General features: G+C 34.3%; 9 protein-coding genes, 3 long non-coding RNA genes and 1 pseudogene across 25 annotated transcripts; 7 read left to right on the top strand and 6 right to left on the bottom strand.

The window, feature by feature from the left end:
- The first annotated feature begins 6,251 nt into the window (after nt 1-6,251).
- On the top strand, nt 6,252-7,621 carry LOC146900711 (defensin-like protein 1). Its single transcript, XM_085732719.1, has 2 exons — nt 6,252-6,407; nt 6,802-7,621. The coding sequence occupies exons 1-2, from the start codon at nt 6,344-6,346 to the stop codon at nt 6,981-6,983; spliced, it is 246 nt and encodes an 81-aa protein (XP_085588845.1). The 5' UTR covers nt 6,252-6,343; the 3' UTR covers nt 6,984-7,621.
- A 2,438-nt stretch (nt 7,622-10,059) lies between these two features.
- LOC146900710 (zinc finger (Ran-binding) family protein) lies at nt 10,060-13,514 on the top strand. Of its 2 annotated transcripts, none has more exons than XM_085732600.1 (7): nt 10,060-10,325; nt 11,803-12,203; nt 12,306-12,333; nt 12,519-12,592; nt 12,720-12,880; nt 13,034-13,114; nt 13,268-13,514. In XM_085732600.1, the coding sequence occupies exons 1-7, from the start codon at nt 10,160-10,162 to the stop codon at nt 13,314-13,316; spliced, it is 960 nt and encodes a 319-aa protein (XP_085588726.1). In that variant the 5' UTR covers nt 10,060-10,159; the 3' UTR covers nt 13,317-13,514. The 2 variants fall into 2 exon arrangements, with proteins under 2 accessions (XP_085588726.1, XP_085588725.1); XM_085732599.1 differs by having other exon boundaries at nt 12,306-12,360.
- Nucleotides 13,515-13,778: 264 nt separating this feature from the next.
- LOC146900709 (uncharacterized) lies at nt 13,779-14,778 on the bottom strand. Its single transcript, XM_085732601.1, has one exon. The coding sequence runs from the start codon at nt 14,725-14,727 to the stop codon at nt 14,176-14,178; it is 552 nt and encodes a 183-aa protein (XP_085588727.1). The 5' UTR covers nt 14,728-14,778; the 3' UTR covers nt 13,779-14,175.
- A 1,230-nt stretch (nt 14,779-16,008) lies between these two features.
- On the bottom strand, nt 16,009-17,759 carry LOC146900708 (uncharacterized). Its single transcript, XM_085734265.1, has 3 exons — nt 17,561-17,759; nt 16,894-17,327; nt 16,009-16,708 (listed from the first exon to the last, which is right to left on the bottom strand). Exons 1-3 carry the CDS (start codon nt 17,649-17,651, stop codon nt 16,202-16,204), a joined length of 1,032 nt encoding a protein of 343 aa, XP_085590391.1. The 5' UTR covers nt 17,652-17,759; the 3' UTR covers nt 16,009-16,201.
- Nucleotides 17,760-24,842: 7,083 nt separating this feature from the next.
- Nucleotides 24,843-27,159, bottom strand: LOC146900707 (uncharacterized). Its single transcript, XR_015022514.1, has 2 exons — nt 26,667-27,159; nt 24,843-25,251 (listed from the first exon to the last, which is right to left on the bottom strand). It is a non-coding gene; the product is annotated as an uncharacterized LOC146900707 (long non-coding RNA).
- Nucleotides 27,160-29,682: 2,523 nt separating this feature from the next.
- On the bottom strand, nt 29,683-31,132 carry LOC146900706 (gibberellin-regulated protein 11-like). The gene is made up of 3 exons (XM_085735092.1): nt 30,845-31,132; nt 30,251-30,294; nt 29,683-30,148 (listed from the first exon to the last, which is right to left on the bottom strand). Exons 1-3 carry the CDS (start codon nt 30,923-30,925, stop codon nt 29,962-29,964), a joined length of 312 nt encoding a protein of 103 aa, XP_085591218.1. The 5' UTR covers nt 30,926-31,132; the 3' UTR covers nt 29,683-29,961.
- Nucleotides 31,133-35,242: 4,110 nt separating this feature from the next.
- Nucleotides 35,243-37,381, bottom strand: LOC146900705 (uncharacterized). The gene is made up of 2 exons (XR_015022546.1): nt 37,060-37,381; nt 35,243-35,470 (listed from the first exon to the last, which is right to left on the bottom strand). It is a non-coding gene; the product is annotated as an uncharacterized LOC146900705 (long non-coding RNA).
- A 22,895-nt stretch (nt 37,382-60,276) lies between these two features.
- LOC146900704 (naringenin,2-oxoglutarate 3-dioxygenase-like) lies at nt 60,277-63,274 on the top strand. Its single transcript, XM_085731774.1, has 3 exons — nt 60,277-60,782; nt 61,564-61,992; nt 62,834-63,274. Exons 1-3 carry the CDS (start codon nt 60,420-60,422, stop codon nt 63,134-63,136), a joined length of 1,095 nt encoding a protein of 364 aa, XP_085587900.1. The 5' UTR covers nt 60,277-60,419; the 3' UTR covers nt 63,137-63,274.
- An 18,581-nt stretch (nt 63,275-81,855) lies between these two features.
- Nucleotides 81,856-88,559, top strand: LOC146900702 (naringenin,2-oxoglutarate 3-dioxygenase-like). Its single transcript, XM_085731773.1, has 4 exons — nt 81,856-82,227; nt 86,274-86,337; nt 86,986-87,414; nt 88,085-88,559. The coding sequence occupies exons 1-4, from the start codon at nt 81,929-81,931 to the stop codon at nt 88,388-88,390; spliced, it is 1,098 nt and encodes a 365-aa protein (XP_085587899.1). The 5' UTR covers nt 81,856-81,928; the 3' UTR covers nt 88,391-88,559.
- LOC146900703 (uncharacterized) lies at nt 82,572-85,895 on the top strand. 3 transcript variants are annotated; one of them, XR_015023122.1, is made up of 5 exons: nt 82,572-82,916; nt 83,069-83,157; nt 83,673-83,849; nt 84,937-85,079; nt 85,157-85,895. It is a non-coding gene; the product is annotated as an uncharacterized LOC146900703 (long non-coding RNA). The 3 variants fall into 3 exon arrangements; XR_015023121.1 differs by lacking the exon at nt 83,673-83,849 and having other exon boundaries at nt 82,573-82,916; XR_015023120.1 differs by lacking the exons at nt 82,572-82,916; nt 83,069-83,157; nt 83,673-83,849 and having other exon boundaries at nt 83,859-85,079.
- Nucleotides 88,560-91,283: 2,724 nt separating the features above from the next.
- Nucleotides 91,284-98,025, top strand: LOC146900701 (endonuclease/exonuclease/phosphatase family protein). 7 transcript variants are annotated; one of them, XR_015021058.1, is made up of 11 exons: nt 91,284-91,556; nt 92,164-92,385; nt 92,607-92,692; nt 93,200-93,315; nt 93,405-93,485; nt 93,815-94,015; nt 94,358-94,518; nt 94,605-95,287; nt 96,262-96,385; nt 96,537-96,748; nt 97,232-98,025. XR_015021058.1 is itself a non-coding variant. In XM_085731342.1 (9 exons), exons 1-9 carry the CDS (start codon nt 91,337-91,339, stop codon nt 97,301-97,303), a joined length of 1,842 nt encoding a protein of 613 aa, XP_085587468.1. In that variant the 5' UTR covers nt 91,284-91,336; the 3' UTR covers nt 97,304-98,025. The 7 variants fall into 7 exon arrangements, 3 of the variants coding, with proteins under 3 accessions (XP_085587468.1, XP_085587469.1, XP_085587467.1); XR_015021059.1 differs by lacking the exon at nt 96,262-96,385; XR_015021057.1 differs by having other exon boundaries at nt 96,262-96,748.
- A 1,981-nt stretch (nt 98,026-100,006) lies between these two features.
- On the bottom strand, nt 100,007-105,998 carry LOC146900700 (mediator of RNA polymerase II transcription subunit 4 pseudogene; annotated as a pseudogene). 4 transcript variants are annotated; one of them, XR_015021054.1, is made up of 4 exons: nt 105,831-105,998; nt 103,985-104,030; nt 101,388-102,749; nt 100,007-100,433 (listed from the first exon to the last, which is right to left on the bottom strand). The product of XR_015021054.1 is annotated as a mediator of RNA polymerase II transcription subunit 4 pseudogene, transcript variant X2 (transcript). The 4 variants fall into 4 exon arrangements; XR_015021056.1 differs by having other exon boundaries at nt 100,007-100,420; XR_015021053.1 differs by lacking the exon at nt 103,985-104,030.
- Nucleotides 105,999-109,318: 3,320 nt separating this feature from the next.
- On the top strand, nt 109,319-110,046 carry LOC146900699 (chaperone protein dnaJ 11, chloroplastic-like). Its single transcript, XM_085733211.1, has one exon. The coding sequence runs from the start codon at nt 109,435-109,437 to the stop codon at nt 109,843-109,845; it is 411 nt and encodes a 136-aa protein (XP_085589337.1). The 5' UTR covers nt 109,319-109,434; the 3' UTR covers nt 109,846-110,046.
- The last annotated feature ends 15,802 nt before the right edge of the window (nt 110,047-125,848 follow it).

Here is a 125,848-nt window from a genome sequence, read left to right as displayed (position 1 = left end):
TATGTGAACGAAGCTAAGATTTTTCTTGACAAGGAATATATGTGAGTAATGCTAAGGTTTAGTGATTTTATTTTTGAGTTTGTCAATAAAATATTACATGTAAAAGCAATTTGTTCGATAAAATTTAAGCACCACTCTCCAACTGTTGAAGATAACTAACATCTTATGCTCACATTACGTAAAAATAAAATATGTTACATTAGTTTGTCAATAAAATATGCTCACTAAAGACGGCTTGTTGTCATGTCTCAAGTTGTTTTGTCATTGGATACTCTTATTCAGAACTTCATATTGTTTGATTCTTCTTTTTTTAACCGAATACAAACTAATCCGTATCGGTTAAAATAGCCATTTACCTTTGCAAATTACCGATACATACCGAAATTATAAAATAACAAATGGTCTCTCTATCATGCACGTTGATCTCATATTAATGTTAGCTCTTTTTGGACTGATTTTGCCTATGCAATTTAGGCATCCTCGGAAATAAGTTTGTCCACAATGGCAATTGTGCAACACTTGACAAATTAGTCCCTAAGATATCTGAAGTACATAAATAAATTAGTTTTTGCCTATGGTGTGGAGTGTGCATTTGGGTTACGTCTTCAGTTCATGTATTATATCAAATATAGTTCTCAACTAGTTTTCTTTTAATTTGGACCACCTAAAGTTTGGGTTCAACTTGGACCAGTAGAATGGGAGCCATAGATTTATTGTAAAAGCAATCCAACAATTTAGATTAAGAGGTGGAAACCTGTGCAGCCAGTGTAGCCGGTGTATTGTTTTTGCATGGTTACATGTACTTTGATGTAGTGAATTATTTTTGTCCCATTGTTTTTTTTTTTGTCAAAATGTTTGGTTTGTTTGAAAAAAATCCAGGGTCAGTATGGTCTGCAGAATTTGAGATAAATACACACCTTTTAAAAAATTCATCGTTTTACAAGTAAAAAACTAAAAACAAAATTTGTAGATTTATTTTATTTTATTCTTTTTTTATTAGTTTTTTTTAAGGATAGTTATTAAATTATGGGTTAATTAAGTAAATGGTCCCTATAAATATTCAGAATTTTGTTTTTAATCCCTACAAAATAAAATCGCACTTTTTAGTCCCTATAAAATTTTCCATCAGCATTTTTAGTCCCTATAAAATTTTTCTATCAGCATTTTAGTCCCTGTCAAAAATTTCCATCAACACTTTTGGTCCCTAAAATGCTTAAGGAAAATGTCACAGGGACTAAAAATTGTGATTTTATTTTGTAGGGACTAAAAACAAAACTGTGAATATTTATAGGGACTAAAAACTTAATAAAAAAATGTTGATGGAAATAAAAAGTGTTCTTGCCCTTTCCAATTTCATCAAACACTTCTCTTTTTCTTGTTCTTCACTCTCTCGTATGCTTAGTCTTCATACGAGAGAGTGTTTGATGAGGGCAAGAACACAGATGTGATGATATTGCAAAATTATTTCTCTTAAAATGCAAAATCTCAACATATATTATATTAGTTCTACATTATCAGGAAAAAATTGAAGGTTCGTTAGGTTAAACAATATTAAAATATTAATTGGAAGACAACAACCACTTTAACAACCACTTTATTCAACCTTCTGTTAATACTTCATTATGGGAAATAATTCGTGTTTTTTTTAGACTTAAATTATATGGAGAATAAAGTTTTGCTACTATGCTTTGAACTACCAGTTTGTAAGATATCATTTAACCGGATCCAAACCTACAGCAGGAGGTCATTTCACTGGTCCAAGTTGGACCCAAACTATGACTGGTCCAAACTAAAGAGACCCCTTAACTATAAAATAAAGAGACTATTTTGAGTGACATTTAAAATTTTAAAATATGATTTTGTCGATTTGCAACAAATAATGGACTATCTTACCTATTCACTCCTTGTTTTTGTGTGTGGCATGCATGGTATACATTCACTCAATTAGAGATCTAGAATTGCTTTTTATGATAGCAAGAAAATAGTTTATAACTTTTATAAATAAAAAAAGGGAAATGTTAACATAAAAATGTAGAAATTGTGTGCCGAAAATTTTACCAATTATTTATTAAAAAGTTTAAATAAAAATCAAGGAATATTTACTATTTGTGAAAATCTTAACATGTTTTTAAGGGCACATATTAGCATGCCCCTTAAAAAAATACTTGCGAAAATACTAAATTTTAAGGAGTTTAATTTTAGCGTTGTTGGGAAATAGTGTCGGAGATTGTTGGTGGACCAGGGATCGTTGTGGTTTAAAGTTATGGTAGCAAAATATGGTGTTGAGGGTGGTCAGGTTAGAAGAGGGGGGGATATTGTCGTTTGTGTGGTGGAAAGATATTTATGACATTTTTGAGGGGGTGGGAGGTGATGGTTTTGATTGGTTTTCAGAGGGTGTGGAGTGAATAGTTGGTAATGGCAAGGGTACATCTTTTTGGAGCGATCCTTGGTTAGAGGGTTTAAGTTTGCGGTCGAGATTTAGGCATTTGTTTGAGTTATGTGTTGATTATACTGTTTAGGTAGCCGGTATGATGTGGTTAGGTTGGGGGGTCGATGGGCAAGAGTGAAGATGGAGAAGGAGAAGGAGATTGTTTGCTTGGGAGGAAGTTCAATTGAGGGAGTGAAGTTTATTATTGGATAACATTTCTTTTAGGAAAATGTAAGTGACAAATGAATTTGGAAGCTAGATCCCATTGATGGTTTTCTGTCAAAGGGGTCTATAATATTCTCATCATTTCGATCATCGTGCTACCAACGTGCACTCATACATTATTTGGAATAAATTAGTACCTCTTAAAGTTTCTCTTTTTGTTTGGAAACTTATTAACAACAGGATACCAACAAAAGATAATCTGCTTCATCGAGGAGTGGTTCCAACGGGTTCTATGTTATGTTCGGGAGGTTGTGGCCAATAGGAAACAACCAAACATATTTTCTTGGAGTGTGAATTTTACGACAATCTTTGGCATCTATTTCTTCGTTGGCTGGGGATCTACACTGCTCAACCTGGTGACATTGGTTCTCACACGCTTCAGTTTGGTGGCTCACCTATCTTCAGGAAGGAAATTCGTGGTTGTTTTCAGTCGAACTAGTTTGGCTGATTTGAAAAGAGTGAAATGCAAGAATTCGTAACAATCAACATTTTTCTCTAAAACAATTGTTCAAGCGTGTCAAGATTTATTCTCGGTGGTGGCTCAAGGCTCACAAAGCAACTCAATTCGTTGATTTTCATTCGTGGTGGATAAATCCATCTCTATGTATAGGTTTCAACACTACGTAATGGTTATTGCCTTTTTTTTTTTTTGGAACCCTGCTACATTGTATTTGCTCTTTTTCTTTTGACGCACATCTTGTGCTTGAAAGGATTATTTTTATCTAAGTTCCTTTTGGCCTCTTGAAAGACATCCATATTTTGTAATTTTAATAATAATTTTATTTTTAGATATTCTAATTTCAATAAATGAATTATTAATATTTTATTTTTGAAATCTAATATCAAATATATTTTTTATTTTTTTCTTCAAAAAATTTTATTTTTAATTTTTATTTATATCAATATTTTATTATATTTTAATTTTTTTATGTTTTAAAGAGATAAACTAGTAATTTACTTTCTTACCTTATCATGTTGGTTTCTAACCTAACTTGTATTCATTATAAGAAGTTTTAGTAGAGAGACAATATATAATAAGTTTTAGAATTATCATATCATATTCTAATGTCTGATTAAACACTAAATTGAGATGCGATAAGACACAAGTATCATATCTTATCTCTTATCATTGACACCAAACGAATCCTAAATGCTTGATTTTGTCGACCATTCTAACTATGTTAATTTCTTGTTGACGAAAAACGTCCTACATTTCAACATTGACCAAACAACAATCAACTAAATACAAAAACGATTCTCCTTTTGATCGCATTTTTAAGAACCAAACCAACGATTTAAAAAGTATGGTCCAAAGAGAGTTTGACTTTATATGACATCTAAATTACCATGTAAAGTCTCACATTTGAACTAAAACTCATGTTATTTGAGGAAATTTGACCATTTTTTGAAATTATATATATCATGATAAGATAATATGTAATATTTTTTTAGGTGATGTAATATTCTTATATCCTTCAAACAAATTGTAATATTTTAATAGTATGCTAGCGTTGAGACGGGCAATCCGTGTTCGTCTGTCCCGTCTTCTTATTGCACTAATGCGTATAAATTATGAACAATAGTTTTTTTTAATTGTGATTAAAATTATTTTGATTTTGATTAAAATTATAGGAATAGATAATAGATATTTTACGCTTTCATATTGCAACAAACAATACTTATCTTTTTCAATGATACCAACAATATAACAAATTTAATATCTTTCAAAAAATATAACAAATATAATGTACATTCTTATTTTTTTGAATGACACAAACAAAATAACATTCTTATATTCAAATTTGTTTAAGGGCATAGTTGAAAATAGAAAAAGTTATCCCCAAACATCTATTTTCTTTATAGTATAGATTTCTTTATATATAATGTAGATGATATCAATTGCAATTTTTAATTTCTTAATTAACCTATGTGTCAAAATTTTAAATGAAATATAACACACGACAAGTGGGTGATATGTATATTAAACAAGATATTTTATATTAAAATTAAAATATGTAATCATTCAATATGTACTTCTTTTTGTGATAAAAGTGGTTGATCCATATTGGTCAATAAAGAGGTAGTTTAGACATCACAAGAGCATGATTGTTCAGCGTACTCACTATTGATGTAAATAGGGTTAATTATGTTTCTAGTCCCTATAAAATAGCGACCTTGTAAGTTTAGTCCTTACTTAATTTTAATAGCATTTTTAGTCCCTATAAAAAAAAATTTACTTATAATTTTAGTCCCTGCTAAAACAAAGTTTGATTAATTATCCTTAAACTCTTAAATTTTTGAACGATTTTTTTGAGACAAGATTAGAACACTATGAAAGGTTCGTTTACTAAAATTTAGAATTTTTCAGACATGAAATGAATTAAATATGAATTTTTTAAAACGACAAAAGTTAAAGATAAAAAGTAATAAAATCTGGATGTAGAAATCAAATTTTGCGATAATTTTTTGCGGAGGAACTTTTAGTAATGTTCTAAACATGTCTGCAAAAAATTGTTCAAAAATTTAAGAGTTTAAGCATAAATTAAACAAATTTGAATTGAGTAGGGACTAATACTCAGGGCAAAAAAACAAAATTAGGGACTAAAAATGCTATTAAAATAAAGTAAGGACTAAACTTACAAGGTCGCTATTTTATAGGGACTAGAAACATAATTAACCTATGTAAAATATCACATTAATGAATAATATGTAAGTACATATAATAGTATTCTTTGAACTTTGGTGTATGTTTTAATTATGGTGAACCTCGAAATTCACACTTTATTCGATAAAATTTATACAGTACAATCGACAATAAGACATGTACTGATACATTTGATCTTTAAATTAATAGCTAAATGATTTTTTTTTAAAAAACTATTTTCTATTGTTTCAGAATTATAATAAATGACATTATTTACCAAAGTCCAAAAGTGTCACTGAAATTTAATTTAATTTTTATTGAATTTTTATTACTCATAAAAATAAATGTTGAATATTTTTTATGATAAAATATAAAAAAAAAATTGTAATGCTTATAAACAATGAAATGATGTGTTTTTTTTTTTATAGAAAAATGATGTTTTTCTTTCTTTCTTGTGAAACGATCTTTTTAAAAATTACAAAAGTCGACAAATAATTCTTTGATTCATACAATTAATCATTAATGTATTTGTTTAGGAAGTACATGTATCAAAGCTCTTTCATTTGTGTGAAAATGTTAAATAGTGCCCTAAGACATTTGTTAAAGAAACAAGTTTAGAAATTTTATCTTCACAAGTGATCATTTAGGGCACATGTTAAGGAACAAATTCGGAAAATTTATCTTGAAAAGTGTTGTATTCAACTTAAGTCAATTTTTTGAAAATTAAAAAAAAATGAAGAAAAAAATTTAAAATTTATTATTTTTAATGCAAAATTTCCATTTTATGTTTTCTCAAGGCACTTAGAAACTTCTTAAATAATATTTTTTTTAAACAATCTAAAATATTATATGCAGTACACGTAAAATATTCATTCATTGACAAATGACAACAGAGCATTTATTATAAAACAGAAAAGAACCTTTATTATCCCCCCAAAAAATTAACTTCCTTACCCTATTTAAGACAAACTAGCTTCATTTGCATTTCACTTTCAACAAATTCCAACTAGTTATCTTTTATTCTTTGAAGCTAAGTCTCCTCCTATATGGCTCGTCCAATCCCTTCAAATCGCACCATATATCTCTTCCTTCTTGTTCTGGTGGCCACCGGTGGGTGTTTCTTGATGCTTAATTAATAATACCATCGTTATTTTGTTCTCAATTAACTAGTTTTATTTTATCAATCTCAATTACTAGTTAGCTGCTACTATAAGGCACTTTTGCTTTAGCGAATGTAGCCCTATTTTATGTTAGTTCTCATTTGTTTACCGTCATATATCTATACTTTGATTGCAGATGAAATGAATTGAGTTTGTTTCTAGGAAAAAACACTTCATTACTACATATCATAATAATAATAGTAATAATAATAATAAATGTTATATGGTTGTGTTTAATATTTGTTTATTTTATACATAGTGTAATTTGCTTTCCACTTATTTTTATTTTTCTAATTTTTTTAAATTTTACTTGTGTTGCTAATTTTGTGATATGAATTGTACAGAGATGGGGTCAATTATGGTTGCAGAGGCAAGGACTTGTGAGTCTCAAAGTCACAGTTTCAGAGGACTATGTTTAAGTGATCAGAATTGTGCTACTGTGTGCTTAACAGAGGGTTTCACAGGAGGAGATTGTCGCGGCTTCCGTCAAAGATGCTTTTGCTCTAAACCTTGTTTAAAAGTTTGAGAATATCCCATGAGAGTTCAGTTCATGGTTCCATCACCTTTTGTAATTGTTTTTAGAGAAATGATATTTTGACAACCACTTTTTGACAACTTTTGTACAACTTTCTCTCTCATACTCACATGATGTTGTTATCCTCTCTCTTCCTTTTTCTCTCTCCATTGTTTTTGACCAATAAAAAGTGAAAAAAACAAGGTTGTCAACAAAGTTGTCATCAAATGGATGTCAAAATATCATTTCTCTTGTTTTTAATTTGCCAATAGGAAATTGCTGCCTATCCCGAGAAGTATTGTCCCGACAATTTTCACGAAAGAATTTGCTCTGTATTTTCCTTAAAGCATGACCCACCACCTCCTTGATTCGTGGCTAGGTAGAGTTTTGATTGGACTGGAGCTTTTCGCTTTCTATTCGGGACAATATTTGTCTGGAAAAATAGCATTGCTCTTTATTACATATGCCATTTTTATTAAAATGTAAGCAAAATAGGTGCAAAAAGTCAAATGATTTTGGCTAAATTTCAAACCAAATACATTGGACTTTGTACATCACTTTCCCTTATTATTTTTTTGGCTAAAGTGCAACTTTGGCCCCCTATCTTTCAAAAAGTTGCGATTTTGGCCCCTTAAGTTTGAAAACTACAATTTTGGTCTCCTATGTTTTAGCCCCTTTGCATATTTGGTCATTTTTTTCAATTTTGACCAGTCAACGCCCATGTGGCATGCCACATGGGTAATTATTAAATTAAAAATAAATAAAAAATCATTTTTTAATTAAATAAATGAAAAATATAAATAAAATCATTTAAAAAAAATCAGGAAAATTAAAAAATTAATACAAAAATTCTGAAAATATTAAAAAATCTGGAAAAATGAAAAATTAATAAAAATGAAAAAAATTGAAAAAATACGGGAAAAATTTAAAAATTCTGGAAAAATTAATAAAATGAAAAATTCTAAAAAAAATAAAAAAGATTAAAAAATTCTGAAAAATTAAAATTTCAAAATTTTCTGAAAAAAATTAAAATTCTGGAAAAATGAAATTTTCGAAATTTTAATTAAAATTCTGGAAAAATTCTAATTAAAATTTTAATGAAAAAATAAAAATTCTAGAAAATATTTAAAAAAAATTCGAAATTTTCAGTAGTATTTTTCGAAATTTCGAAATTTTCATTAGTATATATGTCGACCTTAGGTTTTTTCAGTGTATAAATACACAAAAATTCCCGGTTTATAAATACACAAAAGTTCCCGGAAAAAATACTAATGAAAATTTCGAAATTTCGAAAAATAAACAAAAAACCTAAGCTCGGTTTATAAATACACATATTTTTTCCCTTATTCTCGGTTTATAAATACACAAAAATACACTAAAAAGTTTTTGGAAATAAATACACAAAAAACCTAAGCTCGGTTTATAAATACACATATTTTTTCCCTTATTCTCGGTTTATAAATACACAAAAATACACTGAAATTTTTTTGGAAATAAATACACTGAAAAAACCTAAGCTCGGTTTATAATTACACATGATCAATCTTTTTAATTTTTTCGAAAATTTTGAAATTTTTTAATATTTTTTTATTAATTTTTCATTTTTCCAGAATTTTTTAATCTTTTTTATTTTTTTCAGAATTTTTCATTTTATTAGATTATTTTATTTTTTAATCATTTTTTATTTTTATTAATTTTTCGAGAATTTTTAAAATTTTTCCGTATTTTTTCAGATTTTTTTTATTTTTCTAGAATTTTTAAATTTTTTCCGTATTTTTTCATTTTTATTAATTTTCAATTTTCCCGAATTTTTTATATTTTTTTCAATTTTTTTATTAATTTTTCATTTTTCCAGAATTTTTTAATATTTTCAGAATTTTTTTCAATTTTTTTATTAATTTTTCTATTTTCCTGATTTTTTAAATGTTTTTAATTAGATTTTTCATTTATTTAATTAAAAAATAATTTTTTATTTATTTTTAATTTAATAATTACCCACGTGGCATGCCACATGGGCGTTGACCAGTCAAAATTGAGAAAAAGGACCAAATATGCAAAGGGGCTAAAACATAGGGGACCAAAATTGTAGTTTTCAAATTTAAGGGGTCAAAATCGCAACTTTTTGAAAGATAGGGGGCCAAAGTTGCACTTTAGCCTATTTTTTTTTCTCTTTGAGCGAACTAGTATATATCTTTCCATCGCATAATTGAACTGAATTAAAGAATATAATATGTGTTTTAAATTTATATTATACTAAATGAATGACATTAAGCTAACAACAAGTAGTTAATGATATTAAGTTATTGTAACAAATTATTCACAAGATGAATATAACGAACATAATTGAAAATATGTAATTATTACTACATCCGTCCATAAATATATGATATTTTGGCTAAATCATGAAATTATAAAAGTTGATAGTCAAATTAAATTTGTTTGTATTACTACTATATTTACAATTTTATATAATTAATATATGTTTTTAAAATAATTTTATTTTTGTCAAATAATCTAGTGTATGTGGTTCACACATTTTAAATGCGGATTGAACCCCGCATTGTCTTGTAGATGCCAACTGAATCGTGCTTACATTACAATAAAGAAATAATTAATGCAGGTAGAAATAAAAATGATATATCCCCATGAGAAATGATCTTTCTACACCATTACAATAAAAAATGATCTTAATTGGGAAATTGCATAATATATGCAAGAGGTCGGGGTTATAACCACGTACACCATATTTATTCACTTTAAAGAAGTGAATTTCTTTGCTAAAATAAAAAATTGATCAAGTAGCGTAATGACTAGTGCCCACACATTTTAATTGTGGAGAAATGATGTGTCCGGAATTCAAACTTCAATCTTCACATATAATATGCAATATCCTATCAACTGAGGAGATATAAAAAAAGTAAATCTCTAACTAACAGACCACTTGTCAAAAGAAAATTAGGAAAAAAAAAGTGATCTTTGTAAAAAAAAAAAAAAAAACTTATGAAAAAAGAGACATTGGGTTAGTATATTTTTCATTTTTTCATTCTCATATAAACAAATAAATTCACAATTTTGATTTCTTTACTTTGTTCCAAAACCAAAATCCTTTTTCCTCTGGTTATTATTTCGTTCCCAGAAGAATAAGAAAGACACTGAAATTAAGAAGAAGAAGAAGAAGAAGAAGAAGAATGGGGGAAGGAAGAGAAGGTGATTGGGAGTGCAGTGGTTGCAACAACAGAAACTACGCTTTCAGATCATTCTGCAATCGATGCAAACAACCACGTCTTCTCGTTGATACCAAAACCCCTGCTGATTCCAAATGGCTTCCTCGTATCGGTGATTGGATCTGCACCGGTTAGTTACTTTCTCAACCCCCTCTTCTCTCCTTTTTCGTGGGTATCTCATTTGTATATTGAAATGTTTATTTTTCTTGTTTATTGATATGTTTTTTGAATTGGGTGGTTTTGTTTTTCTTACTTTTATTTATTTCTTGGAGATTTTATTGAGGGGGTGAGAAAAGAAATTTTTGTATGTTTTTATTATTAAGTGTTAAATTGGTATAAGTGAGTGAGTGGAAAATGTGTGAATGAAGTGGAATAAGTTGCATGTTTCCAAATCGCCTAGTGTAGTAATGTAGTTATTTTGATTAAGCGCTTATCGTATAAGTGCTTATGTATAATATAGTTTGTAACAAAAGATCAAATGAAGGGAAATAGCTTTCATATAAACTACATTGTTTGAATTTACTTATTTGAGATTATCTACTAGCATAAGCACTTGTGAGACTGTTTGAGAGAAATTGTGAAAATAGATTAGGCCCGTTTGGATTGATGTATTTTTGAGCTTATGAAAAATAGTTTATGCAAATAGGTAAGCTTTTATGCTAATTCATAAGTTCGCACTGACGAAAATTGTATCTTCATAAGTTGTTTTTTGATAAACTACCTTGACAAGCTTATGAATAATACATAAAAGCTTATTTATTTGCATAAACTGTTTTGCTTTTTGCATATGCTCAAAAATAAGTCAATCCAAACGGGTCCTATGACATGCTGAATGACTGTTTCAGCTTATTTTCATAAGTTCTTCAAGATAGATTATGAATTTATTTTTATAGCTTATTCAAAAAACAATTTAACAATATTTTATCTTTTGTTATAGAAATAGCTTATACATAGTGCTTATCAAGATAAGCGTTTATGCTATAAGTTGCAAATTAAGTTGTTTATCCAAACAGAGCAAGTCATCATGGAGAGCTTATAGAAATAAGTGGAAAAAAAATTATGGACCTGTTATGAATGGTATTTATAAGGTCCTCCCATACAGTCTCACAAGTGTTTATATGTCAGTAGGTAAGTTCAAAAAAGTCAATCCAAACAGACTCGTAGTAGTGTCTAGCTTGCTTATAAGACAACCACATCTTCAAATGATACATGTGGTTTAGGGTACTTTTGAACAACTTGGTGAAAAATTGTTTGTTGTAATTTCACAAATGTCCCAACTTTATGTATTTTGTTTAAAAGTTAAAAGCTGTATTACTCTCAAGGAAAGAGGTATGCCACCACACATTTGAGCGCTATTTATGTCATACCTGTATAGGTTTTCCTTCCCACTTGTTAGTGATAAAATGATGCTCAAGTTTAACTTGGCATGTGATCATTTCGCTTATGATCTTCTTTTTAAAATTGAAATGAAGAACTTGGTATCAACTAGGTTGAGATGTTTTGTGCTTTTTGTATGTGTATTTGGTGTGCGTGCGACGTGTTGGTGTGGGTTCCTTTCCTTCTGTGGCTGCTTTGTGGGGATGTGTTTGTATGCAATGGATCAATAGGTTGCACTAACAACAATTATGCATCAAGAGAGAAATGCAAGAAGTGCGGACAACCAAAGGAGGTAGCGGCCATGCCAGCAATTGCAATGACAGGAGCATCTTTCCCTGCTTATCCACATTATTTTTCCAGGGTTCCGGGAGGACCAGAGCAAAGGATGAATATTGGATTGATTGGAAACGGTGGGCCACCGCAGTCGCTGAATTTGAATTATAACTGGCCTGTTACTGGAGCACAAAAGTTTGGTGTCCAGCCAGTTTCCCTATGGCCACCAGGTGTAAGTTATAGTTCTGGACATCCCTATGAAAATTCCTCTAGTCAGAACTCATCTACTCCGAATGGGTGGCGCAATGGGGACTGGGTCTGTAACTGCGGCTTCCACAATTACTCCTCACGCGCACAAGTATGATCTTGAACTTTATATCTAAATATCTAAATGATGTTGAACTACACAACTAATGAAGTATTCATTATTTTTCTGATTCAATGTTGAAATAATTTGCAGTGTAAAAAATGCAATGCTTCTCCACCAGGTATTGCTTCCTTCCTTGGTGTAGACTGTAAGTGCAAGTTGCATTAGTTAGTTGTATCTAGTTCACATCTCTCAGAGTATTCTCTCTTATGGTTTATGTTGAGCTCTTCAATATTTTTCATTTTTCATTTTTTGGTAGCAATTGTTGTTAAACTTCATGTTGTTTCCACTTTTTTTGGTGTAAAGCACTTGGCACAAAACGGTTAGCTTCTGAAGAATTGGGTTATGACTGGGATAACAAGAGATTGAACGTAGGACCTGTAAGGATTTTGTTTCTTTTGTTACTTTCTGATTCACTGACCACTGTTGTGGTTTTACATGCTCTCTTTTTTTAATAATATATTCTCCTTCTACAGTCTTACATACGATCACTTTCTTCGTTTACAGACGAATGATCTGCAGCAAGCAGTAGGGACCAGTGCAGAACCAAGACCTGCACTCTTTCCTGCTTATACCAGCATTAACTCTAGTTCAGCACCAAGTTTGCCAATGCCCCCACTCTTTCCAATTCCAACTCAAGTTTCTTCTACTGCACTCCTTGGAAAAGGGTAATTAATTCTTCTCCACCAAACTCCACGCGCGCGCGCACATACACAGAGAGATTTATTATCCTGTAATTTTTCATCTTATAGGTCTTCAATGATGGTATTATACTTTCATAGGCTCACAATTTAAATACTTTTATCTATTTGACTTATTAGAGCTAAGCAATGGCGAAGTGGTGATTGGATGTGCACAAATTGCAACAATCATAATTATGCGTCCAGACTAGAGTGCAACAGGTGATTCTCTCTTTCATGTAGTCTATTTAGTTCGAGGTGCAAAATTGAATGCCCTCCAATTGAAGGCAATATCATGCTAGTCATTATGAATCTATCAAGTATGTTGGCATCTGCCATCACGCTATTGAATAATCAATGTTTTCTCATTCGCAGGTGTAAAACGCTTAGAGTGGCACCCATGCAACCCGTCAATGTTGTGTAATGTTGAATTCATTGGTTGTATTTTTGTTGCTTGCCCTAGTTTTGATGAGTTTTGTTTTGAATTTATAGCATGTACTTTGCCAGCAAAATGTTGATATTCATGACAGGCTCATTGTATTCACATAAGACATAAATGACAGTGTATCTTTCAGTTTCCGAAAGCTGCATGCTTATTATAAATACTCTGCAATTTAGATGATTTTGGGAAGTCGTGACTATTTTGTTCATATAGTTAGCTCTTGTGTCCATCTTTCTCAAATTTCAGTTGTATTGTTACAACCTTTTGGTTCATTGGTATATTGATCACTCTTCACTTGATGCGTCTCAGGGTTTAATGTGTTTCAATGACAATTGTCATCAACTGTAAACTGAATGTGTTACCATAAAATTCGCAAGACTAATCCAATTCCTTGTTATATGCAACCATATCCACATCGTTGTGCTTTGGAAGTCTTCTCAATGGTTTTGCAACTACAATTGCAATTTAAGAACATGTAACTAATAACATTGTTTTTATTTTGACAGAATGTAACTACTAATATCATCTTTACCAGGAGACTTAGCTAGAATTTTTGTATTTTATCGACGCATCAAATCAAAAACAAAAGTGCTTGTATCCTTAAATAAAAAGAAGAAAAATAAAGGGCTATCATTGAAACCCTCATTTAACCAAAATGATTGGTTTTTTGTGCTCCTAAATAGTTATAGTGTTGTACATTCAAATTACACCCAATCTTCTTTGTATGCATTATGATAAAAGACAGACCAAATTCTGAAGCTTAACAACATGATTCAGGAGAACCTGTGCTCAGAAGCTAAATTTAATCAATGGTTTCATAAAATTCCTTCAAAACTTAAGATCAGGAAGATCCCTTCAGTACATCCTCAGGGGACAGTAGAGGTTGATCCAACTGATAAATATTAAGCGCAGGACCCACAAACCTAAACGCTATCCATAGCCCAATCATTATAAAGATTGAAGCATATGCAAATTTGTTAAGCCAAAAGAGAGCACCTTTCTCTCCTACATAAAGCTCAAGTGCCTTCTCAGTGAAACTCATGTCCTCCCATTTCTTAGGAGCAGCCTTTGCCTTGGGTTGCTGTATGCTATTTGTGAGAGTTCCATTCTCTCTCTGTTTTCTGGCTTGTCTTTTCGATCTTCGCCGCAGCCTTAGTTCAACCGGTTCAGCTGGTGTTGGAGTTGGTGATTGAACTGAATCTTTTTCATCGTCGTTCGCGTTTGTGTTGGTGCTACTGCTGCTGCTGCAGGTGATGGAGTGGAAAGTGAGGGAAGTGGTAGGTTGAAATGAGAGAAATTGGTTGTGTCTGGTTGATGGTAGTGAACTTGAACGTCTAGTTAGAATAATATTGATGAGGGAAGGTGAGTTTGAAGAGAGGGAGGTGGTTCCCATCTCTATTCTTCGTAGAATGAATATGGCTAAGGAATGAAGATAACATGTTGTGTGGTTATGTTTTTCTCATCCCTTTTAATATCATTATCCTATCAGGAAGCCAAACAATAGAGGACATTTTAGAACAGGATGCAGTAAATGCAAAGTCTTCTAAAAGTTACTTTCTGCACCCCATATTCATTACTGAGCCCTTTCTTTTGAAATGGATTTTAAGATTTTCATTTTTGTAAAAGTAATTTTTTTTATTACTTTCCACAATATCCTTTAAAGAGTACACACCTTTTTTATAGGGTAATAGTTATTTTGATACTAATGTGTAATGAGTAGCCACAATAGTTCCTAAATATATCAAAATTTCAAAATAGTTTATGATTGTCAACTTCATTAGTCAAAATAGTCCCCCGCGTTGAAATGTTATGTTAATATTGTCATATCAGTCCTAAATATACTTACTTTCTATCATATCAATCCCTATAGGTACTTACGTATTATCATATCAATTCAATACATTCAGGGACTATTATAGCTACTCGTTACAAATTCAAGGACCTATTACAAATTCTGAGCTATAACTTTCAGAATTCTAAATTTTGTTTTTCCTGCATGCTCCTTAATATTTTAATTAAATCAACAATTGTATTTTTATTTGGAAAACAATTACATAATTTTTTTTGGCTTAATTACAATGTTTATCTCCCTATTTTATAACTCATGAAACTTGTCCCCTTATTGTACATTGTTTGCCAAAGAAGTTTCAAAGTTTAGAACTAGAACAATGGCTATAGCCAAGAACATGCATGATGACAATGTTTCTCCTAGTCACTGTTTCATTATAGTAGTTTTTCTCCTTCTCTAGATCACATAAACCAACATCTGCATGATGCTTTGGCATGTGAAAATACAGCAAATTATCCTTGTAATTCAAAGATTTTGGCAGCTATATTACATGTGCATTAAAATGGATGAATCTGATAAGTGGCAGCTATGGTCACAAGTTTCATTTTAGAAGACTTGGATAAAATATTACTTTCTTTTTTGTTTTTTTTTTTTTACTGTAAAGATTATATTACTTGAGAATAACTTATAATGATTAATCTATATACCATGTCATAAAGTACCTTTTGGCATTGAAACATTTACCCAATCTACTTTAGAAATTTGAAAATGGAGGAACATGACTCTGATGAGTGGCAACAATAGCCAAAAGTTGCATTTTAGAAATTGCACAGTTACCAATCTACCTTATGATTATGCCATTATTTAGAATTGCTATCATAGATATAATCATAAACTTGCTGGTAATGAACCAAGAATCTTGTCAATTAAGCAATAATGAAAGAAACAATATCATTGGAGCATTCAACGACATGTTATGGTCCTAGCACTAGCTCCATTCAGGTAAAAAGAAACAAAAGCCAAAAAGTGGTGTCAAAAGAGAGACAACCAACAAAACTAAGCAAAAACAAACACTAAATCACAGATCAGATTTTTCTTCCTCCTCAGAAAAACGAATATGCTTTCCTTTTGGAGTTGGCAACCCCTTCAAATGCAAAATCTCAGAGTTAGAATCAGCAGATTCTTCAACAACCTCTTCCACAATCTCATCTTCATCACTATCATACAAAAATCTTGTATGTTTCCCAGCAAACTTTGGAACCATATTTCCTTCATTCACACCTATGTTGCTCAAACCCTCACACAGTTCATCAAGTAGCAACCCTCCATCAGCATACTCTTCTTCTTCTTCTTCAACACCCTCATAGTAATCATCCTCCTCATCTTCTTCTACCTCAGCTATTTCCTCATCATCTTCATCATCATCATGTGTGCTTGCATTGACTTGAATTGACCAAATTGAATCACCATCATCTTCTGTGGACCCCATCTTAGAGTCTTCTGTAACCTCAGATTTGTCAGAGAAATCTAACAGCAGTGGACTTAGCACATTCTTTTCAGATTCAACATTCTCTTGAATCAGCACCTGACAGCAAAAATCAAATCAAACTACTATTTGACAATACTAATTAATTAAAAAAAACATTCATTTTCTTGAAAAATATAGACTAAATATATTTGTAATCTATATAACATAGATAAAAAATTTGTTGTGACTAGAAATATATGTAACACATAAAATACAATGGTTTTAAGAAGACTGTGACAAACCTGAGGAATGAGTTGTTCTTGAACAACAGAAGAAGGTGAAAACTCAGTGAAACCAGTGGCAATGTTGTGAACGTTGGGGATTTGAGGGGTGTTTGCAGGAGTTGGGGCAAGAAGTTGCATTGGAGAGTTAACAAATTGAAGAAAAGGACGAACATCCATTGTCAGTTTAGAAATCTCAGCTTCTTCTTCAACCTTCTGCAAAAGGGTCTTCACTTGACCCCTCAACAAAGCTTCACCAGAACCAGGAGTCTTCTTCACCCGGCTTCCCCTTTGCTTTGCAATACTCGACAGAGGTGTTTCGATCTCGCCATTCGCAAGGCCAACGATGGGAGAATCATTGGATATGTCGATCAGTGCACACCGATCCTGTTGTTGTGCTTGCCCCTTTCTTTGTCTTGATTTTGAAGCATTCTTTTCCGAATCTTCGATCTTCCCTGAATCAAGAAAATCATGAGAAAAAAATGATCAAAACCCATGAAAAAAAATGATCAAAACCAATTTCCAAAATCAAATCTTTGATAAAGAAAAATCATCATACTAGAGAATGATCGAAACCCATTTTCCTAAATCGAATTTTTATAAAGAAAAATCATTCAAAAATCGAATTTTTAGTAAGAAATCAAAACCTATTTTCTAAAATCGATTTTTTTTGGAAAGAATTACTCACTTGAAGATGGGATGTTGTTGACGTTGGAAGCAGTCAAGGTGGTTGTTTGTGATCTTGTGACTCTTCTTGCGGTGGATGAAGGAGTCTCCATTGTTGAAAGTGATTGAAAGCGATGTGATATTGCAGAGAGAGAGAGAGAGAGAGAGAGAGAGATTTAAGCGCAAGATTGTTTGATTGTAAAGAAGATAAAAGAAGATGTGTGATTAGGCAAACGGCGGGGGTTATTTATAAAGGAAGATAGGTAGATAGTATCAAAATATGACCGTTAGAAGACCTAAAACAATATACAATGAACTAGCCGTTAGGTTACAGTTTTTGAATTATGGGCCCATAATCTAGATTGGGTTTTTAAAGAGTGTTACTTTTCCCACCCTATGGCCTTCTCGCGCGCCCTGCAAAAATTCCAAAAATAGTCCTGGTCCGGATTATGTTTTCCGGACCATATTGTTAGTGTTTCCGGATTATAAAATCCGAATAAAGACGGTATGAATATTTTGTGTCTTTCTTTGATGTCAAGGGTCTCTGTTGACCGTTATATGAACCCCACACAAGCTGAAATGCTATTGCAGGGTTCATAGGAACGGTCAACAATGACCATGACACCACAAACACTCCTACAAAACTTAAAAAATTTGAAGAGAATGGCAGAAAAGAGGTGAAGAGAGTTCCGGAAATTATAATCCGAACAAAGACGAAATGAATATTTTGTGTCTTTCTTTGATGTCAAGGGTCTCTGTTGACCGTTATATGAACCCCACACAAGCTGAAATGCTATTGCAGGGTTCATAGGAACGGTCAACAATGACCATGACTCCACAAACACTCCTACAAAACTTAAAAAATTTGAAGAGAATGGCAGAAAAGAGGTGAAGAGAGTTCCGGAAATTATAATCCGAACAAAGACGAAATGAATATTTTGTGTCTTTCTTTGATGTCAAGGGTCTCTGTTGACCGTTATATGAACCCCACACAAGCTGAAATGCTATTGCAGGGTTCATAGGAACGGTCAACAATGACCATGACACCACTGACACTCCTACAATACTTCAAAAAATTGAAGAAAATGGAAGGAAAGAGGTGAAGTGAAGAATGAATGTATTTGTTGAAGATGGAAACCTATTTATAGCCTTAAACAAGTCCTAGGTCATTAATACAGTCAATGAAAACGTGTTAGTAGTTGTAACCGTCCAACCACTAATTGATGTCACTCTTTCAAAAGAAGCCAAGCAATTTTTCAAAAGAAGCCAATGTTGAAGCATTCCGGATTATACATTCCGGAATGTCCTTAGCCCTACAAAGAAGTGCAAACGTTCCCCTCGTTCACCATAAGAGCACCATAATCGCACTAATCCAGAAAATATATTCCGGAATTCAAAGGTGCATTCCGGATTGTATATTCCGGAACGCCTCAGTGCCATGGCCGGTGGTCTGCACCACACGCATTTGTCGGTGGTCAGGTCAAAAAAACGTGTTTTACCACGTTTTTTGACTTCATTAATGGTTTCCCAACCATTTTTCACCCACCCTCCCTATAAATACCCTTCCAAACCCCACCATTTCTCACACCATCCCTCTCCTCCTCTTCTTCCTTCTACAACCATGGTTTTCCATCGTTGGCCTTTCATAGATAAGGGCCTCGTTGAAAACTTTCAGGGTTTGTGATAAAGGCAACCTTCCAAGAATTGTTATTTTTCCTCCAAACTCACGAAATTGCTTTGATAATTTGAACTTTAAAATTCTTGTGATTCAAAATGCAATAAAACAGAATGAAAAATGGATATTTGGGTTAAAATAGGTAAATGGCAGAATTTTGACCCAAACAGATTTTGTGGATAAAATGGAGAAATGGAATGAAAAGAAAGGGACGCCACACTTTCTAATCCAAGAAAGTGATAAGTCTATGGGATTGAGGATCACCACAAGAAAGGATTCTTGATATGATCAAAATTGGTCCAATCCAGAACCAAAGAGCAATTGCTCAAAAACACACAGTGTAGTTTTTCACTCAAAATAGTCCTATTTTATTCATAATTTTCGTGTCCTATATATAGGTAGGAGGGACACTTGCTGAATTACAAAGGAAAAGGCAAATAACTCTTAAAATTCCTTCAGCCAAATTAATCTATCATTATTTCCTATGGCTGAAGTAAATTAACATGAATATAAGAAATGGTTACAAGACAAATCAATAAATGAGGGTGGCTGCTCTTGATGTTCATGATTATGGACGTGATTTTGATGATGATGGTGGTTTCATATGCTGAAATGAAATGCCTTCATTGTCTCATTGAAGTCTTGTCTCTTTCTTTTTCAATTCTGCCTTCTTTCCTCCATCAGATTAAATGCTCTTAATGCTTTGTTTTTCTTTTGTCTTCAGCACTCCTTTGCACAAAATAAACACACAAAACACTCCATTTAAAGCTTTGGAAGCTTTAAAATGGATTAAACACACAAAATAACCATACTTAGTGTTTTTGGGCCAATTTTTATTCATTTTTTTCATGTATTTTTTTTATATGTTTCCTTCCACATGCTTAATGAGCTCTTGATCTCATCATTCTTCCCCTCTTTAAGAGGATTTGACCTCAAATCCAGACCTGCATAAAATTGAAGTGAGCTATGTAGAAACTTTTCTCCTTGTGATTTTGGGACATAATCATTTTTCCAAAGAACATGACTGTTTTCTATTTGTTGAGAAAAAACTTCTTCATTTGCTTGGTTTCCTTCATGAGTTAAAGAAGAAAGGTTAGGAGATTGCAAAATATTAGAAGAATCCCAACATTTAACTACACATACCAACTTTGATGAGGGTACTAGTGTAATAGTAGGCCAAAACTTCCTAACATTTTCCTCTTCATTTACCTTCTCACTCACCTTTTTCTCTTCTTTTTCCTTCTTGAAGTCTTTCTCATGACTTTCTTTTACAATGAGATCCTCTATTTTTTCAACATCTCTTTCACGCTTTTTATAATCATTTTGAATTTGAAGGAGCTCTTCCTCAAATGTTTTAAAAATAGCAGCAATCCCTCTCTCAATCCTTAGAGCGCTTTCTTCTTTTCTCACTCTTCTTTTCAAGATTTGATCATGACCGACCTTATCATGTGCAATAATGATTTGACAATTTTTAAATGAAAATGTGTATGTGTTGGTGTGTTGGTCATGCTTCGCTCGACGTTGTTGCTGCCATGGAAGCCCAAGTAACAAATCTCTTGTTTTGGAAGGCACCACGTCACATAGTACCTCATCTTCATATTCTCCAATTTTGAATGACAATCTCACTTGTTTGGTCACCAAAACATCAGCCATGTCTTTAAATTCTGGATCCTCAAGACTATAAAGAATATATGGATCTGGATGCTCAAGAATCGGAAGTCTCCATTTCTCCACCATTGATGTGCTTGCCATATTGGTCCAATATTTTCTATCAATGAACAACTCACATACTTTATCATTCACAAGACATCTTGTAAAGAAAATATTCATTTGTTTGGCTTCCATGAAGGACCACTAAGAAAATAAAATGTTGAAACTTTTGATTTTTTTCTTCTTACTTTTCTTTTCAAAATGCTACATTTTTTTTTCCACACTTTTTTTTTGATGATTTTTTTTTTCAAACAAAATAAGAACAAAGAGGATACAATGAAAGAAAGAAAAATGATAAATAACACCTGATTTGAACCTGAGCTCTGATACCAAATGATAAAGGCAACCTTCCAAGAATTGTTATTTTTCCTCCAAACTCACGAAATTGCTTTGATAATTTGAACTTTAAAATTCTTGTGATTCAAAATGCAATAAAACAGAATGAAAAATGGATATTTGGGTTAAAATAGGTAAATGGCAGAATTTTGACCCAAACAGATTTTGTGGATAAAATGGAGAAATGGAATGAAAAGAAAGGGACGCCACACTTTCTAATCCAAGAAAGTGATAAGTCTATGGGATTGAGGATCACCACAAGAAAGGATTCTTGATATGATCAAAATTGGTCCAATCCAGAACCAAAGAGCAATTGCTCAAAAACACACAGTGTAGTTTTTCACTCAAAATAGTCCTATTTTATTCATAATTTTCGTGTCCTATATATAGGTAGGAGGGACACTTGCTGAATTACAAAGGAAAAGGCAAATAACTCTTAAAATTCCTTCAGCCAAATTAATCTATCATTATTTCCTATGGCTGAAGTAAATTAACATGAATATAAGAAATGGTTACAAGACAAATCAATAAATGAGGGTGGCTGCTCTTGATGTTCATGATTATGGACGTGATTTTGATGATGATGGTGGTTTCATATGCTGAAATGAAATGCCTTCATTGTCTCATTGAAGTCTTGTCTCTTTCTTTTTCAATTCTGCCTTCTTTCCTCCATCAGATTAAATGCTCTTAATGCTTTGTTTTTCTTTTGTCTTCAGCACTCCTTTGCACGAAATAAACACACAAAACACTCCATTTAAAGCTTTGGAAGCTTTAAAATGGATTAAACACACAAAATAACCATACTTAGTGTTTTTGGGCCAATTTTTATTCATTTTTTTCATGTATTTTTTTATATGTTTCCTTCCACATGCTTAATGAGCTCTTGATCTCATCAGTTTGTATGAACGGTCAATGAGGATGGAACCGCGCTGCAACGAAGGGCGGTTCATCTGAGGGTCATGTGGGTCAGTGTGGTTATTAGCTTCGCCTGTCGGGGCGTAAGTCTGAGCACCCCCACCTCCCTCAGGGGCATTGGTTTCTTCTTCCCGTCCTCCTCTTCCCCCCTCCTCCGTTTTTCCTCCAATAGCCAAGCTACTGCTATGTCCTATCCCATAACAGTGGTTAGGCTCTTAGGAGATTAGAATTAGGCTCTTAGGAGATTAGAAATAGATTTAGGATGTTATGTAATAAGCTTAAAAAGCTTGAAAATTATTGTAATGTATTGTTCATATATTAATAAAATGAGTTGTTTTTTATGTTTGTGTCTTTTTATTTATGTTTTTTATTTTATTCGCATTTTATTTTACTAATTGTAGAGCTTAAAATTGCAAAAGTTATGCTAAAATACATATCCGGATTTTATAATCCGGAGACATCTGAAAATTACTAACAATACATTCCGGATTACGAAATCCGGACTAGGGGTAAAATTGGAAAAAAAATAGGGCGCGCGAGGAAAGCCATAGGGTGGAAAAAGTAATACTCGTTTTTAAATGACTAAACAGTACATTGGAAATGGACTTCGTTGGCCCAAAAAAAACTAGCTTATTTCTTAATTAATTAATAGTATATGGATAGATTGCTAAAAAAAAAAAAAGAGTATATGGATAGACGGTAATTAACATCACTGGTTGAACCAATCTTGGCTAGTAAATAGGTGCATTGGTTATCCTCTCTTAAAGTATAAATCAGTTGAACATTTTCGTCCGACTTCAATAAATCTTGAATGGTGAAAATCTCAGCCGCATAAAAACGTCAAGGGTTGACAAAGGCTGAAATTAAGGTTGAGAGCTAATTTAGAATCAGAACAACACACCACCTCAGGGATGTTCAAATTCCTAGCAAGTTGCAATCCTCAAAGAACAATGACAATTAAAGTATGAATCAATTGAACATTCCAGTCCAACTTCAACAAATCTTGAATGGTAAGAATCTCAGTGGCATAACAATGCCAAGGGTTGACAAAGTTGCAACTTCAAAATCAGAACAACACACCACCTCAGGGATGTTCAAATTCCTAGCAAGTTGCAATCCTCGAAGAACAATGACAATTTATGCATTAGTATTGCTAGAGTTGGTGCAGCAGCCATTGAAACCCATGATCCAAGAGTCGTTTTCGTTCCTTAAGACACCACCAAATCCAGCTCTACCAAAATCCACCAAGAAGCTCCCATCAACATTTAGCACTGCACAATCCAAAGAGGAATGGTGCCACATTACATGCAGCTCAACAAAAATTTCAATAGTAACAACTAAAAAACGAATCACTTAAATCTCTCGCAAACCTTTTACTAAAAGGTTTGCGAGATTTCTAATCTCATCATTTACGGTAAAAGGCTGCAAATGTTCTTTGCCAACACACCAAGTTTGATTTTCTAGTCTGACCCTGATTCTTTTTTAATATTTGATAAAATTGAAAAACAAATATAAGGAAAAATTAATTGAGAGTAGTTAATATTTGAGACAACATCCTCTCTGAAAAATATTTTTTAACTTAGAAATTTAAATAAAAGTTTGTCTTTTTTTTTTTTACAGGAAAAACAATATTTTAAATATGCCAATAGACAACATGAACGGGTTAATCCTAAAAAATCCAATGACGAATGTTGTTAATTCTAAAAAAACCTATGACGAATAATAGGTCATATTTTAGCCTTGAAATTTTAAAGTACGGTGGATATATTTACATCATAATTAAATCAATATAATTTATTCAAATTAAGCCGATAGAAGTTGGTATAGTCAGTAAAGAGTTGATTCATACTTTATTTATGTAGCTATAAAATTGGACACTTCAAACATGAAGACGTATCCATATCATATATGCATCCATATCGAATATTGATACTCCATATATACTAGCTAGCATATGTGTTGCAAGAAGAATCATAATTATTACTTTTTATTTTTTTTCTATCGAAGGGTAATTTTTTTTACAAGATACTTCATAGATGCGTATCTTAGAAAAGATGGACGAAAAAAAATAAGACAATGTTGTGAGAATTTAGTAAAGATGTATACGATTCAATTTAATTTGTGAATTAGTAGAATTGTCTCTCGATGAGCCGTATTTAAATGTTTTTATACACTACAAGAAATGTTGCATTTTGCCAGGGGCAGAAGCCTTGGCAAAATGCAGAAAGCCTTGGCAAATGGACGTTTGCCAGGAGTTTTGCCAGGAGCAGAATACCCAGCAAATCTGCTCATCGCAAATGACCCTGCCAGGGCTTTAGCTCCTGGCAAATGCGCTCCTGGCACAGGCCCTGGCTCAACCCCTGGCAAACTGTGTCTGCATGATTGCAGGCTTTACTGACGTATTCTGGTCAATGCAGGCTTTTGCAGATGATCACATCAGTCATTTTCAAACCATGCCAGGGAAATTACCAGGGGTTGCCAGGGGTTAACCCCTGGCAAAATGTGTACGATTTTTTTTAAAAAAAACTTTTTTTTAAATGTTTAAAAAATCAAAATATTAAAATTTAATAATTAAAATAATTTTAAAATTAACTTGAACAAATTATACAAATTAACTTCAACAAAACAAAAACACAAACCTAAATACATATTACAAAATTACAAGATATAAATAATAGTATAACATCATTCATTTATGAATAAAATAAATTATGGATAACGGAGACATCAAACATATTCAATTTTTTTTATATATGATTGCAACAACACAAATGTATGGGGACTATAGAACTCCATTGGTAAATAACAAAGTTGATTTATTAATTGAAATAGCTACAGAAAAAGGGAGAAAATATTAACTCAAAATCATTGCCTTTGGATGTGTACCAAATCAAGTGCTTCAACTCTTGAGTATTAGATGTCTGTATCAGTCCAATTGCATACGAAAACTCTTCGAATCCTCATAACTGTGGTGCATCAGTGGTGCATAACTGTGTTGCGATGTGTTCTATGCAGGAAGATGGTATAACATATGTTTAGGAAGATCCACATCAATTAAGATCATGTAGCGTATCCTCCTGTGCCAACAAAACCAAATTTGAATGAAATTCAGGTACACATAGATAAATGACATGAAAAAATATCTAACTTAAGGTTTAGTTCAAGTTTAACACAGGAAATTCAGGTACACATAGATAAATGACATGAAACAATGCAAAATTACACAAGTTCAGTGATTCATGAGCATCAAAATACAAGATAAGACACAAGACATTCACAAAAATTCAGTTTTGTACATAGCAGTGCATTATTTAGAAGTTAGCACAATCTGATATAATCTCAGATCCTATCTCTGCAATATTGAAACGTGCCTACCATGTTACATCATTATGAAACCTATAAGTTTATTATAAAGAATTTGGAGCCCTATGTTGCAAAGACTTGTGTGCTTAAGGTTTTGATGAAGATGATTAAGTGAAAGTATAATGTAAGCGAACCAACCTCAAACTCAAAATTCAGTGACTGATTGAATAATAACATAGTTAGGCCAAAAGCTAAAATTACCACATTTGATGGATTAGAAATATAGTTAGGCCGAAAAAGGATTAGGTGTGGGAGCCTGAAAGTCAACCTCAGTAGGTAAGGAATGAATAACATGTACCAATCTCTCTTCCTTCCTTATATTGCAAATCACACATCCAACTTTCATTACAACAATATTGTTGAATGGTTATTGCATACCCTCAAAGAGGTACATTACAAACAAGTTACAACACTGTTCTTTACTGAAAAACATAATCTAACCAAACATAATCTAACTGAAAAACATTATGCCACTGGATATGAAAGCACACTTCTATCAGAATGGCAACAGAGTAAATCTGTTTTGCTGTTATGGATCCAAACCCTCAATGACAACATTTACTAATTACCTTGCTCTGTATAATCTAAGATTTATATATTTGGTTTACATATGAATCCTCCTCATCAAAGGATGGATTCTCTTTTCTTGTAATTCAAACGACGATAAGTCGTACACAACTTAACAAAGACACGAAAACTAGAACAAAGTACAAGAATCAATACATCAGATATTGAATTCTTCATATTACTTTGAATCCACATCACTTTAAATGTGATTTTACTAATACGATTAGTCACCATTACTAATTTCCAACAAGTTATCCCAACAAAAGCATCAATTCAAGGATTAAAGTTCAATCCACATCAAAGTCTACAAGTTATCAAATTCCAAAGAAAATTGTTTATGTCTAAGTTACTCTAAATTATGATTTTCAATGATACAATAGTACCAAACAAAACCCAAACAACAACCAATTCTAATATATCCCCTTGGGCCTTATTAGGAAGCTTAAAAATCATCATTTTAACAAAAATAACATGTTCAATTAGTGTATCTAAGCAAAAATCCGAAAATAAATATAAAACTTCTAAAATATAGTGTAGAGAAGAGAAAGAAGAGAGAACTCACCAAGATGAAGAATAGAAAGGGATGAAAAGGCCGCAAATGATTTTTCCGACGCGGTGGCAGTGATCTCCGGCACGGTGGTTGCGGGTGAAAGTTCTCCGATCATGAAATAAACCAAGGGGTTTTGTTGCTAACATCATGAGGAAGAAGATGGTGGGTTTGGTTTCTCAAAAAGAGGATCATAGTGACTAGAAATTAAGAGAGAAGGTGATGATTGGGGTTTTTCAAATCTAACTAATCGATAAAATAAATGGGTAGTTTTTGAAGAGGGGGAGGAGAGGGTTTCAATGGTGGCTGTGGTGTGGTGGAAGGAGGTATGATGGTGAAGTTGTGGTGGCTGAAAGAATTGGGAAGTGTGGTTCAAGCAAAAAGAAGAAGAAGAAGTCGCAAGCCACCAGCAGCAGTGATAAGAGTATAAGGAAAGAGTATTTTTGACAACAAGGGTAATAATAATAATAATAAACAAGGGCAACCCCATGTTTTTTTCACTGCAACGCCTGCATTTTCCTGTTCCCTCTTTGAATTTGATTTTGGGCCTTAAAATTTGCCAGGGGTTATTGAAATTTGTGAGGGGCTTACCCCTGGTTCACGAAAAAGGTGGTCCCGTATTTTGCTATGACATTTTGCCAGGGGCGTCCCTGGCATTGCTCCTGGCAAATTTGTCAAGAGTTCTTGCTCCTGGCATTGTTCCCTGGCAATATGCAACATTTCTTGTAGTGATAGACAAAAGTTTTGAGTTCCTTTAGTGATGATTATGTTGATGTCATGATAAAGGAATGAAAGTAGAATATGACTTATGTGAGAACTGTATATTTTCGGTTTTGATCACAAATATTATTTTTTGTAAAGTATGAGCTTTATAATTAAATATTAACGAATAGTAATCAATACACAATTCTTTATTCTTTTAAGTATTTTACATGCATTTAAATTTTATTATAAAAAATTATTTCGTATCCTAAATTTTTAAAATCTCACACATTGGCTTCATAACAACTCTGTCTTCCTTAAAAAAAAAAAAAAAAAACTATGTGGCTATGGGGCACTCACTCACTACATGCACAATATAATAAATTGGTACGCACACTTTTGACTAAAGAAAATTAAGTAAATTGGTGCGATGATTAGCTTGGGCCATCCGCATCACTCGGCCACCAGTTTCTCTCAACGGTTGTTTTATCCATCGCTGACGTTCATGGTGGTGTTAGTTTGCTGTGTTTTTGTGGTGGTTTGTGATGGTTTTCAGTGGGGTTTATGGTAGTGGTGCTGCTAGTTTTTTGTGGTGGTTCTCGGCATAGTTCATGGTGGTTCGTGGTGGGTTCCAATTCTATCATGAACCATTGTTGTTACTGCCATTAAAAACGTTAGCCATCAATTGGGAAATATTGCAAGGGGAGGTTAATTCATACAACCTTGACTAATTTTTATTTTATTTTTATGTGGCGGTGAGCTTTGTTTGTGGTGATGATGATGTTGAGGAGCTCGTAGGTTGTTTTTTTGGTTGTGTTTGTTTGTGGTGTTTTGTGGTGGTTTCTATGGTGGTGCTGATGTTGGGTCTTTTGTGGTGGTGCTCGTGGTGGTTTTTGGTGGTGATGCTCGTGGTGGCTGGTGCTGGTTTTTGGTGAGGATTAATGGTGGTTTTTGTGGTGGTTAATGGTAGTTTTGGTGGTGGTGGTGGTGCTTGTGGTGGTTATGCTTTTGTGAGTTTTCTTCTATGAGTTTGTTGATGATGGGGTTTTCAAATACATGGATGTTAGACGGCGTGGCTTGTTTAAGGTGTGGTTACATGGGTTTTTGGTAGGTTTATTGGTTAGTTTGGAGAGGTTTTTCTACGGTTTGGCACAAGATTTGTTTATGCTATTGCACAGACGTTTAGAATTTGGTTTTTGGAGATGACTTCTTGGTTTGGTGTTTAGTTTTTATTGGTATCGAGGGCCCCTCGGTGGAGGGTGTTTTTGGTTTGTTTGTAGAAGTTTGTATTTGATACATGGGGGTTTGTTTGGGTGTTCCGCATATATACGGCACACTTTTCCTTTGTGTGTTGCTTTTTAAGTTTCCTAGCCTAGCATTCCTTGTGCTTGCTAGGATTCTTTGTGTTTTAAATAAATTTCATTTTAACTTAAAAAAAAGTAAAAGATATGATAGTAATAATATTATGTTCTCACAAAAAAGTGTTGATCATGTTAAGTACAGCTAAGATTATCATTATTTTCTTTTTGTAGAGTAGATTAATGATTAAACTCACATCTTATAAACGGGGAGAAGTGAGAAATTTGACATCTAAATATCATTGTTCATGAACTTATCAAACACATTATCACTATTATTATCATAAAATCGGCCACCAAAGTGCAAAGATTCTCAACGGAGACATATGTTAATACAAAGTTTATTTATTTTACATCTACCTGCATGTTTCTAGTCTAACATGCGACATTAGTCAATACTCCATATAGATGGTCCAACAGTTTTTATTTTATTTTATGAAACCAAAAATCTTAATATTTTGTTTGGGGTGTGGAAGAAACGCTCCACCAATTGTTATGTTCTATCTATATATCGTCGTTAATTTTTGTCTTGATTGACAGTTATGAATGTTATGTTGTTGGTCAATCTGAATAAATATCGTTCAGACGTGTGATTTAAAGAGTCAAAATTGACAGCAAAAAATTTAGGAGCTTTTGAGAAATGAGGGGAATGAGACATTTTGCCCAGCATGATTCCCACTTCATCCCAACCCCTGATTTCTTTTTCGTGTATGTCTAATCCCTTTTTTGACAAAACCTAAAAAGAAAGTTGGATATTAGTTAATTTTGTCTATAACCAATGTTGGAGAATTAGATTTATTTATTTTTTGATGGCACCGTAGAATGAGTAGGATAGTTTCGGTGAATATAACTAAGTTGTTAGAAAAATTACATTATATATACATGAGCTGGGTTCAAACTTATACACCCATTTGTTTTAACCATTAAACAATTTGATAAAAAAAAATTCAACGATAAAATCAGATTATATATTTATTAATTCGACTGTAAAATACGGAAATTTATTGAAATATATTAATAATCGGGCCAAGTACATCAATTTTGAAAAATCATTAATAGAATAATTCATTTTTTTTGTTGCACAAAAACATTACAAAAAACTTATGGTACGTATATTTATATGTTTGTATATAAATATTTCATAACAATAAGACCCACATAAATTTTGACCATTAGTAGTAGTAAAAGTATTAAAAAGAAATTACTAAAGAAAGTGTTTGTATCACTTCTATTCTCTCCATATACTTAAATCAAGGACACTTTCGAATTTGATTGCGGGTGGTGAGTTTAGCATAACATTCACATGAATCAAAGTTTCCAGCAGTGCCAGGAGGGACACACTTGCACACAGCACAACAACTACCACAAGCTCTCTTACACAGATTTGGCCTTGATGATAATAGACACCTTCCCTTACAAGCATCCCCACAATCTATACATTGTACACCATAACAAACGTTCTTAAATAATTAGACCCATTAAATCAACTAGCTATTTTTGGTCAGACAATATAAGTTTGAAAATTAATATTACTATATAGTTTGAGGAAGAGGGGATGGCGATGTAGCTCCAAAGTTGCTCATCTGTTAGTTAAAAACAGTACATGTGGATTAGGTAAATGGTTAACGTGTGGATACAATTTGGAAAACAATGATATAGGAGTACATAATTATACATAATTATCCCATTAACTAATCTTTTAATTAGATTGAACAGATTAACTGCTACATTATGTGTCTCATTTTATATATGCATTTTTCTTACAACAATGATTATGTGTATCGATTTTTAGTTTGTACTTATGTTATAAATAAACGAAATGACAATAGTTATCGGAAACTCACACACATAACTACTTAAATCGATGAGTTGGAGTTCAAACTATATGTAAATACATCTACTTTTTTTTTTCTTTTTAAGTAGTCTAATGATTAAAAATTCAACTTTAAGATGAATACATGAGATATCCGGAATAAAAATAAGAACAATATTAGTAAAAGTAATAATAAATGTTGTATCATTATAGAATGATGACAAATAAATAAGAATAATTTGAGACAAATATGATAAAGGAACACATGATATAATAAGAAAGAGGAAGTATATAGGTGAAAGAAGACAAGTATGCCTTACAAGTTGGTGTGCTTCAACCATATGAAAAAGAACAAGTGAGAGGAGAAGTGATGAAACAATGAAGTTTCTAGAGAATGCCATAGTGTGTGGAGGATTCAAGTACACTATATGATATGAAGTGAGATGACAAAGAAGCTTATAAGTATTTATAGAAAGAGTAAGTGAAATGTGTTCATGAATGATTAGATTGTATAAAATAAAATTATACACAATGAATTGGATGCCAAACAATGAGAGTACAGCGAAGGTGCTTGCTTTTGACAGGCTAATCCAGCACAGAAAGATGAACCCCACAAAACGCGGTGCTACTACAATATTGTACAAAAGATAACTAAATTACTCTTATTTTAATTTTTGATATACTTAATTATAATGTACCCAAATACATTAGTTATATTTATCCAAATGTTTATAACAGTGCATTGGTTAAGATTTTACTTTACTTTGCCTTTTTTTTTTTTTTTTGGTGATGCTTTTACTTTGCTTTAAGTAGAGCTTGTGTTTGATATTTGGCTTTTTTTTTTTTTTTTTTACCATTTCATTGCGCAAAAACAAGAGCCAGAAGGCCAAAAGTACTCTGCCATAAACACCATGGTGTAGGGCATCTCGACTTGCGCTCGTGCTTCGTAGACCTGTGGAACGTAGCTTCAGATAGATTTTCGAACGGAAATGCTACTTCTAGCGACAAACCCTAACACGAAATTATCACCACGCCTTATCCTTGTAATTGTAGCACTTCACTTCCTTTTATCCAACCGTCCATGATTTGCAAAGGGTAAAATCCAGTGGTAGGAATCAATTCGCGAGGCATTCGTGAGTTTATGTTCGCTTGAAATAGCATTACTGTTTTTCGAAATAGTGCCATCATGGTAACTGCTCTTCCACAAACCTAAAATTACATTAATATTTTCAATGACAGTTAACTATCATGGTAATTAAGGGGCATAGTGGTATCACCATATTTGAGTGGTCGTAGTGCCATATTGATATTTTACATAAATTAAAGTTAAATGGTGGTAACACCATAGTTGAGTGGTCTCCGCACCATAATAGAGTGGTAACAATGTCATATTAAAGTGGTTTCAGTATTAAAGAGTGGTTTTAGTACCATATTTGAGGGTGTAAATCTCAAACGGATTTCTACAGTGCAGTAGTTAACCACACAATTGTAGTTGCGCTTGTTTTATCTTGGAGGCGGCGTGGTTGATAGTCTGCCTTGCACAACTTTGAGCAGTGCCACGAAACGTCTTAAAGAGAGCGACCTGATCGAGACTCGACCTAGTAACAACTTCAGTAAATATTCTTTTACAAAAAGGAATTTGGAAATTCAAATACAACAGTTTAGAAATACAAAAACAACAGAAGATTTCACCATGATCAACTTTTTGAAGTTCGTTGAAAAATATACCTTTACACTGAAATGACTTGTTCAAACCCACAAGAACAACAACATGTCCAACAACATGACAGATACTGGACATCTTAAAATTGTTGGAACATTTCTTCAACACTTTAATTTGTTGTTGCTTCTGTCGAACACTTGAAATTATTTATGCAAAAAATCAAACTTGAACACAAAAAACAATTTGGTTAGATAAACGATTTTGGCTGAGTCGAAGACTAAGTCGCTCTCTTTTAAAACGTTCCGCGGCTCTGCCTTAATAGTGCAACAGTTCTTTCTTGCTTCGTCGTATCCATCATAAAACAGTCCTCCCAAACTTGAGTATGAATACTCTCTACACAAAGAAAATTCACCAAACCAACACTCTCAATCCTACAAATATTGCTCGAAATACTAAGTGAATAAGGGAAGCACTTCATAACAAACCACATAAGTTTCCAAGGTTTTTGTTAAAAGTTGATTAAAATAATGCTTTTCATACTCAGTGATTTTATGGGGCACCATTTATACTTCAACGGTTTAAACTGTGTTGATGTTTGATGTTGGTGATTTATACTATTAACTGTTTTCGAAACTCACCCCTTCGATGTCTGTGTAATGATTTCTTGCCCCTGCATTTGCAAAATCATAGTAAGTGCATGTTGATGAGTCTTAAAGTTCAAGTTTGAGAGAAACCTCTCTCTTATAGTGATACTTGGGGATGGTTATAGAGTCATGTTTTTAGTAATCTTGTTTTAGTTATAATGTCTAAAATGTATTTTTGAAGGAAAAATGGTTTTTCAATTTTATAGTTTTCACAACGAATAAATTTAGCGATATTAAATTGTGATGTGTAAGTGTAAATGTGGTACCTTAAACCCATTTTTCCAATGATTATATTAATTATTTTAAAATTTACTATTATTTTCCTCTCCACTGAAAAAAAAACCTCAAAGGATTTTTGGAAATGTAAATCAAATTTAAGTATTCATCTTTTAGGGTCTACTAGGGTCACATTAAACATTGAATGAACAAGGATGAATACGTGCCGCATGACCCCACCATGAAAATAAAGGCATAGTACTAATGACAAAATAATTTTGAACTGGTTTAATGCATGTTTGGTATCACAATTGATTTAATGCATGTTTGGTATCGCGGTAGATGTGTCACATTGTGATTCTAACAAATATATCTCATATCAAATATACAATAATTTTCTTTCTAGATTAATTAGTGATAAAAATGTGACGAAAATAATACACTTATTAGTGTTACTCACAATTAGAATTTTTTATTTATGATAAAGATAATTATATTTTAGACGCATAATACACCTATGTGAATATCTCTTCCATTTGAGATATGAACTATTTTTTTAGAAAAACAAACTTATAACATTTCATTAATCAAGGAGTGTTCAATACACTCTGGAATCTTATACAAAATCTAAAAACTAGTTGACGATGAGATCACTTTAGCTAACTTACGAACAACCTCATTTGCTTGTCTATGCACAAACTCAACACTCAAATTTTTATAAAATTACCTAAAGGGAATTTTTATAATTTTGTATAATGCTTCCAAATATATATGAACCTTATAGTTTGCCGCATTGTGAGATTTTGGACCTTTCAAATGATCCAACCTTTTAGTATCATAATTAGAATTTTAGTTGTGATAGAACTACAAACAGCATAACTTTGTTGTGATAGAACATAAACAGCACAATCTTTTCTTCAAGGCCTCTAAAAAAACAAAAACAAAAATAAAAAAAATACTTTTTGTGGGGACAAACACAACAAATGAACTGTACTAAATTGCTTTGGTAGCTATTATAAATTTGAGTCATGCTAACTAATAATGCTTCGGGAATACTCCCTCCGTTTCAAAATGAGAGTCGTTTTAGGTGTTTACACACATATTAAGAAATGCAATGATTAAGAGAAAGAGAATTGTTATTTTACCAAATTATCCTTATTAACTATTGATTAGTTTTAAAAGTAATACTTTGGAAGTAGTGTGCATAGTATTAATTGGAGGGTACAATTGAAAAGAAAAAGTTATTATTGCATTGGAAACTGAAAGCGACACTCATTTTGAAACAATTTTTTTTGGCTAAAGCGACACTCATTTTAAAACGGAGGGAGTACTGGTTAAGAAAACCAAAGTAGAAAATTTTACATTAAAAAGAGTATCTTTACACTTTTAGAGGTTTGACTATACAAATTTCAATTTTTTTTTTGGGAAATGTTAACTTGTGCCCTTAAGACACAAGTTTAAAAGCCAAATGTAGAAACTTATTTTTGAAGATTGTGCATTCAATGTCTTGGAAAGTTAAAAACTTATTTTTTTCAATACAACACACATGTTTTAATTCTTATTTGGCTAAAGTGCACTTTTCCCCCTCTATCTTTCAAAAAGTTGCGATTTTGGCCCCCTAACTTTGAAAACTACAATTTTGGTCCCCTAACTTTGAAAACTAATGAGAAGACGACACGTGTCCAAAAAAAGATAAGGGGGTTAAAAGATAAGGGGCCATAATCGCAACATTTTGAAAAGATAAGGGGTCAAAAGACATATTTCCCTTATGTTAGGGGGTTAAAAGAGCATATTTCCCTAAACATGGGGGGCCAAAATTGTAGTTTTCATACTTAGGGGGCCAAAATCGCAACCTTTTGAAGTTAAGGGGGGAAAAGTGCGCTTTAGCCTTCTTATTTTAGATCCTTAACTTGTGCCCTTAAGGCACAAGTTAACATGACCCCTTTTTTTTTTTTTTACTATAGTAGTCTCCTTAACTAGTGTTCTAGAGACACTAATGTAAACATTTTCCTATAAATTTATAATATATCCTGACTAGTCTTGCCCGCGCAGCTAACATCATGTCACTTTTATTAGGATCACTAGACCATCGACCCGTGCTGACGCACGGGTCATACCAATAGTAATAATTGACTGAAATAAAAAATTAATATAAAAGTGCAATGACATAGTTCATTTTATAATGAAACATCTACTCTGCGAATATAACATAATATTGAAATAGCATGAGTCGTTTACAATTGTGAGTCGTTAAGTAGATGTCACCCGTGCTGCCGCATGGGTCATATACAGTGTAAAAGTAGTAGACAAAAGCAAGATTATATCGTACAATCCCAATTTAATATTCACAGAAATATCTCTTTGGCAACTCAAGGCCTATCTTGATTCTTGACCTGTTCTGCCTCCACTGGAATAACAGATACCTAACATAAACACAAAGTTGATCAGATCATGTAAATCATACACTTACTTAACAAAATATTAACAAAAATAAGTCAAAGAAAGTTAATGTATTCGCTTCAAAATGTGTACCAAATACATCAACTTTTATTACTCAGAGAGATGTCCAGATACATCAAATATTATAAGATATATATCAACGCTTGCCGAGTAAACTCTTGAAATGCATGCACAGAACAAACATAAGCCTTATAATCTTATAAGATATATTCTAGTGTTTTTAAATCACTGTTGGTTATTTCTGTCCATACTAACACAACTTGCGGGCTGTTACACATTTTTTTCATGCAATCCTGCAATTAAAAAAACCATACATATTATAAGAAATACTCTAAATTAAGCATAAGGTGTCTAAAGAATAGATCAAAAGAGCACAACCACAAATAGCTTTCTAAACAGAAATTCTTAGTTCTCAGACAAATTGCAATGCTATAATCACCAATGTTCTTCAAAAAAAAATCTAGCAGTAGAATAGAAAGAAAACTCATACATGCTTTGAGATCATAAGTCCCAACCATGCAGCTAGATTTGAAGTCAAATAAACTATAAAATGAATAACAGCAAATAAATACTTTAAGAATATGAATGCTTTGAAAACAAAATAAGAAAGAAATAATGTTTGGACTGTTATCAAAAGTGTGCGAAGGATGCCATGAATAAAATTCAAATAAGAAAGCCAACAATATGTACTAATGAGCTATCAAAGGTACTATTTGGTGCATAAGGATGTAAAATCCAACCAAGTTTAAAGTATACATAATCCATGCTACATGTCATTAATGGAATTAAAGCAGTACACCAAATGATTTAAGGCTTTACTTAGTATCACATTTTTTTGTGATCTATGTTAAGATTATTGATACCATGAAAAATAACGGCACTAATAATATATACGAACCAACAGTAGTAAAAGGTACAAATTCAACTTACTGTAAAGCGAGAAAAGCTACAAATTCAACTTACGGTAAAGTGGGAGTTCTCAATTGAGAGAACAATTTAAAAATGAATGACTTAACAAATGAGTTCAACTTACAAATTCAATGTAGCTAGGGACTTTCATTAGGCACAATTTTGTATTATAAACCTAAAGGACTAACATAATGAACCATTTAAACAAATGAATCACTTAACATATAACACCAAGCTATACATTCAAGGTTCATACATAGTCCTAGTTTGCATAATTAGAAGATATTTGCCAAAAAATAGAAAGTATCCATGAATTTGATAGAGCAAACGATTCTAATTTTGTTAGATTTCTTTACAACTTCCAAAGGATTTCCACACAAAAAAAAAAAGAAGCAAAAGTTGCACTTCTTCTATGTTTTTGTTGTTGTTTCCTTTACAATAGTTCAAATTCCTAAATGGCAAAAGTCTTAATAGCATTGAACTTGATTGAATCAAAATTAGAAAACCAAAAAAAATAACAGAAAATTAAATATCATTTTTGCAATACCATAATACTACTCTATTGATTAGTAACTAATTGAATACAAATTTAGGTAAAAAAAGTGTTTTATTGTTTCTATTAAGAGATTGCCGAAAAAATTACCGTGTCGGTGGTGATATCAAAGAGACTGGATCTACGGCAACGGCGATTGAGATTACTTCGGCGGAGAAAGTACTTCTGAGCATGACTTGCAACATGTGTAGACGCTCTTGTTTTCACATAGACTTGGAATTGGAATTGCAAATTACTGGATCTACGGCGACGGCGATTGAGATTACTTCGGCGGAGAAAGTACTTCTGAGCATGACTTGCAACATGCGTAGGCGTTCTTGTTTTCACATAGACTTGGAATTGGAATTGCAAATTAACTCAACGGTGGGTTCTGAAACAACATTCTTATCAAAGCATCTGACTTAATTCCTTGTTAACCTGTTTTCATATTCAAAATAATACAGTTTTAGTATCAATTTGTTTATGTTAACATATATAAATAAATATGTCAAATGGCAGGTTGATGGAATATGCATCTTAAAAGAACAAACCTATAATCAATATTCCTTTCAAACTGTAATGGAGTATACATTTAGCTTTAGCTTAAAATGAGCGTTGAATAAGACAAAGACAATGGCTAATGCATAATCAAGTATATAAGAGTTTTTCGATTTTTTCTTCTTAAAAGAAAGTATAAGAGATTTTGTACAAATGCAAATGCAAGACTCATCATAACATAGTTCATCAAGCAATATATTTAAATATCATGGTGAATTAGCTATGTATGTTGAGATAGTGCATCTCCCTCATAAAAGGCCACCAAAGTTAAAACACACAAACTCACAAAATTAAAATCATACATACATATTAGCATAACTAAGAAGATAAAAAAAATAACACAACTATTTCAAATTCATCAATAAGCAGAAGTTTTTTGTTTATGAGAAACCATACCCAAATGATTCAAACCATGATTAATGAATAGCTGCAATCACGAGGAATAAATCTCCATGAACTATAGACAACACTAAAGAATCCATACCAGATTGCAGCAAAAAAATCAACCACTTTCGTTTGCTTTCTCATCTCAATCGAACAGTCACAATGACATTCACAAAGAGGGAGCCACCGTATTATCTTCCTCTAAACCAGCGATCTAATAAAAGGCCACCAAAGTTAAAACACACAAACTCACAAAATTAAAATCATACATACATATTAGCATAACTAAAAAGATAAACAAAAAAAACAACACAACTATATCAAATTCATCAATAAGCATGGAGATTTTTTTTTAGATAAACCATACCTAAATGATTCAACCATGATTAATGAATAGCTGCAATCATGAGGAATAAATCTCCATGAACGATAGACAACACTAAAGAATCCATACCAGATTGCAGCAAAAAACAGAACAATTGGCTTCTATATTTTTTTACTTTCCCATAAAACCATTAAGAAAACACTATCCAATTTAATTAATCATCAGCATTTGGTTAATAGCAAAAAGGAAATTTCTATAGGATGAATGAAAAACTGACATTAATTATTAAAAAGGGTAAAAAGAGATACCTGGAGATAATTGATCAAAGAGATGCACCGGATAACAGAATTTGCACAACAAAATTACTTCCAAGGAACTTATGCATGTAGGTTAAGTGCCACCTTAAGGTTATGATTATTCCCTTCGTACATTCCTGAGGCTCTGTTATATTTCTTTGTTTCCTTTACGATATTTCAAATTCCTAAATTGCAAATTCACAAAAAAACACAGGATAGGGGGCACACAAAAAAAGCTCTAAAAAACTCAGCACCAAACATATTTTGGTTTTGAATCTTCATGATAGACATTGCCTGCTACAGATGAGAGATTCAACTTATAAAGAAAAGCTTGCATACATACATATGCTTTCACACAAATTTGCAATCGCTACAAAACCAACATGAACCTATCAAATAAAGAGTCAAAAATCAATTAAAGTTTAGAAGAAATGAAATTTAGGAATTTTTTAGAAGGCAGATCACAACAAAAAAATAACATAATAAGTGGATTCCGTTTCACATTAATATTAAAAGTATAACAAAACACGACCAAAGCTGATAAAAGTGATATATCTTGATTCTAACACAGCCTTCAAATGCACTTACTTCCACATAACACACAGAGTAATTTCCATAATCATACAAACAACTCAAATGTACCAGCACAAAAAACTTAACATAAATGTAAATTTTAGTTGCTGAAAGAAAAGAAGACATATCTTTTGATCTTCCTCATTTAGAAGTTCACTGATCATAGGATGACTCAAAAACCACAAACAATAGCAAAGATAAAGCACAACAAATTTTTTTTTTAACTATTACACTAACAAAACATACATGATAAATTCAATTCAAAGAGAAAAGGTGAAATTGAATTGAATTCAATTTTAGCCATTACACAAAAAAAAACTTACAAAATTGAAGCTATTTGCAGAAAACAACAAAATCGAATTGGGGAAACCCCAATATGAAAGGAAGCATATCAAAATCTGTTAATATGGACTTTGCAAAATCCCTTTTGATAAGATATAGAACAAAACCGAAGAGAGGGAGAGAGAGATAGAGAGAGCATACCAACATAGAAGACGTTGTTGATAACTCTACCAGTGAGAGAAATTACAAAACAGGAACAGGAAGAATTGAAAACGATGAACGGAATCGAGATCAAAGAGTCACTATTTTTTCAACTTAAAAGCCTTCTATGTTTTCTCTTCTGCCACACGAACCACCCTCTATCTTACGATAACTGTTTCTCTGTAAGGACACGCCGTCGTCACCGTAAAAACTCGCCGTCAACCGTCGTGCAAACGCAGAAAACATACGAAGACCATCCCATCAGTAGCTTGTCATCGTCGCCGTTCGTGGTCACCGACGATGAAGATTTAGATTGTAATGAAGGAGGAGAGAAGAGAAGGCCAGAGTTAGTGATGGTGGTGATACGGCTGCGGCGGAGATGAAATGGAGGGTTAGGTCAGAGTGATTGTTTTCAAGGAAGAGAAACAGGCTTGTTGAGCGTGCATATTAAGTGGCCGATTTGTTTTGGAATTAAGATTTAGGTTAGGGTAAAACAGGGATTTTAGTCATTAGGGTTTAGGAAAAATTAGGGCTTCAAAATTGGCATGGGGTAACTTTTATATATAGAATAATGAAACTCTCGCCCTATCTATACTATAGATTCAATAAAAAAAATAAAAAAAGCGCATTCTTTAAAGCCAAAATGCATTTTTCTTGATATCTAACACAATCAATGAGAGGATCCTTGAAAAAAATATTAAAGTATACTATTTTGTATTTTCGAAACTCGAAGTTTCATTGTTTGTGTTTGTCTACCTTAGTCGTGAATTTACAAAATCACCGTAAATACAAGTTGATAAGTTAAGGTTCAAGTTTGGAAAAAGTCCTGCTCTGATAGGGATACTTGAGGATGAGTTATAGTCATATTTTGAGTAATATCTTATTTTAGTTATGACGTTTAAGATGTATTTTTTAAGGAAAAAAGGTTTTCCTATTTTATAGTTTTAATTTGTCAACGAATAAATTTGTGATATGTAAGTGTAATTGTGGTACCTTAAACCCATTTTGTTAATGATTATATTAATTATTTTAAAATTTATTATTTTCCTCTCTGTTATAAAAAATAAGCAAAAATTGTTAACAAAAGTTAATGTATTTATTTCAAAATTTGTATCAAATACATCAACTTATGTTGACCAATTTTTTCTTATATTTTAGGATAGAGAAAGTACCATTTTTTTATAAATTTATTATAATAAAGATAAGGGTAGTGTTAACTTGTGCCCTTAGGGCACATCTTAAGAAATATTTCTTTAAATTTTGTGCGTTCATTAAAACATTAAAGATTAAATTTAATCCACGCATTCCAATACATCATTTCTAAATTTGGCTTCCAAACTTGTGCCTTAAGGGCACAAGTTAACATTTCCCTAAAGATAATTATATGATACATTGGCGGTTGCCGGCCTAGGTTTCGTCGGTGGCAACCGCGCCGGAGCTTATCTCCGGAAGAGAGACACACTGGGGGGGATTGGGGTCCAGCCTGGGAGGCAGAAAATGGGGGGGGGGGGGAGGGGGGATAGGGGAGATTGGTCTGTAGTTAGTTCAAGGAAGAGGAAAGCGAGGCAACCGGAGGATCGACGACGGGACAAGTCATGGGTTTCAGAGCGGCATGGAGGTTCGGCACAGGACTACAGGCATGATTGGCGATCACAGCTGGATGAGGATAGGGTTTTGCGGCGGTTTCCAAGGAAGTGGGAAGAAAAGCGGTTTAGGGTTTTCAATCATGGAGCGAATGGCAACTATGGTACTGTTTCGAAGAACACTGCTAGCTTTGAAGAAGTGGAACGATTCAATGGTGGTAAGGTCACATTTTATATTACCAATTTTCCTGATTCGTTGCCATTGTTTTGTTTACGTCAATATGTTGAGGTCTGTGGAATACTGTCTAATGTGTATATTGCAAGGCAACTTAATTCACGTGGTCAGGCATATGGTTTTGTAAGATTCTTGAATGTGAAGAACATAGTTAAATTGGAACAAGCTTTGAATAATGTGTGGATTGGTGAACTTAGGGGGTGGGCACGCGAAGCACGCTTTGATAGGTTTGCAAAACATGATTCCAAGACTAAGGTTTCTCTCACTGGTGGAAGGAGTGATCGGAGGGAAGAAGTGGTGAGACCGGTGGTGATTACACACCGGGAGGGTGTTAAAAATGTGCGGGTTGCTAAGGTGTCGGAGGAGGAGCGGGTGCAGGAGGAAAAAAATATAGATAAAATTGAAGTTTTGAAGGGGACGGTGGATGGAGTTATTGAGAAGAAAAAAATTAAGTTGAAAAATAATGTTAATGCTGAGGGAGTGGTGGGAAAGGTAAAGGATGTGAGTGTTGGAAAGGGTACGGTGGTAGTGGTCGGGAAGGCGAGGAACGAGGTAAAGGAGGGTAAAAAGGTGTGGCAACCGTTCATTGATGTGGAGAAACCAGTCGCACAGATAGATGGTGCTGTATCTGAAGGTGTACTCTTGTATAACTCAAAGCCGGAGGATCGTTTGTGGGCTACGAGTGGTATAGTTGCGAAGGTTATTTCGGGAGATTCTTCATTGGCCATTCAGCAAAGGGTGGATGACGCGGGGTTTACTTCAGTTGAGGTTACACCGATGGGAAGTGATAGAGTTTTCCTTCATTGTAACGACGGTACAGACATTTGGAACCTGTTTAATGAAGCTCTCGAGTTCTTTGACATGCTGTTCACAGACATTCATAGATGGATATCAGAGGATGAACAATACGAACGCGGTGCGTGGATTCAAGTTTATGGCACTCCTGCACACGCATGGCATGAAGATTTTTTCAAAATTTGCGTGTCAGGGTGTGGTAGATACATTCATTTTGATGTTTGCACAATGGATCGGGCGAAGTTAGATTATGCTCGGATTCTTGTTTCTACTCGATCTTTGGAAGTTGTTAATTCGTCTGCTGCAATTTTAATTGATGGTCGTAAACATTTGGTTAAATTGGTGGAAGAGTGGGGGTGCAACTTAGGAGAAGATGCGTTTTTGACGGAGGAAGAAACTGAGTCTAAAGCGGACGTATTGTCACAGAAAAATGACGATTATGGCTTGGAGGGAGTTCAAGGGGATGTAGATATGTTGGTTGATGATCTTAATAAGGCCTGGAAAAATTCAAACGTACAGCAGAAAGGAACTAATGCAGCTGAAGCACATATTTCTTCTCCTATTGTTAACGTGGAGGATCTTTTGTCTCAATCAATTCCTGTCAATGTTACTTATAAGCGGCCCACACAGAAGGTTAATAAGGTGAATGAGCTTGATTTATTTGATGTACAGAAAGGTGAACCGCAAGGAACTAATGCAGCCGAAGCACATAATTATTCTCTTATTGTTAACGTGGAGGATTTTTTGTCTATATCAATTCCTGTCAAAGTTACTAATAAGCGGCCCACACAGAAGGTTAATAAGGTGAATGAGCTTGATTTATTTAATGTACAGAAAGGTGAACCATCAGTGAAGGCAAAGTATTCTAAGTCTGGGGCTTTTTCTAAGAAACACAAATAGAAGTCAACGGTAGCTATCAAGCCATCGGTCGCTTTTATTAAAAGAATTGCAAGATTACCGGCGAAGGATAGAAGAGAGATTTTAAAGGTGCTTAAGAAGAAGGAAGGCAAGAGACGCATCTTATCCAAGGATTTTAAGGTGACAGCTAATAATGTATCTAACTCTTGAAATTTATCTAATTCTTCGGTGAATAAGGATTGGGAGAATTGGGTGATTCTTCATGGCAAGAGAGAGGTGGTGACGGAGGATGTTAGGGAGATAGGTAAAACTTTGGGAGTTAATTATAAAGGGGATAAAAATAATAGCTTTAATTTGTTGTCAAAGGAGGGGAGAAGAGAGTGGAGGGCGGAGAGAGGGAGTTCGTTGGTGGGGGTGAGATGGCGCCTGGTGAGGATGTTGGCAAGGGGCAGTAGGTGTAGGTCATGTGGGAGTTGGTTGGGGAGGAATGTGGTGAACATGAAGGTGGTTACTTATAATATTAGGGGGCTTGGAGGTTTTGAGAAAAAGCGGAGGTGCGCAGGTTAGTACAAGAGAAGCTTCCTTTGGTTTTATGTTTACAAGAAACAAAATTGAGTCGGTTGAAGATTTTTTAATTAGGTCTTTATGGGGGTGTGATGACCATGGTTATTCATATCAAGCGTCAAGTGGTGCTTCTGGTGGTTTAATAACAATTTGGAATGCTTCAGTAGTGGAGGTTCAGTGCACTATGAGTTTCAGACATGCTTTGGTTATTAAAGGGAAGGTGAAGCTGACGGGTCACGAATTTATTATTGCTAATATTTATGCACCTTGTGAGACGGTGGCTAAACAGGAACTATGGATGCGTCTGTCTACTTTTATTTTAAATAACGGTGATGATAATGTCTGTATTTGTGGTGACTTTAATTCTATTCGTTCAGAGGAAGAGAGAAGAGGCAGAAATGTAGTTTTCAGGCAGGTAGTGTAACGCCCTTCTTTTAATTTAATTTAATTATTTTAATTAGTTTTAGAATATATTTATATGATTGGTATGATTTACATGATTTATGTGATATTTTGTTATGTTATATGTTGGTATTTACTAGCATAATATAATTGTTATTTGGTGTAGAAATATATTTGTTATTTGTTATAGATATATTTGTTATTTGGTGCAGAAATATATTTGTTAATTGTTATAGATATATATTTGTTATTTGGTGTATTATTATATATTTAGTAGAGAAATATTATTTATTAGAATATGAGGATTATTAGTGTGAGTGGATTTGGGGGTTAGAATAGAAAGAAGAGTAAGTTGTTGGGCCTAAATAGATTTGGGAAGAATATTTTAGTATTATAAAAAGAGAAGCTTAGGTTAGAAAGAGTTTACCCTAAAACCGCTTTTTTGGAAAAGAGGAGAACAAGAAAGAAGAGAAGAGAAGAGAAAAGTCAAGAGAAGAGGATAATACCTTAGGAAAGAAGAACGCTGCTGCTGATTCAGGAATTAATCTAAGGTGAGGGTGAGACTATCTTGCATTAATATTAAGTTGTTAAATCATTAGATTGCATCTAACAAGTTGGGGAAAGTTTGTGAGAATTTGAGAATTAGGGTTTTGAGAGAGATTTGATGATTAAATGATGAAAACTTGTTGAATTGATGTAGAAATTGTATACAGTCCTTAGATAACCCATATGATGATTATTGGATGTAGTTTTGAGGTTAGAACCATGGAATTGGATGAGATGTTGGTGAGTTTAAGAATTAGGGTTTAATAATTGTAATAGGTTGTTAATAGATTTGAGAACCCTTTGAATTTGCATACAGTAAGTTGATGAATAATTAGTGTTCTAATGATAGGGTAATCATAGGGTAATGATTAGGGTCAAGTTTGGAGAGTATTGGATCGAATACGAAGTGGAAAAGATTTCCCCAAAGCGAAATCGCAGCTGAACTGCGATTTTGCTGTCAATGTGCAAAACGCGATTTTATTCTCTCAGTTTGACAAGTTTAAGTTCCGAACTGGGTTTAGGTGTAAACACGAAAGTTGTAGGTATGGATGTTAGCTTTCTAATGCCGTTGGTCTCACGTCAATAGGATTTATAGAACTTGAGTTATGGTCAAATTACTGCATGTAGGTCACAATGAATTTTTATGGACTTTCAGCATAACTTTTCCGAATTTAAAATAAAAACTGGTACTGATCGGTACAGAATTGGTCTTAGGCGTAAACATGAAAGTTTTAGATAATTTTGTTAGCTTTCCAGTTGCTTTGGTTTGACGTGAAAATGATGTTTGGTCTTTGAGTTATGATGAAAATACTACAGGGAGGTCTTAGCGAAATTGTACGGTGACAGCCTTCTCTGTTTCATGTTTTTACGTTTTGTTCATATGTTTCTGTTTTGAATTGATCTTTGTTGTAAACATGAAAGTTGTTGATATTTGTGATATCTTTCCAATAACTTTGGTTTGACATGAAAATATGTTGTGGATAATTTATTATGTTTTTACAAAGATACATAGTGAATTATTGTTGATGTTTAAATACGATGTTATATGAAGTTGTTTATGATTGATGAATATGATGTTTTAAGATGTTGTTTATTATCATTTGATATTGTTATATTATGATATGACATGAATTATTTATGTGATCCATATGTTGTCAAGATGTTAAGATGTTAAGACGTTAAGATGATAAGAGTTGTTAAGTCGTCAAGTCGTTATGAAGTCATCAAGTTATTAAGATGTTATGTTGTCAAGATATCAAGATGTTAGGATGTCATAGATGTTCATGAAGTTGTCTAAGTTGTAGGAAGTTGAGTCCATTGCATACTCATATACGTTGGTTGGGGGCTTGATGCTCTGGAATGCTTAGTCATTCACACGATTGGTTGGGAGCTTGATGCTCTGAAGAGCCTAATTACGCTCATATAAGTTGGTTGGGAGCTTGATGCTCTGAAGAGCCTATTTACGCTCATATAAGTTGGTTGGGAGCTTGATGACCTGTATTGGTACCAAATGCATTTGCATATCAAGAAGTTTTAAGATGATTTAAGATGTGAAGTTGTCGAGTTGTCAAGTTGTCAAGATGCTAAGATGATTTGAGATGTTAAGAGTTACATAGTCGAGTTGAGTCGCATTGTCGAGTTAAGTGAGGTTTGATTATGAAGTTTGATTGTGATTTGATGATTATGATTTAATGATGATGTTTGTTTATGAAGTTGATTATGAACTTGATTATGAAGTTGTTTTCGATAAATGCTATGTTTTGATAATGATACTTATGTGAATTATATGATGATGCTTACGATTATATTTGGTGTTAGATATTGATGCTTATGATCATGATTTAAGATAAGATGTTTTATGAATAATAATTGAGATTACTTGATGAAGTATATGACTAATGTAGGAAGGATAATGACACTAATTAAGGAGGTTTAAGTTATTAGATATGATTAATGAATTATAAGATGTTTAAGTTGTTGAATGTACTTTATATGATTTATATGCTTAATATTATTGTTTGAGAAATATCACCCCTCTGCTTGGAAATGTTGCTCTTCGTATGGGTAACTTGCAGGTAACCAGGATTAGTTGCGGTCGTGAGTGGACTCCTCACAAGTGTGTCTTAGGTGCTCTGATACGTAACGGGATGGGATTATGTCTTCTATTTCTATTCCTTACGTATTACTTATGGATTTTTATGAATAAATGTTGAACAAGACTTATGAGATTTTTATGTTGAGGCCTGCATGCCAAAGATTATTTTTATTGTTGAACTAATCTCCGCTGCGAAGTTTTGAATTACTTATGTTAAATGATTTTGAAGAATAAATTGTTATTTATTCAGTTTATGAATTTTTAAGAAGTGTAGCATTCCGTTTAAAGTTGAAAAACTCTGATTTATTTATGAAATTTTTACGTTGGGAAAACGGGGTGTTACAGGTAGATACAGACAACTTTAATAAATTTATTGATGGCTGTTTCCTGGTTGATTTACCGTTATGTGGTCGTTTATTTACTTGGTATCGAGGTGATGGCATTGCAATGAGTAGGTTGGACAGATTTTTATTGTCTGCAAAATGGTGTGAGACTTGGCCAAATTGTATTCAAGTTGCAAATCAAAGGGGTCTCTCTGATCATGTTTCGTTGGTGTTAGATGTTGACAACGCTAATTGGGGGCCAAGGCCGCTTCGTATGTTGAAGTGTTGGGCTGATTTCAGTGGATATTCAGAGTTTGTTCGGGAAAAGCTGAATTCTTTCATTCTTGATGGTTGGGGCGGACATGTTTTGAAATCAAAATTAAAAATGATCAAGTTGTGTCTGAAGGACTGGCATCAACAACACTCAAAAAATTTAGATGGAAGGTTGATGGAAATGAAGTCTAGAATTTCTCACCTTGACCTTAAAGGGGAGGAAGACGAGCTTCAAGAAGATGAAATGATGGAATTACATGATTTGTCTGTTAATTTGCATTCTTTGGCGCGCGTACATACTAGTATGAATTGGCAGAAGGCAAGGATGAATTGGGTAAAGGAAGGCGACACAAATTCTAAATTCTTTCATAATGTGATGTCAACTAGACGCCGACAGAGTTCCATTCATCTGATACACGCAAATGGTGTTTTAGTTGAGGGTGTTCAGAATGTCCGATTAACTGTTTTTAACCATTTTGCAAGTCATTTTCGAGCTTTAGATGTGGTTCGTCCCGAGGTGGAGGGTTTGAACATTAGAAAGTTAACTTTTGCTAAGTCAGGGAGTTTGGTGCGCCAGATTTCTATTGAGGAGGTGAGGCAGGCGATGTGGGATTGTGAGAGTTTTAAGAGTCCTGGACCGGATGGTATTCACTTTGGGTTCATCAAAGATTTTTGGCACGAGCTGAAAGATGATTTCATGAGGTTCCTGGTGGATTTTCACAGAAATGGGAAGTTGACAAAAGGAGTAAACTCGACTTTTATAACTTTGATTCCAAAAGTCGACAGTCCTCAAAGGCTTGCTGACTATAGACCTATTTCTCTGATTGGTTGCATGTATAAGGTGTTAACGAAGGTGTTAGCGAATAGACTTCGTTCAGTTATTGGTTATGTGGTTTCAGATGCACAATCTGCTTTTGTCCGTGGTAAACAAATTCTTGACGGTATCCATATAGCTAATGAGGCGGTTGATGAGGCTAGACGCTTGAAGAAGGAATTATTGTTGTTTAAAGACGATTTTGAAAAAGCCTATGACTCGGTGGACTTAAAATTTTTAAACGCGGTGATGGTTAACATGAACTTCCCAACTCTTTGGCGCAAGTGGATATCGGAGTGTGTTGGGACAGCAACTGCCTCGGTTCTGGTGAATGGTAGCCCAACGGAGGAGTTTCCTATAAAGAGGGGTCTTAGACAAGGGGATCCTCTCTCTCCTTTTTTATTTTTGTTGGCAGCCGAAGGGTTTGACGCTTTGATGAAGGCCGTGGTGACGAATGAACTTTTTCGGCCTTATGGTGTGGGGCAGTAAGGGGATGTAAGGCTATCACATCTTCAGTTTGCTGATGATACACTTATTTTGGGCGAGAAATGTTGGCTGAATGTCCGGTCTATTCGGGCTGTGTTGTTATTACTTGAGGAGGTGTCGGGGCTGAAGGTTAATTTTAACAAAAGTATGCTGACAGGTGTTAATATCCCTCAGTCTTGGTTGACAGAAGCGGCTTCAGTTCTGAATTGTAGAACCAGTACAATTCCTTTTGTTTATTTGGGGTTGCCGATTGGTGGAGATAGTAGAAAACTAATTTTTTGGAAACCCGTGGTTGATCGCATTACCGCCCGTTTGTCATCATGGAATAACAGGTTCTTATCTTTCGGTGGTCGTCTGGTTCTCTTGAAATATGTCCTATCGTCTCTTCCGGTTTACTTTCTTTCCTTTTTTAAGGCTCCTACAGGTATAATCTCTTCTATTGAATCTATTTTTAATTTTTTTTGGGGGGGGGGGGGGGGGGTGATGTCTCTCAAAATAAAATTGCTTGGATAAAATGGGATTCTATTTGTTTACCTGTAAATTGTGGTGGTTTGGGGGTTAGGAGGCTAGGGGAATTTAATTTATCTTTGTTAGGGAAGTGGTGTTGGAGGTTGTTGTGTGATAAGGAGGGACTGTGGTACCGAGTGCTTAAAGCACGTTATGGGGAGGTGGGAGGCCGCATACAGGAGGGGGGGTAGAAATGGTTCAGGTTGGTGGCGGATGTTGGGTAACGTGAGGGAGGGTGTAGGGTTGGGAGTAGGGAATTTGTTTGATGATAATATTAGGCGGGTAGTAGGTGATGGTAGGAATACGTACTTTTGGACTGATAACTGGTTGGGTGGAGTGCCTTTAAAGCTTCAGTTCAACCGCTTATTTGAGTTATCAGTGCATAAGGAGTATTCGGTGGCGGATATGGCAGCTTTAGGGTGGGAGGATGGTGGAGGGGTGTGGGTTTGGCAAAGACGTTTGTTGGCGTGGGAGGAGGAGAGTGTCAGGGAGTGCAGTGATTTGTTGAGTAATGTTATTTTGCAGGATAATATGCGGGACCTGTGGAGGTGGCTTCTTGATCCTATACATGGCTACTCGGTGCGTGAGACATATCGTGATCTTACATCTGTTGAAGAGACGGTGGTGAATCACGCTTATTCCAATGTTTGGCATAAGCTAGTCCCTTCTAAAGTTTCTATTTTTGCTTTGCGACTACTTCAAGATAGAGTTCCAACTAGAGTTAATTTGGTAAGAAGACATGTTTTACATCCAAACGGCAACCTGTGTGTCGGTGGGTGTGGAAATTCAAAGACGGCGGATCATCTTTTCATTGGTTGCAATATTTTTGGAAGTGCTTGGTACTTAATCTGTAATTGGCTTGGCATTTCTTATGTTCCCGCAGGTTTGGTAACTGATCATTTTCTACAGTTTACGAATTTGGCGGGTATGTCGAGATCTTCCCACATTTTCTTCAAGGTAATTTGGCTCGCTACTACTTGGGCAATTTGGAAAGAACGGAACAACTGTGTCTTCAAAAATGCGGTATTAGATCCCCAAAGCATTCTTGATAAAGTGAAATTTAATTCCTTTCTTTGGCTATCTTCGAATCGCATTCCGTTAGCTTTTACTTTTCATTTAGCTTTTACTTTTCATGATTGGTGGAGGCATCCGCTCCTTTGTATGGATGTCATGTAGTTTTTGTCTTTTTGTTTTGAGTTGGTGGCGGTATTCCTTTTGCTAGGGGCTTTGTATTTGTAACCGATTGTGTGATTCATCACTTTTAGCACACCTTATGCGGGGTGAATCACTTCTCGTTTGAGCAATATAATCCATTTTGATTTGTTCAAAAAAAATTATATGATACACTATATGTAACCAAAAAAAATATGATACACTATATAATATCTCTTGAAAATTTCAACCTTATAGTTTGCCGCATTGTGATATTTTGGACCTTTCAATTGATCCAACCCTTCTCTTTCAAAAAAAAATTGATCTAACCTTTTTGTTGGTATCATAATTACAATTTTTGTTGTGATAGAAATACAAACAGCACAACCTTTTCTTCAAGGCCTCTAAAAAAACAAAAAAGAATACTATTTGGGACAAACGCAACAACTGAAGTGTAGTAATTTGCTTTGTGTTATAAACTTATAATGAGAAATGATATTTGTAGAAGAATAATGCTGGATGTCCCGAGAGCCGATTTCAAGAATTTGTCCCGAGCGTGTATTTGCATTTATTCACCCCACTACCGGCTGAATTCCACCTAACTCCCATCATCATGTGGTTCCGTGTATTGTGCCATATTTTGATGAAACTTCCCACTATACTATTAACCTCCTTGTATTGTGGAAAAACATGGGTTTTTATTGGTTAAATTGTTGTCGGGATGGTTTCGGGAAATAATGATTCGGGAGATATAGCACTATTCTTTGTAGAACCATTATTTGACAATTTTGGTGATAACTTTATTTCTAATATTCATATTTTCTAATATTATTTTGGTTTTTGTATCAATATCTCGTTTTTTTGGTAAATTTATGGTCGTCTTAAAAGTTGTCATACAAATAATTGTTCAAATAACACAACTCATTTATAAATATATCCTTGGACTAGCCTTGCCTAACATCATGTCCTTTTACTAGGATTATTAATGAAACACTTGCCATATACTAGATTCATGAAGGAAAAAAAGGCGCATTCCTTAAAGCCAAAATGTATTTTTCTTGATATCTAACGCAATGAATGAGAGAGATCCTTGCAAAAGGTATTAAAGTATATTATTTTATGCTTTTAAAACTCACCATTTCATTGTTTGTGTTTGTTTGGTTTATAATTTGTTTGCAAAATGACAGTAAATACATGTTAATGAGTTTTAAAATTAAAGTTTGGAAGAAGCTCTGTTTAGTTATACTTGGAGATGAGTTATAGAGTCATATTTTCACTAATCTTATTTTAGTTATGATGTCTAAGATGCAATTTTAAAGAAAAGAAGGTTTCCCTAGTTTTGACAACGAATAAATTTAGTGATATTATTTTTTTTTGTTAAGTAGCTAGATTCACACACATTATGTGTGGAGAAGTGGGGAATCCGGGGTTCGAACCCCGGCCCCTGCACAAATTATCTCTGGTAGCTATCAACTGAGCTACACTCACGGGACAAATTTAGTGATATTTAATTGTAATGTGAGTGTAAATGTGATACCTTAATATTTTTATAATGATTTTATTAATTATTTTAGAATTTGTAATTTTTCTTTTTGAGGAAAGAATTTGTAATTTTTCTCTCCGCTGTGAAAAACATCTTAAAGAGTATTTTCGTAAAAGTAATTCAAAGTTAATTATTCATACTTTAGGGTTTAGGGTGTCACTTGAAGCATTCAACAAGGATGAATACGTCCGCAATCCGCATAAGCAACCAGAAAATTTTCATTATAATCTCGCATAATCCCACCAGGAAAAAAATAAAGGCATAGTACTGTAGAGAAAATACTTTTAATTTGATTTAGTGCATGTTTGATATCGTAGTAGATTTGTCACACTGTGATTTTGATAAACAAATTGTCATATCAAATATACAATAATTTTTTTTAAATTAGTGACGAAAATAATACATTTACTCATAACTAGTATCACTCATAATTTCTAATTTTTCTATAACCCATCAAAAAAAAATTCTAATTTTTCTATAAGTTTATTCTGCTAAAGATAATTATATTTGCGACTTATAAGACACTAAATGTAAATATTTTTTGGTCAAAGATCATATTTCTTTTATTCAAATATTGGAATAGGCAACAATTACATAATGAGTAGATCACTACCCACTAATAATGTAAAGTACATCTCTCAAAAAAAAAAATGTAAAGTACATAACTAACCAGGCACGGATATAGTGTGGGGGCAATGGGGTCAAGCGACCCCACTTGCCTCCACACGTGTATTGTATTTTTAACTCAAATTTAAATATATATCTAGTTTGACCCCTCTTTATATAATATTATTGTCTTTACATACTCTATTTATTACATATAAAATATTACAAAACTAAGAAGGATCCTAACGAGTGTTCTAAGAGCATTAGTTAATAAATCAGAATAAGTAGTTTTTTTTATAAAAAGTTGTTATAATTATTATATCAATACAAATAATGCTTATTTTTAAGATAAAATTTTCTTTTATGAAATCTTTAACCAATTATCTCAGAGCATATCGTTAGCAAGACCATAAAACTATTATTATAATATAAACTATTCTTATATTTGTTGAAAAAGGTTGTGACTGACGCTACATTGGTGGTGAAAAACTAATTAATTATGGTTATATTATTTATAAATGTAACTTGTATAATTTTCGCACGCTTACGCGTTTCTAAATTTTTTATGATATAACTTGACCACACTTATTAAAATTTCTGGATCCGTCACTGTAACTAACACATGACCAAACAGATACAACTAAACTAGAAACTTAATGCTCTAAGCTCTAACAACATTACAACCCTAAAAGAGTAACAAATACAAGCTTGAATCTAGTCGATCTCTAAATTGAATCCACCCTTGTATAGTTGTATATACCCTTCCATTTGAGATTTGAATCTTATAGTTTGCGGCATCGTGAGATTTTGGACCTTTCAAATGGACCAACATTTAGGTATCATAATCACAATTTTCGTTGTGGTAGAAATACAAACAGCACAACCTGTTTTGAGGGCCTCTAAAAAGATTTTCCTTTTAGGGCAAACAAACAGAACAACTGAACCTTAGTAAATTGCTTTGGTAGCTATTATAAAAATTTATGAATAAATGTCCTTGTACCAGCCTTGCCCACGTAGCTAACATCATGTCACTTGTACTAGGATTATTAATGAAGTAACTGTCCTATACTAGATTGGTCCCGTTAGTGTTACAATCCACCATGGGGGGATACCCTCCCCTCCTTAAACCAGCTGATAGTACTACGTCATTCCTCAATGATGACCAAAGGTAATTGGCTTTTTCCCTTCATTTATGGTTTATATATGTAATAAAAGCTGTGCCAAATTCAATTAAGTGACTTACGTGCAAAGTGGGTAGTCGACTACAGTTTACATTTTCGTTTTGGAACATAGTATACTATAATTTACATTTCTAAAAATTAAATATAACAAATTAAATTATTGAAAAGAATCAAAAGAGTGTTAATTGTTTGATGGAAATCAATCCACGTATACAAAGAAAGCTCTATTTTATATACTCTCTCATGTTCTAAATATAAAAGAAATTTGATCATAGGTTTTATCGAACATATAGGTAAAATGGTCTTGTAACATATACACGTGTCTTTTTTATCATTAGGTTAATAACTCAAATAATTTTTCATTTGATTTAATGATAGAACTTATTGATTCAATGATGAAAATTAACTTGTATATGATGTAAAATTTGTTTTACCTGTCCCCCATATGTTTTATCTGATCATAAAAGTTATGTATATGATCTAAATAATATTTAGACTAAATATTTCAATCCTTTCAACCACCTTTTTCTTATATTTAGAATCGAAAGCAGAAATGAATTCTATAAATTTTAAATATTGGGACACCATATATATACACTTGTATATATAATTATATTTGTTATTAGATTTCACTTTTAAAGCACATGTATACAACATATAAATGTTTCCAACGAACTTTGAAAGCATACATATTATATACAATATAGAACAAATGCAATAATTCCAATTTTAAAATTGTTGAGCCATAATGGTGAGTTTCATTGTTTTGGGTCGACATATTGGATTAAGAGTAACAACATAAATGAGATTGAACATTATATCGCCACCCAAAATATTAAGATCTGCACTGCGTTTTTGAGCACCTTAATTTATATGTTGTTCAACCTCAATTTTTTCACAATATAAGACTTTAACTCACACTTAATGTATCACAACACAAGTAAGCAATATTAAATTTTAACAATAGAGTTTTCACCATTAACACAAATTTAAGCTCAACAAGGTAAGATATGTCCACTCTCATCACGATTATAAACAAATTATAAATTAGAATTGAATAAGATTGAAAATATATAAAATTAAAAATTACAATAAAGAGGTTTATCTCTTCGAAGATCGAGAATGGAAGAAGAGAGTGAAGAATAAAGGGAGAATGGAAAGTAAGAATGGACGGGGAAGGGAGATGGAATGAGAATGGGAGATTAGCTGCTTTCCGTGTGGTTTGTCAGTTTGTAGTCTTTTTGTGTTTCATCTAATAATTTTTTCTGTTAATTGATGTGGACCAACTTTACAACACTTGAGATAATATTTATAAATCATTTTTTTAAATAACTTTTGAGATAATATTTCTTTCTTTATTCTTTTGAAATAAAAAATCCCGTAAACTTAGCTCAGTTGGTAGAAATATTGCATTTTATATACAGGGGCCGGGGTTCGAACCCCGGACATTCCACTTCTCCACAATTAAATTGTGTGAGCTCTAGCCACTTGTCTACTTGACAAAAAAAAAAGAGTAGAGAGAAAAGAGAGAACGTGAGAATATGAAAGTGAGAATATAAGTATGGAAAATTATAGTAATTATGCATTTATCTCTATTTTATATTACTCTTTTAATCTGATTTATTATTTATTAAGGTCGGTCACAAGGCTAAGGCTCTGTTTGGCAAAAATAGGCTATAAGCTAGCTGATAGCTGATAAGCTAGCTGATAGCTGAAAAGCTAGCTTATAGCTGATGACTGATATGTGATAGCTTATAACTGAAAAAGCTAGCTTATTAAAATTAAAGTGTTTGGTAAAGTTAGTTGTAGAAGTAGCTGATGAATATAAAATTACATAAAAAGATATGTTTTTTTTTTGTTTTTATAAATTATATAAACTTTTCTACTTAATGTATTTTTTCTAAATATTCAAATTTATTTGAAATTATTTTCATCTTCAAACTGATAAATGTGCTTTATGAATTCAATTGACATTTTCTTATTCGATAAATTTTTATTTTTTGACGAATTTTATTTAACCAAACTTGTTTCACTATTTATTTATTATTTGTTATTTATTATATATTTCATTTAACATTAAATATATTATATGAATTACCTTGTTCAAATAAAATATTATATGAATTACAAGCAAGCCCATAAAAAAAAAAAGTGAACAACAGGATATTGAAAACTATAGTACCATGTAGTGACTAGTAAGCCGTGAGCATGGTTGCTGTAAGCCATAAAACGTGGGAAAGTGGGTGGTTTTTTTTTTTATTTTAAAATAATAAAATTAAAATAAAATCCAAACGAGCAAACAATCCAAACAATCCAAACGAGCAACAGGATATTATTTTAAGATTAACAATAGAATTCCTCGTTTGTTGAAAGGCTCTAGAATTCATGTCACGCCAAACAATCCAAACACAAGAGAGCCATATCAAGTAGAGGCAGAATAAATGGTTTTAGAGAAGCTACCCATCGATCCGAACTGAAGGATGTGGTCATGAACATTAGCTGGCTTGATTGAGACAAACCCGAGCCAAGTATAAATATCGAACCAAATTTATCCAAAAAATTCGCAGTGCAAAAATAGATGATCAATATCCTCCTCATAGCCACAGTCGCCTGAGCAAAGTAATGCATTTTGTTTGAGTACCCTTCTCCTGAGTAAGTTGTCGGTTATTGGAAGGCGGTTATGTAATAAGCGCCAAGCAAAAATGTTAACTTTTAAAGGAACCTCCTTGTGCCAAAAAATGGAAGTATGATTATTATGTAGAGATTGGTTTTCTTGATGTCAATTAATTGTAAACACTAGCAACATTGTAACTTAGAGAAGGATGAAGTTGCCAAGTCCACATGTCACTCACATCAGCCTGCAAAACAATTGGTGGTAAAAGCGCACAACAATCACCTCCAAGTCTTCCTCCCAAGCAAATAACCTCCAGCGCCATTTCCATGCCTCACCGCCCTCCCCCCAACCTAACGAAAACATGTCTGCCATAGTCGTCAATTTGTTAACGGAAAGATAAAAAAGACAATTGAATCTATCTTTCGAAATTCCTCCCTCTAACCAAGGATCCCACCAAAATAAAGTTCTTACGTCATCCCCTACCTCACGCCGTAAATGATCAGTAAACCAACCATCATCTCCCACTTCAGTGTCCCTTTGAGAGTAAATTAGTCCACCACACCGTAGCTAATCTTCCCCCATTTCTTATAGTTTCTCCTTCCTCAACATACCTCTTAGCTAAGACTCTATACCACATACTGACTTTTTCTTCCCTCAACGTCCAACATCATTTTCCAAGTAACGATAAATTGAACTCCCTAATCCTCCTGACACCCAAGCCTCCCTCCTCCTGTTTGAGACAAATAGTGTCCCAATTTATCCAAGATATTTTCCTAAATTCCTCACTCCCACCCAAAAAAAAAAAAACAATTAAAAATAGATTCAAGAGAAGTAATGATACATGCAGGAACCTTCAAGAAGGAAAGAAAACAGACCAGAAGAGAAGACAAAACAGACTTCAGAAGAACTAACTGGCCAACAATTAAAATAATTAATACTACTTGTTAATTAGCATAATGAATAATATACTTCGATAATTCCTGCTATTTTTTTAATCTTTTCATTATTTCTCTTTCAAAAAATAAAAATCTTTTCCTTCTTCTGATTAAGAAAAACGTTATTTCCCTTATAAAAAAAGTTATTTTTAAACAATACAAAAAATATTTAATTTAAAAAAATTAGTCAATTTTGAATTATTTTTCTGATCAATGCTTCATAATTTTTTCTTATAAAATTCATTAAAAAATTACTCATTTTTTAAATATGTTTTCGAACTATTTTCTTCATTTGTTATACCGTATAGTTTTAATGATCAATGCATTCAATAATAAAAATTTATAAAAACTTCAAAAAATTCCAAATACATATATTAGTTTAAAGATGTTTTTTCTTAGTCAGTCTCCGTGAGCTTAGCTCAGTTGGTAAGGACAATGCATAATATATGCAAGGTCCGGAGTTCGAATCCCGACTACCAAAAAAAAGAAGATGGTTACCTTGAACTTTATTATTAAAGAACTTATATATGGTCTTAATTATAAAGTAGCTTTAAACCTAAATATATTTGGCCGACTCTGTTACGTCTTCTTAATATTTTTCTTTCATAAAATAGGTAAATAATTTACGTCAAAATCATCGTGGTTTCTAACATTTCCATTTTGGCGATGGTGGGAGATTGGTCAAAATGTCAAACAACAACTAAAACTCTTTCCTCAAAAGGTAGCGCAGGCATGTGCCCTACATTCTCTAACCTGCTTATGTCGTCGTCCCTGACAGGAGGAAATATGTAATACTCTTCAATGATGAAAAATCAAATTTGCTACAACTCTACGTAAAGAATGAATTAATTACCCTGCATATATATATATGTGTGTGTGTGTGTGTGTGTGTGTGTGTAAAAATGTATGTAAAAAGTGTCGAATAAAACTTAATACTATACTTATACTATAAGAAAAGGATTGATGTGACAGAGTACTTGTTCCGTTAAATTAGATGTCTCTTTTATGTTTTATATGGTTATTAAGACAATAATCAGTAGTGTTCGACCAAATGATTTTATGATAATAGAGTATTGATGATAAAATATGTTTTCTTTAGTTTTCGTGAACTTTCAATTGGTAGGGATTTGCATAATATATGTAGGGGTTGAGGCTCCATACACCCTGCTTTTCCATGTTTAAAATGTGTGACCTACAACTATTAGACTACTTGACAAAAAAAATGTTTTTTTAAAAAAAAAATATTTTTATTAATTATAAGTTAGTGTTTCACCAAAATAAAACAAGGGTTAATTAAGTAAATGATCCCTATAAATATTCAGAATTTCATTTTTAGTCCCTACAAAATAAAATCGCATTTTTTAGTTCCTGTAAAAAATTTCGTCATCATTTTTAGTCTCTGTACAAATTTTCATCAACATTTTTAGTCCATGTAAAAAATTTACATCAGCATTCTCGGTCCCTAAAATGCTAAAAGAAAATGTTAGAGGGATTAAAAAGTGTGATTTTATTTTGTAAGGACTAAAAACAAAATTCTGAATATTTATAAGGACCATTTACTTAATTAACCCATAAAACAATATGGAATAGTAAGATGATTGATGATTGAGTCAAGGGATAAGAAGTTGGATATCATGAGTCTAAATTCAGACAAATGAGTAAATATTATTCTTACAACTAATTAAAAAAAAATTGAAAATTAAAAAGACCATTAGTTCCTCTCAAAAAGAATATTAGTTACTTTGGGATAAGTTTAATAGTAAGTGTCTTTAGGGCGTTGTTTAAACATCTAAAAATAGTAACTAGTTTAGTTATAACTATTTTCAAGACAAAATTTATTTGGGGAATTAGTCACTTTAGTCCCTGAATGGGGAACGATTCGTCAATTTAGTCCCTGAATGCAGATAAATTGCAAAATAGTCCCTGAATGTAGACTTTGTTAGTCAATTTAGTCCCTGAATGCAGACTCCGTTAGTCAATTTAGTCCCTGAATGTAGACTTCGTTAGTCACTTTAGTCCCTGAAATTGACCATGCAGGGACTGTTTTGCATATTATCTGCATTCAGGGACTAAATTGACGAATCGTTCCCCATTCAGGGACTAAAGTGACTAATTCCCCAAATTTATTTTGATGGATTCCTTATATAATGTCTTTATAACACCTGTTAACAAGACTGTAATATCTTGAGAAGGAGTGAGTTGTAAAAGAGGATAATTAAAATGTGATTGAGTGAGATTTACCGTTATGTATTTGACATCTTTTGAGTAATGAAATGAATTGATTTCTTTCCTTTAAAAAAATGAAATAGAGTGAATGTTTTATTTAGAATCAATTAGTTCTCTCCAAAAACTGGACCCAAATTAACACCACTAGTTATTCGTAAACACTTCTAGTGTGGGTTAGTTTCTAGAAGAATGGTAGGTAAGTACCAAAATTTCGAGAATGGAACGGTAAGATGGTTTGGTTAGGTAGCACTCCAAAGTCCAAAGGGAAGTAAGTGTTTGGGGACACCCATGTGTCTCGCATGCAGTGTTTTAAAATCGCAAGGGTGGGTGATATATAAAAGTAGTAGTAGTATTTTTTTTCCGGTTTTTTCGTTCGAGGGTATTTTTTTCTAGCTAAAAATTTGATGTCAAATTTTATGTGTGGTTGCTCTTAATTAGCTCAATTAATATGACAATCCTCTCTAACTCTCCTCATGGCTCAAAGTTGATTGTTAGTAGACAAACCGACTATTTTGGCTTGTGTTGAAAGTCTTCATAATAATAATAAACGACATTTTATGTTGACGTCGTAGGTGTCAATGACGATACAAATGTATGTGGATGCATGTTCCATTAATGTGGTGGATGTGAACGACAATGCAAGTGTATCTGAATGAAAATCTTCCACTTATGCAAGTGTATCTGAATGAAAATTTTTTGCTTGAAAGAAAATATACACATATAAATGGATGTCAACGACAATGCAAGTGTATCTGAATAAAAATCTTCCGCTTGAAAGAAAATATACACATATAAATGGATGAATTCAATGACACCCCATATTCCCCTCATGATCTAACAAATTACCATCACATTTTCTTTCATTTATAATTTTTAAAAATTGTTTAAAATAAGACAATTATTTTGGGACCCATGAAAAAAAATGACCCATCAATAATCTTATAAATAAGGAGGTGCAACAAACTTTCATCATAACCTAACTTCTATTCTATATCTTCCATTCTCTTACTCATCCATCCCTCAAAGTCATCACTCTATTTATTTGACTATCTCTTCCCAAACCTCATACAAACACCGCCTTAGCCAAAAAACACAGCAACCTTCCTTGCAAACAATGGCACCAGCTCAAACTCTCACCTATCTTGCTCAAGAAAAGACCCTTGAATCCAGTTTTGTTCGCGAAGAAGATGAGCGTCCAAAAGTTGCTTACAACAACTTCAGCAACGAGATTCCAATCATTTCTCTTGATGGAATCGACGACGTTGGTGGCCGTAGAGAAGAGATATGCAACAAGATTGTAGAAGCTTGTGAGAACTGGGGTATCTTTCAAGTTGTTGATCATGGTGTGGATTCAAAGCTTATTTCTGAGATGACTCGTTTTGCTAAAGGTTTCTTTGATTTGCCGCCGGAAGAGAAGCTCCGGTTTGACATGTCTGGTGGTAAAAAGGGTGGATTCATAGTCTCTAGTCATCTTCAGGTAACCAAATTTTCTTCCCTTTACACTATTATTTTACACTGTCTTTTTTCATTATTTAACTGCCCTATTTTGGTATGAATAATTGGTTGCATCATACTCCCTCCGGTCCTATTTACAAGAGAAAATTGAGTCAACAAAACTTGATGTATTTGGACTGAAGTTTTAACCAGATACATCAATATTTGTTGACCAAACTTTTTCTTATAAATAGGACCGGAGGGAGTATTTTTATAATCAACTTAAATATCACATAAAAATATTGTATTTATCATAAATGAAATTTATGATTATTTATAAAAGAGATAATCACAATACCAAATCATTATAAATTTTAACATTCATTATTGTTTAGTTATTGTTAGTCCTTTGTTGAAGATATGATATTTGACGTTTGACTAGTAGGTGCACAAGTTAGTTATCATATGGCTCATGCTCTTTAATTCCGCTATAAGACTTTCGAGTAAACTGTTTGTTCGACTTTTGACTAATTTTCAAGTCAGAAGATGAAAGATCTAATTTTTTTTCTTTTAGACAGAGTTGAACTACTTTTCAAATAGACAATTTAATGAGTCAAAGAAAAAAAAAAATCTTGTAGAGAGTAACAATTAAAGGTGTTCACGCTGCAGTTTAGATCGATTTTGAGATAAAAAGTCATCTAATCTAAAATAAAAATCACATACGGTTCAGTTCGGTTTGAATGACTATTTATACGCGATTTAATTTGGAAATATGGTTTCTACAAAGAAGATTTTGAATCACTATACTAACTTTTATTATTCAGGGAGAAGCTGTGAAGGATTGGAGAGAGCTAGTGACATATTTTTCATACCCAATTAGACAAAGAGACTATTCAAGGTGGCCAGACAAGCCAGAAGGATGGAAAGAGGTAACAGAACAATACAGTGAGAAGCTAATGAATTTAGCTTGCAAGCTATTAGAAGTGTTATCTGAGGCTATGGGGTTAGAAAAAGAAGCTCTAACAAAAGCATGTGTTGATATGGATCAAAAAGTTGTGATCAATTACTACCCAAAATGCCCTCAACCAGACCTAACTCTTGGACTGAAACGACACACTGACCCTGGCACCATTACTCTATTGCTTCAAGACCAAGTAGGTGGTCTTCAAGCTACCAAAGATAATGGTAAGACATGGATCACCGTTCAACCAGTTGAAGGTGCTTTTGTTGTTAATCTTGGAGACCATGGTCATGTGAGTACTCTTTTCCTTGTTATTTTCCCTTTTTTCTGTCACCACTTTTTGTGTGTACTTGCCATTCATAGAGTGTGAAATAATTTATTTATTTTTTTTGTTAGAAACCACTTCCACCTTATAATATAATTTATTTTAAAAATAATTTTGTTTTTATATGTCATTTTATAATATGAATTAACAATTTTTTCTTTCTTAAGATTGTTCCTATAATTTAATCAACATAATCTTAAATACTCTTTTTGTTTTGACTAAACATAATCCTATATTGATTTAGTCAAAAAAAAAAAAAAAATCCTATATTAATTTATGATAGAATGTGAGTATACTATTTTCCTTGTTATTGATTCACCTGTCATACCCAAAAAAATTATAAAAAAAATTAATTTATTGGTAACCCAAAAAAAATTAACTAGATTTATTTATCATTTATGAAAATGACTTATCCCGTTTGTCTGATAGCACAAGGAATCTTATAAAAGTTTATTTTTTAAGATGGACCCATGAAGGCTTTATTAGACATAGAAAACTTGTCCACATCACTGTATACTACAAAGTTTTCTTTTTGTTGTAAAATAATAAATGTCACACTCTTCCATCTGAAAATATAATGTCACTCTCACATTAGGTATTGTTTACTTATTTAGGCAAATCTTGGGAAATGATTTTAGGCGCATTAATTTTAGAGACCTGTTATTTTAAGGTACACCAAATAAGACTAGGTGAATATGGTCAATATTTTGAGTACATCATTTTGTATTATGTCAACAAAATCACCTTTTTTTTTACTGCATGGTGACTTTTTTAAATGATTTGTTTATGTGTTGCGTGGTACATGCAGTATCTAAGTAATGGACGGTTCAAAAATGCTGATCACCAAGCAGTGGTGAATTCCAACTATAGCCGTTTATCCATAGCAACATTCCAAAATCCAGCACCAGATGCAACTGTGTACCCTTTGAAGATTAGAGATGGAGATAAATCTGTGATGGATGAACCAATCACTTTTGCTGAAATGTATAGGAGGAAAATGAGCAAGGACCTTGAGATTGCTAGGATGAAGAAGCTGGCTAAGGAAAAAGAACTTAGGGACTTAGAGAAGGCAAAACTTGAGGCCAAGCCTTTGAATGAGATTCTTGCTTAAACCTAGTTTCCAGATCAATAATGATTTATTGTTCCCCTAAATTGTGTTTAAATGTCCTTTTTGTCAATATGTGTTAAGCATTTGATCGTGTATCTTAGAGGTTAATCTTCAATAATATTACATCTGTGTTTAATTAAAGTTCCCAATAGAAAAAAAATGTCATTTGCTAGTGCAAATATAAATTTTATAACACGGGTTTCTTTTCTTAAAACAAAAAACATGGGAGTTTTTATATTGGCCACTCCCTCACTTTTCAAAGAGTGATTCATTTGTAAAAATAATTTATTCGAAATTGAGTGACCTTTTTTATTTTGAATATATTGTCAATTACTTGTTTTGCAATTCTACCTTTTAATTAATAATATTTTTACCACTTCAAAGTTAAAATATTTCATTGTGCATTTAATTTAGTAAAAATGTTTTGCTTATTATATTTTTCAACGGTGATTACATCAATAGTATATGATAAAAGATAATTTAGTAAAAATGTCGCTCTCTTGCGGAAGACTATGAATGGCCAAGTAAATGTTTTGGACCATGGTGGTCCATTTAACCATAATCATTAGATCAAATAGACTCATCATATTATCATGATTTATTAACACTAGATCCACTTGTTCTCTCTTCTCTCCCTTCATTTTCTGAATTGAGTCTCAAACTAATCCTCCATCTTTGAGTGTTTCATTTGGAATGAAAGCAACAATACAATATGTAGATTACATTCGTACACCCACACCAATCAAACTATTATTTTGTTCACGTACATATTTGGATAGATAAAAGCTCCCACTTGAAGCTTTCCGCCGTTCTCCTTCCTCCTCTCCCTTTTTTTCAAATTACTCCGGCGAGATGTCGATTTGGCTGCGATGGTATGATGAATATCTTTGTCCTCTGCACCACCTTTTAGTCGTCAGATCTGCCAGCGTCGCCGCTTGTTTTCATCTTTTCCGGCGGTCTGGCATATGGGTTTCTATAACGCGTTGGTGTGTGGTTCGACCACCATCGCGTATGTTCTGATTGGCGGACATTGTTTGTCATGGCTTGTTTTCTGTTGGTGTCGAAAACCCAAACAGGGGTAGTCCTCACAACCGTGTATTTTCTCAAATCCATATCAAATTGGAAATGGAAAAATAATTATCAAAGAGAAAAAAGTCGAGAAGATATAATCAAAACAATGACAAATCTTCCTAATCTTGTATTTTCTCTTTGATAATTATTTTCCATTTCCAATTTGATATGGATTTTTTCTTGTTCACCACTGTTGTCCCAAATGTATAAACATTCATTCTTCTCTTTTTTTTTTACAACTGGTGTACTTCCTCCGGTCATTATTATAAAAACAAAAACAAAAAAATCATCAAAACCAAGACAATCATTAATTATTGCAACTTTTTGAATGTTTTTACAAATATACCCTTATCAAAATTTGTGAAGTACTCCCTCCGTTTCAAAATGAGTGTCGCTTTAGACAATTGCACACGGATTAAGGAATGGAATGAAATAATCATTAGACATAACTCTTTTACTAAACTGCCCTTACTTTATAAGAAAAAGACAAACTTAAAGTTGCATTGAAAATTGTGTGAGAGAAAAGTTGCAGAGGGTAAAGTTGGAAAAAAATAAAGTTGTATTGGAAATGTAAAGTGACATTCATTTTGAAACAATTTTTTTTGGGTAAAGTGACACTCATTTTGAAACGGATGGAGTATTAAATATACCCACTAATATTGAAAAGATCACCATTAAACTAGGAGAAATGATATTTGCACAACAATTTCCTAACAACTTATGTGACAATTTTTTCTCTCATACTTACATTATATTTTTACTTTATCTCTCTATTGTTTTCGTTTTCGTGCCAATATCTATTTTTTCCTTGTAAATCTATGGTTGTCAAATAAGTTGTCAACTAAATGGTTGTTCAAATGACACATCTCTTAAATTAGGGTTAGAAATGTCTTTTAAGCAATAAATGCATCTTAAAAGTTGTGATTTTTTCTTATAAATAGGACCCAATATTTTTTTGAAATTTTCTTATAAATAGAACCGGATGAAGTATCTGTTGGAACAAAATGTGTTAAACAATAAACCTTAAAGAGTTTTGATGATAACAAGGTATTAAAAATTGTAAATTGGACTAGTTAATATTTGTTCAAGTGTAGAGGACCATGATTAAAAAGGTTACATCATTTATTGGTTCTGAATGAGCAAATAAAGAGCAAAAGGAATCAACATAAAATGAAGCTTAGTGCTTCTGAAGGCAACTCGCTCCTGAAGAGAAAAGCGCTCCTGAAGTAAAGCCGCTCCTGAAGTAAAGCCGCTCCTGAAGTTAGTAAAGTGCTCCTGAAGACAAGAGGTCCAGAAGCCGCATCATCAGAAGCTGCGTTATCAGAAGCTGTATCATTCAGAAGCTGCATCATCAGAAGCTATGTTATCAAGCTGCCTCATCAGAAGTCATTTCACCAGAAGCTGAATATCAACTAGATTTGCAAAGATTCAAGAATTGAAGAATCATCACTGCAAAAGCTGTCTATTGGATTCGAAAACACAACAAAAGATTAGTGGAATTTTGCAACGGTCATTTCAAAGGTGTTTGAAGGCATGTGCTTGCAATTTGGACGAAAGCGTTGACATTGTACTATTGTACGAATTGTACAACCACGTTCTCCACTACTCTGTTTTGTGTCCACGCTACAAGACAAGAAAACAGCTCCAGAATACAGCTTCGCCTGCATAGATGTTCCTTTGGATAAGGAATGGATTTCAAACTGGTTCTTCATAGGACAACAACCAAATCAGGCAAAAGATCAAAGGTGAAAGATCAAGCTTCAACAACGACTCTTTGATGTGCTGGCAATTTCACAACGTCTCTTTCACACCTCTATATAAAGGAGTGAAGACTTAGAGATTTGGTAATGCTGAACAAACGACTCACAACATTATTACAAGTGCCAAATCTCTGCTGAAATTGTTCTGCATTCACTTAGAATTTCTGTGTCTCAAAGTCATATCTTAGAAATTCTTAAGTCCATTGAGTCTGTATCTGATTTGTATTGTGAGCACCTCTGATTGTATATCAAGTGTTCAACCTTAAACAATTTTCTGTGTAATTTTGTTTAGTTAGAAGTCTCTTGCAGTTGTGCTTGAGCAGGAAGTCTCTTGATTGTGTTCTTGAGCAAAGGAAGTCTCTTGCTTGTGTGCTTGAGCAAAGGAAGTCTCTTGCTTGTGTGCTTGAGCAATTGTAATCAGATATTACTCTTAGTGAAATCTCCTTGGAAGTGCAAGGGCGACTGGACTACTTCCGGATTGTGGAAGGAACCAGTATGATTGCTTTGTGTCATTCTTCTTCTCTCTCTATGTTTTATTCCGCTGCATTTAGATTCTGAATACCACTTCAGAAGCTGTCTCACTTAGCTTTTGATCAAGTGTGTTCAGTTTGAAGGAGAAACGAAGAATTTTCCAAAACACAATTCAACCCCCCCCCCCCCCCCTTCTTGTGTTTTTCTCACCTTCAATTAGTATCTAGAGCCTTGGTCTGTTGTGTAACACTTAACCATGCAACTGTCAAAGATCTGAGAAAAACATGTCTACTCCTTCTCCTACTGGTTCTGATGATACTAGCTATAAACATGTCTCACATGATTATAATGATAGTAAGAAATCCAGTGTTGGAAAGATTCCAAAATTCAATGGAGATGCTGAAGAATTTTCTTGGTGGAAGACCAACTTTTACAGTTATATCATGAGCCTAGATGAAGAATTATGGGATATTCTGGAAGATGGTGTTGGTGATTTAGTCCTTGATGAAGAAGGAGCTGCTGTGGATAGAAAGAAACATACTCCTGAGTTGAAGAAACTCTACAAGAAGCATCATATTATCAGAGGAACTCTTGTCACTGCTATACCCAAAGCAGAGTACATGAAGATGAGTGACAAGTCCACTGCCAAAGCTATGTTTGCTTCACTCTGTTCTAACTACGAAGGCAGCAAGAAGGTCAAAAAAGCTAAAGCTCTCATGCTGGTACATCAGTACGAGTTATTCAAGATGAAGGATGATGAAACTATTGAGGAGATGTACTCAAGGTTTCAAACCTTAGTCTTTGGGCTACAAATCCTGAAGAAGAGCTATGTTGCTTCTGACCATGTAAGCAAGATACTCAGAAGCTTACCTGTAAGATGGAGACCAAAGGTGACTGCCATTGAGGAAGCTAAAGATTTAAACACTTTAAGTGTCGAAGATCTTGTTAGTTCTCTCAAAGTTCATGAGTTAAGTCTTAATGAACATGAGTCTACTAAGAAGAGTAAATCAATAACTCTTCCATCCAAAGGCAAGTCATCAAAAGCTCTCAAAGTGGTTGAATCTGAAGAGGAAGATCAATCAAGTTCAGATTCTGAACCAGATGCTGCTGAAATGGCCATGCTCTCAAACAGACTTCAATATCTGGCCAAGAAGAACAGAAAGTTTTTAACCAAGAGGAGTAACTCCAGAAGCTCAAGGAAAGAAGATCAGAAGGGATGCTTCAACTGTAAGAAGCCTGGACATTTCATTGCTAAATGCCCTGATCTTCAAAGAGAAAAGTCAAAGGACAAGTCAAAGAGGTCTACATTCAAACCAAGCATATTCAAGAAGCAGATCAAGCAGAGTTTAATGGCAATCTGGGATGATTTGGGAAGTGAATCTGGATCTGATAAAGAGGAAGCTGGTGAAGATGCAAAGGTAGCTGTTGGGTAGGTAGCAACAGCAACTTCAGAAGCTGGATCAGATTCAGACTCAGAAGATGAAAACGAGGTATATTCCAAAATTCCCAGAGATGAACTTGTTGAGTCACTTAAAGAGCTTCTTACACATTTTGAAGTAAGAACCAATGAGTTGAAGGATTTAAAAGAAAAATATGCTGATTTGGTGAAACAGCAAAAATCAACTCTATTGGATCTGAAAGCTTCTGAACAAGGACTTAGGGGCTTTGACTTCATGTGTAAAACGTATGAAGATCAGCTCAGGTTCTTATGTCAGAAGCTACAAGAAAAGTGTAATGAAAAACCTTTAAGTAACCATGAAATTGCTCTTGAAGATTTTATTATATCTGGCATTGACAGAAGCAGAGTGGCTTCTATGATTTATAGCATTTACAAGAACAATGGCAGAGGAATTGGTTTTCCAGAAGTGAAACTTGAGAAAACCAATCTAAAATCCTGTTGTGAATGCATCAAGGAAGGTCTGAAAACCTTCTTTGTACCTGAAGGTGCTGAGTTGGAAACTATTGTTCAATCAGAACCTGAAGCTTCTAGTTCTAAGGCTAAGATTACTTCAAAGCCAAAGAACTCTAAGTCAAAGGCTATGATCAAATTTGATTCCAAGACTTCAAAGATCAGGATCCTGAAAAGATCAGAACCTGTACCTCAGAGTCTGATGAAACCAAAATCTGAGGTTCTGAAGTCTAAGTTTCAGAAGAAGACAGTTATTGCTTCTGAAGTACCAAAACCAAAGGTAATGGTTAATTAGAAGCAACCCAACTCATAGCACAAGGTACAAGAAGTGAAGAGTAAAGCCTTAAGCACTAACCTTCCAGGACCCATAGGACAATGGGTACCTAAATCTGAAAATGTCAATAATGCATGTATGTCTAAAAGCAGTGCCAAAGCAAAAATCATGGTACCTAGACAGCGGTTGCTCAAGACACATGACAGGAGAAAAGTCCAGTTTCCTCAGCCTAACAATGAAAGAGGGAGAAAATGTGAAATTTGGAGGCAACCAGTCAGGCAAGATCATAGGTACAGGAACTATTGGTAATTCCTCTACCTCAATTAATAATGTATGGTTGGTAGATGGTCTTGAACATAACCTTTTGAGCATTAGTAAATTTTGTGATAATGGTTATGATGTGCTTTTTGAGAAAACCAACTGTACAGTAATCAAAAAGGAAGAAAAATCCATTGTGTTCAAGGGAAAGAGAGTTGACAATGTCTATAAAATCAATTTTTTTGAACTGGCTGATCAGAAGGTGATTTGCCTACTATCAGTGAATGATAAGAAATGGATGTGGCACAGAAGGTTGGGACATGCTAACTGGAGGTTAATCTCTAAGCTTAGTAAGTTACAACTTGTGAAAGGGCTACCAGACATTGACTATCATTCAGATGCACTCTGTGGTGCATGTCAGAGAGGGAAAATTGTGAAATCATCTTTTAAAACCAAAGACATTGTTTCAACCTCAAGACCCTTAGAATTACTCCATATTGATTTATTTGGACCAGTGAGTACTGCATCCTTATATGGAAGTAAATATGGATTAGTCATTGTTGATGATTACAGCAGATGGACTTGGGTGAAATTCCTGAAAAGTAAGGATCATGCATATGAGGTATTCAGTAACTTCTGCACACAAATTCAAACTGAAAAAGTGTCAAAGATTTTGAAAATCAGAAGTGTTCATGGTGGAGAATTTGAAAATGAGCCATTTGAAGCTTTTTGTGAAAAACATGGAATCATCCATGAATTCTCTTCTCCTAGAACTCCACAACAAAATGGGGTTGTAGAGAGAAAGAATAGAACTTTACAAGAAATGGCCAGAACCATGATCCATGAAAACAATTTGGCTAAACATTTTTGGACAGAAGCAGTGAATACAACATGTTATGTTCAAAACAGGATCTACATTAGACCTATTTTGGAGAAAACAGCATATGAACTCTTTAAAGGAAGAAAACCCAATATCTCTTACTTTCATCAATTTGGATGTACATGTTACATTCTGAACAACAAGATCTACCTAAAGAAATTTGATGCCAAGGCCCAAAGAGGAATCTTCTTAGGATACTCTGAAAGGTCAAAGGCATACAGAGTGTATAATTCAGAAACACTCTGTGTTGAAGAATCTATGCACGTTAAATTTGATGACAAAGAGCTTGAAGATAAAACTTCAAAGCAAGGTGAAAGTGTTGCAGAGATACAGGTTCCTGAAGTTACTCCAGAACCTGATCAGATAGCTGAATCTGAAGAAAGTCCAGAAGCTGAACCCACATCAGAAGCGCATGATGAAACTGCTTCTGATGAAGCACTAGATGGCTCACATCAAGAAGATCCTCCCAGAAACACCTTCAAGCACAAGTCTTCACATCCTGAGGAACTAATCATTGGAAACAAAGATAGTCCAAGGAGAACAAGATCATACTTCAGATAAGAAGAATCAATGATTGGACTGATCTCAATGATTGAACCTACAAAAGTTGAAGAAGCACTTTCAGATGATGGATGGATCTTAGCTATGCAAGAAGAGTTGAATCAATTTCAAAGAAATGATGTGTGGGATCTGGTACCCAAACCTCAACACAAGAACATTATTGGAACAAAATGGGTATTCAGAAACAAGCTGAATGAGCAAGGAGAAGTAACAAGAAACGAAGCCAGACTTGTTGCACAAGGGTATAGTCAACAAGAAGGCATTGATTACACTGAAACATTTGCTCCAGTTGCAAGATTGGAAGCAATCAGGTTACTTCTTTCCTATGCAGTTAATCATGGCATAATATTATATCAAATGGATGTCAAGAGTGCATTTCTTAATGGGGTCATAGAAGAAGAAGTGTATGTCAAGCAACCTCTTGGATTTGAGGATATTAAATATCCTGACCATGTTTTTAAACTGAAGAAATCACTATATGGCTTGAAACAAGCTCCCAGAGCTTGGTATGATAGACTAAGTAATTTCTTAATAAAAAATGATTTTAAAAGAGGACAGATTGATACAACACTCTTCAGAAGGACCCTTGGGAAAGATATTCTTGTTGTGCAAATATATGTTGATGATATAATATTTGGTTCTACTAATGCATCTCTTTGCAAGGAATTTTCTAAGTTAATGCAGGATGAATTTGAAATGAGCATGATGGGAGAGCTGAAGTTCTTCCTGGGCATTCAAATTAATCAATGCAAAGATGAAGTCTATGTTCATCAATCTAAGTATACAAAGGAGCTTCTGAAGAAGTTCAAGCTTGAAGATTGTAAAGTGATGAACACTCCAATGCACCCTACGTGCACCTTGAGCAAAGAAGATGAAGGAGCTAAAGTTGACCAGAAGTTGTATAGAGGTATGATTGGTTCTTTGTTATACCTAACTGCATCTAGGCCAGATATTTTATTCAGTGTATGCTTGTGTGCAAGATTCCAATCAGATCCTAGAGAATCTCATATGACTGCTGTCAAGAGAATCTTCAGGTATTTGAAAGGAACAACTAATCTTGGACTCCTTTATAGGAAAACTTTAGATTATAAGCTAATTGGATTCTGTGATGCTGACTATGCTGGTGATAGGATTGAAAGAAAGTCAACCAGTGGCAATTGTCAATTTCTGGGTGATAATCTTATATCCTGGGCTAGCAAAAGACAAACAACTATTGCTATGTCTACAGCAAAAGCAGAATACATTTCAGCTGCAAGTTGTTGTACACAACTACTTTGGATGAAACATCAGTTGGAAGACTATCAGATAACTGCTAACAGTATTCCCATTTATTGTGATAATACTGCTGCTATTTGTTTGTCTAAAAATCCAATTTTGCATTCAAGAGCTAAGCACATTGAAATCAAACACCATTTTATCAGAGATTATGTTCAAAAAGGAATTTTAGATATACAATTCATTGATACTGAAAATCAATGGGATGATATATTTACTAAGCCTTTAACTGTTGAAAGATTTGATATTATAAAGAAAAATTTGAACATGCACTTTCTGTCTGATTAAATGATTGCTTGCTCCTGAATAGGATTTTAGGTTCTGAAGTTAGTTCAGAAGCAGTAGTCCATCAGAAGCTCTTTATTGAGGTTCTGAGGAAAACTCGCTTCTGATGATGACGTCAGCATCTGAAGTCCAGAAGCTGGATTTTATGCTTCTGAATAGTAGAGTTAGTGGAAACGTTGGGAGTTACTTTTTATGGTAACTTCTGGCCCACTAACTTGGTAGTTACTCTGTGAACTTCTGACGTGGCCTGTATGTATTGGTGTATAACTAAAAAGGGCAATGATGATTTAATAGCTTTGAAAGTACTTTTCACGCGCCCCCAATTTTGTCATTAATGTTGTTTGTTTGTCTCTTTTGAATTGCAATCGTTTTACTCTTAACACTTTGCCAATTCACACACTACTCACTCACAACAAACACATTTGCTTTCAAACCTCTTGCGAAGTAAGCGCAATTCTCTCAACACTAGAACCCTAAAAGTTTCATCTTCATCTCCAATCAAATGGCATCATCAAGCTCAAAAGTTTCAGAATCTACATCAAACATGCAAGGTGCATCAGAATCTGGGTCAGTCTATAAAGAAAAGACTATGTCTATTCCAATCAACTCTCTTATAGTTCAAATAGAATCACCAGTGGACTTTGCTTCACTCAAGAGGTATAAAGTAGACATGGAAGCTTTTGTAAAAGCTCAGAAGCTGTCTGAGTATTTCAAGATGCTAAATGGACCAACGTATGTGAACTTGGTCAAGGATTTCTGGTTAAGGGCTGAAGTGTTAAATGGAAAGCCTGCAAAGGTCGTGGGTAAACAAGCAACTTCAAAGAAGGGAAAAATGACGGTGGAAATGAATCCTACCTCCTTCAGTCAATTGGAAGTAAGATCTGAAGTGATGGGCATTCCTGTAACTATCAACGAGGAAGTTATTGCTAAAGCATGCAGGGTGTCTGCTGAAGGAAGATTTCAGGAAATTGTAAAGAATGATGATATCTTGCTGAAGAGTTTCTATAACTTGCTTCTGGATGGAAACTCAGACACAAAGACTTCAGAAATGGAGATTCATAACAGGATGCTAGTAAAGTTCTGCACTGATTGTTTCTTTCAGAAAGCAGGAGGGTCTGATCAACCTAATAATCAACAAAAGCTGGCCATCTATTTCATGGCAATCCTTGACAAGATCAACTTCCCAAGATACGTCATGGATTATCTTTGTTGGGCTATTAATGAAAGCACTGTCAAAGAAAGGAAGCAAGTGTCTTATGGAAGATTATTGTCTGAGATCTTTCATCAGGGAAGAGTGCTGGATTTTTTGAGAAAGACAAGGGATGCTTCTGATGAATGCTTTAAGGTTTCCACTACTAAGAAGACTATCTGTAGCAAAACCTTGCATTCCATGGGTCAGTTCAAGAACGCCCCTAAAGATGAGAAATGGATAAAGCTAACCACAGAAGAAACTGAGGTCATCAGGGACTTTCCTCCCATCTTTAAGGAAAGTGACTCTGATTTCCTAGTTCAATCAGTTGCTAAGTATGTCTTGGAGGAAGATACAAGCACTCAGGAGGAAGCTGCTCCTGCTAAAGTGAAGAAAGTTAAGGGTGCTACTGAATCAAAAGCAGATACTAATAAGGGCAAGCAAAAGAAGGATGTTAAAAGAAAGAGGGGAAAAGCTAAAACATTTTATCACAAGGAAAAACTGGATGAAGCTATGGATGAGCTCGAAAAAGAAGAAGCTGAACCCAAGCTAAAAAAAGAAAAAGGCACCTGTTGATATGAAAATTGTTGGAACAAAATGTGTTTAACAATGAACCTCAAAGAGTTTTGATGATAACAAGGTATTAAAAATTGTAAATTGGACTAGCTAATATTTGTTCAAGTGTACAAGACCACAGTTAAAAAGTTACTTCATTAATTGGTTCTGAATGAGCAAATAAAGAGCAAGAGAAAATGAAGCTTAGATGATTCTGAAGGCAATACGCTCCTGAAAGTAAAAGCGCTCCTGAAGTCAAGCTGCTCCTGAAGAAATAGTGCTCCTGAAGAATAGTGCTCCTGAAGACAAGAGGTTCAGAAGCCACATTATCAGAAGCTGCATCATCAGAAGCTGCATCATCAGAAGCTGCACCTGCAGAAGCTGCATCATCAGAAGCTGCCTCATCAGAAGTCATTTCACCAGAAGCTAAAGATCAACTGAATTTGCAAAAGATTCAAATATTGAAGAATCTACATTGCAAAAGTTGTCTATTGGATTCGAAAACACAGCAGAAAATTAGTGGAACATTGCAACGGTCATTTCAAAGGTGTTTGAAGGCATGTGCTTGCAATTTGGACGAAAGCGTTAACATTGTACTACTGTACGAACTGTACAACCACCTTCTCCACTACTCTGTTTTGTGTCCACGCTACAAGACAAGAAAACAGCTTCAGAATACGGCTTCGCCTGCAAAGATGTTCCTTTGGATAAGGAATGGATTTCAAATTTGTTCTTCATAGGACAACAACCAAATCAGGCAAAATATCATTGGTGAAAGATCAAGCTTCAACAACGACTCTTTGGTGTGCTGGCAATTTCACAACGTCTCTTTCACACCTCTATATAAAGGAGTGAAGACTTAGAGTTTTGGTAATGCAAGAACGCTGAACGAAAGACTCACAACATTTTTACAAGTGCCAAACCTCTGCTGAAATTGTTCGCCATTCACTTAGAATTTCTGTGTCTCAAAGTCATATCTTAGAAATTTTTAAGTCCATTGAGTCTGTATCTGATTTATATTGTGAGCACCTCTGATTGTATATCAAGTGTTCAACCTTAAACAATTTTCTGTGTAATTTTGTTTAGTTAGGAAGTCTCTTGCAGTTGTGCTTGAGCAGGAAGTCTCTTGATTGTGTTCTTGAGCAAAGGAAGTCTCTAGCTTGTGTGCTTGAGCAAAGGAAGTCTCTTGCTTGTGTGCTTGAGCAATTGTAATCAGATATTACTCTTAGTGAAATCTCCTTGGAAGTGCAAGGGGGACTGGACTACTTCCTGATTGTGGAAGGAACCAGTATAATTGTTTTGTGTCGTTCTTCTTCTCCCTCTCTGTTTTATTCCGCTGCATTTAGATTCTGATCATCACTTCAGAAGTTGTCTCACTTAGCTTCTGATCAGTGTGTTCAGTTTTTAGGAGAAACGAAGAATTTTTCAAAACACAATTCAACCCCACTTCTTGTGTTTTTCTCACCTTCAAAAACTTCCATGGTTGAACTGACTCCTGCCAAGGCCAAAATGGCTAAGGAAATTGCTGATTTTAAATTAGCAGATATAATGGAGAAGAAGAGAATTAGGGCTGCTTCTATTCCCATAAAAAGAAGTAAGGGCAGATCAGAGTCCATCATCACAGAAGAGCATCTGAACAAAACTCTTGATGGAATAAATGCAAAAGAGCTCGAGAAGAAAGCATCTGGGCCAATCTTCACTCCAATGGTGGAAGTTACTTCTGACATGAAGAAGAAGGCTGATGAAGAAGCTGCTCAGATGCTAGATGAACAGCAGGAAAGGGAAGCTAAGAAGAGAAGGGATAGGGATGAAAGGCTTAAAGCCTCAGGCCTTGAACATTGTGATGAATTCTTCAAGAAGAAGTCTGAGGAAGTCAAGGAAGTAGCTGTTAAAGCTTCAGAAGCGGTTCTAAAAGCACCTGGTGCTACCACTTCAGAAGCTGTCAAGGTATGTCAGATTCCAGTCACCTCTACCCCCATCTCACCCTTTTCCCCAACAACAATTGAGCAAGAAGAAGACACTTCTGTCTTAGAAAATCTTGCTCTTCACTATTCAGGTGAGTTACCTCCAGAAGATGTTGAACCTAACTCAGAGAAAGCCTCTGAAACAACTCCAGAAGCAGCTGCTTCTGAAAATGTTGTTTCAGAAAGCCCCCATCAACAACCACCTGAATCACACAAACCCACATCACCTCCACAACCTCAATCACCAACTGTTAACATTGACCCCCAACTCAACAATCAAACATCAACTTCACCACAACAACCACCAACTGAAACTGAAACCAACTCCCCACTTAACCAACAACCAGAACAAACTTTTCCAAACCAACTCCCATGGATATTGACAATTCTCAAGTCAATGTCCAAGACTCAATCTCTACCGCACACATTGCTTCTGACCAGCCATCATCCTCAACCTCAACCCAACACATCACCATTCCAGTTTCTAGCCCTGTTCAAGACCTTGTACTTAGTGATTCTGACCTTGAAACTCTTGAACAACCACCCCCAAACATCCTGGAATCTGGATATATCAATGATGAGCTACTCACAATCCTTTCTCAAATGCATAATCTGGTGGATCAAAGAAGGACAATTGATCTCACCAATGCATATGAAGACTCATGTGCATCACTTCAGAACAGAGCTACGGAGTTAATTGAAGATATAAAGGCTAAGTGCATCAGAATCAAGCAAGCTTCAGCCAGAAGGCTTATGGAAAATCTGAATCAAAGTCTCAGAGTTAGAAGTCCTGCACTGCTTCTGGCAAACGAGCCATTCTTCTCAGAAATTGACTACTTGACCAGAGACGCAAGGATGTTTAAGCTTCTGAGGCAACAGATGGCACAGCAGCAGCAAGAGGCTAGAGAAAGGGAACAGGCTCTTCTCCAGAGGCAACAATATCTTGAAGAACTGTTGTCGAAGAAAACTGAAGAAATGGAGAAGATGTAGAAACAACAACAAACCAACCTTTAGTTGCACACCTTAGTGTTATCTTTTGTTTGCTGTTTGTTTTAAATTCTTAGTCCTTGCTTCTGAATCTGTCGTGTTTTATTTCTCAATGCTTCTGAATGCTTATTGGTTCTGACTGCTTAGCTAGTTCTGATTCATATATGCCTGGATATTCTTGTTCATATACATTGCTCTAATTTATTTAGTTATTTTCCTATTATACTCTCTTCATGTTTGAGTTTTTCCTCAAATCTTTTTGTCTTTTATGCTTACTTTCTTTTATTTCAATATTTTTTTTGATAATGACAAAAGGGGGGGTATATGTGACAAGTATTTAAAGGCTCTGAGCCCCATTAATGGTATTTGAATTTTTTTGAAAAACTTCTATCATTTTTACCTTAGTGGTATAAGCTATGAACGAAAGAAGGAGTATCAAATTTCAAGTAAAGTTAATTGAACAATTCTTCTTATCTCTAAATATTCTTGAAATGTTTCAATTTTTTTTAAGCTCTGATAATTTTATTGTGCGTAAAATGAATTTAATTAACCGGGATAGAACTTAGGGGGAGCTTACAAACCTCACCTCAAAGACTATCAGACTCAGGGGGAGTTTGAGCTTACAAACCTCAGAACCCCAAAGTCAACTTGTTAATTAGATTAACAACAATTGATCAATTTTAAATACTATTGTTTGTCATCATAAAAAAGGGGGAGATTGTTGGAACAAAATGTGTTTAACAATAAACCTTAAAGAGTTTTGATGATAACAAGGTATTAAAAATTGTAAATTGGACTAGCTAATATTTGTTCAAGTGTACAGGACCATAATTAAAAAGGTCACATCATTTATTGGTTCTGAATGAGCAAATAAAGAGCAAAAGGAATCAACATAAAATGAAGCTTAGTGCTTCTGAAGGCAATTCGCTCCTGAAGAGAAAAGCGCTCCTGAAGTAAAGCCGCTCCTGAAGTAAAGCCGCTCCTGAAGTTAGTAAAGTGCTCCTAAAGACAAGAGGTCCAGAAGCCGCATCATCAGAAGCTGCGTTATCAGAAGCTGTATCATTCAGAAGCTGCATCATCAGAAGCTATGTTATCAAGCTGCCTCATCAGAAGTCATTTCACCAGAAGCTGAATATCAACTAGATTTGCAAAGATTCAAGAATTGAAGAATCATCACTGCAAAAGCTGTCTATTGGATTCGAAAACACAACAAAAGATTAGTGGAATTTTGCAACGGTCATTTCAAAGGTGTTTGAAGGCATGTGCTTGCAATTTGGACGAAAGCGTTGACATTGTACTATTGTACAAATTGTACAACCACGTTCTCCACTACTCTGTTTTGTGTCCACGCTACAAGACAAGAAAACAGCTCCAGAATACGGCTTCGCCTGCATAGATGTTCCTTTGGATAAGGAATGGATTTCAAACTGGTTCTTCATAGGACAACAACCAAATTAGACAAAAGATCAAAGGTGAAAGATCAAGCTTCAACGACGACTCTTTGATGTGCTGGCAATTTCACAACGTCTCTTTCACACCTCTATATAAAGGAGTGAAGACTTAGAGATTTGGTAATGATGAACAAACGACTCACAACATTATTACAAGTGTCAAACCTCTGCTGAAATTGTTCTGCATTCACTTAGAATTTCTGTGTCTCAAAGTCATATCTTAGAAATTCTTAAGTCCATTGAGTCTGTATCTGATTTGTATTGTGAGCACCTCTGATTGTATATCAAGTGTTCAACCTTAAACAATTTTCTGTGTAATTTTGTTTAGTTAGAAGTCTCTTGCAGTTGTGCTTGAGCAGGAAGTCTCTTGATTGTGTTCTTGAGCAAAGGAAGTCTCTTGCTTGTGTGCTTGAGCAAAGGAAGTCTCTTGCTTGTGTGCTTGAGCAATTGTAATCAGATATTACTCTTAGTGAAATCTCCTTGGAAGTGCAAGGGGGACTGGACTACTTCCGGATTGTGGAAGGAACCAGTATAATTGCTTTGTGTCGTTCTTCTTCTCTCTCTCTCTGTTTTATTCCGCTGCATTTAGATTCTGATTACCACTTCAGAAGCTGTCTCACTTAACTTCTGATCAAGTGTGTTCAGTTTGAAGGAGAAACGAAGAATTTTCCAAAACACAATTCAACCCCTCCTTCTTGTGTTTTTCTCACCTTCAGTATCTGTTTATACAAAGATAAAAAATCAGGATATAGAACATACTCTAAAACAACACAAAATGTTAAGAATAACATGACCATCAATCAACTCTTGCTAGAGGTAGAGCCTCTATGGATAAGAAAGAACACCGTAATTAAAAACTGAAATTAGACGTTAAAATTTTATCTCATCATTAGAACGTTGACATTAATTAAAATTGATTTTTTTTTGAGGGATTAATTAAAATTGATTGAAAGTGAGCTTGAAATGTACAGTAAAAAAATTCCAGAGTTTAATTAATGAATTTTTTATTCAAACAAATCTTAAACAACTTATAGACTCTCTCTCATGCTCCCTTCAATTGTTTGTCTCTCTTGAGAAAAACCGTGAAACCGCATAAAACCGCCCAATTCTAAGTGGGTGTGATTTATTAGCAATTGTGGCATTTTGAGTTTAGGGTAAAATGCTGAGTAAAATAGGCTACATCAAATAAAAAAGTTTTGCCTTTATTTTATGTTATATGTTATTATATTAAATGTTTTTTTTTTGAAAGAATGTTATTATATTAAATGTTATAGAAGATTATAGATGTTATAGATATTTTAATTCTATTTTTTTTTTAAGTTTTCACTAAGTTAATATTATTTTATAAATGATATGTAATGAAAAATAACAAGTACTTTTATCCTTCAAAAAAAAAGTACTTTTAATAATTTGTATAAAAACTTATATTTTTTTACGGGACAACTTCTAGGTTTAGCAACAAAACCTGTAATTAAAAATAATGATAATTTTACTCAATTATCCTTATCAATTGTTTTTAGAGAAACAAACTTATAACATTTCATTAATCAATATATGTTCAATACAGCTTGGTATTTCTACCAAAATCTAGAAACTAGTTGTTGATGGGGCCGCTTTAGCTAAGCTATGAAAAACCTCATTTGTTTATCTCCTCAAAAACTCGACACTTGAGTTTTCATAAAATTGCGTAAAGAAAATTTTACAATTTTGGATAATAACTCCAAATTCAGTAACATCTAGCTCATAAGATAGAAAACTATCAACCAGTCTCTTTGCATCGAGCTCAAAATCAATAGGTCTTATCATATCTACTTTTTTTGTACAACTACTATCACCAGAAAATGTTGAAGGAAGAAAGGTAGATTGAAAAATACGACCCATTTCGGCTTGATTACCAACATATCTAATTTTTTTGTTCAATATGTTTTCTGCAAATGGGAAAAACACTACCCGTTTTGGAGAATCAATTGTTCTCTATGAAAAAAGGGAATTTTGAAATGGAATTTTGGGTTAATATTGATTGACTACACCAAGATTTTACTTCATTTCTGTTAAAAAATTCATCCTGTTCATGGTAATACCATTTGCAGAAATGATTTTTTGTTGGATATGAAAGCACCAATTAAACAACAATTGGGAAATGTAGTAATTTTGGAGTATCATGTTGTCTTTGTTTTCTTGCTGTCTCACAATATCAATTTAAAAGTTATTAAGAAGGTCAATCCGAGTTTACCGAAATCACTTTCGAAAGATTGTGAGAATTGTTTTTTCTGGATTTTGTGTTCTTAAAGATGATGATGATTTCTGAATTTTTTTAATAACCTTAATTTGTTGCTGGAAAAAATAGAGGGAGAAGAAACGAGTATTTTTGTCTTTTCACACGTGTCTGAAGTCGTTAAGGGAAAAATAGTCATTTTGGTGGCTTTTGCTAAGTCATGTCAGTTACTCAATCAGCTTGTGCTACGTCACTGCTACAACAGTAATCAAAGTAGATTAGGACTAAACTAAAATGATTAACATTTGTAGTGACAAATGAGTAGGATTAGTAAGTTCATTGATGAAAATTCAAATGACTTATATTTGCAGGGACTTCAGACCTATTTAAGCCTAAAATTAATTAGATAAGTACAATTGAAAAAGAAAAATCAATTAAAATTACATTAAAAATTTAAAGTGACATTTTTTTAGAAAAAAATAATATGACAGCTATAAGATATAGTGAATATTTTATTGCATGGTGTCTTATTTTTATGATTTTTTTTTTTTTAAGAAAATTATTTTTATGATTTGTTTATTTTCATAACTTATATATTTAATTTTCTTTAGTAGCGTAATGTGGTTGCTTCACAGTTACCATATGGGCACATGTGGAATTGAAGTTTTTCACTGTAACGCACATGCTTAATCTCTCTTTTAAAATACTACTACATGCTTGCTTAATACATTCTCTAGTAAAATTATTAGAGAAGGGATCCCTCAAGATTTTTGTAGACTTTGAAAACTTTTTTATCAATAAATAAAGATGTTAGATAGAACTCGTGGATACATAAATTAAGGTAGTGTACAATATATTGTATGAAGTTCACCCTTCACGTGAAAAATATAATTTTAGGTTATGCTAACTAACGTCTTTAGGATATTAGTTAAGGAAAAAAAATACACTGAATAAACATTTTTCATACTTAAAGATTTTGACTACACAACTTTTAAAAAAGTTTTATCATTTTTGATTCCTTAACTAGTGCTACAAGAATGCTAGTTAGCATTTTCCTTTAAATTTTTGCAAATTATTGAAAATGGTTTTAGGAAATTATTTCAAGAAGTGTTGGAAAAGAGTAGGTGAATTATGGCTCATTACTTTAATCATTTTATGGTTTGCTGCTATTGCATGGGGCTTTTTTTAATTTGTATGGTTTGTTTAATTTGCGCGTGGTACATGCAGTATCTAAGTAATGGACGGTTCAAAAATGCTGATCACCAAGCAGTGGTGAATTCCAACTACAGCCGTTTATCTGTGATGGATGAACCAATCACTTTTGCTGAAATGTATAGGAGGAAGATGAGTAAGGACCTTGAGATTGCTAGGATGAAGAAGCTGGGTAGGGACCTACATAAGACAAAACTTGAGCCCAAACCATTGAATGAGATTCTTGCTTAGACTTGCACAATTATAAATGGCATTGTGTTTTCCGTGCGTTGTATAATAGTAATTACATAAAACTATTGATGTGTCTAGTCCCTCTGTCTATATCATAGTATTATTTTATTCAATATAACTACTCAAATGCCCCTCTCTTTGTAAAACAAAACGTATATAAAAAGGGTCCAATAACTTTTACCTTTGAGCATTCAATAAACACAACCTTATCTAGCTCAGGAAACGTTTCCAACTTTCTATACAAACAATGGCACCAGTGAAAACTCTCAAATATCTAGCTCAAGAAAAGACCCTCGAGTCTAGCTTCATTCGAGATGATAGTGAGCGTCCAAAAGTTGCATACAATCATTTCAGCAATGAGATTCCAATCATTTCTCTTGCTGGAATCGACGATGTTGATGGCCGTAGAATAGAGACTTGCAACAAGATTGTGGAGGCTTGTGAGAATTGGGGTATCTTCCAAATTGTTGATCATGGTGTAGGTCAAAAGCTCATTGCTGAGATGACCCGTTTGGCTAAAGGGTTCTTTGATTTACCACCGGAGGACACTACAAAAAAACGCGTTAATTCTGGCGGTTTTGTACCGGCGGTCACTGTAAACCGCCACTATATCCGGTGTATTGCGGCAGTTTTTCTAGCCGCCGCTTTATACAGTACATTACGGCGGTTTTAACTGCCAGTATTAACAAAATTTAATGGCACAATTTTTATTGTATATTGAGGCATTTTAAACTGCCGCTATTAGCCTTTTTAATTTTTCAACTGAACATCATTGGCGCACTAACTTCCCTCTTATTTTTTCCCAATTTTTTAGGCGCACTAACTTCCCTCTTTTTTTCCTCAATTTTTTAGAAAATTCATCCATATTTTTCTTCTTAACATAAAATAAAATATTTTATAACAAAACATCAAAACCTTCTCACCGATTCCAAACCTTCTCCAAGCTTCCAAAGTTCCAAACCTTTTCCATCACTACAAAAACACCATGCTTTTCACCACATCCTAATCTTCAAACCTTCAATCCCTTCGATTCCTTCCATCAATCTTCGATTCCTTCCTGAATCTTCAAACCATGTTTTTCAATTGATTCCAAAAAACCCTCAAACACCCAAACTCATTCGATTCCCTCAAACCTCTAGTTTCCTAATCTTCAACCGATTTCAAAAACCTCAAACACCCAAACCTATCAATTCCATCTGTGGTCCCTGTCGAACTCTTCTCTCAACATGGTGATGGTGAGTATGAAGTTTGCTTAATCTGAAATACCCAAACCCTCATCTCTATATTATTCTTGATTTGAGTTCAGTTTTGATTATAAGATTGAAAATTTACTGCTGTTGTGAATTTTTTTTCGTTTTTGATTTTTTTGTTTTTGTTTTGCTGGTAGAAAAACTGAGGTTTGTGAAAAGAAACAAGCGGATCTACTGTTATTTGAGGTGGTTTGCTGCGACCCATCACTGTTATCACTGTTATTTGGTGAGGATATGAGTTATTTAAATTTCTTGTTTTGTTTGAGTTGTTTCTTAAAAACCATATCAGGAATAATGCATTTTTTTAAATAATGTTGAATGGTACTGATACTGTGCATACGAAATTTCAAGACTGATTTGATTTCTCCTATGTACCATATACCTATTTTGTCGGTTTCTAAGAAATAAATAAGTTGATTTCTCCTGTGTACCTACTTTGCTTTGAAAATATTTTAGCATCCTGGTAATGATGTAACTTGGAATGTGTAAACCATTATTCTAGATTTATTTTCAATCACTAAGTTTTCAAAAAATAATGAAGCATGCTTCTGTTGTAAGTGGTTTCTATAACACAAAGATTGTATTAATTAGAATATATCAACCTCAATGTGTTTAACTTTTTTTTTCTCTCCTAAGGTTTCATTATTCAATGTATATTTCTTACTCTCACAAAGAGTATTATAGGTATGTGGGTGTTCAGATAACAATTTTCAATCCAAATATTGTTTTGTACTTTAATAGTGTCTAGTGGTCAGATAGTGTGACCTTTATTGGGTCAGTGACATGGTAATGGAACTTATGTTTACCCTGGAGGTTGAAGATCATGCCTACAGAAACACTGTAAATACCAAATTTTAGCAGCCCTCACATGCTTACATACAATAATATACCATAAACTGCAGATCTCCACCAGATACGGTACATCATTTTCTTTTTATGATTTTTTTTGTTTGCTTATTCAATTAAACCTGAAAGATTATCAGTTTTGAGATTTTGGGCTGTGCAATATTTTGGGTTTTCATGTTGCTTTTTGTTATTTTGAATTTTAACATTTATATTCTAAATGTGTGGTATTCTTTTCATTTTGGAAATAAGGCCTTCTCAATTAAAACTTGGGTTATATGTTTACTTTGTACTAACTTTGAATTGTATGTTATTTTTTATATTTTTGGGTTTTGCATATCTGAAAGCACCAGTATTTATTTTATGTATTGGGGTTTGGCAATTGTGAATGGACTGTTTTATGTTTGACATGTATTATACTTTCTGTACGGTTACGAATCTTAATTATGGTTTATTGGTTTCATATTTCAATAGCACTATTGACCTTTTGTCCACTTTATTTGCAATTCTTCCTAGCTAAAATTGTGAAATGGACTTCAACAATGAACAAAGAGTTAGGCTTCTGTACTAGAGTTTTTTATGTTCTTAACTGAAGATACAAATCTATAATGAATGCCGCGGAAATAGTAATCTTCAGGTTGATTTCTCATGTTAAGTATCAATACTTTTTTGAACTTGTATTGATGAATCCTAAACACTTATATTAGTTCTGTTATTTCTTATTTTCAAAGCTTGTACTTAATTGAGTAATTTCTTTTACCTTAATTCCATAGTTTAATTAACAGTCTCATAATTCATACGCAGTACTATTTGAAAATTGTTTTCGGCTTTAACAAAAATCAGTTCTCAGAACATCTGATGATGGTCGAAATTGGTTCAATCTTTTCTTTTGTATAACAATTCTCAGAAGAAATTTCTTCCTTTGATCCTTCCATACTAATGATTGTAATGATTATAGTTAAAGAAAGCTAGCTAGTTTGTTCTGCCATTCTTCTTTATAAGGATAAGTGTGTATAACAGAATTTTCTCATAATAAATCTAGGTTGAATTGAATGTGCCTTTCTTTCCATAATCATATTGGTCTCTATTTCTTTGCTCTATATCAGTTTTTTCATTTCTATAACTTTAGAGTTTAATCTGACTTCTTTTGATGTTTGATAAGCTGGTTATGGTTAGGTTGAGTTTCTAGTTTGAAGTACCTACTATAATAAGCTGGCTTTCTAGATTGTGTTGCTTCCAATACTTAATACTTTGGTTGGAGAGAAAGTGATTCTTTGCTCAGCCTCACTTGCATCAACAACATATGTAAGTTATCTTTCTTTACTTCTTATTACATGCTTCCTAATATCTATAAGCTCTTTTCATAATATATTTTGGTGTAGGCTTGGCTTTCTGGATTAGCATGGGCACCTTGGGCAAAATTGATAACTTTCTATATCAAGTTTTACTTTTACTATGCATCATGTACTTTTACAGTGCCCTTATACAAATTTATATGCTTATATGGCTTGCTTAAAATTTCATTACCTGCATTTCCATGATAAAAGTTCACTATTGTAGGTACCATACTTAGGTGGGTCATTTGGCATTATCTATTTCCTTGAGAAACCTGATATGCATGTTAGATTAGCTTTCCTCATATTGTTATAGTTAGAATCAATTGTCCTGACTCCTGATATTGATAAAAGTTCACTATGTGTTATTTATTACCATCCTGTTATATAATCTATATAGTTTTGCATCTCTTTCCTTTTGGGGAGTTATTGATAGAAAGACAACTGATCAATGAGAGGCTGATTTTGAAACTCTAGTTCCTCTTTTAATACATTGTTTTTTATCAAGTTGCTATTGTTGTTTTGTGAAATAGCATTATGTGAACCTTATTTGATCCATATGTATGTGTGTGCATGTACAAGAGAAGTTGGAGAGCATAAAATTAGGGGAATGAGGAGGACCACACATACATGGAAGAGATCAGAGATAAACTCTACAACATAATTAAAGAGCTTAAGTTTATTTTATAAACGTTCACGAGGTTGTTGGACTGTGTTACACATTGTAATATTACAATTTATGTATAAAAATACTTTATACTATTTCTAATAATTGTTATTTAGGTGATTTGTTCAGGTTTTTAATTTTTTTTTTTTAAAAAGGCAATTGTGGCGGCTCAAACTGCCACTATTTGTAAAAAAAAATTAATTCTAAAATGGCTATTACGGCAGTTCAAAGTGCCACTATGCACACTTTTTTTTGTTGTGAATTGTGTATATTCCGGCGGTTCAAACCGCCGTATTAACCAACCAATTAGCCGCCATTATATTCAATGCGTATTGCGGCAGTCTGCATGGCGGTCCGTATTAAACTGCCATTTTAAACTTTGTGGCAGGAAAAATTTCGGCAGTTTTGAAACCGCCAGTCTGGTATATAGTGGCGGCTAAAACTGCCGCAATAAGCGATTTTTAGCCGCCGCAATTCACGTGATTTTTTGTAGTGGGAGAAGCTTCGGTTTGACCTTTCCGGTGGTAAAAAGGGTGGCTTCATAGTCTCTAGTCATCTTCAAGTAACCAAATTTTCTTCTATTAACACTATCTACATACATTGTCTCTTTTCACCTCAAAATCTTGCATCTATCATTGCTAAAATTTATAAGCACATATAAAAGAACACTGACAAAATACAAGCAAATTAATCTAATCAAACGTGTCCAATTTTTTTAGATAAACTCATTAGATCCATTTTGCTTATATTTTGTTACGAAAGAATATGTGTGTTTGCGGTTCGGTTTGTAACGATTTTAAAGCTAAAAGTCATATGATCCAAATATATATCAAACGAACATGCATTTTGGTTTTAGATTAGAATGGTTTATTGAATTTTCATGAACACACTTGTAGAGTGTGTCAACATCTAAAAAAATGGTCCAAAGATGAACCTTTACTATTTGTTGTAAAAAGATGGTTTACTAAAACTTACCAAAAATATTAGGGTTTACCTAGATCAGATCCATATTAGATATATTATTTTTGGAGCAATATTAGATATATTATTAAAACATACATAAATTATATATTTATATAATGATTCATCTAACTAATAATTATGGACCCATTCCATTTTTTTATGAATGCCAACTCATGTTCCTTGCCATATTTGATTATTATTCCCATTATGATTGTCGTATAGTGAACATGGAAATAATTTTTTACAGGGAGAACCAGTGAAGGATTGGAGAGAGATGATGATATATTTTTCATACCCAATTAAACAAAGAGACTATTCAAGGTGGCCAAACAAGCCTGAAGGATGGAAAGAGGTGACCGAGCAATACAGTGAGAAGCTAATGAGTTTATCATGCAAGCTATTAGAAGTGTTATCTGAGGCTATGGGGTTAGAAAAAGATGCTCTAACAAAAGCATGTGTTGATATGGATCAGAAGCTTGTGATCAATAACTATCCAAAATGCCCTCAACCTGACCTAACTCTTGGACTGAAACGACACACTGACCCTGGCACCATTACTCTATTGCTTCAAGACCTAGTTGGTGGCCTTCAAGCTACCAGAGATAATGGTAAAACGTGGATTACTGTTAAGCCAATTGAAGGTGCTTTTGTTGTCAATATTGGAGATCATGGTCACGTGAGTACTGTTCTATGCAATTTTTTTTTTTTTTTAAGGAAGTTCTATGCAAATTATTAAAAGAAGTTATTGTTTTTCAATATATATCATTTATAATACTATTAACTTATCTGAGAACATAAAAAAAAAAAAAAAATTAGAGTTAAAACATTATTATAAAAAAAAAAAATATGACAGCTATAAGATATAGAGAATATTTTATTGCATGGTGTCTTATTTTTAGTAGCGTAATGTTGTAGCTTCACATATATTGTATGTTCCACACGTGGAATTGAACTTTTTTCGCAGTAAAACACATGCTTAATCACTTTTAAAATAGCAAATACTAAAATTATTAGAAGGGATCCCTGAAGAATTTTGTAGACTTTGAAATCTTTTGTCAATAAATAAGTATGTTACATAGTTTGTACCCAAAAAAAAATAATAGTATGTTAGATAGAAGTAGATACTCCATAAATTAAGGTAGTGTATAATAAATGGTCACACTTCACGTGGCCAATTTAAATTTTCGCAAATCATTGAAAATGGTTTTAGGAACATTATTTCAAGAAGTGTTGGAAAAGAGTATGTGAATATGGCTCATTACTTTAATCATTTTATGATTTGCTGTTATTGCATGGGCCATTTTTTAATTTTTATGATTTGTTTAATTTGCTCGTGGTACATGCAGTTTCTAAGTAATGGACGGTTCAAAAATGCTGATCACCAAGCAGTGGTGAATTCCAACTACAGCCGTTTATCCATAGCAACGTTCCAAAATCCAGCACCAGATGCAACTGTGTACCCTTTGAAGATTAGAGATGGAGATAAATCTGTGATGGAAGAACCAATTACTTTTGCTGAAATGTATAGGAGGAAAATGAGCAAGGACCTTGAGATTGCTAGGATGAAGAAGCTTGGTAAGGAAGAAAAAGAACTTAGGGACCTACAGAAGGCAAAACTTGAGCCCAAACCATTGAATGAGATTCTTGCTTAGACTTGCATAATTATGATATAGTAGTAGTAATTATTCCCTATAAATTGTGTTTTTCGTTCGTTGAATAACTATGTTTAATTCGTCCTTGCGGAAGATGTATTTTATGCATTTGATTTTGTACCTTATCCGTCTATTAATAATACATTTTAAGCTATATTACGCACTCCCGAATTGATCCTCACACAATTTTGAAGAAAGAAAAAAAAAAATTGATCCTCACACAATATTGCTTATGTGACACCATTTCAAGGCCCTCCAAATAAACTTTAAACTCTATATTAAACTTTACTAAGATTAAATAGAGAACATAAAATAGAGTGATTACATTCCATTGATATGGAGGGGGTGCGTGGAGACTCCTTTGGAGGGGTTGAGATCATCTCCATTTATTAAAATAAATGGAGATTGCAATTAGGAAAGAGATAGACACAAAAAATAGGTGGTAGGTCGAATCATTAAATTGGTCTCATCATCATTAATTATTTTCAAGATTTTTTGTGTTTATATCTCTTCAAATGAAAGAAATGAAGAAGAGATTAAATGGAGAGGATATTAACTCCCTTTGGAGAAGATTACCGTTTGTGTGGGAGGGGGAGCAAATTGATAACCTTTTGGCCACTATAAATGGGTTTAGAGGGAGGACAGTGGAAAATTCATGCGGTGAAAATTGGAGGAGGGAGAACAATTCTCGGTAAACTCTACATATCAGGTTCTAGAGGTTATTGATTCTTGATGGAGCTTTGAATAGCATGGAGAAAGAGTGTTTTGACTTAATTTAGAAGAGTCTGGCCCCTTCAAACATGGTGTTTTTCTCTTGGACCCTACTTTTAGATCGTATTCCAACGCGATCGAATCTTGCTCGGAATGTGTTGGATGGAACTTCAAACTCGAACTATATATTGTGACTTGGGTGAGGACCTAAGAAATATTTTTTTTTGAGAAATTACTCGTAACAACTTCTTATTTAAAACTATTTTTTTATTTTTTTTAATTGTAGCAAACAAATACGCGATACTAAGTGATTGTTTATTTAAATGATTTTTTTTCAAACAAAACCACTTCTTCCTTCCTAAATTATAAGTCATTTGGGTCATTTCACACAACTTAAGAAAATAATTAATTTTCTATGAGTAATAGAAAAATTATGAGTTATTTTACAAAATTATCTTTTGTATGAGAAAGATAAATTAAATAAGGCAAAATGACTCTCGTCGACCCTTAACTTATTTAAGTAAACATTTTGTTCTTTATCTTTTTTCATGTTATTTTTGTCCTTTTAGTCAATTTTCATATGAATTTTCAAGTTTCAAATCATGATTTTATTTCACAATAAGCTCATAGAGTTGAAATCCATGGTCTTTCATTCATGTACTCTTGTGAATTTTATATTTGATGTTTGAAAATTGATATGCAAAAGACTGTATGGACGAATATGACATAAAAAAAATATAAAAGACGAAATCAATACCTAAAATTAAGTTAAGAGACGTTGAGAGTAATTTTGCCATTAAATAATCGAAAAGAAAAGAATAATAAATAGTTATTTTTTATTTTAGAGGAAATGGTTAATCTCTTATTACTTAAAGTTAACCCGCAAACAATATTTTGCCCTAGATTTACCCTAATTTCTTTGCTTAATTTTACTATATTAACCCTATCTCTTATCTCTTATTACTTAAAGTTAACCCATAAGCAATATTTTGCCCTAGATTTACCCTAATTTCTCTGCTTAATTTTACTATATTAACCCTATCTCTTCTATTATCTCTTATTACTTAAAGTTAATCCGTAAGCAATATTTTGCCTTAGATTTAACCTAATCTCTCTGCTTAATTTTACTATATTAACTCTACCTCTTTTATTATCTCTTATCTCTTATTACTTAAAGTTAACCCGTAAGCAATATTTTGCCCTAGATTTACCCTAATTTCTCTGCTTAATTTTGCTATATTAACCCTGTCTGTTATTAATAAAGCTTAACTCGTCTCGCTATTACTTAAAGTTTAACCCGTCTCGCTATTATGTTAGTCAAATTATGTTCCTAATTTCAATGATAATCGCATTTAATGTTCATTCCAATTAAAAGATCAAAATTGATGTCGTGTTACAATATCAAGGTCGATGGCATGGACGTAATATGATATGGTACAGTACCAATGTCTATGATAATTAATATTATGAATTTAATTATAATTAGAACAATTATGACATTCAACTAAACTATTTTGTTACATGTTAATGTCAAATATTACCTTCGATATGACCCGTGCGAAAGCACGGGTCGATGGTCTAGTTGTATAATAAGAAAAATAAAATAAATGTTCTCGTGAGCTTAACTTAGTTGGTATGGACAATGCATAATATATGCAAGGTCCGAGGTTCAAACCCTGACCACCACCAAAAAAGAAAAATAAAATAAATGTTTCATTGAAATTGTAAAACAATGAATAATTTGGTACTCTGTCTCATATTACTTGACACAGTTGACTCTGACAAACATATATTTTTTATCTTTCATATCTTCAATTCTCTATTAGAAAAGAATCATGAAAATTTAATATTTTAAAAATACTCATCGAGACGAATCCAACAACATCTTACATGAAATTCTCTATTTATATTTGTATATTAGCAGAAAAATACATATATTAGTAGAAAAATACGATCAAAGTATTTTTAAGTCAATACTGTACATTGTCAAATAGGTCGTCTATTATGGAACGGAGGAGGTATAATTTTTTCATTAAAAAGGGAAATTGTCATTTTCGTCCATGTAACGAGTAATTCTAAAATAGCTGTGGCTCTTGACCGGTATGAAATTAAATACTTACGAGTAAATATAGTGAGAGATGACTATTTGGCTGATAAGTGAATGAATGATTCCGTAAGTGCTAACATTTCCAATGTGTCAAAATACATTACCTGAACGATAGATTGTTTCAGAAAATGAAGATAGTGAGTTACAACGTGAACGGTTTGAGACAACGCATAACTCAGTTCGGTTCTCTTCGTAATCTTCTTAATTCATTCGACGCTGACATTCTTTGTTTTCAGGAGACAAAACTTAGTAGGCAAGATGTTACAGCTGATTTGGTTATGGTTGATGGATACGAATCTTTCTTTTCTTGTACCAGAACTTCTCAAAAGGGCCGAACCGGTTATTCTGGTAACATGTTTGTTTCATTCTATTGATTCTGTAAAATTGATAAAAGTGAGTTGAAAGCTAGGCAGCACGGACACTTTTAATCGAAGGTGTGTCCAGTGTTTGACACCGACACATGTAATTACATTGAATTATGTCATTTTTCAAATTATTATCTATGTGTCTGTGTCGTGCATGGTGTCTGTGTTTGTATCTGTGCTTCATAGGTTGAAAGTAAAATGATTTATATTTGGACGCATTGACAATATATTTGAGTGTTAAAATCAATTATAGATTAAAAAACTCCGATTTCTAGCTTCAAGTTAGAATCAATTCTTGAGGTAAAATCAATTTTACTGGAGAGCAACCTAACATGTCAAAATCAGTTTTACATATCTAGAATCAATTTTGGCTCCTTAACATTGCATATATAACCTTAAGATTCATGGATGAAATGCGTCAAGAATCTTGTTTAATTGGTTGCAAAAACTAGGTGCTAAAAAAACAACTACATTTGCTGCAAAAGAGTTATTATTGTTATGCTATTAAGCTAAGTGGTTGTTTGTGGAAATGAAAACTCTAGGCTAAATAGTACTAAACTTCAAGCAATAAATTTGATTTGAGTGTGCAGGTGTTATTACATTTTGTCGTGTAAGGTCTGCTTTTTCAAGTAACGAAGCAGCATTGCCTTTGGCAGCTGAGGAAGGATTCACTGGCCTATTGTGTAGCTCTCAAACTAGTGAAGGAAAGTCGCCATTCTTTATGGAAGAAGATCTTGAGGATTTTTCAAAAGATGAGCTTCTCAGTGTTGATAGTGAAGGGCGATGTGTTGTCACTGATCATGGTCACTTTGGTGCGTGTCCTGTCTATATGCCTATTATCAAACATATATCTACCATAACCAAAAAAATTAGAAGTTGTATGAAGTGATATAAAATTTTGTGCCTGTGACCCAAAAGAATGATACATATTTTGTTTGAAACTTTGGATCAGTCATCCATGTTTTTTACTTTTTGTTTTGAAAGAAAATTATATTATAAATGTTTTGACGTAGTTGTGTTTGCATCTATCTAGTTCTTTTCAATATTTATGGGCCTCGAGCTGGAGGTGATGACACAGAGAGGATTCAGTTTAAAAAAACTTTTTACAGGATAATGCAGGTATGTATATGATCGAAAATCATTACTTTGCTGACTATTTTCACGCTTATAAGTTTAACTACAGCTTTTGTTGTTATGTGGATCTTGGCTGTTTTATTATGCTACAATTGCTAGTGTTACTGGGTAAATATGTAATTATAAGTCACATTGATAATTTGGAACTAGAATTTGAAATTCTCCAAACTTCGTAACATTGATTATGTTTGATTTATCCAATTGTTTCATTTCTGGGAAAATGTAACTTGCTAACGGTTTATCCGTCAATATCGTTTGGGGTTTAGGAAAATCTAAAGCTGGTTAATAAAACTTGTTTTTATCATTACACCATTTGTGTTTCCCATAAATCAGCATGATTCAATGAACATTTAAGTGTCAAGTTCAGGAAACACCATCTGTTTTAAATCAGGATATGTTATTATCATAGTTTATCTGCTTACCTTTGATGCCTCCATTTTTCACTTTTGTTTTTGTTTTCTATTTGATTGATGTTGATAGTCTCTTTAATAGAAAAGATTGGAGTCTCTACTGCATCAAGGAAGGAGAATATTTGTTGTTGGTGATCTCAATATTGCACCATTTGCAGTTGATCGATGTGATGCAGGACCTGATTTTGAAAAAAATGAGTGAGCTGACTGCCAGATTCCTGTAAAGTATGTTTAATATCAAACACACGAATAATTATCTTAAACTCTTTGCACAAATTCTCGTGTAGGTTTAGAAGATGGTTCAGATCAATGTTAATCGAAAATGGAGGTCGCTTTTCTGATGTTTTCCGAGCAAAGCATCCTGATAAGTAAGAATGCTGGTTACCTGTATTTTTTAATATCAAATATTGATGTGTAGTATCCCCTTGGAAATTCTATTGCTGATACCATCCCTGACACTTGTTTTCAGATTCAGAGCACTTGTTTGAAAATGATGAACTATGTTTTTGCTTCAAAATTCAAATACTATTTTTAACTTGAATTGATGATACGTTTCTCTGTGCACTTGGATTGTGTTGTACGCTAATCCTCCATATTTACCCATGTTCCGTTGTTTGTGTTTTCAACTCTGTCTAAATCTTCAATATCATCATCAATATGGTCATGTCATAATTGCACTAATTGAGTTTTTATGCAGAATGGATGCATACACCTGTTGGTCGCAAAGTTCAGGTGCTGAAGTGTTTAACTATGGGAGTAGAATCGACCATGTTCTATGTGCTGGTTCATGCTTACATAAATCAGATGACCTGCAATCCCACAGTTTTATAGGATGCCATGTTAAGGAATGTGAAATTCTGTCTCAGTACAAACGGTTCAAACCTGAAAGCACACTGAGGTAAGGTACAAATGTTGCATATTAAATATATTATTGCAAGTCCCAACCAAAATAAATAAAAATATTGCAAGCTATGTTTTCTGTGAAATATGAACATGGACGGCGGACTTTCTTTGGTCATACGATAACATTTCATATGTTGTAGAATATATCATTTCCCATTTCACATTTATGGAATTTCATAGTACATTTTATACCTTTCTTTTCTAACTCCTAGTGAGGTTTTTTCACCACTACTGTGTCAAATGGTTCAAGATTTGCACAAATCTGTGCTGCATGTCTTCCTGGAGGTTAGGATAAGAATATTGATTTTAACTTTGACTTTATGATCTGCATGAACAGTTCCCACAGATGGAAGGGAGGACAAAGCATTAAACTTGAAGGATCCGATCATGCTCCAGTTTGTGTGACTTTAATGGAAATTCCTGAGGTCTCTCTGCATAGTACTCCCTCCTTATCTTCTAGATATGTTCCCATGGTTCATGGCGTACAGCAAACTCTAGGTAACAAGACATTGTTTTGTCTTATGGTGATAGTTTTTTTTACGTAAGATATCATTGTTTATTTGTTTTTGAACTTCCTATGGCAGTATCATTGTTGATGAAAAGACGAGTTTCTGAATCGTGCAAGATGGCACACGGAGACATTTCAACGGTTAGTACTTGTGAGAGAATAGAAGAATCGGTTGAGAAAATTGGTTCGTCTACCTGTGAACGCGATTTGTTTCCAAACCAGGATTCAGAAGGTAGCATTTTGAAACCAAATGAACTTTCCACGGGTTCTTCTCAGGAGTCTGTTTCTAAATCAGGAAGTGTATATGAAAAATCAATAACTCGGAAATGCAATGAATCCAAGAAAAAAGCTAGAAATAGTCAATCGTCCCAACTCTCCATTAGATCATTTTTTCAGAAAAGCACAAGTCTTGACAATGGTGTCAAGGAGTCTTGTATTGATTTCTCTAATAATGAGGCAGAACCCTCACAACCCAACTCTCAATTACTTGAAACTTCTACAGTGTTTGATAATAGTAGCAATCCTGGGCAAGATGAAATGAATGCTGATGTGTGTGGTCAGGATTTAGCTGAAATAAATGATAGTTCTAGAAAGGAAGAAAAGAGTAATGTAGCTTCACAAGAGTGGCAAAGAATACAAAAATTGATGCAGAACAGTATACCTCTTTGCAAGGGACATAAGGAACCTTGTATTGCTCGAGTGGTAAAGAAACAAGGAATTAATTTTGGTCGTAGATTCTATGCTTGTGCACGTGCTGAGGTAAACTGTTTCCTTCAAGTGGTTTTGTGCATTGTATTTTTGTCTCTGAACATTATTATCGTGCACTGCAATGTGAATATTGTGAGGATATGGCTCATTTGTTTTATATCCAAATATTTTGAACCCTGCAGCTCTGTAAGGGTTGCACAATTCATAGTTGAATTTTATATCTTTTACTATTTTGTTTTTGATTTGTTGCGTCAGACTATTTCAAAGTATTTCTTACTTTCATATAAAAGTTGTGAAGTGCATTATAAGAGCAATCTCGTCCCGCTTATTTGCTCAATAGAGAAAATTTGTTATCTCTAGTTCCAATTGCTCTTTTGATTATTTGATCAAGGCAAGTGAGGGAAATACTTAATTTGCAAGTGTTAACAGAGATATTGAGTAAACCAGTTAATAACACTTTTTATATGTAATTAATAAAAGTATTAACTTTAATTAAATCAGAAAACCATAGTATAGTGGTTCTTTATTTTTTTAATTAGAAGAGGGTACCATTACTATTCTCAGAGATGTTATAAGAAACCATTAGTCTTCTCCTAACAGTTTAAACTTTTGGGATTGTTTTGTTCATGCCATGGTTACCAAAGGCTCTATGACCATCTAGGCTAGAGTTTGATTCTTGTTTCCCCTGAAGTTAATAAAGAAGCTGAAATTTAGCACAAGGCTTGTGCATGGTCCGCACTTCAAGCCCAAAGGGCTCTTGCACGAGGGAGCATTAAAGATAGAACGAAAAACCATTCATGTATCTTCTTCTAACTGTTTAAGCTTTTTGAGTATTTTTATATTTATTGTTTGGTTCTGTTAAAATTAAGAATCTTTAGATATTCCTTTAGTTATGTAACCAAAAAAAAAGATATTGCTTTAGTTATACAACTTCCTAGATTGATTTTAAAGTATTTATTGTAAAACCATTATAAATACAAGGTGTGTGATCTCATTATAGACACACAGCTTTACATATTTTACAGGTTCACATAAGGAAAAGGGGGGAAGGGGTGGTATGGGATGTGAGGGATGAAATTCCTTGTTTGGTTTGATTGAAGGCAAAGGGATGGGAGATAAGAGAACCCTTCTATTGTTTGGTTTGCAAAGGTAAGGGAGGGAAAATAAAACTAATTTACCATTATATCCTTCTAGAAAAATGAAAGAAAGGAATCAGGGATGAGAGATAAGATAACCCTTCTGTTATTTGGTCTCATTTTCCTTTTCATTAATGTTTGAACTTAACACCGAGTCTATGCAGAGTTTAGTGTGTCCATAAGGTTGAGAATTGCAACAATTATCTGGATTATAATGCTAGAAGCCCCCTATTTTCCTTTCGATGTCAACTTTGATGATGCTTTAGAACAGGAATTTGATGGGGAAGACAAGAGACTGTAACTAGATCAATTAAAAGGGAGTCTCTAACAAAGGGAAAGTTAGTGTTACAGTTGATGCTCAACTGCTCAAGTCAAGGTGATGATTTTATTGAGTGTCAGAAATGATTGTTTGCTTGTTTTTTTATTCAAACTTCAAAGTATTAGAGTAACTATGGCTCACAGCTCAGGGAAATGCTGGAAGGGGAACAGATCGTGGGAAAAGTAGAGAATATTGTGTTGGAGGGATGAAACATTAAGAATTTGAAGTTTAGAATTAAATTGACAGTTAAATCTAAGGAGTTAAATAAGGTTTGACCCTTAACTTAATGATAACTAGCACAGTTGCATCGTCCAATAATGAAGCTATAAGCAGCTCAACACTTGTTTTAAGGGAGGGATTGGGTTCTGACTTCTAATGAGCTATGTCAGGTGCCTGCAATGAGTTACATTATAGCTGCAACTGCTGGCGCCTGGCGGCTTAGTAATCTTTCAACCTTGTCTCTTCATGGTCTTTCATTCCGTAATTGTGTATCACCCTATACACCAAGTGGTGAATATTAATATGTTTTCCTCCTTACAGGGCCCTGCATCTAATCCTGAAGCAAACTGTGGCTACTTTAAATGGGCTACTTCAAAGTCTAAGAATAAATAATGGTGGCAAAGAACATTTGAATTGCTTTGTTGGTGACAGTATGGAGCATCGCAGTTTTGAATGATTCTGAAAGTGCAACACTGCAACAACCTATTTGAAGGAGATGCCTCTCTAATATTTTGTCCACCCTTTTTGACACATCGTAGCAGGCATGTTTCTCCGCAGAGGAGAATAATTAAGAAGTAAACGATATAAGGAATTGGATAAAAGAAAATTAGTCCGGCTATCAATACTTCATCTCAGCATCTAACATGGTTGGATCCTACCACTCTAGCATAAATTGAGGCGGCCAACAACCCTAGGTGATTTATTTACTTGAGATTCTGCTTAACATGTCCCTGCACCATGTTTGTTGTGAAACGTGCTCCATCAAGCAATCCAATGATTAAACTCGTGATCTTGCCGCCTACCTTGGCTTCTACGACTACTTCGGTGTAAAAGTTTGTCACCACCTCATTTTCTTTTAGGCATCAGAAGTGGTAGAATTTTGTGTTTATCAGTTTCTGGTGGATTGATAGGTCTTAGCCCACATGTAGGGGGTGGAGTCACATTACTGTCACAAGAAATGCTAATTTCAACTAATGATAGTGTTGAAGAGAATGTATTGGTAACTCTTATTTTGTAAAGTCGCTACTAATATTCATGTATCCTTTCTGCTCAAGTCATCTTGTGCTACGGCCCATTTGATTTACTGAAAGAAACTGTAGTTAGTCAGATAAAAATATAGCATGTCCTTGACCAAAAAATAGTGTATTCATAAGTAATTTATTTAGCATTTTTTTTATTTTTTATTTATTTAATTTAGGTGTTCTTGTGAGTGCAACATTATTCAGGATGAATGGATTGATAATCTTCAAAAGAAAATTATGAATCATGAAGTGAACGGATTAAAAAAGGACAGGGTCATGTTCCTTGTTGGACATTTCGATGATTTCCTTCAGACTGAATGCATTTGTTGTTCTTTTCCGTTTTTTTTTTTTTCTGTTAAAAGCTACATTTGAAAAATAAAATTGTTGTTTTATTTGGAAATGGTTTTTTAAAATACTTGAGAAATTATTTTGAATACGCTGAAGAATATTGTTTTTTTCATATCATGATCCAGTGGCTGCTGCGGTAAATTTGACTAGTATCGGAACATCAAAGCTAGATCTTTAGGCAAGCCTTTAAGAACACTTGTGATATACCTTTGAACCAATTAACCACACCTTGCTTTTAAGGGTGATGCTGTTGTCATTAAAATTCTGGAATCTGAGTATGTTGGTGAGGTTGATAGTTAGTTGCAAGGTTTTCCCTCATGGAAGATTGATGCTGAAGATAGGGATACCCCTACCACTTTGGATGGCTTGCATGACAAATTAAACAATCTTTAGAAGGTGTTTTGCAAATGGTCTCTCACACCTATTGATAAGAGATTTTTTGTTATCACTTTTTCATCTATAGAGTATTTACATAGGGTTCTTGTGGGGGCTTGAAACCTTGCACAGGGAATACTTCATATGTTCTCTTGAATGTTGGATTTCAACCAGGACATTGTAAGGAGGAATACTGTGGTCTAAAAACTCTTTGAAAATAAGCGTGAGTTAACTCATGCTTGGCTTTTTCAACGTGAGTTAACTTACGCTTGGCATTTTTCAGCGTGAGTTAACTCACGTAGGCACGTGAATAAGCAAAAACAAAAAGGAAAAGAGCAATTTTCAAACTCTTTTTGCTATTGCAAGGGGTATGAGATAATGAGATATCCTCTAGCCTTAGATAAAGCGTATTGTAACAAAAAGCTTGGATATTTGCTAAAATAATGGTGGCTCTTGACCTTCTGGATTTTTTTACTGAACTTTCTTTTGGTAGAAAGGGAAAGATACACTTTAATGATGATGTAGAAACTCCCTTCATTTTACAAATCTTGTCAAGTAATAGGTTATTCTTTGGACAATGGTCGTAGACACATTTGTAGGGAAGAAAAACCGGTCCTAAAAGATACTTGACAGAAAATTATTGTTGAACATATCCTAAAGAAAGTCATTCTGAAGTCACCATAGATTGTGATGGTGATGTGTGTGAAATCGTTTGTATAATTTCAAATCAACAATCAAGATCGTTTATAGCATGAAATTGTGTGTTGTGGTGACTACATCAAATACCTATCCTATATATACTTATAGGAAAACGATGTTTGTGTAACTTTTGCTCTAATTTTATCTCTTTGGTAACACGATGATTATGTAATTTCCAATTTTTGTCTTTTTTACCAATCAAAGAATTGATTTTTTTAATCTATACCTATTCAAGGGGTACCAAATTTTGGTATACATTTTTTCTTCAAATTTTATCCTTTATTTAATTTATAATTTACCTTTGCTTACCTTGCTAAATAATTAATTTTTTTTTTATCAAATTACCATGAAAAACATAAAGATGCGCATGAAAGTTTCCGTCTTAAAATAAAATGCAATAACATTTCAGCTCTTGTTGGATTCAGAGGCATTCAAAGATTCATTGTCAACCCTACTTAATAATTCTTTTTGCTTAGTTGTCTAATGTGAGTTTCTCAATCTTTACATTCTTCTGACATATGTTCAATTTTGCTTTTGAAGAAAGTTGAATTTTTGGCCACCTTATGCTTAAGTTTAACTTTGAAGAAGAACGAAATTTCGGCCAAATCTATAAAATTGATCAGATTGAAGCTAGTCTGCTTCCATTTAGATCTATAAACCAAACAAGCTCAAATCACATTTTCCAAAACAGACAAATATGGGCACTACATCATCATGACAACATGTAATTATAGTGATACTAATTTCACGCAAATGAATATCAATTAAAATAAAGTAACAATCAACCTATTTAGAGGACTCAGATCAAAACATTAAACTCATTAGCAACCTCTACAAAATCCAGAAATCATGAGTCCAATAGTAACAAACAAAATGTCAGAATCAACGACATTATCTTCAACCGTCTCAGACTCAGTTTAACCAAAAAATGGTAATAGAGGAACGAAAAAGCGGTTGAGTAACCCTCCTGTGTGTATTTTCTCAAATTAACTGATGCTGGGCCAAGGATGTTCAACTCTTTTCCAGCTGCTTAACCTTTTCCCCTCTCAAACTGTGGCTGGTACTCCTGTGTGTAAAATCTGTAAGCATGAGTCAAAAATCCAGGTAAGTGCTACTGTACTCTCTATGTATGAGCAAAACCACAGAGTCTTTCGAAGTGTACTGTGTCAAAAAAAGTGTGACTGGTAAAAAAAGGGGTAAAGAGCGACGTAATGTGAATGAGTGAGGCGGTTGCTTGAGGGTGTAAAAAATGTGGTAAGTGGGCAAAATTCAGTGTGTAAGGAATGTGTAGAACACTGAGACTTGGTGAATGGCAGCGAAACAGTGTAAGGTAATTGCTACATTTGCAGTAGGTGAAAGAGTGAAAAATGGCGCTATAGAAACTGAGTTGTGTGAGACAAAGAGAATGAGAATCTATGAGTGAAAAATGGTTACAACTACAAGTGATTTTGTGCGTAAGAGGTGGAAAATTCTATAGAATGAAAGTTATTTATTTCTTATAAAAAGTGTACTAAAACAGATGTCCACAAGGTGCCTCATCACAATTGGTTACAGATCTGTGAGTATTAACTTGTTTCTGTTAAAAATGCTAATCATCAGAAGTAGGTGTAAATCAAGGCTGATATGAAAAATATGTTCTTTTTAATAGTTTAATACATACGTAGCATGTGATTTCACATATATTCAACACTTTCTATCTTGGAAAAGACAATCCTCCGCTAGTATAAATGCAGTGCTCATTGAAATTTTCAAGATTATAAAGCATGGGTATGCATTCTGCTTTCTAGGGCGTATAGGAGAAACAGTAAGATCCCTCAGCCCATGATTATGTCCTATTTTACTCAAAGCAGTTATGTTGTTATCATACAATCAATGCAACTTATCAAGGTTAAAGATACCATCTTAAAATTCAATGGAGTATATGAAACAAATGGCAGGACGTTATCACCTTAAATTAATGCTGGGGATTCATATAGATCATGTATTTCCAACTATTTTAAACTAGAAGGAAAACTTTTTAAACAAAATCTCACCTGTACAGTCGACAATTTGAGAAGATAAGTTTCATGGACTTCTTAATCTTCGTCATCAGAGCTTGCCTCATCACTACTATAATCACTACTATCACTTTCTCCACCAAGATCCAAATTAACATGCTGTACTTGAATAACTTCTGGCTGCTTGGGCTGAGGAATGTGAGGGGGTAATTTCTGTTCCTCAAATCTTGGTACTGGAAGTGAGTCAATAGGTGGCAATGCCACAGGATCCCCTGGTTTCCACCCAGGTGGGGGCTTAATTGGCATATCAATAGGCAATTGTACAGGCATTCCAGGCTTCCAACCAGGTGGGATTGCAAAATTTGGTGGTAGCATCCCTTGAATTGCAGACAAATTTCCAAGTGGATTAGTATCCACAGACGGTGGAGGTTCAATAATAGCCTCAACTGTTTTCTCCTTAGTTTCAACTGCTTTAGGCAATCCAATATCAAGGTCTGCAAAATTATATAACTGTGAAGCTCTCATTTGCTCGTCTTGTGGTGCAGGCGGCATTGCACCACAAAGAGGAGCCGTTCCTGCTCCAAATTCTGGTGGTGCAAAGGTTGTATAACTTATTCGATGAGCATATGATAATATATCTGACAGTTTCAGCTGAGATGAGACAGTTGAGGTTGTTAAAGAATCATCTTCACTACCATCTCCTGATTTCAATCTCTTGATGCTACGGCGATAATCAGAGTAATCATCGACAAGAATATCAAGTTCCCTCTCAGCCTCTTTGAGTTTGTTGGCAAATGCAAGAAGTGCTGAATCTTTTGACCGAATTTCCCCATCAATCTTCTTCTTAGCATCTTGTAGATCAATAATTTCTTGGAGTTCAGAAACAGCTTCAAAGATTTGGGTTTGAAGGGTGGTGAAAAGTGAAATAATTTCTTTGGTGGTGGAAGGCAAAGAAGACTCAAGGGAGGAAGATGTATGTGGTTGGGTTTGGCAAGAGAGGAATGTTGGGAGTGATCCACGGAATGCAGTGACCCAAACAGATCTATTAGGTGATATTTCAAAGAGCTTAGAAGCTAGGGAAGCCATTTGAGAAAGAAGTGCTTGTGCTCTAGGGAGGGGTGGCAAAAGAGAGATTAGAGCGGCTGAAGGGGTCGCAGAATGGCGGTCTTGGTGATGATTGGTCTGTGACGGTGGTAGCTTTTGAGGGTTAGGGTTCAAAATTGATGGTGAGTTAGGGTTTGTAAGGCCTAGCCTAGCAGGGGACTGCACGATTTGGTGTTGAAGCATTTTGTATCAACACCTTTTGTCTACTTTAGTTTTCTTGTACCTCTAAATAAAAAAATCTGGCAACAGAATGGAGAGTGGGGCTGAGCCAGAGTCACCCAGTAATAATATCAACTGCGCAACAGAAGAACATAATAAGAGTTATTCAGTATATAACATATGATATCACATAAGTGCAGCCAAAAAAAACATACCAAAAATGTAACAAGTGATATCCTACTTTCTTACAACATAAATCCAAGTTCAAAGAAAGTATTATGATTTGTAATTTATATTCTACCCTTTCAAGTTTCAAGTTAAATTGAATTGTTTAATTTTAAAATTTCTGATATGATACAGAAATGAAACTATTGAATGTTTACTTAGTTTGACAAAATAATTACAGATCTATGAAGGAAGCATGGCTGATTTGCAAGTATGATAAAATAATTCACAAAAAAACTCGGTATAACATATAAACTAACAATCTTTTTTGCGGACAAAAAATTGGTGCAATGTAAACAGTTATCTTAGATGATTGCCTAGTACATCAAGATGTAATTAATTCTCTATATTAAATTTAAATAAATTATATAGTAGGATTCTGTGTAATACCTTACCTGGACAATCTGTAACATGCTAACATATACTTGGTGCAATTTTAATAATAATAGTGAAAGATCTATGAATTGGTTCTTGTATAATGGTTAAGGTAGGAGTTGTGAAAATTAAATAAATAAATGATTCAACACATTGGTCTCCTATGAAGAAAATATCAGTTACCGAAAGCTACCAATATTTTAGTTTGAAACATTAGGGAGTAACTAATTGAAGATCATCCAAGCATACGGCATTCATAAACATCAAGTGTTCATTACACAAAAAAGAAAAAGGTCCTCAGTAAAAACATAATATAAACTATACAGGGAAACTTTATTTGGCCAAAAATAGTTAAGCTGTTTCCACACAAATTTTTTACAGAAATCACTCAAACGACACGGCCTACATTTTACTACTGTCCTCTATACACAGTGAACACGAGTAAAAGATTGGATTAGACACACATGGCCAGGGATCACAAGGAATGGGTGTCCATGGAAAAATAATATAGACATGGGGCAGTAGTTATTCGCCTATATTCAAATGCCCTGCTGATCTGGTCAATCTCCGGACATGTGTCATGTGCATCTGAATGGTATTGAAATAACATAAACAGGTATGTCATCAAATGTCCTATATCAAAGGTCATCAATAAATTCCAATGGATGAGAGTGTCAAATAGCATGAATCAGGCACATCCCGATAACAATCTTCACTAAAACAACAATATAATGTTTCTCGTCAACATAAACATGACTATTTAGCCATACCAGGGAAAGGAGTGCTGCCGTAATTCCAATTGCTCAACTTCCATACCTAATGCAATAAGATAAATACAAGAGCCAATTTACTTTACACTTTCATTAAATGTCATGGTCTTATCCACAGCGCTTCATACTTCCGCCATGTTCAATAGAACAACAACAACAACAATCAAGCCTTATCCCACTAAGTGGGGTCAGTACATGAATCAAACGACGCCGTAGTGTTCTATCAAAAACCATGTTTAGATCCTTCTTGATAGTTTCTCTAATAGTTTTTTTAAGTCTTCCCCTACCTCTAGTGATTTGACACCCCTCCATCTGATCTACTCTCCTTACTACAACATCCACAGGTCTTCTCTCTACATGGCCAAACCACCAAAGTCTAGTTTCTACCATCTTTTGTACTACAGGTGCTACCCCAACTCTCTCTCTAATGTTGTCATTTCTAATTCTATCCCGTCTAGTCTTACCATACATACAACGCAACACCATTTTCCATATACCCTGATAATATAATTTCTTCTATTTCACGAGAGTTGAGATAACATATAAAACACCTATAATTCAGGCAAGGAATCTGTACTTCTTACGGATGAACTTGAAGAAAGCCTAGATTTGTATAAATCCACATTGCATCTCATTTTAATTTAAACCATAAACATGACTATACAGCTTTGGATTCAAATGACTAACTACCACGGCCAATAATTAATTGTCAAGAAGCCAAGACTATAAATGTAAATCCTGTGTGTAAATTACAATTACTAGCATAATGTTCACTATAATTAAAGAAACCAGTGCCAACAAAAACAAGAGTAACTTAACTAGGCAAGTCAAACAGTTTTACTACTCATCAACACTTCCAAGTCTGCACCTTCATATTAATTTAAAAAGGCATATGTATTTAGCTCTGTAAAAAAGAATTTAAATCAAAATTTCCAGCATGCAACAGGTTTTAAAAAACCAAAGCTTCTACTTTACTTCAACAAACAAGATACAAATTCAATTATCCGTAATCAATAGAGACCATTCTACTCTCGGTTCTGCATTCTACTCTTTGTACGATGATGAGGAAGAGCTCAGAGATAGGACGGAATCACTCATATTTATTTGAAATGCTTAGATAAGTTACTTTAAGCAATGGAGGCTAAAACTCGTTAGATTTACATTACGTCTGAATGTTACTAACAACAAACTTCGATTATTAGTTATGAATGTGTTTAATTTTGTATTTTGTATTTACATTAGGTCTTAATGAAAAATTCTTTTATTGTTTCCCTATGCGTATGATGAAAATGAAAATTTCTTTTGTTGCTTCCCTAAACTCCAACATAGCAGCCATACTGCTACCCGCTATGCCTCTTAGCGTTTTGAGGGTCGGCCACTATCAACGATTTACTACATGATTCAATTATAAAGAAACCAACCGGTTCATTATATTGTCCACCAATCAGGTGCAACAATTAACTCTGAATAACCAAACTAACGAGTGATTCGGGAGAACCTGAGTTCAATTCATGGGTTGAAAAAGTTTTTGCAAACTCCGACAAAACTCGGATTACTAGAGCTCATTTCCCCTAAAAACCACGGGGAAATTTCAAAAATTGAGAAGTATCAATAGCTAGTTCTAAGTTCAAATTTGACTCCAAAATAATTTAATAGTATAAATCTCGAAAACCATCATCGAACAAGGTTTTAAAGCAGTGACTATAGTACAATTATATTCCAATGCATTAACAGAAAATAATGGAGATGATCGGATTTGAATATGGAAGCGATTATCGGAGAGCAATAGTAGAAAAGAAAAAATGAATTTTGAAGGCAACTTATTAAACAGAAAAAAACCTAATACCTTAAATGCGCGATGTAGTTAACTTCTGATCTTGAAAACCCCCATTGCCGAGATGATCTACCACCGGAAACAATACGATTTATAGAAGAGGAAGACGATCATGGTGTTGGTTTTGTGGTGAAGATGCTGAAGCTCGTAAGAATGAAGGAGACTAGCTAGAGAGAGCTTATACCTTTTTTGTTGAATAGAAGAGAGCTTTTACTTTTTCTTTTGGTTTTTCTAACTTTTATAAAATATATATCAATTTTGACCCTTTATTAAAATAAGGCTTAAATATGTGAAAGTTTAAGTAAGTTCGCGTGTGTTTCTTTTCGTCCATCTATTTCTTCTTTTTCAAAACTGTCCCTGTAAGTTGTTAACATGTTGTTTTTCGTCCCTCCCGTTAGCTTTCGTTACAAAAGCATACACGTGGCTAACGGAGGATGATGTGGTGGCTGACGACGCAGACGTGGCAAACTGGAATGAGTCATACATGGAGAGTGACCAAAACCAAAAAACGAAATTCGTAAAGGGACCAAAACCAATAAACGAGAAGTCGAAAAATTCAAATTTAAAAATAACAATTCTTCCATCTTCTTCCTTCTGCCACATCATCCTCTGTTAGCCATGTGTACATTTTTGTAACAGAAGCTAACGGGAGGGACTAAATTCAAACAGTTAACAATTTACAGGGACGGTTTTGAAAGATAAAAAAATATAGGGACAAATTGCAAAAACAGGCGAACTTACAAGAACCTTTTGCATATTTAAGCCTTAAAATAATGACAAATTTGGTCTATGTTTCATCGTTTTTGCAAAAGGTCAATTTTGACTCGGTCAACGCATACGTAACATCTCACTTAAGTGAGTGGGATGTCACATGTTTAATGTTCAAATTAAAAAAAAAACGTGAAAATATGATGAGTTAACAAAAGAAGAATTGGAATGGCGTGTAAGGTTGATAATTCATATTTTAGGGTTAACACATCCCCCACCCCCCATCTTCTCATTCTCGCTCTCTTCCATAATTGATCCTTCCATATCATCTATTCTTCTCCTTCTGTATCATCTATCTAACATGTCCAATAGCATAGTCCAATAACTTTATTATTTAACAAGAACAAGTGGGGTGTTATGCTAAGCAAGTTTCAGATGTATAGGGTGAAGGTTAAAGCTTTAGAAATGTTACATGGTTCAAAAGATGAACAATATTCTCACCTTACAAATTATGATTAAGAATTGTTTAGAAGTAATCCAAATAGTACAGTGAAGATCAAATTTAAACATGGACTTAGGGGGGGGGGGGGGGGGGTTGAAAGGAATAAGGCATTTGTGACTAGTTGTAGGCCTTTGATAGGTCTTGATGGATGTTTCTTGAAGGGGACATATGGCAGGCAGATATTGGCAGTAAATCTTCCTTTCGTGATTTGTCAAAAGCCTATCATGGGAGGCCTTCTAAATAAATGTCTTGATTCTAGGAGGACCCTTCAAATACCATGTATGCTTAAAGGAATGGGTGGAAATGGGATGATCCACCATTGGAATCAAGTAATTATAAGCAATTTTTATTAAGAAAAAACAATGAGAAGAATGTTTCCAAATATGAAAGTCATCTTGTTCAGGATTAGGAGGCTTGATACTCGCAATTTTACCACATATTTTAATAGGAATAATAAGGTGATTGAAACTTGACCAATTCTAACCCTCATCACTAGCATAATGCTAGATATGGGAATTAGACAAAGATGATGGGATGGAAATTACATGATCGCATGATGGGCCAACCCCAAGAATCCAATCATCAAGTCAATATCTAACATTGTGGTCGTTTTTAATAATTTACGAAGTACTGGATTTTGTATAAACAATTAGTTCTTTGATATACTACGTCAAATATGAGAGGTTTTAGATTCGTAATAGACATAAGGAATAACTAAATTGCTACATGTATACTTAGCTCTGATAACTTTAACCCAAAGAGCATCAATTTTTTTTTATCAAAAAGAGCATCAGGTTTAGTCATAAGCTCCCAACCCAGCTTCATCATGTAGAATTAGTCATAACCTCAAACCTTTATCGGTTTATACTTAGTACTGATAACATTAATCCAAAGAGCACCAATTTTTTTTTTTTTTATCAAAAAGAGCATCAGGTTTAGTCATAAGCTCCCAAGCTAGCTTCATCATGTAGAATTAGTCATAAACCCAAACCTCCATCAATTATAGGACATAAATTTTCTCCTAGAAAATCACACGGCACTTTATAAGAATCAGTGATAGAACCCCAAATGAAATTTATGCATAACTAAATGATCACCTTATACTTTTTTTAAATTTGTCATTTGAACCAAAAACCGAGTCTTATTTTGGTTCATCTATCATCATATATGTTTGGAATTTAGAAGTATTGATCTGAGACCTTAAAGTTTATTCATCTCAAAGTTTTATATTTGATTCTTCTGAGTACTAATTTTGATAGACTAGTTTTGCCTTTTCAAAATACAATAATTTTTTTTTTGGTGGTCGGACCTTGCATATATTATGCATTGTCCATACCAACTGAGCTAAGCTCACGAGGACCAAAATACAACAAAATGATTCAACCTCAACATTTATCTACATTAATAAAAAAAAACTTATCACATCATTACTTTTGCGTTTAAAAATGTTAAACCATGCCTACAATGAACCTAAATTTACTACTCCCTCCGTTTCAAAATGAGTGTCGTTTTAGGCAAAAAATTTGTTTCAAAATGAATGTCACTTTCAGTTTCCAATGCAATAATAACTTTTTCTTTTCAATTGTACCCTCCAATTAATAATCTGCACACTACTTCCAAAGTACACCCTCCAGTCACTAATATAAGCAAAAATCCACTTTTTAGATACATTCAATTAATGATGTATGTGACATATAATAAAGACCACATGCATCATTAATTGAATGTATCTAAAAAGTGGATTTTTGCTTATATTAGTGATCGGAGGGTGTATTACTTTTAAAACTAACCAATGGTTAATAAGGATAATTTGGTAAAATAACCATTCTCTTTCTTTTAATCATTGCATTTCTTAATATGTGTGTAAACACCTAAAACGACACTCATTTTGAAACGGATAGAGTAGTTTTAAGGTAGAGAATGTAGGGTGACTTTGAAACTATCTTAATCCATTCTATCCTTTCTCTTTCTTATCCATTCTATCCTTTCTCTTTCATTTTTCATAAAGTCCACTAAATTTATATTGATTTTCCGTCTTAATGTCAATAGAACACCCAACTTGATAGCAAGACTATTGTTCTTGCATAATCAAGACGTGAGGAGTAAACAAGAAGATAAGTGTGAATAGCAGTGGGTGGAATGTATTTATGGTAAGAGATGAGACCTAAAACCTATAACTCATTTCAATTATGACAGTAGGATAAGCCACTCGTAGTTGTGAGTCAGCAGCAATTAAAAATCCAACGCCCATACGGATAAGATTGTCTTCTTTCGCTTATAAACGCAAGGACAGTTATTTTCGGCCCCACAAAACACTGCCACTCATCATCTCTTATATACGACAATCCAAATCCTCGTTCTCTTCAACTTCGTATTACAACAAACAACGTCGTATTCCTCTGTAACATGCTTTCGACATCTTTCCCCGCCGCCACTTTCTCCGGCAAAACCATCTCATCACCACCGTGCCACGTAAAATCAAGACGAGTACTCATTTCTGCAACAGCCACCACCACCGAACCTTCATGCACGTCGCTGTACGAGATTCTTGGAGTTGCGGCCGCCTCTTCTGATCAGGAGATTAAGGCGGCGTACCGACGACTTGCCAGGGTTTCCCACCCTGATGTCGCGGCGGTTGATCGGAAGGATTCTTCTGCGGATGAGTTCATGAAGATTCATGCTGCGTATTCTACCCTTTTAGATCCTGAGAAGCGAGCTAGCTATGATAGAAGCTTGTTCCGGCAACGACAACCGTTGACGGCGACGAGATTTTCTGGTTACGGTTGTCGGAAATGGGAAACAGACCAGTGTTGGTAGCGAGTTGAAACTAGACTGAGTTGAATTGATACTTCATATTGTATCTTAAGGCGCGGTTATTATCTGATTGCCTTTGAGTATCTTACTAATCTTATTAGTTATAATTATTAGTTTAAGTTGGTGAGTCTGCTGTTTATTGTATATTACTAATGTGCATTATGAATACTCCTATGTATTAATTGATAGTTGTTTATGTGTGTACATACGAAATTGATTGTAGCAACTTTTTTTTAATATACTTTTTTGGTTTTCATATGTGACATTTGATACTCGTCTTCAACTTAATGAGTTTAGGTGTAATTTGGAGGATGGATTATATTTTCATGTGACATGAAACATGAGAGTTCACTTACTCATTGTTCAAACTATAAGTCATTCCTATAAACTAAACATTAAATATTTTGAAGTCATTGATTAAACTATAAGTCGTCTCTAAATCCAAACAAATATGATTTTTGGTTCAAATGACAAATAAAAAAAATTATGAGGTGACCATTTAGTTGTGCATAAATTTCATTTGGGGTTCTATCACTAATTCTAGAAAGTGCCACGTGATTTTGTAGGAGAAAATGTGTCCTATAATTGATGGAAGTTTAGGTTTATGACTAATTCTATATGATGAAGTTGGGTTGGGAGTTTGTGACTAAACCTGATGCTCTTTTTGATATAAAAAAAAAAAAAAATTGGTGCTCTTTGGATTAAAGTCATCAGTACTAAGTATAAACTAATGGAGGTTTGAGCTTATGACTAATTCTACATGATGAAGGTGGGTTGGGAGCTTATGACTAAACTTGATACTCTTTTTGATAAAAAAAAAAAAAAAATTGGTGCTCTTTGGGTTAAAGTTATCAGAGCTAAGTATACATGTAGTCAAGGTCGTTTCTACGAATCCAGAGGCTCGACTCTGTAAGTGAAAGAGGCCCGTAATAAAATAAAAACATATTTTTTTTAAAAGAACAATGTTCTATTTAAATTTTTTAAAAGATAAATACAAGGTGTCGTATATATGCGATACACCCAAATATGAAAATCATTACGTACTGTATACATGAGGAACCTCAAACCATCCTCCCAAAAAAACACTCACCTAACACCAAAAGCAAGAGGACCCAATTTTAATAGGCCTAAAACAAGAGAACATAAGAGGAAAAAGAAATCAAACCGGGGAAGAAGAAAAGGAAAGTCTGATTGAGTGATGGTGATGGAACGCGCGGTATCAGAAAGAAAGAGAATAATTTTTTTTTAGTGGGGTAGTACTACTTGACTATAAATTTTTTATGAGGCCCATATCTTGGGGAGGCCGAGCTCCATTAAACTCTTTGCACACCCCAAGGTCCGGCCCTACGTGTAATTTAACTATTCCTTATGTCCATTGCGGATCTAAAACCTCTCATATTTGACATAGTATAGCAAAGAACTAGTTGTTTATACAGAATCCAGTACTTCATAAATTATTAAAAACGACCACAATGTTAGATATTGACTTGATGATTGGATTCTTGGGGTTGTCCCATTATGCGATCATGTAATTTCCATCCTATCATCTACGTCTAATTCCCATATCCAACATTTTGCAAGTGATGAGGCTTAGAATTGGTCTAGTTTCATTGACCTTATTCCTAAAAAATATGTAGTGAAAATTGCGAGTATCAAGCCTCTTAATCCTGACCAAGATGACTTCCATATTTGGAAACATTCTTCTCATTGTTTTTTCACAATAAAAACTACTTATATTTACTTGATTCCGGTGGTGGATCATCCCATTTCTACCATTTCCTTTAAGCATACATGGGATTTGAAGGGTCCTCCTAGAATCAAGATATTTATTTAGCCATGATAGGCTTTTAACAAATCCCGAGAGGAAGATTTAATGCCAATATCTGCCCACCATATGTCCCCTTAAAGAAACATCCATCGAGACCTATCAAAGGTCTACAACTAGTCACAAATGCCTTCTTGAGTTTTAATGGTGGAAATCATGAAACATCTGGGAGAAAAATGCGAAAATCTATTCCTTGGACAAAACTTGAGTTCATTGACTCGTTGTTTAAACTATAAGTCTTTCCTATAAACTAAACATTAAATATTTTGAAGTCATTGTTTAAACTATAAGTCGTCCATAAATCAATTTAAGTGGATTATGTTAAATCATTTTATGTCACGTCAATTAAAAAATATGTCTCATGAAATTGTTGCTTTTTAATAAATTTGAGAATCTTGTTGCTTCACATTATTTGAACTTAACGGAAGTGTTAAGCGCAAAAATGTAAACTAGAGTATAAAAGTTTGCACTATTGTAAATCATTTTTTCACATGTGAATAACTTGATTATCTTGGGTTCCTATTTTTTTGTTGGTAAAAATGTCAAAAATAGACTTTTAAAATTTTATTGACATGAAGGACTTTGGAGAAGTATTTTTTGGAGTTAAAATTACCAAAACTCGAAAGAGATTTTTTATTAGAAACTGAACATGTATATTTGTGATCAATTTTAGAAACTGAACTAGTGTCAAGATGTTGAAGAACACGAGTATAGTGTTAATCAATTTTGGTATACGAACATCATTATTTTTGGTATGACGCCAAGGCTTTGTTTGGGAGTTTGGAGGGGAATGAAAGGAAAGGCTTTGGGGGATGCAAAATATGAGGAAAAATAGAGAAATCTTTCAAAAAATTTAAAAAAGTAGTTTTTTTTAGAGAATGATAAATTAATGCATATGATTACTTCATTTTTAATTTTAAAAATATTATAACAACATAAATTAAATTTGAAGAATTCTTATTAACCCTCCAAAACCCCCCAAAACCCTCCTCCAATACAATTTTTTAGTTCCTCCAAATAAGAAGGGTTTTGTATTATGAAGAAAAGTTAACCTCCCAAAGCCCTCCTCTCCCATTTTCCTCTATTTCTTCCACTTACTTATTCCTTTTTTCCCAAGTCTTCCCCTCCCTTCCCCTCCAAACTCGCAAACAAAGCTTAATTGTACTGGATGTGATATATGTCATGTGTGGGGGTTACCGTGAAGGTTTACTAGTAATGGGCACTAATTTGCTATTGAGAGATTCATGTTGTACCTTAAAAGGACTATGAACCCAATAAAATATTGAAGCTTGTTGTTCCTACTTCAGCCTTTGTTATGAAACATCAAGACATTACATATTTATTTCAACGGAAGTTAACTGTCGCCGGATTTACACTAAAAAATGCCACTTCAGTAATTAACTACCGCAGGACAAGGAATTTCGGCAGTTAACTGCCGCTGGGTAAATTTTTTAGCAAACTCAAAAGTGGGAACAACAATTATTTATTATATTACTAAAGGTTTAGCATTGTACTAGAAAGTTACAATGACAATTATTATAAAATTTTTATCATTGTACTAGAAAGTCACAATGATGTTGATTAGTATAGCATTGTACTTGTAAATTACAATGATGATGAACGTAATAATCTTTCGGGTTTTCCTAAGTATGAAATGTAATTTTCAACCATATTGATCGATTGTTATAGTACCATGGCTATTATAAAGTAATTAAGATGATCTTTATTAAAAAGTAATTAAGATGATCTTACGGTGTATGCAGAAATTCGATTGATCTTTTAACGAAAGGATTAGTAAGAGAGAAAGAATAACCGATCATTTGACGAAATGATTAGCCATAGAGGATTTGAAAACCTCAGAATGAATGAGATTCTTGTGAATTCGTTTAAAAATCACACCGCTATAAAATACTTGATGGGTGGAGCAAATTGATCAAACAACCAAAACAACGTGGGTGACAGTTATAAACACAAGCAAAAGTAGAAAACAACAAGAGAAAGAAAGAGAGAACGCATGAAAATTTATTTACCCAGTTCGGTCCAAAACTGACCTAGTTTGGGGGTAGAGAGCAGCCCTCCGTTCCACTATAATGATGAGTAACTTTACAAGAGATATCAAAATAAGGTTACAAGAATCAGTCTTCAAACCTCATTCTACTCAAAGTCTCAATCTTTTCTCACGACCAAGAGACTCAATCCTAATAGTGTTTCTCCAAGGTGAATCAATGCTAACCCTAGTGTTTGTTGCCAAGAGCAAACTCTACAAACCCTAGTTTTAGTGTTGGCTTCTAAACCCTTATTTTCTGGCTCTCTACTTTTTGTCTACATCTGATACAAGGTCTATATTTATAGTGAAAGCATCCCTTAAAAAAATGGAACAAATCTAGGCCGAAAAACACGTTTATGTTTTTTTGCTGTCACGCGAAATTGGGCACTGTTTTTAGCAAATTGGGCGCTGAAATATGTCGAGACAGAAGTCTCCAAAAGACATCCAAAATCGGGCGTCGTTTTGCACAAATCGGGCGCTGATTTTGGTCTTCCAACAAACATCAATTTTGAGTCACTTTCAACCTTTCTCCACCTTGACTCTAAATTAGTGATGATGTCAATTTAATCATCAACCACCATGCTGCTTTCTCCATGATTCATCTTCCCTTGCTTCCAACTACACCAAGTAGCTCCACAAGTTTCCACCCAACCTCTTCAACCATCGAAATGCCTTCTGCCTTCTTGAAGATCATCCTTGCATCCAACTACACTAGGAATTTTAGGTAATTCCACAAGTCTACACCATAACCTCTTCAACCATCGGAATGTCTTCAACCTTCTTAAAGATTCACTTGCTTCCAATTACCCTTGGTCTTTTCTATTAATCCCACAAGTCATGCCATACATTCTTCAAACTCTGGCATGTCTTTCGTCTTCTTGAAGAATTCCCTTGCTCACAACTAGAGCATAACACCCAAGATCTCCATAGTCGTACCATTCCCGGTGTCATCAACTTCACCTCAAGCTGAGCTTTCTCTACCTCAACTTCCAAATGCATACTTCCACTATGCCATTCACCTTGCAACTCCACCTCAAAGGCTGATCACGAGCAGGGGCAGTTCCTTTCATGTAGGAAGGGTAGCCTTGGCTACCCCAAAAGAAAAAATATTCTTCAATCAGCCGGTATGTAATTTTATCTACCCTAAATAATAAACATTGAGCTACCCCAAACAAAGTTCAGTTGTCGAAAATTAGGATAATTAAGAAAGTAAAAAGATTACTACATGATTGATATATTTATTTATATTGGTTTGATACTTCCAGTCTCAAACAAATATAGAAAAAACTTTTTCAACAATAAAAATTATCTAGACAATAGTCATAAAAAAATTAAATGGACAATAGGTTTATTGCAAATAACCTATTAGTTTACATTGGAAAATACATTATTAATCTATTTAGTAAAAACTCAATTATGGATAGAATTGGTTTCTTGAAATGCATTTTGTCCAAATTTTTTAATAGCTACCCTTTGTTGTTACTTTAATTCACATTTCGTATAAGTAAAAATTATTGTGATTTTTGTCTTGTATTGGTTAATTTACAGATTAAATTTCTTTTCGGTCTCTACAATACTTGCCATTTTTAAGTTAAGTTCATAAAATTTTGTTTAATTTTAGTCCTTAATTTTTTGTTATAGAAATTAAATACAAGACTAAAAACATTTTTTTTGTGAAATTTAAAAAAATCGAGACAAAAATTGCATAAAATATCTATAAGGACTAAACCTTAAAAATTATAATTTTTTTTTTGGTGGTGGCCGAGGTTCGAATCCCGGACGTTGAATATTTTATGCATTATTCATATCAACTGAGCTAAGCTCACGAGGACTAAAAACATATTTTATCTTTAAATTTAATATGTTGGTTTTAAATTTTTTTTCTTTATAGCTGGCCCCTGCGTAAACTTTTTGCTAGCTTCGTTGCTGATCACGAGTATTCTTACCTCCTCCTCTCCAGTCTGACCATGAGTATTCTTCCCTTCGCCTCTCCAGGCCGATGTTGAGTGTTTAACGTCTCTTCAGACGACCACCGCTCTACAAGGCATCACTCCCAAGGTGAGAAACATCACCTTCTTCATCTCCCTAACGAGACATCACCAAAGCACTCGTATCCTCATAACTCTCGGAGACAATTTGTGCAAAGTTACCATTATTCTGTGGACAATCCTTCTTTAAGTGACTCATCTTGTGACAGTTAAAGCACTTAAACTTTGACTTGTTACCACGCTTTCCCCGGTTACCTCTACCTCCACCATTACCTCTTGAAACACTTAGGCATTCACCGTTTTCATCAATTCTCAAGTCCTTGGACTTGGTCAACTCTTTGGTTCTCAAAGCCGCTTGAACTTCTTCTAATGTGATAGTGCCTTCTTTGCCATAGAGCATGATATCCTTGAAAGATTCAAAATATCTCGGTAGAGCATACAACAAGAGTATAGCTTTATCTTCATCCTCAAGATGCACCTCTGTTGTGAATTCGTTGAAAAATCACACCAATAAAATACTTGATGTGTGGAGCAAATTAATTAAGCAACCAATATCAACGTGGGTAACAATTATGAACACAAGCAAAAGTAGAAAACAGGGAGATAAAGAGAAAAGAGAACACAAATTTTTTTTTACCCAATTCGATCCAATACTGACCTAGTATGGGGGAGAGAGCAGCCCTCCATTCCACTATAATGATGAGTAACTTTTAAAAAGAGATATCAAAAGGTTACAAGAATTAGTCTTCAAACCTAATTCTACCCAAATTCCCAATCTCTTCCCGTACCAAGAGACTCAATCCTAATAGTGTTTCCCAAGGTGAATCAATCCCAACCCTAGTGTTTGTTGCCAAGAGCAAACTCTACAAATCTTAGTTTTAGTGTTGGCTTCTAAACCCTTGTTTTCTGACTCTCTACACTCTCTCAATGTTTACATCTGATACAAGTTCTGTATTTATAGAGAAATAAAACCCTCAAAATTTGGAACAAATCTCACGCTGAAAAAAACGTTTATTTTTATCCTTCAGCGCAAAATCGTGCTACGATTTTTCCGGAATGGGAAGTGCCAAATCTGGTCCCAAAATCGTAGATTCCCAATCCTCAATTTTGAGTCAATTCTCAAACCTCAATATTCTCCAAGTCATCAAGGATTTTGTTGAACTCCGTAAGTTGCTCCATGATGACTTTTGACTCCACCATCTTGAATGAGTAGAGTTGTTGCTTTAAGAATTGCCGATGAGCCTATTACATCATGAAGATAAAGAAGAGAATGATGATAACTTGCGCAGCAAGTTACCTAACTAGATAGCTTCCTTAGTTCATATTAGTTAGTTAATCTAGTTTCTATATCCTATGTGATTACCATTGTAACAACTGTGCTCCTACACAATGCCTATATAAGTTGTAATCACTCTCATTTGATTAATAACAACAATATTATTTTCTCTATTATTCTCTCATTTCTTCTCTCATAATATGGTATCAGATAACTTTCTCCATTGGTTGAGAAAGTTAGTTACGATTCAGTTACGGTGCTTCCGCCATTAAAGCTTCACCTTGAAGCTTCCTTCTTCCTTTCTTTGCTTCCTTCGTGAAGCTTGTTTCTCTTCCTTTCTTCTTCCTTGCGTATTATCGCAATTTCTCCTTCTTCTCTTTGCGTTCTTTTCACAATTTTTCTCTTGTGATTTCTTGCCTCTGTTTTCATGGCGCCTCGCAATGTTTCTCCTAATTCTGATACTGATTCACCATACTACGTTCATCCTAGTGAAGGACCTAATTCCCTCACAATTTCACCAAAGTTAAACGGTTCCAATTATCTTGCATGGAGTCGTTCCATGCAGCGTGCTTTGGGAGCCAAGAACAAGCTCGTTTTCATTGACGGTTCTATTCCAATTCCTGATCTTGATGATCTCAATCGTAGTTGCTGGGAACGTTGCAATCATATCCTTCATTCATGGATCCTGAGCTCTGTTTCAGACTCTATTGCTCAGACTATTGTTTTCCATGATACTGCTATTTCTGCGTGGCTTGATTTGAAGGAACGGTTTGCGAAGGTTGATCGTGTCCGTATCTCAACCTTACGTTCCACCATTAACAACCTCAAGCAAGGTAATAAAACGGTTTTGGAATATTTTCTTGAGCTTCGTTCTCTTTGGGATGAATTGGATTCTCATAGGCCTATACCTAATTGCACTTGTGTTCATCAATGTCGTTGTGCTTCTATTCGTCTTGCCAAATCTTATCGTGTTGAGGATCAAATTCTTCAATTTTTGACTGGATTGAATGAATCTTTCTCTGTTGTTAAGACTCAGATATTACTCATGGATCCTCTTCCATCAATCAACAGAGTATATTCTTTAGTGGTTCAGGAAGAAAGTCAGAATGCTTTACTTCCTTCTCCTATCTCTCTTGATGAATCAAGCATCTCTGTTAATGCTTCTGATTCTAGAAAATTTGCTGGTAATTGATGACATCCTGTCATTACGTAATATTAGGGACTTATTGTGACATTTTGATAGAGTTCTCATGCAATTTATACTGTTCTGGAGTGCAAAAAGCTTAAAATTTGAAGTCTGTTCGAAGGAAATCGCGCCACGCCAATTTCAAGCCGTGCTGCGATTTTTGAAGCAAAATTACACACTTCCTGTAAAGAGGAAATCGCGGCACGCCTATATACATGGCGCGGCGCGATTTTGATGGGTCAGGCCCATGACTTCTATAAATACTGCACTCAATCTGAAGAATAAGGGTTACGATTTTGGAGAGCAAAGTGCGATTTTGAGACATCAGAGACGGCTAGAAGGGCGATTTCTTCATCCTTTTACCAATTCATGTATGTTCTAATTATTTCATTGATTATGCTATTTGTAAACTCGATTATGAGTAGCTAAATCTCTCAGAGATTAGGTCAGAGATGAATCTATGTAACCCTAATTGATACATGTTGCTGTGAAACTCTATTACTTATTAATGATATTCTAGTTTTCATTCAATTCAATTGTTCTTAATGCTTTTTATATCCTGATCAAATATAAACATGATTTTGTGAGAACGAATGACTACTGACCATAGCTTTCGACTTAGACCTAATTGAATTGTTCTAATAAGCATGGTTAGTCTAGGAATGGATAATCGTTTGTTAGTGATATTAGGTTAACGTGCTTAAACCTTTGATGATTATTAGACCACCTAAGGAATTAGGGGCTGTAGTTTAAAAAGAGGGTCCTAACTCAAGGGATTGATTAGGGCTAATTTGTTAACTATCGTGAAACTAGAGAATCATTAGTAATAATAGGTGCAGTAACCAATTAGGGGAAACATAGAGGATTCGACAGACCTGATCTCATCTCTCTCTCCATATTTTCTTAATCAACTTTATTTCTGTTTCTTGATTTAATTAAAATCAAACCAAATCTACTGCCTAGTGGCAAAACAAAATAAATTTTATACATCCTAATTATATAACAAAATTGAATTGTTGAAGTTAAAAACAGTCCTTGTGGGATCGATATTTTTACTACTTCGATAGTATTTGGTGCACTTGCCAAACGCCTATCAAGTTTTTGGCGCCGTTGCCGGGGACTGTTGAATTATTTCAACAAGGCAATTACGTTATAATTTAGGGTTTTTGCAATTTAATTTTCTGTTTTTAATTTTTATTTTTCTGTTTTCATATTCACTTGATTACTTTGCGTTGTGCAGTGCTACTAAGGTATTTTGCTGTTTATGCGAGGTAAACAGAGCTCAGACGACTTAGAGTACGATCCGGAAATTGAAAGGACTGCTAGAGCACTTCGGAAAGTTGTCCGATCGCAAAGGGTAGCTCAGTCCGTTCCACCGGGTGTTCGAGAACAAATACCGGAGCCACTCTCAACTGAATCTGAAACGATCTCTTCTCCTAAATCTGCAACTATGGAAGGAGAAGGAGTTGTACCACCGAGACCTAAGCTAGGAGACTACGGGTTAGCCACTCATCGCGGTCAACTGACCCACACTTTTCAACCAGCTAACCCTGTAGCTTTCGACATCAAGACAACTGTCCTCAACGGTTTGAGGGACAAGCAATTCGATGGGACTGAAGCTATGAGTCCTCATGAACACTTGAGCCGCTTTGCTGAAACCTGCGAGTTTTGTGTGCAACCAGCCACCGTGACTGAAGCACAAAAGAAGCTAAGGCTGTTTCCTTTCACCTTGACGGGAAGAGCAAAAGATTGGCTGCTGACAATACCAAACGGGACTGTCCAAACATGGGAAGAGTTAGAGCTGAAGTTCTTGGAGAAATATTTCCCTATGTCTAAATATTGGGAAAAGAAGATGGAGATCTCTAACTTCAAGCAAGGAGAAGGTGAATCATTATATGATGCTTGGGAGCAATTCAATTTGCTTCTTAAGAGGTGCCCTAATCATGAGTTCACCGAGAAACAATACCTCCAAATCTTCACTGAGGGGGTAACTCCAAACACTAGAATGTTCTTAGATGCTTCCGCGGGAGGTAGTCTCAAGAGCAAAACTGATCATGAAGTTCAAGCTCTAATTGAAAACATGGCTGGGAATGAGTATCGTGATCAAGCTAAAAAGAAAGAAAGAGGAGTGTTTGGGGTGAGTGAACAAACTGCTATCCTTGCTAACCAAGCAGCTATGAACAAACAAATCGAAGCTCTAACTAAGGAGTTTCAAGGCTTCACTTTGGCTCATAAGCAACAACAAGTAGCTGCAATCAAGTGTGACTTATGTGGTGAAGAACATCCCAACGGTGAGTGTGTTCCAGAAGGATCAAGTGAAGAAGCTAACTTCATGGGAGGTTATCAAAGGCAGAATCAATACTACAATTCAGGCATCAATAAGCATCCAAATCTAAGCTACTCAAATAACAATGCTTTGAGATGCTCCCTCCTCCTCAACAACAACAAAGGAAGCCATCAGCTCTTGAGGAAACTATGATGAACTTCATGAAGATGACTCAAGGCAACTTTGAAGAGATGAAGAAGAGTCAAGAAGCTGAAAGAAAGAACAATGAAGCTTCTAGGAAGATGCTTGAAACTCAACTGGGGCAATTGGCTAAGCAATTGGCTGAACAAAGTAAAGGCGGATTCTCAGGTAACACTAAAGACAACCCTAAGAACGAGTCTTGTAATGCTATTGAATTGAGGAGCAAAAAGGTTTTGACACCTTTAGTTCCAAAAGCTCCAAAGAAGGTTGATGAAGTAGTTGAGATGGAGGAGGATGATGTAGTTGAAAAAAATGATGAGGGTGAAGTTGAAAAAGAAAATGATCATGGAGTAGTTGAAAATGAAAGGAAGAAAAAAATAGAGGGAGAAAAAAGTGAGAAGTTAATTGATGAAGATTCAATCTTGAGGATGACGAAGAGTCAAATATTGAAGGATGGAGATAAACCACAGGTTATTCCATCATATGTGAAGCTTCCATACCCTCACCTTTCAAAGAAGAAAGAAAAGGATGAAGGTCAATTCAAGAAGTTCATGCAACTTTTCTCACAACTTCAGGTGAATATTCCTTTCGGCGAAGCTCTTGATCAAATGCCGTTATATGCTAAGTTCATGAAAGACTTGTTGACTAAACGAAGGAAGCCTAAGGATGATGAGAATATTGCACTTTCTGAAAATTGTAGTGCTATTATTCAAAAGAAGCTGCCACCTAAGCTGAAGGATCCTGGTGCATTTACTATCCCTTGTTCAATTGGACCGGTAGACATTGGAAGAGCTTTATGTGACTTGGGAGCAAGTATCAACTTGATGCCTCTTTCAATGATGAAGAAGCTTAAGTGTGGGGAACCAAAACCAACAAGAATGACCATTACTTTAGCTGATCGGTCAATCTCTTATCCTTTCGGTGTGCTTGAAGATGTGCTAGTCAAGGTTAATGACTTGGTGTTCCCAGCAGATTTTGTGGTCTTAGATATGGCTGAAGATGAAGACATGCCACTCATTCTAGGAAGACCTTTCCTTGCAACTGGTCGTGCTTTGATTGATGTTGAACGTGGAGAGCTAATGTTGAGGTTCCATAAGGAGCAGGTAGTCTTCAATATCTTTGAGGCAATGAAGCACCAAGATGAGAATCCCAAGTGTTACCGGATTGACGTGGTGGAAGAAACAGTCGAAGATAAATCCCTTGAATCTCAACCTATTCGATCTACGGAGGTGGAAAGTGTGGAATCTATAGACAGACAAGAAGTGATTGAAGATGTTGGAATGATAGAGGGTGTTAAGCAACTAGAAGTAAGCAAAGAACAGATGCAACAACAATCATCAGGAGACATCCGTGACAACAAGTATGGGGGATTGACAACTGGTAACAATGAAATAAAGACTACTACCACTGGTCCAGGTGGTAAATTGGCTTATAAAAGGATTCCCTGTGGGATGCGTAATGGGCCGGCTGTTTTTCAATGGTGTATGCTTTCAACTCTCTCTGATACTTTAGAAAGAATTAGGAGGTACTGTGACGAAGGGTTGGCAAGAAACAAGACTGTTGATGAAGCTGTGGACCTAAGGAAGTCTGGTGCACAAGGAACTTTCAAGGGTAAGGAACAACAGCTGAAACGGTACCGTAAAGGAGGACTCCCAAACAATGAAGAGGGAGCCACATCAACTGATCCTTAGGGATAGTCATCAGTCAAGCTAGTGACGGTAAAGAAGCGCTGAGTGGGAGGCAACCCACTATTTATTTTTCAGGTATGATTTTATTGCTTTCAAAAACAAAAACACAAAAATATTTTTCTTTTCTTTTAATACAAGGCAGGAAAGTTTTTAAAAAAAAAAAAAAATTTGTTCAAGGATACCTCTTGCCAAGAAAATCATGCAAGGTACTGACGTCTTGCATGATTCTCTCCTCAAAAGTTTTTCAAAGATTCAATGAACTCAGGCAATTTTTCAAGAAAACAAAATTTTTTTGGCCTGAGGAAGCAAAGAAAACTCCCTGTTTGTTCAAAATCGCGCCGCGCCTATATATGGCCGCAACGCGATTTTCCAAAAGCCAAGCATGACTCCCTGTTGTACCAAAATCGTGGCACGCCTGGTCATTACCGCGGCGCGATTTTGGCTGTTATATGAAAAAAAAATAGCCGTTGGACTTATAGCCGTTACTAGCCGGTACAAATTTGCCCGTTATTGCCCGTTACAATGCAAAATCGCGCCGCGCCTTGTATATTGGCGTGCCGCGATTTTGCCACTACAGCACTATAAATCCTTCACTGTTCATCATCATTTTCATTCCATTCTTACTACCTCTTCCTACCAAAACTTCCCTAAACTTCTACTCACGAATTTTTATCATCTTCATCTCCTTTTTCACTTCCTAAACATCATCTACCCATAATCCTATCATCAATTCATCAATCCAAACCACCATCAAACCACTATCATTCCCAACTTTCCCAAACTTCACAAAACTTCCCTTTCACCATCTTCCTAAACCACAAATGGCCTCAAATCAAAGAAACACCCGCTCAAAGAAAACCACCAACCCAAAACCATCCACAAGCAAATCCAAACGCCCTTGTGCCGCATCCGAACCACCCGAAAACGCCATCCATTTCATCAATGACCTAGCCCAAGAGTTCCATCAATCTATGAAGAGTTTTGAAGTCATAGGGGAGAGGAAGTTTGATTTCACAAAGCTTGTGAAATATCATTTCTTTGAGTCTGAATTACGAAGGAGGGGGTGGACGAGATTGAATGAGATGATCGACGAGGCAAACAACAAAACGGTGATCGTCGAATTCTTTGCAAACGCAAGGGTGTCTGATACACCCTTTCAATCTTTTGTTCGAGGAAAGTACATTGATTTTAGCCCGGATGCTCTCAACGCATGGCTGAATGTTCAAGCACCGGAGGAGTATTGGGTTGAAAAATTGAGGAGGGAGAGATTTGCTATTACGGAGGATACCTTTGATGAGATCATCACCACCATGTGTAGGCCTGGGTCGACTTGGAAAAAGTCCCGGATGCTTACTTATGCGGAGATGCTGCCGGTACCCAAGGCATGGGTGTCTTATGTGGTCCAGACTCTCGAGAGTGCATCTTGCACTTCTGAAATTCCTCTCAAGAGGGTGCTTGCTGCCTATGCCATCATCAAGGAGCACCCTATAGATATTGGCCACCTCTTGGCCAATAGTCTTCATGATCTAGCAACCAGAAACACCACACAATTGGGGCATGGGAGTCTAATTAATTGGTTGTGTGAGCAACAGTTGGTGCCGGCTTATGACAGTGATCTCAACACAAGCAATATGAAGCCGATCACCGACTCGGTCATGGATGGGTTTGTGAAGAAATATGAGGGCTATATGAAGGAGAGAGAGAGGGAGGCAGCAAGGCAACAACAAATGGAGCAAGGAGGGAGTAGTAGCCAAGGGGGTTATGCTCCTCTTCACCCAAAGCTTGAGGAATTCATGCATGTGCAAGCTAATTGGATGAATGAGACTTCGGACCAGCTATGGGTGAACCGTCCTAGGTTCTCAGCTGCGTTTGCTGCGGAGGCTCAATTGCATATGGGTCCAATTAGTGGGTCTTATGAGAGGTTTGGAGGCTCCCGTGAGCGCATGGAGCAATATTTTACACATCAAGAAGAGTATGGGCTGCGCATGAGGAGGGAAATCACTGATGATTTCAATACCACCGAGCAAGATCAAGGGGATGGCATCTTTGAAGGATTGAGGACACCGGGGGCTGGACACTCGGATGATGATGTGAACATGGGCTGATCTACTGATGGATTAGCATTTTCTGTTTTGTATTTTATTTTCAGTCATTTTTCTTTTGATGTATTTTCTTTATTTTCTTTTTAATGTCAAAGTCCATTGAACTATTTCCCTATTGTAATTGCTCCTGCACTTGTTTATTATTAATGAATTTGTTTTGTTTCATGTGACCTATTCCAGTTTAGTAACAGTTGTTTGATGAAACGGTATTCCAAAAGTTCTAAAGGAGGGGTGACTTGATTCAAAGGCGAAGTGTACGGCGTTGCTAGGTAGTCGCATACTCCCAGAAATCTCAGCCATAAGGTTCATTGCCAAATCTCGTTTTTCAATTTACTTATATTTAGATTAGTTTTCCATGCAACTACATTTCTAGAACTTGCATTGTTTCTCTATTATTGATTGGTCTTTGTCAATTACACACTGAGGCAAAAGTGCTTGGTCCTGTGAGCCTTTTTGAAGCCTACCCTGTTTTAATTAGTTAAATTTATCCTTTCTTAACCAATTGTGAGCCGGTAGGATTAGAACTTTTTGTTCGGTGACAAACTACATTACAAGCCTAGAGACTTTTAGGATTTGTCCCTTAATGTATTTTCTGAGTTAAGGCATTGTAGTATGTTGCTAAAGATTAAGTTTGGGGTTGCTATTGGAATTTGCAACCAACTAAGTTTGGGGTGGGGGTACTAGAGAATAAGAGAACAAAAATGAAAAGAATTATGAAATTGTCATGCAAAATATACACAAAAATGGTGTATCAAAAAAAAAAAGAAGAGAAATTGAATGATGAAAAAGGGACAAAACATTGAAAATCCGAGTAACTTCAAACTCGAGAGTCCCTAAATGTTAAAAATATTCTCTAGTACCTTTGCATTGATTGTATTCCCACAAGGTGAATGAATGAAGGAATGAATTTTGTGCTTTAACTTCCGTAGGAATGCCTAACTCAAATTTTGTGTAGCCTACTTATCCAAATATATCCCACCTTTCACCTAAGCCCCGTTATAACCCTAAAGACCTCAAAAGTGTGTAATGATATTGACTTTGATTGATGTTTAGAAACTTTTCAAGCGTATGGTAATATGTAGACCTGCATGTCGACTGGTAGAACCCTGTTTCAATTGAATGCGTGGAGTTGTTAATTGGTGGATGCGAACAAGTCAAACTAGCTCATCTTTAGCTAGAAGGAGAATGAACTTTTGGGTACTATCGTTTTGTCAGGTAACTGTTATTTTACTGTCGTTTGTCACTGTTGCAAGCAAATTCCTTGAGGACAAGGAATGGTTTAAGTTTGGGGTTGTGATGACATCCTGTCATTACGTAATATTAGGGACTTATTGTGACATTTTGATAGAGTTCTCATGCAATTTATACTGTTCTGGAGTGCAAAAAGCTTAAAATTTGAAGTCTGTTCGAAGGAAATCGCGCCACGC

Source organism: Medicago sativa, chromosome 8 (assembly GCF_051527215.1).
Source record: "Medicago sativa cultivar Bolivia chromosome 8, Bolivia_mono, whole genome shotgun sequence".
In the NCBI taxonomy this organism is placed as follows: domain Eukaryota; kingdom Viridiplantae; phylum Streptophyta; class Magnoliopsida; order Fabales; family Fabaceae; genus Medicago; species Medicago sativa.
The sequence above is the reverse complement of the archived record's forward strand: the minus strand, read 5'-3'. Positions and strand labels throughout refer to the sequence as shown.

What these genes read in the sequence shown, in the direction of transcription:
- LOC146900711 (XM_085732719.1), top strand. Translation starts at nt 6,344, where the DNA reads ATGGCTCGTCCAATCCCTTCAAATCGCACCATATATCTCTTCCTTCTT. An exon ending in TCTTGTTCTGGTGGCCACCG is followed by an intron (nt 6,408 to 6,801) that starts GTGGGTGTTTCT and finishes TGAATTGTACAG; the next exon opens with AGATGGGGTCAATTATGGTT.
- LOC146900710 (XM_085732599.1), top strand. Translation starts at nt 10,160, where the DNA reads ATGGGGGAAGGAAGAGAAGGTGATTGGGAGTGCAGTGGTTGCAACAAC. An exon ending in CGGTGATTGGATCTGCACCG is followed by an intron (nt 10,326 to 11,802) that starts GTTAGTTACTTT and finishes ATGGATCAATAG; the next exon opens with GTTGCACTAACAACAATTAT. An exon ending in AGAGATTGAACGTAGGACCT is followed by an intron (nt 12,593 to 12,719) that starts GTAAGGATTTTG and finishes CTTCGTTTACAG; the next exon opens with ACGAATGATCTGCAGCAAGC.
- LOC146900709 (XM_085732601.1), bottom strand. Translation starts at nt 14,727, where the DNA reads ATGGGAACCACCTCCCTCTCTTCAAACTCACCTTCCCTCATCAATATT.
- LOC146900708 (XM_085734265.1), bottom strand. Translation starts at nt 17,651, where the DNA reads ATGGAGACTCCTTCATCCACCGCAAGAAGAGTCACAAGATCACAAACA. An exon ending in CAACAACATCCCATCTTCAA is followed by an intron (nt 17,328 to 17,560) that starts GTGAGTAATTCT and finishes TTCTTGATTCAG; the next exon opens with GGAAGATCGAAGATTCGGAA. An exon ending in AAGAACAACTCATTCCTCAG is followed by an intron (nt 16,709 to 16,893) that starts GTTTGTCACAGT and finishes TTTTGCTGTCAG; the next exon opens with GTGCTGATTCAAGAGAATGT.
- LOC146900706 (XM_085735092.1), bottom strand. Translation starts at nt 30,925, where the DNA reads ATGGCATTCTCTAGAAACTTCATTGTTTCATCACTTCTCCTCTCACTT. An exon ending in TGGTTGAAGCACACCAACTT is followed by an intron (nt 30,295 to 30,844) that starts GTAAGGCATACT and finishes TTTAACTAACAG; the next exon opens with ATGAGCAACTTTGGAGCTAC. An exon ending in CCATCCCCTCTTCCTCAAAC is followed by an intron (nt 30,149 to 30,250) that starts TATATAGTAATA and finishes TGGTGTACAATG; the next exon opens with TATAGATTGTGGGGATGCTT.
- LOC146900704 (XM_085731774.1), top strand. Translation starts at nt 60,420, where the DNA reads ATGGCACCAGCTCAAACTCTCACCTATCTTGCTCAAGAAAAGACCCTT. An exon ending in TAGTCTCTAGTCATCTTCAG is followed by an intron (nt 60,783 to 61,563) that starts GTAACCAAATTT and finishes TTTATTATTCAG; the next exon opens with GGAGAAGCTGTGAAGGATTG. An exon ending in ATCTTGGAGACCATGGTCAT is followed by an intron (nt 61,993 to 62,833) that starts GTGAGTACTCTT and finishes TGGTACATGCAG; the next exon opens with TATCTAAGTAATGGACGGTT.
- LOC146900702 (XM_085731773.1), top strand. Translation starts at nt 81,929, where the DNA reads ATGGCACCAGTGAAAACTCTCAAATATCTAGCTCAAGAAAAGACCCTC. An exon ending in TTTGATTTACCACCGGAGGA is followed by an intron (nt 82,228 to 86,273) that starts CACTACAAAAAA and finishes TTTGTAGTGGGA; the next exon opens with GAAGCTTCGGTTTGACCTTT. An exon ending in ATATTGGAGATCATGGTCAC is followed by an intron (nt 87,415 to 88,084) that starts GTGAGTACTGTT and finishes TGGTACATGCAG; the next exon opens with TTTCTAAGTAATGGACGGTT.
- LOC146900701 (XM_085731341.1), top strand. Translation starts at nt 91,337, where the DNA reads ATGAAGATAGTGAGTTACAACGTGAACGGTTTGAGACAACGCATAACT. An exon ending in CCTGATTTTGAAAAAAATGA is followed by an intron (nt 93,316 to 93,404) that starts GTGAGCTGACTG and finishes ATTCTCGTGTAG; the next exon opens with GTTTAGAAGATGGTTCAGAT. An exon ending in AAACCTGAAAGCACACTGAG is followed by an intron (nt 94,016 to 94,357) that starts GTAAGGTACAAA and finishes CTGCATGAACAG; the next exon opens with TTCCCACAGATGGAAGGGAG.
- LOC146900699 (XM_085733211.1), top strand. Translation starts at nt 109,435, where the DNA reads ATGCTTTCGACATCTTTCCCCGCCGCCACTTTCTCCGGCAAAACCATC.